This window comes from Homarus americanus, unplaced genomic scaffold (assembly GCF_018991925.1).
Source record: "Homarus americanus isolate GMGI-L3 unplaced genomic scaffold, GMGI_Hamer_2.0 scaffold25467, whole genome shotgun sequence".
NCBI lineage: Eukaryota > Metazoa > Arthropoda > Malacostraca > Decapoda > Nephropidae > Homarus > Homarus americanus.
The window spans coordinates 80,496-224,674 of record NW_024732867.1 but is presented as its reverse complement, the minus strand read 5'-3'; the positions used below and the strand labels follow the sequence as shown (position 1 = coordinate 224,674).

At 42.9% G+C, this 144,179-nt stretch overlaps 2 protein-coding genes across 2 annotated transcripts in view; both read left to right on the top strand.

Moving 5' to 3' along the window:
• The window catches only part of LOC121869134 (docking protein 2-like), a 109,653-nt gene extending 82,000 nt beyond the window's left edge, over positions 1 to 27,653 (top strand). Inside the window, exons 7-9 of the mRNA XM_042370321.1 lie at positions 4,972 to 5,187; positions 6,212 to 6,551; positions 27,574 to 27,653. Of these exons, the coding sequence (XP_042226255.1) occupies positions 4,972 to 5,187; positions 6,212 to 6,551; positions 27,574 to 27,653 (636 nt within the window). The remainder of the gene's footprint in view (positions 1 to 4,971; positions 5,188 to 6,211; positions 6,552 to 27,573) is intronic.
• Positions 27,654 to 78,552: 50,899 nt separating this feature from the next.
• LOC121869133 (vegetative cell wall protein gp1-like) lies at positions 78,553 to 139,602 on the top strand. The gene is made up of 6 exons (XM_042370320.1): positions 78,553 to 78,580; positions 78,678 to 78,878; positions 100,534 to 100,610; positions 137,182 to 137,670; positions 138,237 to 138,817; positions 139,017 to 139,602. The coding sequence occupies exons 1-6, from the start codon at positions 78,553 to 78,555 to the stop codon at positions 139,600 to 139,602; spliced, it is 1,962 nt and encodes a 653-aa protein (XP_042226254.1).
• The last annotated feature ends 4,577 nt before the right edge of the window (positions 139,603 to 144,179 follow it).

Here is a 144,179-nt window from a genome sequence, read left to right as displayed (position 1 = left end):
TGAGATGCGGTGTTTGTGACCTCCACACAAGAGTTACTCAGACATCTGATCCAGGAGCTGGATGGCAGAGACTCTTTCAAACAACAGATGGTCTGGTCCTCTTGGCAAGATGCTGGACTCTGCCACTGAGTTAGAAATAAATCCGAGCTTTGAAAAAATCACAGTTGGCCCTCCACTCGTTGAGCTTGCACATACTGTCACTGACGACCTGAGTACTGACCAGTCCTATGGTTACATGATTTGCAGTGCCATCAAAACTGGGGTCATGCCTGATAGACTTGCTTACCTGCAGATAGGTCCAGTCTCACATTCTAGGTGGCTCACAACGGCTCTCAGGTTCTGCAGAATTTGGGTCGCTCATCATAAACTGAAAGGAAACCAGCTTCACAACCTGAGACTTATTGTCCAATTCATCGTGAGTGTCTACTTGCCAAATTGGTTCAACACCAAGGTCAAGTTATCGTTCTCCGAAGGTCCAAGGCATGTTCTCTTCCAGCTTGAGCTCCTGAGGAGTCAGCCAAGGAAGGTTGTTCAGATTGTGGAGCAGACTGTGAGGAGATCTTCCTGGTATGCTCATCCCGAGGCAGTTCTGCAGACAATGCTCTGCAGTAAGGATGAGGAGGAGAGAAGAGTGGCAGTCAAAAAGATCTTGGATATGAGACTTGTGAGAGGATCTGGGCATGACGAATCAGTTGGTGACGATTCCTTCAGGGTCAGGAAGACTCCTGAGAAGTCAATCTAGGTACCAAGACCCTCACTGATCTCATAGATCTGGATAACATCCAGGCTGGCAGTGAGCCCCCTCTTACAGCCTCACCAATGTTCAAGTCAGAGCTTTCCTGGACAACCCCATGCATGTGTCCCTGCCTGGCCCTCGCACACCCAGGCGTTGTGTACAGCAAGTGAGCCGAGGCCAGCAGTCACGTGTACAGCCAGGAGAGGAGGGAAGGCTACATCCGAGCTCAGGTGGTCAGCAAGGAGTGATGAGTAGAAACAGAAGCAAGAAAGACATGTTCTCTATGGTGCAGCAACTTTACCGGGTCGTAGTAGTAAAACCGGTTTTTGTATTTGATGATTTTGTTTTCTAAAGGAATATTAAATTTAATAAATGTGTCAAGATCATTCGTTTCACTATTCTGGATCATTTCATCCTAATAAATTAACCTGATTTTACTTTAAATAAGCTATTTAGTGGTGTTGGTAAAAGGGTGGGAATACTGAATTTTCATAAGATTTCAAGTTAAAATTTACCTAGCAAAAAATGAAAACTTTTCAAATCTGAAGATATCACATGATTCTGCACATAGAACTACATCATTAATACCATGGGCCGATTTTTCAAACTAAAAACAAAAAAATTCGCCTCCTTATGACACACCCTACTGGGCAGTCCCATTTACACCCAACCCCAATTGCTCATATAACTACCCAACCTGTGTTTGAAGCTATCCAGCGTATTCGAGTTAATGATAATATTTGGTAACTTCTTCCACTCGTCCACTACTCTATTTCCAAACCAATGTTTACATATTTCGCGCCTAAACCTAAATTTGTCTAATTTAAAACCATTGTTACGAGTTCGCTCCTGGTTAAATAGTTTGAGTTCCTTTGTAATGCCCCCTTTGTTTAGCCCTGACATCCATTTATGCACCTCTATCATATTGCCCCTCACTCTTCGTCTCTCGAGGGAGTGCAAATTAAAATGCTTTAACCTGTCTTTGTACTCAAGGTTCCTAATGCCCGGGATTAGTCTTGTCATTCTCCTCTTAATTCTTTCCAAGGATTCTGTAATGCGGTGACCAGAATTGAACTGCGTAATCCAAGTGAGGTCTTACAAGCACAAGATATAGTTTTAGGATGACCTCGCTAATCTTGTAACTAACACTCATTTGTATCAACCCAAGTACTTTATAAGCCTTGTTTCCAGGAAATACACATTGCTTACTTGGCTTAAGATTCCTACTTATCATTACTCCTCAATCTTTCTCACATCCGGATTTCTCAATAACATCGTTGTTCATCTGGTATCTGGTTTCCCTGTTTACATCTCCTATGCTGAGTACTTTACATTTGTCCACATTGAATTTCATCTGCCATTTTTTAGACCATTCGAAAAATTTGTTTAGATCTTCCTGTAGGTTTGCTGAGTACTCGTCAGATTTAATTACACGCCCTATTTTAGTGTCACCAGCAAATTTACTTATGTTGATGTCGACGCCGATATCTATGTCATTTATGTATATAATAAGTAATAATGGTCCAAGTACTGAGCCTTGGGGAACTCCACTAGTGACGTTGCTCCAATCGGATTTAGTGCCGTTAATGCTCACTCTCTGTTTCCTGTCCTGTAACCACGCCCTAATCCATTTTAGAATATCTCCCTCAATGCCATGAGCCTCCACTTTTCTTATTAGTCTTTCGTGGGGGACTCTGTCGAAGGCTTTACTAAAGTCATAATTGTGCCCCTCGTCCACTGATTCGAAAAGAAATGAAAAGAATGTCAATAGATTAGTTAGACATGAACGCCCGCTTGTGAAGCCATGTTGGGAATCATTGAATTCAACTTGTGCTTCTCCAGGTGATTTCGGATAGTTTGAAATGACTGCTTCCAGTTATTTGCCTACAATTGATGTTAGACTGATTGGACGGTAGTTAGAGGATAGTGATCTATCTCCTTTCTTGAAAATCGGTATTACATTCGCTAACCTCCAGGATTATGGTACTACACCCGTTTTTAAGGACATGTTAAACAACTTTGCCAAGGGTATACTAAGCTCTTCCTTACATTCCTTTAATACTCTGGCAAATATCTCATCGGGACCTGGTGACTTATTAGGGTTTAGTTTGTATATTTGCTTACTAACATCGTTACTAGTCACTACTATCTAGCCTAATTTATTTCTTCACTATCTCAGTGTAGAGTCGGTGCCCCGGGTATCATATTTAAATTTTCGGTGGTGAAAACTGTTGAAAAATATTTATTCAGATTATTGCTCATTTCTCCGTCGTTATCAGTTAGCTTGCCGGTATCTGACTGTATTGGTCCAATCTGTTCTCGTGTTTTAGTTTGATACATTTGATAGAATCCCTTGGGGTTTGACTTCGCCTCCCTTGCTACCTTCAGATCATTATGTCTCTTTACTTTTCTTATCTCGGTCTTAACCCTGCCGGCCAATACCTTATAATAATCTTGTAGGTAAACTTCATCACGATTTATTCTCCTACCTATAGCCTTCCTTTGTCCAATAATATTCTTTAAATAATTATTTATCCATTTAGGGTCATTGTTGTTTGATCTGAGTTTTCTGTATGGTATGTTCTGCCTTTGTGCATTAAGTAACTCATTATTTAAATTGTTGTGGAACTCGTCAACCTCAGATCTCGTGATCAGGTCATCCTCAACCGTCAGGTCTCCAGGTAAGGTGAGGTCACCTTCTGTGGGTACATTGTGTGAGGTCATGTAATTCACCCCCAAGCGTGATACCCCTTCTCTCAGCTGCCTCTTCAAACTATCAAAGTTTGCCCTTCTGAAATCTGGGACTTTAGTGGAATTTTCCTTGTGGATGCCCTAAAATTCTAAATGGAATCTTATTTCTTTGTGATAGCATAGTGATGGTCGACCTGGTTCACCCGGATCTCTCCAGATAGACGCATACAACACCTAATCATCTAAGGAAAATTCATCAACGGGAACAATAGCCTACCTAGGCTCGATTGGCGGTAGCTGTTTGCCCTTCTGTAAAGAAGTGGGAGTAAGCCAGCTCTGGGTGGAGACTGAGTGAATGGAAGGTCACACTCTGGGACCCATAACTATCCATGGTGCTAGTAGTTATTAAGAACTTTCACCTCCCCAGCATTGGGTGTGGTTGGGGTGTTTAACCGAGTCCTGGTGTAAGGACCTTATGGTTGATCGCACACGCGGGATGTATGAGTTCCTCTTAAAAAATTGTTTGGGCTGTAGTGCTGGGAAGTACGGTGTATTCTGAACAAATGTTGAGAAGCATGTTGCGGGTGTTGGTGGAGAAATACACTCATGACTCATGAACCTAGAAGTAGAGCAAAAAAATCAGCGGAACGCCCGCCTGCCTCATGGGTCATGAGCGATTTTCTCGGTTAAAAAAGACACTGTTCGAGTTCTCCTGTGGGTGCCTGCCGCTGGGCAGATTGGTAGTTACAACCTTCGGGTTCTGTGCATTTAAGATAGTTAGAATTAATAGTATTTTGTGGGTCATTCCTGACAGGCTATGATTGATCCATGTTCTTGTGTAGTATGACTTAATCAGGATTTCTATTCCTAATGGATTACTATTAGTTTGTCTGACGTCCTAAATGTATTTCCTAGGGTGCCGTTAATATATTTTTATATTTTGTTGTACTATTTTTCACGGTGCCATTTATATCTCTTCTTTTTATTTAATTATTGTGCGATGTAAAACAAGCGGAGAAATTAATCTAGTGTCTGTTGTGCAATTAATATATTTTCTTAGTGTTGTACGGGGGTGCAATCTATCTAATACAAGTGTTATCATTTTTCAAGAGTGTCTCTTTATACTGAATCACGACTGACCAGTTCAATCTATGTAAGTAATTTAATATTAATTTTGTTTGCGCTGGTTCGGTATTCTGAGGGGCGCTTCTACTGCAATACCATCCACTTTAAATAAAATATAAATAGGAATATTCGGACCTTTTACACACACACACACACATATATATATATATATATATATATATATATATATATATATATATATATATATATATATATATATATATATATATATATATATATATATATATATATATATATATATTTATTTATTTATTTATTTATTTATTTATTTATTTATTTATTTATTTATTTATTTATTTATTTATTTATTTATTTATTTTTTTTTTTTTGCTTTTATTTTTTTAAACTTATTACTTTTAAAACCATATCTCTGGGTCTGTAATGTGACTGATTTCCAGGGAAAGAATATCTATTCGCTGATCATGAAGGAGAAGGAGGTGTGTCGTCATATTGCCAGTAAAAGTCAGGGGACAGCCCTCCCCCCAGGTCGGATAGCGGCGCCCTCCGAACCTGAGCCCGAGTCCCTCCTCTTCTCAGGACACATCTATGAGGCTGTGAATGACTTAATACCCCAGCCACCCAGCATAGGCAATGTCACACGACCTGGCTTTAAGGTATGAATTATTTTCTTATGTTAACGATAGTAAAACTGTAGGCCCTAGTATAGACGCCTGAATATCACGAGGAGACAAATAAAATCAAAAGGAAAAAAAAATGCATTTCTTTATGTATAGCAACGCCTAATTTATAATACTTTTTGTTTTAAGGAATCGCCTTCTAATACTTATAATTTGGATTTACAAAGAAATAAGATCTAATAATTGCTCGTGAGCTTCAAAAAATACTTAAGATAAAACGTAATTTTCGTAAATTAGATTTTTTTTTATCAAGCAACTTTATCAAAATCAATACGCTCTAAAAATTGTATATTTACAATTGAAAGTTATGTTTTTATTACTAATTCATCAGCCCCTAATACGTGGTTTTTACATCTATGAAATTTGAATGCAGTACGCAAAAATAAATTTATGGGTTTATTTTTCTCTTAAGTTAGAGACCCCATTTTTATACGTGTCTTTTTGACCAGATGATTTTAATATGACTTGCTGAGTATATATACTCACTTCTTATAGAGTCTATTGATGCATTGATGCATTACGGACAGACAAAAAGTGTTTAATTGTTTAATCAATTAAGGGTTGGCATCTACAGCCCTCTATTTCAAACGAACTCTACCGCTATCTTCCCATTCTCAAACATTCGGTCAAAGTACAACATTTTCTCCTTATAAACTTTGAGTATTCTTTCGCGTTGTGTAAGTTATGTAACGCTTCTCTCACTACAACTATTTTCATTGTACATAAATGCCCACTACCATTTCTTGAAAGATTTCATAACTGAAACACAGAGACTTTGTCCGAATTTGTAGTTTAGTCGGCTGTCACACTTCACAAGTAATTATCTAAAATTATAATGACGAAATATGCTTCAGTTACTTATAGTAAGTTGGTCGTTTTAGCAATAACACCATTGGGAATAGTTGCTCGAAGGTTAATAAGTAAATAACATCAGTGGGAGTAGTTGCTTGGATGATACAGAACAATGACACTGAGTAATCTAGATTGTCCTTTCATACAGGAGAATTCCTTGTCTGGAAACCCGGGTAAGCCCCCTCGAATCTCTACCACTAACAACTGTGACGCACATTCTCCAAAGCCACCATCCTTGTCAGTGGTGGGTCAGCCTACAACCTCGTCAGGCAAAAGTGGGGATGTGAAGTCACAATCATCTTCACATCTACCCACCATGTCTGCCACCAAGTCCTTGCCCACCAACCCTGCCTCCACCTTTCCCTCCACCGATATGCAATCACTTTCCAATTACCAGCAACACACTCATCCTGAGAGCAGTATTTATTCGGAGGCAATAATCCCTACAGAAGCTTGGAAGGGATGGGATGACGACGAAACCATGCCAGGTAAGTAACAGTTTGGAATATGCTTCATGTGCTTGTACCGCCTTCATCGTTTTATAACTTTTAAACCATAGCTGCTCATGAATGTACAGTTGCCTTCACATGAACATACTGTACAGTCTCGTTCAAGATTCTTCGAACACTGCTGGAGAATACCGGCAACTCAAGGCCGTTTGTTTACTATAGTACGTCGCAAAAATTATGAATAAATGTAAAAGTGATCGGTGATTGTTTACTTAGTTCCCCGTTGCTTAATTTACTGGTTGGGCTTTGTTGTTTCGAATTATATTATACAACGTACTATAGTAAAGAAACTGCCATGAGTTGCCAGCTTTCTCCAGCAGTGTTCGAATAATCTTTCAATTTCAATTTCAATTGTTTATTCCTTGATAGAGGAAGCGGGATCCTAGTGCTGTTACTAGGTACCCCTGTACAATGACACCAGAATCATCTGGCAAGTGTGAAAAGTATATACAGTATAAATATTATAAAGGGGCTTACTAAAGCCTAAGGAAGGAAGGATGTTCCTTTAACACATAATTAATATTATTTACAAAATATCTGGCCAGTATTGGGAGGATCATCGTGTCTCCGTCAGGGGGTCGTGGAGTGGTGGTCCAGCAGGCGTCACGGAAGCGTTGTGTGTGGGGACATCTTAGGAGGTAGTGAATAAGGGTGCGGCTGTCGGGTCTTCTGCATAACGCACAAGAGCGTTGCTCAGGGGATGTGGGGATACCAATCTCCCAAGCAAAGTCATACCCAATGATGATACGGGCAGCAATCACGTCCCCCTTCCGCGACCCTTTCCCGTAGACGTATGAGAAGTCAGGAAGTTTACGGAGGACATCGTACCATGTGGGCGGGGAGTCCAGGGGGATGGCTGCTTCCCGAGCTTCTCTCTGTTTGCGGCGGATTTGGGTCCTAATCTGTAAGAATGTTCGAGGAACAACGTAGTCAGGTGTGGCCTTGTTGCAGCCAGTCTTGGCAAGGTCATCTGCTGCCTCATTCCCCAAGATACCGACATGACTAGGTATCCATAGGAATGTCACAGGACGGCCTTCATCCTGAAGTGTGGATGTTAACCCTCGTATTCGGAGGATGAGGTCCTTATTTTCCCCAGATCCAAATGCGATCCCGTCGAGAGCAGACCTGGAATCGCAGCAGACAAGCAAGGGGCAGAAACCATCTGCTTCTTCCTCAGCGAGAAGGGCAGCAAGGAGGGCTATTAGTTCAGCCTGAGTGGAGGATGCCCCGTCAGAAACTCTGAGAGACAGTTTGATAGGCTCAGGGGCATGAGGACGGGAGATGTAGACACCAGCCCCGGCCCTACCTGTAGCGGGGTCAACAGAACCATCAGTGTAGAGGACGACCCTACCTGGGGACCAGTGAGCGATCCTGGAGAGGTGGTATTTGCAGAGAATAACAGGGTTCACCTGGGATTTCGGGAGCGGTCCACCGAGGGCAATCACTTCAGGTTGAAAATCCAGCCAGGGAGAAGGAGACGAACCAACAGCAGGGGTGACAACAATATCAGGCAGGAGGTCATGTTCCTGAAGGGCTCGGATGAGTGACCCTCGCCACTGTCTTCTAGATGGAGGTCGGTCTCGAACAGCAGTAGTCAAGTTGGTTTGGACATAGTTGCCCCTAGGATCCCGTAGAATGGAGACGGCAGTTTTTAGGTAAAACTCCTGGACACGATCCTGTAAGGGGGAAAGACCAAGTTCGTTATATAGAGAAGTAGAGCGTGTCCACTGAGGAGCCCCAAGGATGATACGAGCAGCTTTCCTCTGGATAACTTCGAGACGGTTGACAGCAGTCCGACTAATGTTGACGAGGGCAGGGGCGGCGTAGTCGACACAGGAACGGACAAAAGACTTGTACATGGTGAGAAGTACAGGGATGCTGGCACCAAGGGAACCCCTGCACATGGTAGAGAGGGGAGCGAGACGCCGAAAACATATGTCTCGAAGATAGCGGACTTCAGGGATCTGACAACGTGTGCGAGTTACATACACACCCAGGTATTTTGTCTCATTAACCCAGTCCAAGGGCGTTCCTGATAAGAAAAGGGGTGGAGGTACAACACGACCGTGCCACATGGCTTTTGTTTTCGCAGTTGAAAGAAGGAAACCAAGTGAATCACACTCTCTGGAGACCAGATCAAGGGCTTCCTGCATGCTGAGGTAGTCAGGGGCTTGGAGGAGGACATCGTCGGCATATCCTGAGTGGACAACTTCTGTCGGCCACGGGAGTGATGCAATGGAGTGCATGAGAGTGTTAAACAAGGTGGGACTCAGGACTCCACCTTGAGGGGTGCCGAGGTTCATTTCTTGAACAGGAGACATAGAGCCTTCAACGCGAACCCGGGCCTGACGTCCAGTGAGGTAAGAGGCGATCCATTGTAGAAGTCTCCCTTTAACCCCTAACCGTGCAAGTTCAGCTAAAATGAGGGCAGGCTGAGCCGTATCAAAGGCTCCCTTGATATCAAGGAAGACGGAGACGCGGGCAGTCTGATTGCAATAAAAGGAAGCAATGGAGTGTGCTGTGCTGCGATGTTGAATGAAACCATTGAGGGAGTTGTGGAAGCCGCCTATGGTGTGAAGAAGGCGACGATGGAGTACCCTCTCCATCATCTTGCAAACACAGGAGGTAAGACTAATGGGTCGATATTTCCCAGGATCTCCCGGCTTAGGGATGGGGATAATAGTGGCATTTTTCCAGTTGGACGGGAGAACCCCATGTTCATAAGACATATTGTAGAGAGCAAGCAAGGGGCCGTTAGGAATATTAGTACAGGCGTTGAGGACGGAGTAGGTTATCTGATCATCCCCAGGAGAGGTGTCTTTTCTAGAGCGACGAGCACTGTCAAGCTCGAACTGTGTGATGGGATGATCAGTGGGGGCAGGGGAGGTAAGAGCAGCACGAACAACAGGCTCAGACGCATCGATGCGGGCCTGCACTGCCTCCTGCATTGGATCTGGAAGTGCCTCAGGGGAGGAAGCTTGTGCCCAGTCCTCCATTAAAGAGCAGGCAAGGGAGGCGGGTCAGGGTGGGGAGGAGGCCTCCGTCGAGTACCCCGTATAGCATTAATCCGATTCCATACATAAGAGGGTGACGACTGGAACGATAGAGATCCCGTGAAGGATAGCCAGTCCGCCTCACGTATCCGACGGCGCTCCTGAGTTGCAAAGGAGCACCAATTTTTGAAGTCTTCCCAGTCCTCTGGAGACCGAGACCTCCGTATGGCAGAGTGGAGATCACGGGTTACCTGCCGGAGATGTCTCATGGCAGGGATACGATACCAGTAGTTGGTGGCACTTCTGGGGTGACGGGGAGGGCGTGGAGGGGTAGCGCGATTGACAGAGTCATACACGGCATCAACAAAATCAGCGCTGTAAGAGTCAAGGGACTGAGGGACAACATAGGAATCCGCCCAGGTAGAAAGGTATTGGGTAAAGGAAGGAACAGCATCTTGTGTGAGACGAAGGCGAGGGGATCGATAAGGAGTTGATGTCGGGGCAGAGAAGGAGAGCCTGAGATGGGTAGTAACGGCAAGATGGTCACTATACAGAGCAGGCTCGGTGCAGACGGTAGGATGAAAGGAAGTATGACCGTTCAATAGTAAGCCAACATCAAGGAAACTATGGGGGAGGCGAGTAGGATCGTCAGGACAAAGAAAGCGAACATCATCATCCCCATTAAGAAACTGTGAGAGATGTGATCCATTAAGGGTACATGGAGTGGGATGATCCGGAGTAAGAGTGGGATGGCGGGCATTAAAGTCGCCAAGAACAATAGTGGGAACCCCATCATGGAGGTCGTGAAGAACCTGGGGGTCCAGAGAATCACTCTTGAAATGAACATTGACTACACGAAGGGTCCGGTCACCAAGAGTAAGGGAGACAGAAAGTAATTCAGACGGGGGTCCATGTGAGTCAGGTGAAGGGAGACGAACAGATGGAATGGTGTTACGCACAAGGGTGAGGAGGCCACGAGCCTGCCCACGGTACCGAGGCAGGGTGTAAACAGAATAGCCAGAGAGGCGGAGTGGAGTAACATCGTCTGTGATGGTTTCCTGAAGTAGAGCAACATCTACTTGATGGGAGAGCACAAACTGGGCGAGGTCTGTCCGGCGAGGTCTAAGTCCCTGGATGTTCCATTGTAAGAAGAGGAGGGAACGGCCTCCGGTGTGAGATGAGTCGGAGGGGCTAGATAGGGCTCCAGAGGAGGTACCAAATTCTGTTGAGAGAAATGGAGAGGGAGGAGTGGGAGAGCGAGGGATGGATCCTCCATCTCGGGAGATGGAAGGAGGCGGGTTATCAGGGCTTGCAAAGTGCGCCCCTGTTGGGTCAGGGTGTCCAGAATGAGTTGTTGTTGCTTCTGCAATGTCGCAATTGTTTTCACAAACAAGTCGAGTTGGGCTGAGAGAAGGTTGATTTGCTTGGAGTGGCGATCCAGACGGAGAGTGATTGTTTCCATAGAACCAACTTGGTGTACCTGTGCATGAGCTGGAGGTGGCGGCGAGGATTGCCGAGGGCCCGACTGGGCATGTGGCGGTGGTAGCGACGGAGAGGGACGGTGAGGGTTCAGTTGAGTAAGAGGTGGTGGTGCTGGTGAGAGACAGCGGGGGTCCGGGTGGGCAGGAGATGGTGGTGACTGTGTGGCAGGGCCGGCAACGACCTTGTTCCAAGAACGGTAGGGAGAGGGAGGGAGGGGAGAAAGGATGGGTGGTAGGGGTGATGGAGGGGGTGGTAGAGGAGAGGAGATCAATGGGAAATCCTTGGTGGATGGAAGAGGCGGTGGTGGATAGGATTGAGGTTTGGTTGACAGGGGCTTCGTCAGAGACGAGGGCGGTGGTACAAGGTAAGTTTTCCCCGGGCGAGTGCCAGGACGCTGTGGGCAATTGGCATTCCAGGCGTGGTGACTGCCATGGCAATTGACGCACCGTGGAATAACTGGGATTTTGTTCTGAATTTTCGATTTGCATTCCACTGTGTCGTGAGGACCTGCACAGAAACCGCAGGCGACCATCCTCGTGCACTCCCAGGTGCGGTGTTTCCACGATTGGCAACGACCACAGATTTTCGGGGTTCCGATAAATCGGTCGAGAGGACAGTTGTGAATTGGTCCTACATTCACCTTCGGGGGGAGGGGGCCCACCCACCAGCCGATGAGTTCGTTGGATGGACGTTTGGAGACCGGGTTGATGCGGCGTTCCATGTCCAGTAGTTGTGGGAGAAGAGGGCGAAGATCGTCGATAGGGATCTCCCAGGGTACGTGGCGAACCATTACCTTGGTACGACGAGTTTCTGGGGTGATGATGGTGAACTTCAGCATCACCTCCCCCTGGGGAGCAGGAAAGCCCACCTGAGTGAGCAGGCGTACCGTCTCGTCCATTTGTGTGGTGACTATCACGGCTGTGGGACCTCGGCGGAGGCGAAGTGTTGAGTCCTGAAGTGGAGAGCAGTGACGGAAGAACCAGATCGTCCGTGTGCTCAGAGGCAAGTCCCGAGGGAAGGCGAGACGACGAAGGCGCGACGGGGCAGGGAGACAAAGGGAATCCCCTATGTCCATCGTCGGCGGAGGGTCGGTCATTGAGCCACATGTAGGCTCACTTGGGGACCCTGATGACAGGAGTCCACCCTCTACAGCCCCAGAAGGGGTGCAAGGGGGAGCCGTGGCCCCTGCTGGAGACCCTGACTTCTGAGGTTTCTGCTTCTTCTTTGACGTGTCTTCAAGAAGAAAGTCGTCAGCATCACTGTCACCCACCGCCGCCGTTTCCAACGAACGGGAGCGTTTAACGGCGGGCATAGGGCACGTTGGCAATACTGCAGTCAGGTGGAGTGGTAATGACGTCACACTATCACATTGCGCATGCGCAAACTTGAAAAACTTTGCTCAGAGGGATCGGGTGGTAGGACCAGATGTTTTATCCCCAAAAAATGACAAAGTCCAAAAGTAACAAAAAAATATATGCCACTGTGCTGATATCTGGGTCTTACTATAGTTGTCTGCACAGGCTGGGATTGGTAGACGCGCTAAATTCGTCAGAAATACGAATTTTAAGGAGCAGTCTCTTACAGCCTTTGTTGACACTACGCACGCATGCGCGTTCGATCGAATAATCTTTAACGAGACTGTATCTACAGCCTGGGAGTGTGTGTGTAAGATATGTGGCATGCAGCGCCGTTTTCAGGGAGTGAAACGGTGAAAATACTCCGTTTGCATTGCCACACATCAATGCTGAGGAACACATATCACATGGATACTTTATTTGTTTATGTTATGTAGCATCGTGGTGTAATCACGACTGAGCGACTTGGACAAAACTACGGGGAACCCCCAAACGGAGCAATACACAGTTCACACCCATGACTACAGCGCTGCGTGCCACATCTCGTACCTGTGCCCTCACACCTTCCCAGGTCGTGGTACAGTACCATCATGTGGAGGCAAATGTACACTCTCCCAAAACAGTACCGGCCTCCCTGGGCCTGAAGTATTTGGAAATGAACACAATAACACGTGCGCAGCAGTCTCGGTTTGGTTGGTATTTCTGATTGTGAGTTGTAGTTTTAGATCTTTCTTCTTGCACCTAATAATCGTCATGAGATATGCAGTATACCACCTAACCTAACGTAACCTAACCTAACTAAAAAAAATGATTTGCCTCAAAGATAAATGTCAGAATCAACTAAAACAGCAAGAAAACTAGCAAACAATTTTTTTCGTTTGAAAAAACGTGATGGGTGGGAAAAATGACCATAGAAATAATACAAGAGGTCTGTTAAATTAAGTTCAGAAAAATGTACCGGTTGAATTTTATTTAATTTTTTTTTTTTTTTTACGGGGATTAGCCCACCCGGGCACAGGTCACTGACCCATATCAGGGCCTGGAAAATAATAATGATAATAATAAGTAATAACAATTAATAATTAATAAAAATAAATAAAAAATAATAAAAAATTTAATAATAATAATAATAATAATAATAATAATAATAATAATAATAATAATAATAATAACAATTAATAATTAATAAAAATAAATAAAAAATAATAAAAATTTTAATAATAATAATAATAATAATAATAATAATAATAATAATAATAATAATAATAATAATAATAATAATAATAATAATAATAATAATAATAATAATAATAATAATAATAATAATAATAATAAAAATAATAATAATAATACAGTAATACAGAATTACAAAATGATCTAGTGTGAGAAATATTCATTATGTATGTTGTGTTGTCAACAGTAAAAGAAACAATTGAGGACCCTACAATTGTGTGTAAATGAGGCAGAAGGTCAGATAAGCAACCTGGGACTTGGTCACAATTTTTGTGGGGCCATATGGCCGCAGGGTCTACCAGGAGGTAGACTTAGCCACACTCTTTTTAACATATTAATGCACATTATGACTCGCTATGAATTTCCTGGAGACACAGGTTGTAATATATGCTGATGATATACTGTCAAGCAGAATGGGTTAAAAGTTTGTATGCTAAAATCTAGGTTCAAGGGCGGTCTATGAGTATTGTTAACATCTATGTTCAGTACATCCTCAAAGTCTGGATATTGATGACATGCCTGGGTGCCTATTTAATTATGCTAGTGTTTTTGGTTGGTGATATTAATGATAGACACGAAGTCCTGGGTACTATGGGACCGAGCAACATTAATGGAAGGAGATGGTTACACTTCTTGGAGGAGTTTGGTAATATTGAAATACTGGGAAATCCTAAGCCTACCCACATACATGGAGGAAGGTTATATTATGCAGTACGTTTTAATACAAGTGGATTAAGAGCGATTGCTGTCATAGTTAGGGAATTGCATTACGAATTACTATACATGTTTACAAAATACAGAAGTTAATTAAGCGGAAAAAGATATTGGTTGCCGGAAGACAAAAGGATGAGCTGATTACTACTCTACAGGATTGGTATATAGATTATTAACCAAAGGATGTTGATAACTTTTATGATGATTTATTACATATTATTGATTCTGTTTTGACGACAAGTAAGTGTAATTATAAAAGAGAAATAAATAATGGGAACGTAACATGTATGTTAAAGACAAATTGGTTCAGGGCTGGAGTAAACTCCTTAGAAAGGTGCAAAGAGAATGAAGTGCAAATCCAAGTGATAATGAAATCAAGGAAGTACTGAAAAAAACTGCAAAAATGTGTAGTTAAATCAAGCAAGAGGCGCGGAATAAATACTGGACAGACTTTTTAAGGAGAATCGCTAAAGGCAAAAACTTGGGTGAGATATGGAAGGAAGTGAATAGAGTGCGAGGTGTTCGAAGCAAGGGCAACAGCTACGCTGACCCATAGGGCAGGGCCAGTCATCTTAATAGGACATGGGCTGGAACTGCTAGTTTTGCCGAATTACCCCCGAGTGTGCAGGCATCATTACAAAGTACAGTAAGAGTAGACTTAGGCGTGAGTAAGTACAAAGTCAGTGTACACTGGAGGATAATATATGCGTTCCTATAACGAGAGGCGAATTATTATATGCGAATAAAATAGGAAAGTCTACGGCAGGCGGTGATGATGGACTAACATATGATATTTTTAACTGTCTGGCTGGTATTAGAGAAGAGCCCCTGTTAGACTTGTTTAATATGTCTTATAATGGAGGTTGTATTCCTCTTAAGTGGAAGAAAGCAGTAATTGTACCAATACCAAAGAACAATGGCGATCTTCGTCCCATATCTTTGACCTCTTGTTTTAGTAAAATGAAGGAAAGAATAGTATTAAACAGGTTGTTGTATAAAGTGGAAAATCTCTTGACGCCCAATTTACTTGGATTTATGAAAGGTAGAAGTACTGCAGACTGTGTTGTAAAGTGTTTGAATAACTCCAAGGCTATATGCAGGACTTTTGTAGACTTAAAAGGGGCCTTTGATAGGGCAAATAAAGAAGTCATACTTGAGGAAATTAATTACTTTAGAGGTTTCCGGGAGGTTGTTGAAATGTATTGTGGATTACTTAAGTAACAGAATGGCTAGAGTATGATTTCAGGGTTGGTACTCAGAAGAGAGATGGAGTTGGGGACTCCACAGGGAGGTGTACTTAGCCCCAATCTTTTTAACATATTGATGAACATAATGGATCGCTACGAATATCCTGGAGACTCACAGGTTGTAATATATGCTGATGATTAGGCTTAGGATAATTATGCATATGCAAATGCATATTTAAGCCATTTTTTAGCTAAAGTGCATATTCATATTTTTTGTTTTATAAGGCATATATTTGGAACATTCCAAAATATTATAAAACATTCTTCAACCTCAAGGGTCAAAAAATTCACGAGCATAACAGCAACGCTGGGGCAGAAATTACTGATATTTGAAATATAAAAGTCCATTTTATTGCACTAATACAAAATCGAAAATACGCGATTTTGTTTTAGAGTCATAATATCCACAAGGAACATACTTAAGTGACGTTTATATAGCTCAACATTAGGCTGTGGTTAGCTAGGCCGTGATTGGCTGGTCAGTGGACATGAACTTTACGTGATGGGTTCGTGTTCAGCCAGGCAGGGTATAGATGCACGGGATCCATTAGTTCCCTCCTGAAACTCTTTTGTTCTTCTATTTTCTTAAAAGGAAAATACTTTTTTCAGTATTGTTTAATAAATTACTTTATGTCAGTATATTGGTTTTTTTTTGTATTTAATCCTTCTTTGAAAAATCCTAATTCGGCGACATCCTGTCTGGGAAAATAAATCTACTGAGAAAATGTATAGAAAAGGAGTTATTAACTTAGTAGTTATTATTTATTAACATATTTTAAAGTGCATATTTGCATGCATATTTAGCCATTTTTAAATGCATAATTATCCTAAGCCTACTGATGATACACTTTTACAGTGTAAAGGTATGAGAAACCTGCAAGAAGCTTTAGATGCATTGAGTACACTTTGTTGTAGAATGGGCCTTGTAATTAACAATGAAATACGAAATATCAAGTCAGAAATTATGAACAAGGGATTTATTTTGAATGGACTAAGGCTAGAAAAAGTTGATGTTTACCAATACCTTGGGATGTACATTGCGTACAAGTCCAACAGTAAAGTACGTGAGATGCAATACCTGGAGAATGCATGCAAAGGAAGTTTTAGAAGGCATTTAAGAGCTTTGGCATGGAAGGGAAATGGTGCAGGTATTCCTATTTTAAGGATGGTTTATATCAGTATTAAACGTTCAGTTATTGACTATGCATCTCCCATCCTTATTATGTACAGTAAGTGAGACATTCAAAAGCTTGAAATGATACAAAACGAGCCCTTAAGAGTCGTTTTAGGTTCTCAACGGAACACTTGAATTGAAATAATGAGAATGGAGTTAGATTTACCAAGTATAGAACATAGAGTAAAGGAACTTGGTGTAGCTGCAATTCTTAGGACCATTAGGAGAGGATAAGATAATAGGTTGTCCCGTACAATAATGTGCTTGAATGAAAGAACAGATCTTGCCAATGTGTCCAAGAATGCAAGGTTACTGTATAATAATATGATATGGAGTAAAGAAATATTGTATTTCATTACAAACTTATTTAAGGTTTAGACCATGGCAGGAAGGATGCATTGCAGAAGATATTTTACAGCTTGAGGTGCAAAAATAAGATTGACATCCCAGCTACTTACGAAATGTCCTTTTAGAGAAAATAAATAGTTTTCCCAGGCGAAACACTGTACATATAGATTGTGATGGATCAGTATTAAGTAACGGTCAAGCGGGATGTGGTGTTTTTATAAGGTAATATCTTATCAGTGAGTGTTATGCAGATGAAACAGTTTGTAAAAGAATTAGTAACAACACCTCATCCACGCTGGGTGAACTATACAGAATTTGTGAAGGACTCCAGGTAAAGGAAAATGTATTTTTGTTGATAGTAAAAGTCCATTGGAAGCCTTGCAGAGTTAATATCCATGTAACTTTCATATTGTTAATACCTGTAAACGACTGGTCATAGTAATACAAGAAATGGAATGAACTGTGAAGTTTGTATGGATTCCGTCACATGTGGGGGGGTTCATTTAAATGAAATGGCTGACAAATTGGCCCAAAACGCTGCAGAACAGATGTATATATTGTTAACAATGTAAGTATTAGAACGATAAAGAGAGGAATGGAAAAAGGCAAGAAGAGAAGTGATTACCTTATATATGTAGCGAGAGTTTTCAGCATTATTTGTATGTTTTACAAAACACTAACTAACCAACTGTTGATACTGTTATAATGAGACTAAGATTGGGATACAAATATTACTGGCAGATAAGTGGAGGGGCGGGTCAACTGTGTCATCTTAGGATGCACATACACTACAACATTATGTATTACGATGTGAAAAAATATCCAACCATACAGGAACAGTGAGATCACTACTCGAAAGAAACAAGTTTGTTGGATGATTAATAATAGAAAGATTAAAATAATTCTTGTAATGTATAAACATTTTGCTCCAAGGATATAACATTTAACTTTGTGTAAGATTGCATTATCTGTTCTTTTAATTTAGTACAGTGTTCATGTAAAAATGAACTATTTCATTTCTGTAAAAATAATTATTGTATTTTTGTAACATTTATAACTTTTTTGTAAGCCCCAGAAGGGTTAGGGTGGGAGTAGTAATCTACCCTATCCTTTTGATGTAATATTTTTATCTATATATATAAAACAAAGTAGTATGTGTGTTTGTGTATCTGCACGAGAATCTCGGAACCTACTTTACCTATCTGTAGTGATGATGGATGGTGTTATATGTAGTGATGATGGATGGTGTTACATGTAGTGATGATGGATGTTGTTATATGTAGTGATGATGGGTGGTGTTATATGTAGTGATGATGGATGGTGTTATATGTAGTGATGATGGATGGTGTTACATGTAGTGATGATGGATGTTGTTATATGTAGTGATAATGGGTGGTGTTATATGTAGTGATGATGGATGTTGTTATATGTAGTGATGATGGGTGGTGTTATATGTAGTGATGATGGATGATGTTATATGTAGTGATGATGGGTGGTGTTATATGTAGTGATGATGATGGATGGTGTTATATGTAGTGATGATGATGGATGGTGTTATATGTAGTGATGATGGATGGTGTTATATGTAGTGATGATGATGGATATGTAGTGATGATGGATGGTGTTATATGTAGTGATGATGGATGGTGTTATATGTAGTGATGATGGATGGTGTTACATGTAGTGATGATGGATGTTGTTATATGTAGTGATAATGGGTGGTGTTATATGTAGTGATGATGGATGATGTTATATGTAGTGATGATGGGTGGTGTTATATGTAGTGATGATGATGGATGGTGTTATATGTAGTGATGATGATGGATGGTGTTATATGTAGTGATGATGGATGGTGTTATATGTAGTAATGATGATGGATGGTGTTATATGTAGTGATGATGGATGGTGTTATATGTAGTGATGATGGATGATGTTATATGTAATGATGATGGGTGGTATTAAATGTAGTGATGATGGATGGTGTTATATGTAGTGATGATAGATGATGTTATATGTAGTGATGATGGGTGGTATTATATGTAGTGATGATAGATGATGTTATATGTAGTGATGATGGATGATGTTATATGTAATGATGATGGGTGGTATTAAATGTAGTGATGATGGATGGTGTTATATGTAGTGATGATGGATGATGTTATATGTAATGATGATGGGTGGTATTAATTGTAGTGATGATGGATGGTGTTATATGTAGTGATGATAGATGATGTTATATGTAGTGATAATGGGTGGTATTATATGTAGTGATGATGGGTGGTATTATATGTAGTGATGATAGATGATGTTATATGTAGTGATGATGGATGATGTTATATGTAATGATGATGGGTGGTATTAAATGTAGTGATGATGGATGGTGTTATATGTAGTGATGATGGATGATGTTATATGTAATGATGATGGGTGGTATTAAATGTAGTGATGATGGATGGTGTTATATGTAGTGATGATAGATGATGTTATATGTAGTGATAATGGGTGGTATTATATGTAGTGATGATGGATGGTGTTATATGTAGTGATGATAGATGATGTTATATGTAGTGATAATGGGTGGTATTATATGTAGTGATGATCTATATCTATATAAAACAAAGAAGTACGTCTGTTTGTTTGTGTGTGTGTGTGTGTCCGCACGGGAATCTCGGAAACTACTTTACCGATCTGTAGTGATTATGGATGGTGTTATATGTAGTGATGATGGATGATGTTTTATATATAGAATATGAAAAGTATCCCTCTGTTGTCATTGGCAACATGGATAAGAAATGTGAATACTGCAGTGCAAAGAAGTACAAAGGAGAATCTGCTGGACTGTGCTGCTCTCATGGGAAAGTACAACTGCCAAATTTTGAAAAACCATCACAACCATTGACGACTCTCATGCTGGGAACAACACCAGAGTCAAAACACAGTTTGGAAAATATACAGAAGTACAATTCATGCTTCCAGATGACATAATTTGGAGCTACCAGAGTAGTTCGTGAGCACGGATACATTCCCGCATTCAAAGTCCAGGGTCAAGTCTATCACAAAGCAGGATCCCTCTTACCACAGGAAGATGAGCAGGCAAAGTTCCTCCAATTCTACTTCATGGGAGATCATGAAAAGCAGACTACTATCAGGTGTGGCAACATTCAATGTGTCAGACATGACATTGTTCTATCTTTCCAAAAAATGCTGCATGAGCGCAACACGTATGTATAGTCATTTAAACATGCCCTGGAAAACATGCCTTCTAACCAGTACAAAGTCAGGATCAAAGCAGACACCTTAATGCACTACAGTGAGACAATGTGGAGCCTCCCGGAGGGTGGCGTCCTACCGTGGCCTAGGGCGGCGATTCCGCTAGTTGTGAATAAAGTATTTCTATTCCAATTTCAATGATTTGTGCTTTCAACTGAACATTATCTGATACACACTACGAGACGATGTCGTCAAGTCCTCCCATGCGATTGACAGTCACTATGGTGACATCACAGGCAACAGGAGGCAGTATCATCGCTACTTTATTATTTAATTAATCTATTACGCCCCAGGGAGCGACAAGCCAAGTTACAAGACCACGTGGTCAGACACTAATACAGTGGTACTCGTGTCTTGCAAGACACGCTATGACTTGTGATATGGAGACATTGATGTGAGTTGAGGACAATGGGATTTAGCACCCACCAAAGTGTGGGTAGCGTGCAAGAATTATATCTAAATTTATTATGTATAAATAGGTGGTGACATATACTGTAGTGGTTAGTGACTCTTCCTATGGTAGGAGGTCCCTGACAGTGGGACAGTCAAGGCAATAGTGTTGAAGGGTGTTAGCGTTGGGAGAGTTACAGAGTTTACAAGAAGAAAAGTGCGGGACATCCCCCGCCTCAGAAACTTGCCAGATATGTCTGTATCCTAACCTAATACGAGCCGAGACAACATTATGTCTTCGGACCATAAGTCCACGTCGACGATACTTGTGTGGATACGGAAGAAAGTGATCATAATGTTGGATGGATATACTCTCAGCCCGTTCACTATCCCTGCGATGGATTGTAGGGGGAATAGCGGCTGAACGTATTCTCTTTCGGTAGCAGAGGAGGGAGGGTGTAGCCCCAGCACCAGGGAGAGCCAGTCCACAGGCATTCTTGCAAGACGGTCAACAGTGTCATTGTGTGTTATTCCAACATGAGATGTGTGGTGGGATGAAATCCTAGACAAGGTTCTTCAAACTCCAGGGCACGAGCAGTAGATATATTCAATAAGTAGTACAAGACTTGGCAGGATAACCAACCGGTACAGAAACAGGAGCCAGCACAAGGAACTCCTCGTCGTAAGCAGGCCGAAGCCGATCTGAGGGAAGTTAGCTCACTAGGCAAGGAGAGTTGCTAGACATTACTAGGACAATAAATGAGGTCTTCTAGTTACTCGACTAGCGCGGTACAGACATAGTACATCGGGACATAGTAAGTGAACATAGGCATTAGACATAAGCATAGATATCAGACATGCTATAATAATATGTAGTAATACAGACATGTGAATAAATGGTACAATGAATGGTAACAGAGTCTTGGCGTCAGGGGTGTTCACATATCTTGGTATTTACATATCTACACACCTCCCTCCCCCTTTACGCTCGTAGTGCAATCTCGAGCGGCTACGGACTCTTTTTCCATGAGTCGGGGGGAGCGGCGAGGGACAATGGGAGGATCAACTGACGACCTTCGTTCCTGGTCTGGGCAAGGGGACACAGGGGACGGGGAGGAAGGTTCGTCACTAGAGGATGGCACTGGGCGGAGATGGCGTCTGTTTCGCCACCACACACGACCACTGGGGAGGCGGACTTGGTACGAACGAGACTCGCCACGGCCCATGACGACCCCGACCTTGTCCCAGCGGTGTGACGTCGGGTCCTGGATTCGTACTTGCTGGCCGACGGTCAACCTGGGAAGGGGGCGGGCGTGGGCGTCATAGTGGCTTGTCACTTGGGCCATCCGGGCAGCCTCACGGCGGTCACACTCGTCCGCCTTGATCTGCCATTCATCTAAGAAGGACTGGGGGTGGGCAGGCACACAAGTACGAAGGGGGCGGCCATACAACACCTGGGCAGGAGAGCGTCCGGCAGGGGTAGGGGTGTTACGGAGTTCTAGTAGGCCCCTGTCGAACTCCTCGCAGTCCAGGTTCCCCGTCGGTGCTGTCTTGAGGATGAGGTATTTTACGGACTTTACCGCTGCCTCGGCGTGGCCATTCGCCTGCGGGTAATGAGGGGAGGTGACGATGTGGTGGACGCCCCAGCGTTCGGCGAAGCTCTTGAACTCGTGGCTATTGAACGGGGGCCCACCGTCGGTTCGGAGGCGGAGAGGCACTCCGACTTCCCGGAAGAAGCAACAAAACATCCGGATGACCCTGGAAGAGGTGGTGTCCCGACCACAGGGAACTACCACGGGCCATCCAGAGAGCCTGTCGGCGACCACCAGGAAAGACTTTCCGGCCACATTAAAGAAGTCGGCGGACACGGACTCAAAGGGCCGCTTCGGGAGGTCATTGCACAGGTACGGCTCTTGTTGCTGGCTGGGCTGGAGTTGCTGGCAAGGCTCACAGGCCTCCACCATGCTCTTAATATCGGCGTCAATACCAGGCCAGAAGACGGTCTGACGGGCTCTGCGCCTGGTGGCTTCAACGCCGCGGTGGCTGTCATGGAGGCGGGATAAGGTGCGCCGGCGGAGGGCAGCGGGAACGACGATCCTGGGGCCGCACAACACCAGCTCTCCTTCCGCATAGAGGCTATCCCTTAGCTTCCAGAAGGGGAGGGCGGAGGCGTGAATGTCGTAGCGGTTGGTGGGGAATCCAGCGGAGATGTAGTCGAGGAGTTGGACGTATGCCGGGTCTTGAGCGGCGGCGATGCGAAGCTCCTGGAGAGTCCTATCGTCTTCGATGGAGGGCGTCGTCGTCGTCTTATCAGCAAGAGAAGTGGCTGTGTGTGTCACTAAAGACCGAACGTGAGCCGCGGCCGTGGTACAGTCGACTTCATCTTCAGGTGTGGGGCGACTAACAGGAGCTCGGGAGAGGGCGTCTGGTATGCACAGAAGCTTCCCGGCGCGCCACACAGCTGTAAAGACGTAGGGGGCGGTCTTCTCTTTGAGACGTTGGAGGCGAGGATTTTCGATGGCGTCCAACGTGTAGTGATTGAGGATGGGTATGAGCGGGCGATGGTCCGTCATGAGGGTGAAATGCCCAAAGCCGAACAGGTAAAGGCGGCACTTGGCCATAGCCCAGGCGACTGCCAGCATCTCTAGTTCGATGGTGGCGTATCTGGTCTCCGTGTCGGTCAAAAACCTGGAGCCACACTGAACTAAGCGCAGTCTACCCTGGCCGTGATCTTGAAGGAGGGCATATCCGAAGCCGTATAGACGGGCGGCGTCGGTCTGGAGGACCACTGGTAAGGACGGGTCGAAGGGTGCCAAGACTGGTGGTGACAGCAACGCCTTCTTAACATTCCTGAACGCTAGGTCGTGGTCAGGAGTCCAGAGGAAAGAGCGCTTGGGCTCATGAGGGGGCGTAGAGGTTGGGCTGATGTGGCGATTTTAGGGGAGAAGTCGGCCAGCTGATTTACCAGGCCCATAAACGAGCGAAGGTCGGTCAGGTTCGCTGGAGTAGGGAAGTCCCTGATGGCCTTGACCTTCTCCTCATCAGCTGAGATCCCCTCTGGCGAGATGTTGTAGCAGCAGTAATTAACTTGGGAGGCGGCGACCACAAATTTATCTTTGTTCAGGGTGATACCATGGGCACGACATCTTGTGAGCATCAGATGAACTCGGTTCAAGTGGGCCGGGAGATCATCGTCGAAGAGCAGGATGTCATCTACGACCTTCACGCAGTTGGTGACACCCTGCAGAGCCATATCCCCACGGAGGCAGTACGCATCCCCCGTTGCTGCGAAGCCCATGGGTCCGCGGCAGTGTTGGAAGCGGCCGTGGGGCGTGATGAATGTAGTGAGGTGGCGATCTTCTTCCGCCAGGTCGACTTGCCAGTACCCATGTAGTGCATCCGCCGTGGTAAAGAACTTTGCAGACGGGGTGACGCTGCGGACTGCTTGGATGGGCGTAGGCGATGGATGGGCGGGACGGGAGACCTGCGAGTTGAGATGGGTGAGGTCCACTGTGATGCGAACACCTACAGGCTTGGGTGCCAAGACCATAGGGTGGCACCACTCGGAGGGCTCCTCACCGGCGTGTCTGATGATCCCCTGCTGCACCAGAGAATCGAGCTCCGCCTTCACCTTGTCCCGTAGGGCAAAGGGGATAGGCCTGGGTGTGTGGATGGCGAAAGGCGTCGCGCCAGGCTTGAGGTGGATTCTCATCGGGGGGCCTGTCATCTTCTTGAGCGGCGTCTTCTGGAGGTCGGACTTGGAGACAAGGACGTCGCTGAACTGACGAAGAAAAACTCCCGGGCGGCAGCAGGTGTGGTCATGGCTGAAACAGGTATCTCTGCACACCTGTTGAGGTGTGTCACGGCGAGGATGGGCTTTGGGAACTCGGATGAGACGATGGCCAAGTCCTGACAATGGCCACATGACAGGAGAGGGGTTTGGATGCCCTCATGGACGTGGACTGTGGCAAGGCAAGACTTGGGACCGAGCTCTAGTGTTGCCTTGAAGCAACCCAAAGGTGGAGACATCGGGGACCCGTCCGCTGTGAGCACGTCGTTCATGGCTGTGGGTGACAGGCTACTCCTGGGAATGTTGAGGGCGTCCAGGTGTGTTGGTCCAATCACCGTGATGTCCGCGCCCGTGTCAGGTATCATCAGGAGGTTGGAAGAGTTGGTACCGTAGGACAGACGAACATTGACGGGCTTGGGGAACCTGTCACTCGAGGCATCATCCACGCGTCGGCATCCTTTGTTGTTCTTGGGAGACGGTGGTGTGGACGTTCTGTCGGGCTGTGAAGAGACGTTTTGACCTGGAGATGGAGGCTTCTTGGTGGACCTGCAACACTTGGCGAAGTGTCCTTGCTTGTTGCAAGCGTTGCATGAGACCTTGTTGGCAGGACATCGAGTTGTGCGGGGCCAATGGCCTTGAAACCCGCAGTTTCGACATTTACTATCAGCCGCAGGGCACTTTCCTGGACCGTGCTGGCGCTGACAGTTTCTGCAGGATTCGGGAGAAGAAACTGGTGACTGTGACGGGGGCTGTGGAGAGGACGCCGTCTGCATCTGGCGTTGATTCCTCTTGTAGGTGGAGACGGCATGAACTTGAGACGGCGATGAGTGTATAGCTGAGGCAGCCTCTCTTGTGGCCTCATACGACCTGCAACAGGTGACGAAGTCGGTGAGGGAAGAGGCGGCGTCGAGGGTGAGGAGTTTCTGAAGCAGGTCCTCGTCACGTACACCCATCAGCAAGATCATCTTGAGCTGGATCTCAGCACAGGTTACAGGATCGCCTGTACATAGGTCCACCTCGGCTGCTAGGTCCTTAAGTCGTGCGTAGAAGTCTGAGAATGATTCCCCAGAAGCTTGTTTGCAGGATAGCAGTTCCCTACGACGCAAAGCTTCATTGCGGAGGCCTCGGAAATGACTCTGCAAGGCGTTTAAAACCTCTGTCACTGACATGGGGGAGTCAGGGGAATGGCTAGCGTGTGCTCTAGGAGGCGTTGAACATCGAGGGAAATGCACGATCTTAATTGGATGAGTTGTTTATGAGGGGGCATTCGGTTGAGGTCAGACATAACAGCAAAGTCTTCGAAACGACGTCGCCATTGACGGTATACTTGATATGTTGCATCAGATTGAAGAGGTGGGGGGCTGGGAACTGAAGACTTGCTGTGCAGGGGTGTACTCGAGACGGCAGGTAATGGAGGAGGTACGGAGAGGTCGACGAGAGTTGAGACTGGAGCAGGTGGTTGAGAAGGCACTGAGGTATACCCAAGGGGGATAGGTGACGTGTGAGGAGGCGTTGTCTGAAGGATAGATGAAGAGGCTGAAGCTGGCGAATTGGTTGTGGCAGCTGGTGAAGTCGTCCTCGTTGCCAGCAATTCCAATAGTTCCAGGAATTTGCGGTTATCAGCTTGGTGTTGTTGTTGAAGTTGAAGACGGTAAGCTGATTCCTCTGACTGTCTTGACAATTCCTCTTGATGTCGTTTTTCCTCCTCTAATTGACGTCTTTGGGCTTCCTTCTCTTGGGAAACTTGTAGGAAGTGAATTAACTGACGTATATCCTGGCTCCCATCCTTTGAATTTGGCGCGCCCGGCGTGTGAGGCGTGAGGGGGGGTGGGAGGGTCTGTGAGGCGTCGTCTTCCTCATAATCCTCATATAAATTTCCCAGCAAATCGTCGTGATCAGACATCTCGTGTTTGGTATGGTTGCGATGGGAAAGACAAGGAGAATAAGGTGAAGTGCTATGTTTTCGTCAATGTACTTGCCTAAGTGCAGGAACTGGCGGGCAAGTAAAAGAGTATTGACTGTAATATTTGTGAAGTGAGAGGAGGCGGCTGGCGGCGGTGTATTCCTCCGCGCGCCCGGGCGAGATGGCGGTGCTGACTCAGTCGAAGGGGGGGGCGCAGGCAGTGACCTGCGGGCCGGCGCAGACGGAGGATGTATGCCGGAAGTGCTGTCTTGGAAACTGGGCTGAAGGCGTTTCTGCTACCTGTAGGGCCCCAGAAACATAGCAAAACAGGCATGAAAGGCACTGCACTTCACTTATGGCACTTCACAAGGTCACAAAGCACTTTAAATCCAGGGGCACTGTGGAGTATATCTTTTGGGCGGGAAACAGAGGAAGAGCGGGAAACAGACGAGGCCGGCTCTTGAGACTTGTCAACTGTCGTGTTGGAGCTACTCAACTGCGCCATGTGGTGGGATGAAATCCTAGACAAGGTTCTTCAAACTCCAGGGCACAAGCAGTAGATATATTCAATAAGTAGTACAAGACTTGGCAGGATAACCAACCGGTACAGAAACAGGAGCCAGCACAAGGAACTCCTCGTCGTAAGCAGGCCGAAGCCGATCTGAGGGAAGTTAGCTCGCTAGGCAAGGAGAGTTGCTAGACATTACTAGGACAATAAATGAGGTCTTCTAGTTACTCGACTAGCGCGGTACAGACATAGTACATCGGGACATAGTAAGTGAACATAGGCATTAGACATAAAGGTTGCAAAATATTGAAACTGAAATTATTTTCTGTTTATATACACTAAAATCTACAAAAAAAGTGATGGGCCATTAGTTTTAGCTGATCTTCCCTCCTATGACACACCCTACTACGGCAGTCATGGGGAAGAGGCGAGTATAGAGTTCCAGGAGACAGTGATGCGTACTCCGTTGTGGTAGGAAACCATACACGCTGGATGAGAGTTTGTCCTGCAGCCAAAACATGAGACGAGTAAGGAGAATGCGTTCCATCGCCTTGCTGAAGCAAGATGTACAGGAAATGGGTCTGAATTTCACAGTGCCGCATATTGGAATGGATACTATTGTGCTGGAGGTCCAAGAATTGGGCGCATACCCCGTGCGAAAACAGGGATTGTAAAGCAGGAGGAGGGGGTTGCTGGGGACTTTCAGGACAAACAGAGAACTGAGTAGGTGACACCTTCATCACCCGGGGCAGTTGCCTTACCCCGAATGAGGGCACGTCGCAGTTCCTTTTTGGTTATCTCCAGCGTATCCTCTTCATCGACCTTCAGCAACGCTCCCATGAGACGGAGGGCACAGAGATGTTTTATTGGGAGGAGAGGGCCTCTTGAATGTGCTCCGAAAGATTACGGGCTTGGGATTGTTCTGACCATGTTTCGACAAGATCTTGTGTGTACTCTGCTGGGCTGTGGTGAAGGGCACTAGAGGACTTTTTCTTGACCACCTTGTTGATGAGGTGGCACATGGCTCCCACGGTAGTCTGATGGCTAATGGTTAACTCTGCCTGTGAGATTACGCCAGGATTCAGTCCGAACACATTGTTGGAGGGCAATTAGATCATCTCTGGATGACTGGTACTGGTGGAGACTGTCAAGGGTCGGTCGCCTTGGAATGAGACACCATCCTCCACCATTTTCTTTTCCGCCTGGAGGATACGTTCATCAAGGGTCCAGGCGTGGTATTCAAAGCGACGTTTGATGTGTGGCCGAGAGACGTAGTAACTGTGGAAGTTATGTGTGAAGTTCACGAGGGAGGAGTATAACTTCTCTGGCGACTTTAATTCGAATGTAGTGAGAAGGTTAGACATGTACGAGATGTAGGTAGGACAGTACTTCGGAGGGATGGTAATATGGTAACGAGTCTGGATAGGGGGGAGGTCCAGATGGGAGTGAGTAATGGAGGCTGAGGGCGACGTGGTCGGAGAAGAGGGTAGGGATGGATGAGGACCTTACATGGGATGCCACTAGTCCAGAAGTAATGATGTGATCAAGGGTACCTCCACGAGAGTGGCACCACCAGTATCCCAGCGAGATCGCTGGTGACGACGGATGTACTCAAAAAGACGAATCCCATTTTGGTTGGGATTAGGAGAGAGGTCCCCAAGCTCAGGGTGTCTAGCGCTGATATCTCCCTTGTAGATCATGACAGAGATTGTAGGACTAGGGAAGACAGAGAGATTAATCGTGACAGGGGCAGAGTAGACGTTTCATAGACGGATCTTGCCGTCACCCACTGCTATCTCAAGAAGCTGGAAGGTCATCTTGTCGTCCTCAGAGCAGCAAACAAGTCGATTTGGCATGGAGGAGGGGATGAAGCTGGAAGCTAATGAGACCCTTCCTGACAAGATGAACATAGGGAATGTAGCCAGTAAGTGGAGGAGCCTTCCCTCGAAATAGAGATTGGGCAGCAACAGCTTCCTGGGTGAAACAAAACATCTGGATGATGGTGATAAACATAATTTTCAAGGGAATTTCATGAGATAATGTTAAGCGGTATCCGGTTTTCGAACCTGACGTTTACCCTTATGAGAGCCAGGTGTGGAAGAGGAGGTGGCACGGGCGTCGCTTTGTGTTGTGCCACGTGAGGGGGCAGGAGACCAATGGTCCCCTCAAGGCGAGAGATGAAAGCATCTAGCTTCTCAGTAAGGGTGGTGACAGACGTGATGACGGTCTGTTGAGTTTCTACAAGAGAGGAGAGAGTGTTGTCAGTAGTGGTGTGCTGCAAGTGAGGTATACCGAGACATCAGAAAATTGACAACATTCCGGAGTCCAAGAGACAGGAGGCTGCCACAGAGAGACAGAAGAGGAGAAGAGTTGCCGAGGAAAAGAGACTTGAGAAGGCCCAGGGTGAGGTAAAAAAGGCCGATGATTGGAGTCAAGCTGATTCAGAGTTTAATGACTTCCCCATGGCTGATCCGAGTGCTGACCAGGAGAATGGTGACTTTGTCCCTAACCCAGAAAATAATGATCCCAAACCTTCCAGGCATAAGATTCGAAATAGGAAAGATATCCCGAGCATAGCTCTGGCCAGCATGCGACACCACACTGGTCTCAGAGAAACTGCAGAGATAGCAACAGCTGCCTGGATTGACGGTGGTTTGATAACACCTGATGATGTTCACCTGGTGATAGATCATAACAAAGTAAGGAGAGCTCAGGAGAAACTTGTCAGTAACCTAGAAGAGGAGTTTGATAAGGGAATAAGAGAAAATGGAATCAATTGTTTGTTCTTTGATGGGAGAAGGGATGACACTAAAGTGTTCATGAAAGTTGGAGATTCTGACAAGTTGTTCCCTGCCATGGTGAAGGAGGAACACTACTCCTGCTGCAGTGAACCAGGAGGGAAATATTTGTGGCATTTCACTCCAGAGAAAGATGACATCAGGAAACCAGCTGAGATAGTGGCAGATAACATTGTGAACTGGCTCAGAGAGCGGAACGTAGACCAGACCCTGCAGGCCATTGGAGGGGACAGCACCAACACGAACACAGGGTGGCAAGGGGGGGTCATACAGTGGATAGAGCGGAAGATTGGGAGGAAGCTGGTCTGGATTGTTTGTGACCTCCACACCAACGAGTTGCCACTCAGACATCTGATCCAGGAGCTGGATGGCAAGACTCTTTCAAACAACAGGTGGTCTGGTCCTCTTGGCAAGATGCTGGACTCTGCCACTGAGTTAAAAATAAATCCGAGCTTTGAAAAAATCACAGTTGGCCCTCCACTCGTTGAGCTTGCACATACTGTCATTGACGACCTGAGTACTGACCAGTACTATGGTTACATGATTTGCAGTGCCATCAAAACTGGGGTCATGCCTGATAGACTTGCTTACCTGCAGATAGGTCCAGTCTCACATTCTAGGTGGCTCACAACAGCTCTCAGGTTCTGCAGAATTTGGGTCGCTCATCATAAACTGAAAGGGAACCAGCTTCACAACCTGAGACTTATTGTCCAATTCATCGTGAGTGTCTACTTGCCAAATTGGTTCAACACCAAGGTCAAGTCATCGTTCTCCGAAGGTCCGAGGCATGTTCTCTTCCAGTTTGAGCTCCTGAGGAGTCAGCCAAGGAAGGTTGTTCAGATTGTGGAGCAGACTGTGAGGAGATCTTCCTGGTATGCTCATCCCGAGGCAGTTCTGCAGACAATGCTCTGCAGTAAGGATGAGGAGGAGAGAAGAGTGGCAGTCAAAAAGATCTTGGATATGAGACTTATGAGAGGATCTGGGCATGACGAATCAGTTGGTGACGATTCCTTCAGGGTCAGGAAGACTCCTGAAGTCAATCTAGGTGCCAAGACCCTCACTGATCTCATAGATCTGGATAACATCCAGGGTGGCAGTGAGCCCCCTCTTACCTGCAGCCTCACCAATGTTCAAGTCAGAGCTTTCCTGGACAACCCCATGCATGTCCCTGCCTGGCCCTCGCACACCCAGAGTATAGAGCGTTGTGTACAGCAAGTGAGCGAGGCCAGCAGTCACGTGTACAGCCAGGAGAGGAGGGAAAGCTACATCCGAGCTCAGGTGGTCAGCAGGGAGGTGATGAGTAAGAAACAGAAGCAAGAAAGACATGTTCTCTATGGTGTGCAGCAACACCGGGTCGTAGTAGTAAAACCGGTGTTTGTATTTGATGATTTTGTTTTCTAAAGGAATATTAAATTTAATAAATGTGTCAAGATCATTCGTTTCACTATTCTGGATCATTTTCATCCTAATAAATTAACCTGATACATTTACTTTACTTTAAATAAGCTATTTAGTGGTGTTGGTAAAAGGGTGGGAATACTGAATTTTCATAAGATTTCAAGTTAAAATTTACCTAGCAAAAAATGAAAACTTTTCAAATCTGAAGATATCACATGAGTCTGCACATAGAACTACATCATTAATACCATGAGCCGATTTTTCAAACTCAAAAAAAAAAAATTCGCCTCGGTATGACACACCCTACTGCCGTAGCCTTCATCGATCGTAAAAGCGCCTTTGATGTTGCAAATAGAGATATTATCCTTGATCAGCTAGTAGACTTCGGCGTTAAAGGTAATTTCTTAGATGGATTCGTGGATACCTCCGGAACAGAACCTCCCGTGTCTTCTTTATGGGGGCATGTAGCTCCACCAAGGACTTCAATCTTGGTACTCCATAGGGTGGTGTTCTTAGCCCCTTTCTTTTTAATATCCTTATGCATCGCCTACTTTCTCATCTTCCTGGTATTCCCGGTACCACAGTTACCTGTCACGTAGATGATATCTGGATTCACTCTGAGTCGCCGGATGATCTTCACCACCTCCTCAACTCATTCTCAGCGTCTTCTTCTGCTTGTGGTCCCATCCTACCCCCCCAGACAAAAGTAGGATCTTCTCTCCTCGTAACCCGGGGACACTCCGAGAATTCACTGTGGGAGATAGTATTATCCTTCCGTGCACCTGTACTGATTACTCCAGCTACACCTGTACGAGTACATGTCCATCCCATCGTCCGGGATCTCATAAATCGACTGCAACAGCGTCTAACCCCTCTCTTGTGGCTCACCAACAATGCTGCCGGGATTTATATCCCTGTAGCCAGAACTGTTTACGTCATGTTTATCCGATCTGCTTTCGACTACCTTTCTTCTGCCCGATGTCAACTTTTCCCAAAATCCCTAGATCCCCTTGAAAAGTTTCAGAACAAAGTCATGAGATTTATCCTGGGTTGTCCCACCTCCATCAGGATAGTTAACATGCAAACTGAACTCAATCTTCCTTCCCTTGTTGAGAGAATATACGCTAATGTCTCCTGCTTCAGTGTCAAATGTCTTCACTCTCCCCACCTTGACCCAAATTCACCTCAGCCTCTACTGCGGCCGGGTGGTCTCACCCTCATTAAAATAATTTGTTCTATGCTTCAGAACCTCGATATTGATGTACCGCAACAGAGGTTGATCATGGTCCTCCAACCTGGTGGATTCCCTGTCCAGCAGTCACCTTTACTCACAACACAAATGCGGACCCTCCTCTACTTCAGAAACAATTAGCTATGGAGACTATACACAGAGTCGCTACATCATCTATACACCGATGGTTCCCTACAGGGAGACGGAAGTGCGGGGTGCACTCTTTTCTCACTGGATGTGGACCCACTGGCGGGAGGTTGGGTCGGCCGTAGACTTCCGAACTGGTCGAGTTCAACCTACAGTGAATTACTTGGACTCTTGGATGCAGTTGAACTCCTTCAGAGGAGATTGAACGGTATAATCATATGCGATTCTCAATCTGCCCTCTAGGCCCTTTCCTCCTCTAAGCTTTTATGCCTCCATTTAATTCAACAGTTGTTACATCTATTAGCTTCAGTCCAGGAAAATTCTCTTATCATACATTTTTTGTGGGTTCCATCTTATGTTGGAATACCAAACAATGACACTGTTGACCGTCTCGCGATGAATGCCTGTGGACTGGCCCTCCCTGGTGCTGGGGATACACCCTCCCTCCTCTGCTACCGAAAGAGAATACATTTAGCCGTTCTTCTCCCTACAATCCACCCAACATTATGATCACTTACTTCCGTATCCACACAAGTATCGTCGACATGGATTTATGGTACACAGACATAATGTTGTCTCTGCTCGTATTAGGTTAAGAAACAGACGATCTGGCAAGTATCTGAGGCGATGGAGGTCCCGCACTTCTCCTCTTGTAAACTCTGTAACTGTCCCAACACTAACGCCATTCAACAATATTGCTTTGACTGTCCCACTGTCAGGGACCTCCTACCACAGGAAGAGTCACTAACCACTTTTCACTGTCTACTTACACATAATAAATTAGATATAATTCTTGTAAGTTACCCAAACTTTGATGGGTGCTAAATCCCAATGTCCTCAACTCGCATCAATGTCTCCATGTCACAAGTCAACTTCTGACCTCACTAGAGGATAGGTCACAGCGGCTTAGCTCCCGGGGTTAATTGTCAGTAATGGCTAGTGCTACTTATGAACAGGGCTGTGCCCTTGTGTGGGCCGAATTAGAGAGGGCCAAGGAAGGAATCTTGTTTAATGTTGTAACAAATAATCAAAGATATATTTTGTTACTTGTAAAGTAAGACCTAGTGCTCCATTCTTGTCTGAGTGTGTTTAAATTGTCATCTTATTAACTTTCGATTTTAATAAATATTGAATTAGTAAATTGTGGGTATCACCGCTCTTCCCTTCTAACAATTGCTTCTCAGAAAATAAACACTGTAACCCATGTGTCCAAGCGCGTGTCCACCACGCTACCTAACACCTTATGATAGCAGTTATATTCTAATAAAAGCCTGGGTGGTGGCAGTCTACCTTTTAGTATAATAATTATACTCATAGGTGTTGTTAAAGAATGATATACTTTTCCCAGGTTAATCTATTGAATAGAATATAACTAAGTACTGATAAATACTGAAAGAATTATGATGAAAATATAAGAACAAATAAAACACTGAAAGAAATAAACAATAAATAAGAAAAGTAAAACATTGAAGATAATGTCATAAGCATACTGAAATAAAGACTTAGAAAAATATTAAATACTATAATATAATAACAGAAAAGACAATAGAAACAATAAAATTATATATATATATAAATGAAAAAATATCTCCCCTTACATATATTTATTAATCAGTTAAAGAAATAAAGATAAATAAAAAAACCTTTCCCCCCTTACAATCTATACTATAAAGTATGTTCCTTTCACGGATATCACACATCAACCATGCTTATTCAGTTTGCACACTGGCGGTGTCAGTTATATGAGTATGTTAAAAAGGATGAACTCTTCTACACCGTCGACGTGAACTTGATTAAATGTTTGCTGTCAGTTTTCTGATAGCCCTTTCATAAACAAACAAAATGGTCAAAAGTAATGGATCTACAAGATATTTTGTGTGGAATATGCAAGGTATTGCTTCAAAGCAATAGCAGTTCGAATCAGTATTTGACCCTTCCATTATGATTTGAGGCCAATGAGCCACAACTTGTCATACACCAACCAATATGTGAGGTGAGGAAATACACTATTATGATGACGAATACATAATTTAGGCAATATATTGATTTAAATGTATACAGATCGACAGATTTATAAATAAATAGAATCAGATAAAGGAAGTTAAGTCATGAGAAACTTAAGTCAAAGGGCGAGAGTGAGATAGTAAACTATATGACCGGATACACCCTACAGTGTATCCCTGTTATTTTATACAACTCTACAGAAGATACAGAAATGAAACCCGTTATAGCTAATAACTCCATTCCTTAACAAATAAGTCACGTAGATATGGTAGAGTATATGGAGTAAAATGACAGTAATATTTACATAATCAGTTGATTAAAAACACCCCTGAGAAATTGTGAATAAATTTAAAAATAATTAAGACTACAATTTATATCACATAACACTACTTTATACATAAGTATAATGTAAGTTGGGAACAATTCCGCGTATTACACTCAATGTTGCCAATCCATCCTCCGTAAGGTGTGTACCCCGAGTCCATCTCGGCAATCCTAACCATTCATGAGTGAAAGGAGGAAGGAGGCCGGGTGAAGGTGGGGGCCGGTGTGGCAGTGGGTAATGGGGTAGGGCTCATGAAGGTATGGGTGTTGTGTGGCTAGAAGCATGGTGGAGGGTGAAGGAGCGACCTGTGTTGGTATAGAATGTAGTATTTATTAAGCAAGGATATAAATACATAGGATAAACACAAAATGCTCATAGCATGTCACCTCATGAGATGCGCTATTGTCTTAAAATAGGGTGTTATTATTTTCACGGGGTGTCCTTCATGACCTAATAAGTAATGGATCTATTTTATTTTATTAACAGAATCATCAAAATATTATTATTATAAAATCTGCAATAGCAACATATTACCCAGGAAGTTGGAATACATATTTATTATAAATAACAATGTGTGAATGACAATGATAAGGCACTTCCACCTTCAGCATGCAAGTCGTGTTTTGTTGCATTTATCACAAAGATTACCAAATAGAGCGTCCATGACACCTATCTGGTGTCTGGTGGACATTGGCGTTAAGGCGTCGTGATGTGACGAGACAGAGGCCACAGGATAGGAGAGAGTTGAACGTAAAGAACATGGCAGTAGAGCTGTTAGGACAATGGTAATTAGATCTTTTCTCTTGTCTGCCGTCAACTGAAAGCAGCTTGATATCATTTTACTAATTACATGTCCGCCAACGCCTGATGTTTTATGTGGTTTGTAGTTTGCATATCCTCCTCTTATAGACCAATTGGTATAGTATGGGCACGTGTCAAGTCATACACCTCAGCAACATGTGGACCTAGCCTGGCCCAGGGACAGTCATGGAAAGATTGTATTAGTGTTCATTTATGATTTGAGTGATTAATAGTGACCTGAAATGTCGGACTACGAAGTAAATTGATAGAATATTTTAATCACCACTAATATTAAGCTGATGTCAATGTAGAGGTAGCAATATAGAGGGTGTTGAGGTGGTCTACCCTCCCCGTCTCCCCCCTCCACTCAAAACACACACACACACACACACACACACACACGCCTAGAACCCTAGAAAATACCTCCCGTACTCACTATTAACGCCACACACACCATGATAGTGGATAAAGTTCTCTTGTATTACAGTGCAAAGGGAAACTTGTGACATATGATTAACTGGATATTGTTTCCATTACATTATATATCATTAATGATGATTTGAACATTGATAATCCCAGGCAGTCAGGTACCAGGGTTCTGTCTCCACATTCCAACACCTCACCTGCGGTGTTTCCCAGGGGACCAAGATGAGACCACTGTGCTTCCAGATCCTGATCAACGACGCTCTATCGGACACTCCTCAAAGGTGGAAGTACGTGGATGACTGCACTGTCGGGGTTACAGTGGACAACACCTCACCGGACTACTCTTCGCTACAAGGCACCCTGGACAGGCTACAGGCATAGACTATGGAGCAGCTCCAGCAGTCACAGTGGGTGCCCATCCTCTCTAGTTAATGCAGTCTGCCAAACTCCTGGGTGTTACAATATCCACAAACTGGACTGGAAGGCTCATGTAAACAACACAATCAAGGCAGCCTCGTACTGACTCTACATGCTACGACGACTTAGGTCACTTGGGGCACCCACACCAGAGCTGAGGACTATCTACAACGGCTTTATTCTCCCCAAACTAACATATGCGTCACCAGCCTGGTCGTCTTCTCTCAACTCTACCCAACAACGTCGGCTAGAGAAGGTACAGAAAGGGGCCTGCAGAATCATGCTCGGTGCAGACTACTCCGGCTACATCAACGCTCTTTCCACCCTGGAAATGCCATCCCTCAGGGACCTCCACCACCAAGCACTAGCAAGGTTTGGCAGTGGACTACTGCACCATCCTCGTCATCGCCACCTCCTGCCACCGGCAGTCCCCTGCCCACCTCGAGCAGTACGCCACTACAACAAAATTCAGCCCATAAGAGCCAGCACTGATAGATATAAGAATAGCACCATCCCATCTATTGCTAAAATAATAAAAAACTCCTGACTTATGTACTGTACAGCCCTGTAAATGTATTCAACGCATATCAATATGTCTAAATCAAATGCAAGTTTGTATATTTTCAGCCACAGGCTGCAACTCTATTAATAAACCGTTTATTATTATTATTATTATTATTATTATTATTATTATTATTATTATTATTATTATTATTATTATTATTATTATTATTATTATTATTATTATTATTATTATTATTATTATTATTATTATTATTAAACCGTTTAGTAATTAGTCAGTATATAATAATAAGCTATCAAACAATAGAGATTGTGTGGCTCATAATCGTCCACTATATAATGATTAGAGATTTGTTTGATGAAAGATATTATCAGACTTGCTTTTTCCACTTATATGTTCAAACTGCTGAACTACAACAACTTTCCTCTTAGCAGCTGACTCACTGTTACTGTATTACTTAAAAAATTTATTACACCCCAGAGGCGACAAGCCTTGTCACACGACGATGGGATCAGACACTAATACAGTGTGTCGTGTCTCACAGGACATAAGGACATACAAAACATAAGAATGGACGAAACTGCAGCGGGCCTATTGGCCCATACTGGGCAGTCCCATTTTCACCCAACCCCTATTGCTCATATAAGCATCCAACCTATGTTTGAAGCTATCCAGCATATTCGAGTTAATGATGATATTTGTTAACTTGTTCCACTCATCCACCACTCTATTTCCAAACCAATGTTTACCTATTTCGCTCTTAAACCTAAATTTGTCTAATTTGAAACCATTGTTACGAGTTCGCTCCTGGTTGGATAGTTTGAGTACCTGTGTAATGTCCCCTTTGTTTAGCCCTGATTTCCATTTATACATCTCTATCATGTCGCCCCTCGCTCTGCGTCTCTCGAGGGAGTGCAAATTAAGATGCTTCAACCTGTCTCTGTACTCAAGGTTCCTAATACCCGGGATTAGTCTTGTCATTCTCCTCTGAATTCTTTCCAAGGATTCTATATCCATTCTGTAATATTGTCACCAGAATTGAACTGCATAATCCAAGTGAGGTCTCACAAGCCAAGATATAGTCTTAAGGTGACCTCGCTAGTCTTGTAACTAACACTCCTTTATATGAATCCAAGTACTTTATTAGCCTTGTTTCGAGCAAAAACACATTGTTTACTTGGCTTAAGATTCCTACTTATCATTACTCCTAAATCTCTCTCGCAGTCGGATTTCTCAATAACATCGTTGTTCATCTAGTATCTGGTTTCCCTGTTTACATCTCCTATACTGAGTACTTTACATTTGTCCACATTGAATTTCATCTGCCAATTTTCAGACCATTCGAAAAATTTTTTTAGATCTTCCTGTAGTTTTGCGGAGTCCTTGTCAGATTTAATTACACGCTCTATTTTAGTGTCATCAGCAAATTTACTTATGTTGCTGTCTATGCCGATATCTATGTCGTTTATGTATATAATAAATAATAATGGTCCAAGTATTGAGCCTTGGGGAACTCCACTAGTGACGTTGCTCCAATGGGATTTAGTGCCGTTAATGCTCACTCGCTGTTTCCTTTTCTGTAACCACGCCCTAATCCATTTTAGAATATCACCTTTAATGCCATGAGCCTCTACTTTTCTTATTAGTCTTTCGTGAGGGGACTCTGTCGAAGGATTTGCTGAAGTCGCGATATACCACATCATAATTGTACCCCTCGTCCACTGATTCGAAAACTGATGAAAAGAACGTTAACAAATTGGTTTGACTGATTGGACGGTAGTTAGAGGATAGTGATCTATCTCCCTTCTTGAAAATCGGTATTACATTCGCTATCCTCCAGTGTCATGGGTTGTCTTGGGCCTCCTGCACAACCCATCCCAAATGTTTGTTTAGGTGGAGATTAGGTACCCGGCCAGCCGATAAGGGAAGGCCAGTGAGACAGTGTTGTACTGATCATCATTTCACGCCTCAAAAACCACATTTTAGTCAGTGGGCTTTAGACCTTGGGAGAGAGTAGACCTCCTGCTCTGAGGACTTAGAACAGGGGCCATACAGTCCTACCAATGCCACGAGTCTGTGTGTGCATATCCCCGAGATTGTTGTTAAGTCCAGCGAAAAGTTAACGCATCCTGTAAAGGAAGTGATCACTGGTGAGGGCCTGTTTGCTACAAGAGCACTCCAGGCCTGCCTACTAGATCTAAACGATTAATTCCCCAGGTTAACAAACTCACCCTTATAACTTACGGTACTGTGGCGAGAATGTGAGTGACTGACCTATCCATGCAAATTATAAGTCCAGTGAACGGAATTGTGCCAAATAAGCGTAAGTGCAATTATCTGCCCGTATCTGTGACCCCTCTATTATTATTATTTCCAAAGGTAATGACTAATTGGTTATGACAAAGTATAATCAATAACTTACATGGATGTGGGAAATTAATGGAATTCATTAAATCATCATTTATCAAGTAAACAACGCATTGAATGCCGGAAGCAGAGTGAAATTCTACGTAGTGATACACCATAACCTCCTGGGTGAGTAATCACTGTGAAGGTATCTGAGTTCTACGGTAAGAAAACCGCTTTCTTGCATTTAAAACGTAACATCCAGGATTCTGGTACTACACCTGTTTTTAAGGACATGTTAAACAACTTTGGTAAGGGCATACTAAGCTCTTCCTTACATTCCTTTAATACTCTGGCAAATATCTCATCGGGACCAGGTGACTTATTAGGCTTTAGTTTGCCTATTTGTTTATTAACATCGTTACTAGTCACTACTTTCTCGCTTAATTTGCTTTCTTCACTATCTCTGTATACGGTGCCTCGGGTATCATGTTTAAATTTTCGATGGTGAAAACTGTTGAAAAATATTTATTTAGATTATTGCTCATTTCTCCGTCGTTATCAGTTAGCTCGCCAGTATCTGACTGTATTGGTTCAATCTTTTCTCGTGTTTTAGTTTGATACATTTGATAGAATCCCTTGGGGTTTGACTTCGCCTCCCTTGCTATCTTCAGCTCATTATTCCTCTTTGCTTTTCTTATCTCGGTCTTAACCCTACCGGCCAATACCTTATAATAACCTTGGAGGTAAACTTCACCACGATTTATCCTCCTACCTATAGCCTTCCTTTGACCAATAATGTTCCTTTAAATAATTATTTATCCATTTAGGGTCATTGTTTTTTGATCTGAGTTTTTTGTATGGTGTGTTCTGCCTTTGTGCATTAAGAAACTCATTATTTAAATTGTCGCGGAACTCTGCAACCTGAGATCTCGTTATTAGGTCAGTCTCAACCGTCAGGTCTCCGGGTAGGGTGAGGTCGCCTGCTGTGGGTACATTGTAGGTTACATCATGTGAGGTCATGTAGTTCACCCCTAAGCGTGATACCCCTTCTCTCAACTGCCTCTTTACACTATCAAAGTTTGCCCTTCTGAAATGTGGGACATTCGTGGAATTTTCCTTATGGCTGCCCTGAAAATCTAGCTGGAATCTAATTTCTTTGTGATCACTGTTTGCAAGTTCGTTCCCTACCTCGACATTACTAATGAGGTTTTCTCTATTCGACAGAACTAAATCGAGTATATTATTACCCGGGGTGGGTTCGGTTATATGTTGACTTAGGAAACAGTCCTGGATCGTTTCAAGTAAATCCTCTGATTCTGAGTTACCCGTAAGGTCAATCCAATCTATTTGGCTAAAGTTAAAGTCACCTACTGAACAGACTTTGCTATGTATGGAAGCCCTGCACATTTCATCCCAAATAAGTCGCTCATTAATTTTTCCTTACCGTCGATTAATTCTATCCAAATTGTTTCTGTATTCCGCTGAGTTTTTATTTCCTTATTTATTTCACACTTCAGATTATCCGTCACATAGATTGCTACTCTGCCTACTTTCCTAATCTGCCTATCGGTATGGAATAATCTGTAACCTGCACTTTGGTATTCAACAGGTAACTCACGTTAGTCTAGGTTTATCCATGTTTCATTGAATGCTATTATATCGATTTTTTCGGTACATACCAAGGCCCTGATGTCATCCATTTTGTTTCTCATACTTCTACTGTTTGCGTAGTAGACATTTAAGCTAGTCGTGTTCTGAGTCCTCTCTTTGTCACATTTAGGTTTTAACTCCCTGTCTAATTTAGTTTTGTCATCATTCCTAACACTATTTCTCTGTAACCTTTCACTTTGTTTACCCGCTCCCACTGCAGTGTCCTCCACCCCCGTGCTCATATGTTCCCCTAGCAGTTTAAAGACTTCTACTCTTTTGAACTGCCCTCTCGAGAGACCTAGCCAGGGTTGCCACCCCATCCCTAGACAGGTGCACCCCATCCCTAGCATTAATGTCCCTTCTGCCGTAGAAGTTGTCCCAGTTGTCCATGAATGGGACTGATATTGACTTGCAATATCTGTCAAGATGGCCATTGACACAAACTGTCCTTGACAAACATTCATTGCCAACTCTCCTTCTGGGCAGGATACCACATATGATAGGGATCCCTCCCTTAGTCCTAATACGTTCTATAGCTGCCTTGAACTTATCAAGAAACTCCTCACGCCTACATCGACCAATATTATTGCCTCCTGCACTGAGGCAGATAATGGGTTTGTTCCCATTACCAGATAAGTTATTGTCCATCCTGTCAACTATATCCTCCACCCCAGCTCCTGGGAAACACACCCTCATCCTATTTCAATTTTTTCCACAAAAGGCTCTGTCCAATTACCGTTGTAGTCGCCAACAATTAATGTTTTCTTACCTTCCTTGTCAGCCCTGTCTCTGACTATACTAAAGTCCAATTCATCTATCAAAGGACTGAAAGAGTTGGTACACTTAGATGTTGTTGTCGTATCCTTGGTGGATTTTTTCACCACCTGGGTGCGTTTTTTCACCACCAGTTTGGTCGTCCCTCTCCTCACAACCTTCCATTCTCCTGAGTTTTCGTCAGACACCGGCTTTCCTTGTCGCGTTTCTTCCTTCATCCTCGCCATGTCTTCCTTTATTTTCAAGATTTCTTCCTTGGCCCTCTCTAATTCGACCCACACAAGGGCACAGCCCTGTTCACAAGTAGCACTAGCCATTACTGACAATTAACCCCGGGAGCTAAGCCGCTGTGACCTATCCTCTAGTGAGGTCAGAAGTTGACTTGTGACATGGAGACATTGATGCGAGTTGAGGACATTAGGATTTAGCACCCATCAAAGTTTGGGTAACTTACATGAATTATATCTAATTTATTATGTGTAAGTAGACAGTGAAAAGTGGTTAGTGACTCTTCCTGTGGTAGGAGGTCCCTGACAGTGGGACAGTCAAAGCAATATTGTTGAATGGCGTTAGTGTTGGGACAGTTACACAGTTTACAAGAGGAGAAGTGCGGGACCTCCATCGCCTCAGATACTTGCCAGATCGTCTGTTTCTTAACCTAATACGAGCAGAGACAACATTATGTCTGTGTACCATAAATCCATGTCGACGATACTTGTGTGGATACGGAAGTAAGTGATCATAATGTTGGGTGGATTGTAGGGAGAAGAACGGCTAAATGTATTCTCTTTCGGTAGCAGAGGAGGGAGGGTGTATCCCCAGCACCAGGGAGGGCCAGTCCACAGGCATTCATCGCGAGACGGTCAACAGTGTCATTGTTTGGTATTCCAACATAAGATGGAACCCACAAAAAATGTATGATAAGAGAATTTTCCTGGGCTGAAGCTAATAGATGTAACAACTGTTGAATTAAATGGAGGCATAAAAGCTTAGAGGAGGAAAGGGCCTAGAGGGCAGATTGAGAATCGCATATGATTATACCGTTCAATCTCCTCTGAAGGAGTTCAACTGCATCCAAGACTCCATGTAATTCACTGTAGGTTGAACTCGACCAGTTCGGAAGTCTACGGCCGACCCAACCTCCCGCCAGTGGGTCCATATCCAGTGAGAAAAGAGTGCACCCCGCACTTCCGTCTCCCTGTAGGGAACCATCGGTGTATAGATGATGTAGCGACTCTGTGTATGGTCTCCATAGCTAATTGTTTCTGAAGTAGAGGAGGGTCTGCATTTGTGGTGTGAGTAAAGGTGACTGCTGGACAGGGAATCCTCCAGGGTGGAGGACCATGATCAACCTCTGTTGCGGTACATCAATATCGAGGTTCTGAAGCATAGAACAAATTATTTTAATGAGGGTGAGACCACCCGGCCGCAGTAGAGGCTGAGGTGAATTTGGGTCAAGGTGGGGAGAGTGAAGACATTTGACACTTAAGCAGGAGACATTAGCGTATATTCTCTCAATTAGGGAAGGAAGATTGAGTTCAGTTTGCATGTTTACTATCCTGATGGAGGTGGGACAACCCAGGATAAATCTCATGACTTTGTTCTGAAACTTTTCAAGGGGATCTAGGGATTTTGGGAGAAGTTGACATCGGGCAGAAGAAAGGTAGTCGAAAGCAGATCGGATAAACATGACGTAAACAGTTCTGGCTACAGGGACATAAATCCCGGCAGCATTGTTGGTGAGCCACAAGAGAGGGGTTAGACGCTGTTGCAGTCGATTTATGAGATCCCGGACGATGGGATGGACATGTACTCGTACAGGTGTAGCTGGAGTAATCAGTACAGGTGCACGGAAGGATAATACTATCTCCCACAGTGAATTCTCGGAGTGTCCCCGGGTTACGAGGAGAGAAGATCCTACTTTTGTCTGGGGGGGGTAGGATGGGACCACAAGCAGAAGAAGACGCTGAGAATGAGTTGAGGAGGTGGTGAAGATCATCCGGCGACTCAGAGTGAATGCAGATATCATCTGCGTGACAGGTAACTGTGGTACCGGGAATACCAGGAAGATGAGAAAGTAGGCGATGCATAAGGATATTAATCAAGAAAGGGGCTAAGAACACCACTCTATGGAGTACCAAGATTGAAGTCCTTGGTGGAGCTACATGCCCCCATAAAGAAGGCACGGGAGGTTCTGTTCCGGAGGTATCCACGAATCCATCTAAGAAATTACCTTTAACGCCGAAGTCTACTAGCTGATCAAGGATAATATCTCTATTTGCAACATCAAAGGCGCCTTTAAGATCGATGAAGGCTACGGCAGTCATGGGGAAGAGGCGAGTATAGAGTTCCAGGAGACAGTGATGCGTACTCCGTTGTGGTAGTAAACCATACACGCTGGATGAGAGTTTGTCCTGCAGCCAAAACATGAGACGGGTAAGGAGAATGCGTTCCATCGCCTTGCTGAAGCAAGATGTACAGGAAATGGGTCTGAATTTCACAGTGCCGCATATTGGAATGGATACTATTGTGCTGGAGGTCCAAGAATTGGGCGCATACCCCGTGCGAAGACAGGGATTGTAAAGCAGGAGGAGGGGGTTGCTGGGGACTTTCAGGACAAACAGAGAACTGAGTAGGTGACACCTTCATCACCCGGGGCAGTTGCCTTACCCCGAATGAGGGAACGTCGCAGTTCCTTTTTGGTTATCTCCAGCGTATCCTCTTCATCGACCTTCAGCAACGCTCCCATGAGACGGAGGGCACAGAGATGTTTTATTGGGAGGAGAGGGCCTCTTGAATGTGCTCCGAAAGATTACGGGCTTGGGATTGTTCTGACCATGTTTCGACAAGATCTTGTGTGTACTCTGCTGGGCTGTGGTGAAGGGCACTAGAGGACTTTTTCTTGACCACCTTGTTGATGAGGTGGCACATGGCTCCCACGGTAGTCTGATGGCTAATGGTTAACACTTCCTGTGAGATTACGCCAGGATTCAGTCCGAACACATTGTTGGAGGGCAATTAGATCATCTCTGGATGACTGGTACTGGTGGAGACTGTCAAGGGTCGGTCGCCTTGGAATGAGACACCATCCTCCACCATTTTCTTTTCCGCCTGGAGGATACGTTCATCAAGGGTCCAGGCGTAGTATTCGAAGCGACGTTTGATGTGTGGCCGAGAGACGTAGTAACTGTGGAAGTTATGTGTGAAGTTCACCAGGGAGAAGGTTAGACATGTACGAGATGTAGGTAGGACAGTACTTCGGAGGGATGGTAATATGGTAACGAGTCTGGATAGGGGGGAGGTCCAGATGGGAGTGAGTAATGGAGGCTGAGGGCGACGTGGTCGGAGAAGAGGGTAGGGATGGATGAGGACCTTACATGGGATGCCACTAGTCCAGAAGTAATGATATGATCAAGGGTACCTCCACGAGAGTGGCACCATCAGTATCCCAGCGAGATCGCTGGTGACGACGGATGTACTCAAGAAGACGAATCCCATTTTGGTTGGGATTAGGAGAGAGGTCCCCAAGCTCAGGGTGTCTAGCGCTGAAATCTCCCTTGTAGATCATGCCAGAGATTGTAGGACTAGGGAAGACAGAGAGATTAATCGTGACAGGGGCAGAGTAGACGTTTCATAGACGGATCTTGCCGTCACCCACTGCTATCTCAAGAAGCTGGAAGGTCATCTTGTCGTCCTCAGAGCAGCAAACAAGTCGATTTGGAGGAGGGGATGAAGCTGGAAGCTAATGAGACCATTCCTGACAAGATGAACATAGGGAATGTAGCCAGTAAGTGGAGGAGCCTTCCCTCGAAATAGAGATTGGGCAGCAACAGCTTCCTGGGTGAAACAAAACATCTGGATGTTGGTGATAAACATAATTTTTAAGGGAATTTCATGAGATAATGTAAAGCGGTATCCGGTTTTCGAACCTGACGTTTACCCTTACGAGAGCCAGGTGTGGAAGAGGAGGTGGCACGGGCGTCGCTTTGTGTTGTGCCACGTGAGGGGGCAGGAGACCAATGGTCCCCTCAAGGCGAGAGATGAAAGCATCTAGCTTCTCAGTAAGGGTGGTGACAGACGTGATGACGGTCTGTTGAGTTTCTACAAGAGAGGAGAGAGTGTTGTCAGTAGTGGTGTGCTGCAAGTGAGGTATACCGAGACATCAGAAAATTGACAACATCGCGGAGGGTAAGAAATACGACAGAATCAGGACTAGTGTAGGTAACAGGTGGTGTGGCGTCCTGCGGCAAAGATGCGGGTGCACTAGGACTCACCAATGACACATAAGGTGACGGTGGTGGCGAGGCTGGCGTGGCGGTCAGGCGTCTGGTGCAACCGTGCCAGACATTGACTCCGGGTTCATGACATTTCCAGTGAGAGGTGTCTGATGCAGTTGGAGGAGGTAGCCTCGAGTTAGAGGCATCGGAGGCAATACGTGATGAAAGGGTCCAGTGAGGGCATGAATGAGAGTCATGGGCCTCAGCACGCCAGGTACATTTCTCTGGAGCAGAGTAGTAGCGGGATATATGACCGATTATTATTATTACATTTTCGCCCCCCAGGCCCCAATATGGGTCAGTGACCTGTGTCCGGATGGGCTAATTCCCGTAAAAAAAATGAATGAATTTTTTTTTTTGCAGTACCAAGGTTGTTCAGTCTTCATTTTGCATAGTTCACAAGATGGGAGACAGGGGAAGAAGCTGAAGGCGATAGCTGGTGGGGGAGGGTCTGGGAGACTCCAGACGACAACAACCATTGATGGGTTTTCGATTCCGATGGAAACGATGAGCAGAGTGGATACCAAAAATTTCTTTGACGAGGGAAGGATCAATGCATATAGGGTAGCAATTGAGGAGGTAGCTAAGGAATTTGCAGGGCCTGTTGGATGAATCCTGAACGTCGAGGAGCAGGGAGAGGAACTCACCAGTCTTAACCCTATCTATGATATCCTTGCATCGTCTGGAGATGTAGACGAAGCGAGAGGTAACAGCTTGACCTCAGCAAGGTCCCGGTCGAGGTGAAAGGTCCTGGTGACCTCGGCTAGCCAGCGTATTTTTATGTCAACTGAGGGGTTTCCTTTGAAGAGGAGTTTTATGTAGTCAGCTCAGGGGGGGGGGGGCAAAAGCTGGAGGTATAGGAGCAGGCTGGGAAGCAGCCAGAGACGAAGTTGCCCTAGAGATGGGCTGCTCGTGGGCTGGAAGCTGTACATGGTTGGGTGAGTTGCGTGTTCCCAGTTCAGAGGCTTCCCGCACTGTAGAGCACGAGGGACCCATGTGCTGAGAAGCAGAAGCCTCTGTATTCTTGGGAGTTTGGGTTGCAGGAGACAGGGATTCTCTGCCACTGTCTGAAGTGGATTCCAAGGGGCGGTTGGTTGCAGTTGAGGCCTGGTGGGTAAACAAGGTCGGAGGAGGCTATAGGGTTTCGTGATATTATGTTGTCTAGCACTCAGGATGGATGGAAACTCTAAGGTGGTGGTTTTCTTATATAATATAAGTTATATGGTAGACAGTCTGGTGCTGGAGATGCCGTGTGGTGAGGAGCTACTCAGTAGACACGTTCAGTGAGTAGCGTGTTGAAGGAGGTAGATGTGCAGGAGCTTCGTTGGAGAAGATGTTGCCTGTTGCTGGCCTCGTGGTTGAATGAAAGCTGGACAGCGAGGAGCTTGCTTGGAGGAGGTGTTGCGTGTTTAGGAACGTAGAGTAGAATAAGAGAGCTGGTTGGTGAGGACGCTCAGAGAAGGACAGCTGGTGGGTCGCCATGCTCGCCGGCGGGAGCGAGGACCGCCAGGCAGCGGAGGAGGAGGAGGTGTTGCGTGTTCAGGAACCGAGGCCAGAATGAGTCTCAATGGAGGGACAGAGCTTATATACACAGCCGCCGGAAGTAAACCCGCCGGTTTCTCGACTCCGTTGCTAGGGAAGACGTGGCTGGTTGCTAGGATACTGTGGCAACTGGTGACGCCCCCCCTGGGCAGCTCGTTTGGTTGCTAGGATACTGTCGCATTGGAATGCGGCTACGCAGTTGTAGGGGAGACGTCCACTACAAGGCCAAACTTCCCAGGGTGGCATATCCTCATTGCTTAGCGCAAGGTCGACAAGGGTGGCGGGTCCGGAATACTCCATAACGCCCCTGGACACCACGATGAGCAGCGCACACAGCGGTGGCGGCAATGTCACCACAGTGTCGCTGCCCCGTCACACAGAGTGGTGGAGCAGGGTAGAGATGGGGGTGGCTGTGCAGTTAGTGAATACGTCACACTCTTCGCGCTGCGCATGCGCAGACGCGAAAATAACCGACCAGAGGGTCCAAGTAGGAAGTCCAGATATTTTATCAAAAGTTCTAAGTTCCAGCAACTTGAAATTTCACAAGTGACACTGTGCTGATAACTGGGTCTTCCTGTAGTTCTCTGCATAGACTGGAGGTAGTCAACTCACTAGATTCGTCAGTATTAGGAATTGTAGGGAGCGCTCAATCACAGCCTTTGCTGACGTTGCACGGTGCACATGTCGTAAATGTCAGTGGGTAGTATTGTGATATGATTTATTTTACCATGTGAGCTACGACTCCTCAGACATAAATTTATAATTATGAGAGCATACGCAACATAATAATATATATCAAATCAATTATGATGACTCCGACCAACAACCACTACGTACTAAGAAGGAATACAAGCTCTGATAATTGGGAGAAAGTAGTTGAAGAGGAAATACTATGACTTCAAACACAGAGATTATCAGCTCATGAGATACAAACTACAGAGAAATAAATTTTTTATCTTATATTTAGAATAGTACAATTTACATGGTATAAAAATGGATATCCTGGTTTTAATAAAAGCTATAGTCTCCTCAACATTATAATTTTCCTTCCTACTTAACAACATACAGTAAATATAAACTGACATAAGCATGATCATTGTATTCTTATCCTTATTAGTACTACAGTTAATATTAAACATTCAAAAAATGCAAAAATAACAAATCATTGACATTACAGACTGTATTCAGGAAATTTTTAAGCCATTTAATTATCTCTTTGTTTTGGAAACAGAAGTAAAATATATGTAATGGATATTCTACCTCACCACATCTTACACAACTATAATCTTGTTTTATGTTTAACATTTTAGTCTCTGATTTGTTTGTAGAGTTTCATGAAAATACCTATATATGAAGCCTCTCTGGTGAGGATCCAAATAAAATACCATTTAAACAGCGGATACTTTTCATCAACAGCTGGTTTAGTCCATGTCATTAATATATTGTATACATCTTTATTCCTGACATTGGGAAAGTTATCATGCCTTGTTATCTTACTTAGGGTATTGATTGCATTACTATAATAAAATGGAGACAAGTAGGAAATATTATCTGAAGGTTTCATATCTAGTAGATAACTGGTCCTTATACTTGTATAATATGGAGTTAAAGATTTCCCCTTTTCATACTCTGAAGCAACTTTTATGAAAGTTATACATAATATAGCACCTGCTTTACAAAACGCATAAACTACTCCAATACCTCCTTGTTTGACAGGTAAATACAGAGTTTGTCTTTTAATTGGCTGGTACATACCACTCCATATGTATTTAAAAATACATGATTCAATTTTCTGTGAGTACATTTTATTTAATGGAAATGTATGGGATAGGTGCCATACCTTGGACAAAACTTTTGAGTTAACAATAATTGCTTTTTTGTACAAAGATAATTTTCTGTTTGATAAACAATTCACAATAATGGTGATATTTTCCAAGATTTTGTTCCAATTCATCTTAACTGTGTGTTCATAACTGTCATAGTATACTGTAGAATACCTAAAACTTTGGAATATTCTGCTGATCTCATCCATATGATAAGCCATGAATCACTTTTCTTCCATTCACCCAAGCTCATAATACTTGTTTTATCTTTGTTTAATTTAGCACCTGTTGCTTCCTCAAACCTTTCTATTTTTCTGCTAACCTCTATTATGGACTGGTGTGTGGCAACAAAAACTGTAGAATCATCAGCATATCCCTGTTTAGGAAATTTTGAGTTGTTTGGTAACTGTGGGGGAATTATTCTGGCATTGCTGTTTACTGTGTTACGAGTTGGGGATTTATAATATAGTTAAACGTCTACCCAGATCCCAACAGGTAACAAAAAAACAAAACAAAGACAATCGGACTATAAAAGGGTAGACAAAGGATGCGAGTTTTTGTTGTGTATAATAAAGTACCATAAATTCCTTAACAAAATATTCAGCTTCCTATAAATTACCCTTAACCATACTTGACCTAAACATTAACAGTATATACATATTAATACAACATAAAACAGTCGTGAAGCAAGGTGGAGGTGGGAGAGGCAATACAAGATTACAAATACTTAAGTGAGGAGCTGAGATGGCTGACGAGTAAAGCTGAGTATTGAAGACGGTGGTAGGTAGTCACTGTGCCGTAGGTTTAGAGGATAGGTGATCCTGTGGTCACTTCCCAGAGTGTAGTGCTCTCTCCTCGAATTGGAGCTCACAAAGAAGACTTGGAGGAAGTGACGCAACAACCAGTATATGGAGAAGGGAAACCCCGGAGTGGTAACGAAGACGGGTCATACTCGTGTCTCGTCCCTAGATGGCGTTGCTCGTGGTGCTGGGTAGGTAGATCAGGACAATAGATGGCGTGGTTCGTAGTGCTGGGTAGGTAGATCATGACAATTGGTGGAGGGGTTCGTAACACACCCCCCCTCCAAAGACCTCCATAGCGCGGGCGCGAAGGAGGTGATCACCAGGTGCGTCTGGAGAGTAGCTGCTGCATTTCCACTGGATCTCGGGATAAGGAGTCTGCAATCAGGTTGGATGAACGTGACTGGGTTATGGTCGGTGAAGACTAGGGTTGTTTGTGGGCAAGACTGGAGGTAACATTCAAACTTCTTTATTGCCAACACCAGAGCCAGGGCCTCCTTCTCTATGGTCGAGTAGTTGGTCTGATGTTTTTTCAACTTGGCGGAGTAGTATGCCACAGGGTGAAGGACATCAGTGGTTGGGTCGGGTTGTAGGAACACAGCCCCAACTCCGACACCACTAGCGTCGATTTGCAGATGGAAGGGCAAGGTGTAGTCAGGGGGGTGGACTACAGGCTTGGAGGCAAGGAAGGCTTTGAGGCGGGGGAAAGACTGGTCGCACCTCTGGTTCCAGATGTAAGGGACCGCAGAACTGGTAAGGTCTGTGAGGGGTCCGGCCACGCTGGAGAAGTTACTGCAGAACCGACGGTTGTAGCCGCACATCCCCAGGAAGCGCACGAGTTCCTTCCTCGTCCTTGGCGTGGGGAAGGATAAGATGGCCTTAACGTTTGCGTCCTTGGGTCTCACCATACCATGCCCAACGATATGTCCCAGGTAAGTCACCGAGGCCCGGCCAAAAGCAGATTTAGCCAGGTTTATGGTGAATCCAGTCTCTTGCACTCGTGCGAACACTATCTCCAAACGCACCAGATGTTCGTCCCAGCTGTCCGACACCACCACCAGGTCATCCAGGTAGGCGAACGTCCCACCTAGGTCCTGAATTAGGAAGATTTTGGCCCTCTGGAATGTGGCCGGAGCATTAGAAAAGCCAAACGCCATATCCAAATATTGAAAAAGACCAAATGGAGTTATAAATGCCGAGATTATTTTTGCCCTATCCGTGAGTACCACTTGATAATATCCTTTCAACAGGCCCACGGTACTGATAAATTTTGTACAGCCTATGCTGTCTATTATTTCTTCAGTCAAAGGTAAAGGGTAGGAGTCTGAGACAGTGACCTGGTTCACTTTACGATAATCGGTACAGAAACGAAAAGAGCCATCGGGTTTTGGAATGAGAAGGCAAGGTGAAGCCCAGGGGGAGGTACTAGGCTCAGCTAAGTTATGTTTTAACAAAAAGTCTACCTCCTTTTTCATAATCTCTCTTTTTTGTGGATTTAGTCGATAGGCTGATTGCCTAATGGGTTGTACATCATCTGAGATTAGCTTAATATCATGTTTAAGTATATTGCAAAACCCTGGGAGGTCTGACGTGACTTTAGGAAATGTTGATAATAACTTAGTGAGATCTTTTGCTTGAGATGGATTCAGAACAGAAAAATACTCATCCAAGTTGTTGAGTATGTGACTGTTAGCAGGGTTTTCTTTAGGTAGAGGGAAGTCTAAATTCTCCAATAGGTCCATGTCATCTGTCTCCGGCTCCGGCCCTGACAAAACCGTATGCAATACAGGTAGGCTTATAGCCTCTGGGATGTCTTCCTCTGACTGCCTGGAATGGTAAAGTTTCATGAGATTAATGTGAACAAGTTGTGAATCTTTTCTGCGATCAGGAGTATGGACTATATTGTTGAGGGGAGATAGTTTATTAGCATTGATTTGAAAGTTTTGATGGAACCGTTCCAAGCAACCTTGGGACGGTGGGTGGTAAGCCGAAGATGTACAATGGTCCACACTGAGGTCTTTCATCACCTGTTTGAACAAAGATGGATCAGTTTGTTCGGCTTTAATGAGCTCATCCTTACTAATGGTCTTATTGTACAGATCTTCTGTGGGTAGGAAGATATTGGAGGTGGTTTTAGATGAAGAGGGCCCATTTCGCACACTCTGTGACCGGGTGACAGCACAAGATGGGAAAAGAGGAGGAATAGTTTCTTTAAGGTCAGTGGTGGAGTTGACAGGTAAGGGAGAGTCGACTGTCTTTATGTTAGGAACCACTAGATCTCCTACCAAGTCATTACACAATAATAAATGAATGCCGCACACAGGCATTGGGTCTTTCCTTATGGCTATTTGCACTTCCCGATAAATCAAGGGACATTGGAGGTGCACTTTAGCTAAAGGATAGGAAGAATGGGATGAGAGATCTGAAATTAGAACACTCATTAGTAAATGCGGTAGATATATCAGGAATGACGTTAAACAGGAGGATAGATTGTGCTGCGCCCGTATCACGTAGTATACGAATAGGGAAAGAACGAGACCCCTCTATGATTGAAATTTTTCCCTCATAGGTGAATGAAGATAAGAGATCCTGATGGGGCTTTTCCACATTGGTGGTTGCTATTGGTTTGGATTTGGGATCCAGGGAACTACTTTTAGCAATTCGACACTTTGGGTGTTTACAAGTTTGGATCGTATGGCCTGGGTTTTTACAGTAAGAACAATAAAACTTGGTTGCATCAGGGGGGGTAGGTGTGGGACCTTTCGACCTACCACTCATGTCTCCAAGGTTATCATCAGAGAAGGACCTAACATGTCGGAAAGTACCACGTTCCCTACGGCACAGTGACTCCACCAGCAAGGCGTACTCATCAGCCAGCTCAGCTGCACGCCCTAAATTAACCTCTCCACGCTCCTCCACATGCTTCAAGATGTGATATGGTATCTTGCTCTTCCACTCCTCCAGGACTACCAAGTTTAACAAATCCTGAGGTGGCCATTAAGAAAACCTAGATAAATTAATTAATGGTCAAAAGATAAGATAAGTGGATTACCCTAGAAAATATCACGGCAGTGGATAACCAGAAAGTCCCGGAAACTACCCAAGTTATACCTAGGGAAATTACACTTATGAATATTGTTCTTCTGAGAATATCCTTAGATAAGGATAAGAGACTTGAAACGGGAAGAGCGTATTACGGCATTAATATAAAGATCCGGATTAACAACCCTTGAGTAAACAGGAAGGGTGTATTACGGCATTAATATAAAGATCCGGATTAACAACCCTGAGATACTTGAAAGAGGAAGGGCGTATTACGGCATTTTTATAAAGATCCGGATTAACTACCCTGAGATACTTGAAAGAGGAAGGGCGTATTACGGCATTAATATAAAGATCCGGATTAACAACCCTGAGATACTTGAAAGAGGAAGGGCGTATTACGGCATTAATATAAAGATCCGGATTAACAACCCTGAGATAATTGAAAGAGGAAGGGCGTATTACGGCATTTATATAAAGATCCGGATTAACAACCCTGAGATACTTGAAAGAGGAAGGGCGTATTACGGCATTTATATAAAGATCCGGATTAACAACCCTGATATACTTGAAAGAGGAAGGGCGTATTACGGCATTAATATAAAGATCCGGATTAACAACCCTTGAGTAACTTGATTGACCCCAAATGAGAAGAACAATAATGGAGGCTTTATAATTATGGGGTCCTGGTAGAGCGGGGCGTCCCAAGATATCACTTCACCCTAAACTAGTGACTATGGAACAGCCTACTCTGGAGTGAGGGTACGGCATTAAATAGATCCGGATTCTTCCCTACACTCGATAAGACTTACTACACGACTGCCACGTGTAATAACAGGTAAGCCTTATGACACTTGGAACCTAATATCCTACGGCTGTCACTCTTACTGTACGATAATACCAATATATGCACACACATATGAAGGAAACTTTAAACCACCGTATAGCAATTGTGAACAGAAGTGACTGGGAGGAATAATTAACAATGAGTAACAAGGGGGGAAGGAATATGGTACTTAAGGTCGAGTCCTGTCACGGTCGCCATTTGTTACGAGTTGGGGATTTATAATATAGTTAAACGTCTACCCAGATCCCAACAGGTAACAAAAAAAAAAAACAAAGACAATCGGACTATAAAAGGGTAGACAAAGGATGCGAGTTTTTGTTGTGTATAATAAAGTACCATAAATTCCTTAACAAAATATTCAGCTTCCTATAAATTACCCTTAACCATACTTAACCTAAACATTAACAGTATATACATATTAATACAACATAAAACAGTCGTGAAGCAAGGTGGAGGTGGGAGAGGCAATACAAGATTACAAATACTTAAGTGAGGAGCTGAGATGGCTGACGAGTAAAGCTGAGTATTGAAGACGGTGGTAGGTAGTCACTGTGCCGTAGGTTTAGAGGATAGGTGATCCTGTGGTCACTTCCCAGAGTGTAGTGCTCTCTCCTGGAATTGGAGCTCACAAAGAAGACTTGGAGGAAGTGACGCAACAACCAGGATATGGAGAAGGGAAACCCCGGAGTGGTAACTAAGACGAGTCATACTCGTGTCTCGTCCCTAGATGGCGTTGCTCGTGGTGCTGGGTAGGTAGATCAGGACAATAGATGGCGTGGTTCGTAGTGCTGGGTAGGTAGATCATGACAATTGGTGGAGGGGTTCGTAACAACTGATAAATAAAAAGGTTCTTGGAAAAATAAATAGAGAATCATAGAAAAAGGACATCCTTGTCTTACTGATCTTTTAATCCTGATTGACTTACTTTGAATACCATTAACCAAAACCTTACTCTCACAATTTCCATACAACATTTTAATCCAGTCTACATAAACATTGTTAATGCCTAATTTAATATTACAAATTTAATATTAACTCTGTCAAATGCTTTTGACCAATCTAAGTTATCATGGAATATTTTTGGTTCTCATTACTGACAAATTGCACTACATTCCTAATCATGATATTCCAACCTATTATTGACCTTCCTTGTCAATATTTTGTCAATTATTTTATAATCTACATTTAGGTGGGTTATTGGTCTCCAGTTTTCAATTAAATTAGGATTCCCCCTTTTTAAGCACGAGCCTTATTATTCCTGTATTTTGTGACACACTTAATACTTTATTGTTAAAGATAAACTGAATAAACTCAATGATCTCTACCCTGATAAATATTCACATATGTAAATAAAACTCTGCAAGTAGACCATCACTACCTGGGGATCTACCAAGGTTGAGATTATTAATTGCTTCCCATATTTCCTTCTCGTTTACTGGCTTTATTAAAGATTAATTTCTGATTCCTTTTGTCTTTGTTTGTATTTCCCTATAAAATTTCCTTAGTATTTATCATTAGTTTGAACTCTTTTATATGGATTCCCCCAAATTCATTAGTTACATAGATTATTCCTTCTATATTCTCTATTTCTTCACCATTTTCTCTCTTAACCCTAGTAATTAATTCCGTGTTTCCTTTAATTTTTTCTTTACAGATCAAATGGCGAGAAAGTTTTTCTCCTTCAATCCTGTCCTTTATTCTGGATCTTATTTTAACACTTTCACAAATTTTGTTCCTTAATTCATTTATTCTGGTTTTCAGTGTCTTATTTCTTTATTACTGGCTTCAAGGTATTTATTTTCTTCATAAAGTTCTCTTAACCTACTTTGAAATAAATTAATTAGCCCATTTTTTTTATGACAGTCTTTTACATATTTTTATAAAAAAGTTCTTGCTTTCTAGTTTAGCACATTGTTCCCACGACTCTAAAATATTCTGGTATGTGTTTATTTTCTCCTTAACATTTATCCAAAACACTCCAAAGTTTTCCTGTACCTCACCAGAGCTTAAAATATTACAATTCAGTTTCCAGAAACCTCCACCTACTTTTACATTTTTTTTAATGTTTACTTTTTGACAGAACCATTGAATGGTCAGAGAAACTGATTGGAACAGTATCACACTTTATTATTTTGTTCTCAAGCCCCTTAACATAAAGCCTATCAATTCTTGACCCATATTTATCCCTAACTCAGGCTGAGAATTATGTATCATGGCAACATCCTTAAGTTTTAAATCCTATGTAAGAGTTGTTAAGGCATTGTACACCAAACCTTTGTTGTCATGATTGCTACAATATACTGCCAGATTCTGGGGTCACTAAGCCTAAGGGGATAACTTAACTATAATAATTTTAAAGGTTGCTGCCACCAGACCCCCTCTAGACAGTATATAGCTCGTTAGGTAGCTTGTAGAGTGGACTAGGCATTGGGTTAGGTTTTTCATTGACCAGATCGATAAGGGGAAAGAAGGGTGAAACCATAACATGTCTTAACTAATTTATTCCTTATAAAACATACTGTAAAAAAAAATACAAGTGAGTTGGCCTTCCTCAGAAGAACAATGATGATTTTGGTTACCCTTCTTGCAATATCACTCAACGCGTCAGATTGCACCTATATTACAGTGATACATTTCATTACCTATATGATAACATACACGAAAATACTGCTACCAGCAAATTACAACATGGGCTCACTACCCAATATGGGATAATCATTTCCAAACACATACAACAACACTGCGGACATATAACTCCCAGGCATGTCCCAGGGTATCACACTGGCGCCTGTAACACTGACGTTCGCTGTGGGGATAGGTTAAAGCCAGACACATGGCGAGTCTGGGGTCTAGCTCCACGAGGTAGAGTGGAGCCGATTAGTCATGCCGAATCGGCGCCATCGCTCATATATTGGTCACTGCTGAAGATCCACCGGCTCCGAGCGACCGGTGGGGTTTCAATGAAGCCCTCACTGTACCTGGGAACAAACGGGAGAGGACGTCATGGGACGTTTTGATGAAGCACGATGACACACAAACAAATCTTCCGTCTCGCAACGTCAGACGCTTGCTTTATATTACTTCTTACACTGGATGAATGTCAATTCCACTGTTAAAGCATGAGCACTGATGAACACTGATATTCACTACAATTGAGTGAATCAAACTGAATGACTATGAAATACTGCTACATACCTGGGAACAAATGGGAGAGGACGTCATGGGACGCTCTTTCCCCCTTATCCGTGTTATATATACCCCTGAGTTGCCAGCGATCGCTACTCACGCAATGATGGAAATTACAAACAACCCAACTGTTACTCATTCAAGGATGACCCTCAGTTGACAAAGGTCTGGCGAATTACTAAAGTTGATTTACACAGACTAATTCAGATTGAGTTTGCCAATAGAGAGTGGAATAGACGTATTGACAACTGTGTTCGAAGGCGGGACTCACTGGGAGGGATCCTGAGTGTAAAACGAATGGGAAAAACACGTCTCTCCTTAATGCTATGAATACATACAATTAATATTATATAACCATACCTGGGTACAATACAACACCTTATTCCGTAAAATTGAGTAGGTGAGTTAGTCTGTATCAATGACTCCCGTTCTCTGAGATCCTACAAGCGCGGTGGATTTGAATGTTATGTAGCGTAATATGAATTAAAGGGGGTGTTTAGGAATGACAATGAGGTGCGCAGTACATAGCATTCACCTCCCAAAGATTCATATTATGCGCAATAACATGCAAAAGAACTGACGCGGTAGTGTACATACATTTGACACATCTTAACAGTCCGTGATTACAGTACCTTAATACATAAAACAAAATATGAGGAGACTTAAACCTTTCATACTGGGGTCTCCGTTACCATATACATCGGACAACAGTTTACAATCCTGCTACTTCGGTACACAATATATCATTACAAAGAAAATTATAAGGAGACTTAAACTTTTCATACTCGGGTCTCCGTTACCTATACATGCAACAACTTATCAATTCCGTTATTTCAGTACAATATAGTATAGGGAACATGTCCCTCACAGTTCGTCAGAGTGTTACATCAACATATTTTTGGCACCAACACATAAACAGTGACTCTTTGACATAACATATACAATAAAAGTTCTCTGCATGAAATAACATATCCTAAGGAATTTAAATTCTTGTCTATGAATGGGGAATTAGTTATATCAGACACTTCCTTAGATTACTACCTCGTTTCAATAATAATTCACCTTTCCCACACAAAACCGTGGTTCTATAAGTACACAATGGGGCTCATAACACAAAACCTGGATTTTCTATCTCACAGTTCAGAACAACCGGCATTTCAAGGTCGGGGCGATTCCCTCACCCGGAGTGACTCAACAACCCCCCCCCCAAAAAAACTTCCGACTCTCACATAAAACTGAGATTTCTCCTTTCGACAACATAGGCAGCAACTGGATTTCCGGACATCAGTTCGTAAGAACTGGGATTTAAACTGTCGGGGTGACTGCATTACCCGGAATGAGTCAACAACCCAAAAGTTCGGACAATGCGCATAAACTGAGATTTGTTCCTTCGACAATATAGGCAGCAACTGGATTTCCGGACTTCAGTTTGTAAGAAATGGGATTTAAAATGTTGGGGTGACTTCAGTACGACTGACGAAGTCAACAACCCAAACAAAAAAAAACATTTTCAGACAATATAGATACCACTACAAACGGCTCATCTTCAAAAAGCATCCCGACAAACCTTCTGAGCAACTGTCTCCCCCCCCCCCCAAAGATGACAATTAAACAAATCAGCTTAAAAAAAACAAAACATAGACATTTCCATTACTGAGATTCACGCTCACGAAAAAAAAAATTATTGGTAATACGGTAATACTTTACGAGACTGTCCCCTCGGTACTCAACAACTATTCACTGTCTTTTCAATTGCCATGATTTTAACACTGTTATCACTTCATAATGTACTCTGTTGTACTCACAAATGGGGGTCCTCACATGTATTTTCTACAATAAATTTTCAAAGATTGCGTTCTTTCATAGATGTCCATATCACCACAGAGTCCTCAAACCCCTCAAAGCAATTGCTGAAATTATACATGTATTAGATCTCAAATAAACATAAAACACACTTACTGACCATGCCTGTCAGTCTACACTGTTAGAACTAATGCCCTTGGCATTAAAATCATACTCTAAAAGAATTAACACAAAAACACAATATACTCGGAAATATAACACAACTCGTTGTACAAATAAATTCACTTGTCAAAACTGACATCAACTGAGAACTAAAACACTTCCAATTAAAATCAAAACAAATACATCCAAAATATGTCACAATTTCAAATAACACTCTGTTACATAACCTTAGTACAATTATGGCCTTCCGGTGACTCAGAAACAACCACTGTCCACCACACTCTTAACACGGCATATGTTCACTGCTCGCTCATTGTCTGTAAATATCAAATTATTAACTCAAGTGATCACACAATTGCTATGTTACCAGTGTAAAAGGCACCCAAAAAAATACTACCTTGGTGAAGGTTCCAAGTGTTCCCTGAAGAATGCAGTGATGGGTAGGGAAACACCGGGGAACACTGAAGTCCATTTATTCGGATAGGAGAAATACAAGTGGTGACTAGCATGTGCCATGCACGGCCCACGAAGTCAGACTGAGACTGCCTTGCCATATGGCAGCCTCGGGGCAATGTTGCCACATAACACGTGCAGTGTTGCCACGTAATTATATACATAGGTGCTACTCGGCACAGAAGCTTATATACAAGGTTGCTTCTCGGCACAGTAGCTTAGATACATAACCTACATCTCCCTCCTCCCCCTCACGCTCATAGTCTTTGTCTTGAGCGGACTTCTTAGTCCTGAGTCGCTCCGAGCGTCGAGGCGCACTGTGGGGCGGATCCTCGTTAGGTGTAGGAGACTCGTCCTCGGTCAGGGGACCAGCAGCAAGGGGTGGAACTGGCCGGAGGAAGCGGCGGTTCCTCCACCAGACACGGCCGCTCGGCATCCTGACCTTGTAGTCCCAGACCGGCCGACGCCCATCACTATGCCCACATTGTCCCAACGTGTCGTCGTCGGGTCCTGGACGCGGACAAGGGCACCAATCTCCAGTGGCTGAAGAGGGCGGGCACGGTCGTCATACCGAGCCTTGGCGTCCTGGGCACGTGAAGCAGCGCGGCGGTTGCAGCTCTCGGCTCTGGTCTGCCAGTCCTTCGCAAAGGCCTTGGCGTGTGCAGGAACGCAAGAGCAGAGAGGGTGACCATACAGGATCTGGGCAGGGGAGCATCGTGTGTGGGTAGGAGTGGACGTGGGTTCTGGGCAGCTTTGTGCGGCAGTGCCAGGCGCGTCGCTCGTTGACTCACGCACCCTGCTGGCGGTGTACCGAGCGGCTGGGATCTGCTCGGGAAAGTTTCTGGGCACCACGCCTAACTCCTTGCAGTGCTCCCACGACAACAAGGGTGTAGCAAGAGTAGGCTGCACGTCCATCCATCCGTGACACGACATCTCGCCGTAGGTGATCTCCGCTTGAAAGGAGCCCACAGCGTCCGGCATCTGGGAACAGTCCGCATTGTAGTACTGCAGCTGCGGCGGTGGTCCCAGGTCGCGTTTGGTGAGGCCCAGTTTCTGGAGGTGCTTCAACCCAATCACAGTAGTATCAGCGCCGGTGTCCGGTATCACCTCGATGTGACCCGACACATCAACGTGTGTAACGGCGACGCGGATGGTAGGGGAAGGGGTAGCCCTGGGGCGTGTGGTCGATTCCTCCCTTCTGATGTGACTCAGCTGCTGCTTGGGGCTGCGTGGGCCATCTGAAGGGGGCTGCGTGCGAACCACCCCGAAGGAAGTGCGCTGCTTTCCTCCTCGTCTCGGGCTTTTGGGCTTGGGTTGGCGGCAGCATTTGTCGTAGTGTCCATAACGACCGCAGGCCTGACACTTGCGGCCTCGTGCAGGGCACCTGTCTGTGTTAGACCAGTGGCCCTTACGGGCACATCCACGACACAGTGCGTCGGCGGCCGGGCATGTCTTGGGGCCATGCTGCTTTCCACAGCTGCCACAGGCAGCACTAGGCGGAGGCGTGGAAGAACGTGCGGCAGCCTTCACGTTGTTGGCCGCCTTCTTACCCTTCTTGTACTGAGAGATTGCTCTCACAGCAGGTGGGGACTTGGTGGCCTCGTATGACCGACATTCAGTCACTACCACCTGGAGTGTGGAGTAAGTGTCCAGGGGGATGAGTCGCTGCACCAACTCTTCTTGCCTGACACCTGTCAAGATCCCGTGCTTGATCCAGGCTTCCTCACATTCCCGGCTGTGTGCCTTGCAGACGTCGATCTCCTCTGACAAACGCTTCAAACGTACAAAAAAGTCGTCAAAGGATTCATTCTCCGCCTGCTTGCAGCTGGTGAAGGCGCGGCGACGCAAAGCCTCGTTATTCCGACCTTTAACATGCTCCTGTAAAAGGTCGAGCACATCCGTCACTGAAGATGTAGAATCGGGAGGCACTTGCAATGTGTGCTCCAAAACTCTCTGGGTCTCCAGCGACAAACACATCCGCAGTTGGATGAGCTGTTTGTTGGGAGGCATGCTGTCAAGGTCCACCATTGTGGAGTAATCTGTCCAACGCCGCCTCCACTCACGAAAAAGCTGAAACGTGACGTCTGGTGAGAGGGCGGGTGGGGGTTGAACAGATGCATTGGGAGCTGTTGGAGTAGCAAGAGTGCCTGGAGGACGCTGGTGTGGTGGAGGAGGGAGGATATTTGCGCCTTGGTGCGCGAAACCTGCGGATGAGGGAGGGTTGGTTAGCGCCAGGGTCGCCAATAGAGCATCAAAACACGACTTTTCCTCCTCTCTTCGTATCTCCTCCCTCTGAAGTTCCATCTCTCGCCGTCGCTCGTCTCTGTGATCCATCCACCTCAGAATTGTTGCAATGTCCGTCGCTGTAGGTGAAGGATGAGGAGCGGTGGACGCAGAAGCTCCATCTGTGCCCGGTAGAGAAGAAGATGGTGGGGAGTCGTGTCTCCCATCTTGACGTTGTCCCTTCTTACCGCCCATCTTAGTATACGTGGACTGCGCTGTTTAGTATATAAAGTGGCGCCTCATCAGCTCGAACCACATATATATGACATAAACAGCGCAGAAATAACACATAGAGTCCACTGTTCTGTCCGTGAGTGGGTGGGTGCGTGCGTGCGTGCGTGTGTGTGTGTGTGTGTCTCAGACAGCAGAGCGTGGTGGCTCACGGAGGCAAGACGGTCAGTGTCTCCCCGGATGTCACACGAGAAGGGTGTACGCCTGCGTGCTCCGTGGGTACCACAAAAATGAGGCCAATGCTCAACTCTCAGCTCTAGACACACTGATACACTGACACTAACACTGCCACCGTCACTAGAACGCACTGTGACGGCGCAACACTGCACGTTGAGGCGAAACACAACGCAACACAACACGACACACTATGGGTCGACGCGCACATCGCCAACAGTCGCACATCGACGGCTAACTGTCCATTGTTCATACACTTGTAAGTCCACAGATCCTACTCACTGCGCCATTTAGGTTCCAAGTGTTCCCTGAAGAATGCAGTGATGGGTAGGGAAACACCGGGTAACACTGAAGTCCATTTATGTGGATAGGAGAAATACAAGTGGTGACTAGCGTGTGCCATGCACGGCCCACCAAGTGAGACTGAGACTGCCTTGCCATATGGCAGCCTCGGGGCAATGTTGCCACATAACACGTGCAGTGTTGCCACGTAATTATATACATAGGTGCTACTCGGCACAGTAGCTTATATACAAGGTTGCTACTCGGCACAGTAGATTAGATACATAACCTACACTTGGCATACAACAACACTTCTCTGAGATTCACAAAAGAATGCAGAAAAAAAAAATAGTTAGGTAGCTAACCTCTGATTCTCAGACACTTTTCAATACTCGGAACATTTCAGGTTTCCACACTTCACTGTACATTTTACTTCAAAACAGATTTGTAATTTTCTGGAGGCAATTGTTCTAACCTATCTTCAAGTAAAGTATTTGCCGTGAACTGTTTTCAATTTCTCCGTAAAACCACCGAAATTTTTTTTTGGCACAGAATTACATACTCTACTGTACACTGGAAAAATTACGGAACAAAATGATTAGCAGTCTGATATATTCATTAGTTACAGTGAAATGATTAGGTACCTGTACAGAGAAATGGTTACTACAAATCACACTTAAAAAGAAAAATACCCACAGTATCACATTTATTCCTCCTGAGCTGATACCATGTAAATTACATCACCCCCGTGCCACGAAAGGGGGCGGGTTTTTTCCAACACCTACACCACCCTTATCTTACACTTCTATTATTGTTCTTTTCCGCAACTTAAATCACAGCTTCAATTCCCTCGGATTTGATCAATGATTAAAACAATCCCACCGCTATAGCCACCAATTTATACTGCCAGATTCTGGGGTCACTAAGCCTAAGGGGATAACTTAACTATAATCTTAATTTTAATGGTTGCTGCCACCAGACCCCCTCTGGATAGTATGTAGCTAGTTAGGTAGCGTGCAGAGTGGACTAGGCATTGGGTTAGGTTTTTCATTGACCAGATCGATAAGGGGAAAGAAGGGTGAAACCATAGCATGTCTTAACTAATTTATTCCTTATAAAACATACTGTAAAAAAAATACAAGTGTGTTGGCCTTCCTCAGAAGAACAATGATGATTTTGTTTACCCTTCTTACAATATCACTGAACACGTCAGATTGCACCTGTATTACGGTGATACATTTCATTACCTATATGACAACATACACGATAGTACTGCTACCAGCAAATTACAACATGGGTTCACTACCCAACATGGGATAATTATTTCCAAACACATACAACAACACTGTGGACATATAACTCCCAGGCATGTCCCAGGGTATCACACTGGCGCCTGTAACACTGACGTTCGCAGTGGGGATTGGTTAAAGCCAGACACATGGCGAGTCTGGGGTCTAGCTCCACGAGGTAGAGTGGAGCCGATTAATCATGCCGAATCGACACCATCGCTCATATATTGGTCACTGCTCAATATCCACAGGCTCCGAGCAACCGGTGGGGTTTCAATTAAGCCCTCACTGTACCTGGGAACAAACTGGAGAGGACGTCATGGGTCGTTTTGGGGAAGCATGATGACACACAAACAAATCTTCCATCTCGCAACGTCAGATGCTTACTTTATATTACTTCTTACACTGGGTGAATGACAATTCCACTGTTAAATCATGAACACTGATGAACACTGATATTAACTACAATTGACTGAATCAAACTGCATGGCTATAAATACTGCTACATACCTGGGAACAAACGGGAGAGGATGTCATGGGACGCTTTCTCCCCCTTACCCTGGGTATATATATATACCGTTAAGTTGCCAGCGATCGCTACTCACCCAATGACGGATATTACAAACAACCCAACTGTTACTCATTCAAGGATGACCCTCTGTTGACAAAGGTCTGGCGAATTACTGAGGTTGATTTACACAGACTAATTCAGATTGAGTTTGCCAGGAGAAAGTGGAATAGAAGTATTGACAACTGTGTTCGATGGCGGGACTCACTGGGAGGGATCCTGAGTGTAAAACGAATGGGAAAAACACGTCTCTCCTTAATGCTATGAATACATACAATTAATATTATATAACCATACCTGGGTACAATACAACACATGATTCCGTAAAATTGAGTAGGTGAGTTAGTCTGTGTGAATCACTCCCGTTCTCTGAGATCCTACAAGCGCGGTGGATTTGAATGTTATGTAGCGTAATATGAATTAAAGGGGGTATTTAGGAATGACAATGAGGTGCGCAGGACAACAATCTCTCATACTTTTACTTTTATCCTCTTCACCACTGATCGGCTTCGTAGCCGCTTGGGCGATCTGTCACGTCTCTGTTACGCACTGTTGGCAAGTACTGGGCATGCAACGGCTCCTGAATGTACTTGAACTCGCTCCAGTGTTGGTCAAGTCTTGTCTTGATAGAGCTCACACTCGGCGCCGTCGCAACATTTTCTGGTAGACTGTTCCAAGAGTTTACAACCCTCACTCCGAAAACGTTTGCCCTCACAGTCTTAGGTGACACAGCTAAAATCTTCCCCAATCATTATATTTTCAATATTATTTCTGATATATTAAAATAAATCATCAGAAAGCAATTCTTCTCTCTCTCTTTTCCTTGTAGTCCCCGATGGGGCATAAATATTAATAACGGGAATTATATGGTCTAGCACGGAAACTCTGACACATAAAATTCTCATCCATCTCATAGGTTAGTATTTTGAAAGTGGAATTTTTCCTTACTAATAGTGCAGTTCCTCCTTTTAACAAATGTTTACTGTTTATAATAATTTCGAAGTAATCATTTAGGTAATATAATTTCCCTGGATCCTTAACATTATGTTCCTGTATCATAAGGATGTCAATATTATAATACTTAACAACAGATAATAGTTGTATTTGTTTACCAAAACTATTTAGACCATTCACATTTAATGTAACAAACATTATATACATATTAGTTATTGTTATAATAAAGAATGTAAAAAAATATAATTTATTTACTTATTTCCTCTTGACGTCGCTTTTTCCTTCTTCATCTGTACTATTATCCCCTTTTTTCACCTCTTTTTTGGCCATTTCTTTTCCATCCCTCTTACTCAGCATCACCTTACTACCACTAACTGATCGTACGCTCCAGCTCTGTACAGGTTCAACCTTTTCCCACCATGAATCATCTTTTCCAATTGGATTAATGTTCTTCCCATCATATTTTTTCCTTTCCCAATTTGATATTCATTTTCTATCTGGGTATTCACTTGACCACTCAGATCATTTTTTTTGTTTGCCTCGTACGATCCTTTTTTCCAGAAATTTTTGAAATATCACCATCAGTTCCTCCATCTGTTTTCACTTTTACCTGATTTTCATCATCACTGTGGTTAATTTCTGATTCATTTTTCCCCGGTTTGTTCTGATCTGTCTTGTTTGTATCATTCTTGTTTCTGCTTGGTGACTTAATTCAGGTAACCTCTACAATTTCCTCAATTCTATTCATGTTTTCACCTCTTGCCACTTCACACTCTGTCCCGGTCATATTTATTGGTACCATGTCATCTACTGCTTTATCATATTCCATTTTTCCATAAGATATTTTACCTTTAGTTTGATCCGCATTATTCCTCTCTGTATGTATATCGGCCTTACATGTAGTGGAAGTTTCCTGTATTGCATTTTCTGAACCATTTGGGTGTGTGGCATGATCTGGATCTACAGCATCCTGGGGTGTAGTCTGAGCAGGCACTTCTTCCCTCTCTATCCCATACCGGGTTGTTGCTGGAACATGACTTACTGCGACACTTTCTTCTCCTTCCTTACCATCAGCCCTTGAACTTTGGATCACACCAGAAAGTTGTATTAAAAATATTCACCTTATCTATTTTCTCTGTGTGACAAATACCTGTATTTGCCAAATGACCTCCATGTCCGCATTTATAACAAGTTATTGGTAAAATTGCACATTCGGCCAATATGCCCTAGTAGTTTTGAAATTAGTTTATCCTGTGTATTTTGGTGTGATTTAATCGAATTTGACCTTTATTTTCGGTGGAAGGTACCCGTTTTAGAGTTACCCCCCACAATAAGGAAAAACTTTAAAATTCATTTCTGTCGTTATTATTTTTTGTCCCCTGGTTGAAATGGGGTTAGAAATACTGCAAATAAGGAGATATAGAGGTAACGAAACCTAACCTAACTTAATTTAAATTAACCAAACCAAACCAAACCAAATCAAATCAAATCAAATGAAACCTAACCTAACCTAACCCCCAAATCGGTACAATACCTTAATTTGAAATCGAGGGGCTAGGGGGTAAAATTGCAGTTTCGGCCAATATGTTCAAGTAGTTTAGAAATTAGTAACGCCCGCCCATGGACTGTTGTAAAAGTAGGGAAAAACTATAAATTCATTTCTGAAGTTATTATTCTTTGCTCCCTGGTTTAAACTGGGTTAGAAAGACTCCAAATAAGGAGGTCTTAAGGTTGGGGAGGTTAAAACAGTCAGCCGTGTATTGGCGGAAATTGCAATAACACCAAGTTTTCCTCTGTGCAGCAAAAAGGAAAGTTAAACTATGGCTGCCTACTGTTACTAACGATGGAATATTGTTCTTTAAAATTACCTTGAAGGTTTTTGTTCCATTCAACAGTCCGGCCGCTGGTCCTTTTGTGTACTTGTTCGGCCTCATTCCTTCCACTTTACCATAGTTACTTATGATGTTCATTATAATTTAATTTCCCAATTCAAAGGGAGCATCTTTAACTGATACATACGTTAAAGTTTTACTAAAAATTCATCACTTTAACAGTCTCATCACTTTAAGGAATTCTTATAGTTTTGCCTTCATATTCCTCACAAAATTTTTCAAAAACAGTGTTTCCCCAAATTTTACCACCACCTTATAGTTTATTAATAGTTGAAAGCCAACAATTTGTTCTCGTTATATTTTCAGTAGGTCAAATATTACCTTACATACATTTCCATATTCAGGCTTACCTGACAACAACGGTTCGATAGTCTTTTCTTCTTAAAGGGGGTGTGTACGTCCCCATTTCAGCTGTTATATTACGTAACCTTCATATGGTGTTCTCGGCTGTATATGTGAGGAGGCAGGGAAGTGATTTGTGACACACTAGACCATTGGTCTAATAGCATGTCAGCATATTCTGCAGAGCTGTGATGAAATTGGACTGGGGTGGGTGACTTGGTAATGGCTCTAATTTTGTTCCACACTTTTGCTAGAGTGGTTGTTCTATTAATCCCCTGTAAGAATTGTTCCTAATAAGAGTTTCTCACCTGACCTTTGAGTTCACGAATTTCTCTGTTAGCCTTGAGGAATGCTAAGAGGTTATCACTACTTTTATTTTGCTAATACAGTAAGTGTTGGCAAATTGTTCTACTTTCTCTCCTTCTTTGGTGAGGATGGGGTCATGTGTCCACTGAGGTGGTTTAATGCTGCCCCTAATCTGTATGGGCTCATGCCCGGGTATAGCACACAGACATGCTTTGTAGAATATCTTGTTCACTCAAAAGTTAAGACACAAACAGACTTCATAGACCTTAAATCAGCCTTTGATGTAGCTAATAGAGACATTATACTTGAGCAAATAGCAAATTTTGGCATCCAAGGTAACCTCCTGACATGAATAAAGGGTTATCTGTCCAACAGGTATGCCAGTGTTCTGTTTACGGCAGTCAAAAGTGCCAGAATGAGATCATTTGAGCTTGGAACGCCTCAAGGAGGAGTGTTAAGTCCTATAGTCTTTAATATACTGATGCACAAGCTTATTCCTGACATTCCAGTTCAGCCAAACAAGGCTGTTATATGCTATGCTGATGATATCTGCATTATGACACAGACCAATATCAGGCTCCAAGCCTTGCTAGATGTATTTGCTCGGAGGACTGTGGAATATGGTCTCCTGATATCTGTTGACAAGACGAGGGTCCACAATCCTCGTCCTGCTCACCCTCTGCCTCTTGACTTCAACATTAACAGCATGCCCTTGGAACTATGTAGCTCCTATAAATATCTTGGAATTTGTGTGACTGATGCAAACTTTGTCGGCAACCATCGTGCCAAACTAATGCAGTGCACTAAACCCCTCAAAACCCTTGTTGACAAGGGCTATGGAATTAACATCACCTATGCTCGTACTTTCTATCTTCACTTCATTCGTTCTGTAGTTGACTATCATGCTTTCCGTCTTGTGACTGTTCTGCCTTAACAACTCCAAAGCCTTGAGGTAGTTCAAAATGAAGCCACGCGCATCATTCTAGGATGCCCAAAATCAACCAGAATTGTAAACATGAGGAAAGAGCTCGGACTGCCCTCCGTATCTGAGAGGATAGCTCTACTTAATACCATGTTTTGTGTCAAAGTTTTGAAGAACAATGGTCCCCAAACTACAGCTCAAACTGAGTTGATGTTCTACCTAAGTAATCCCGACTATCTCGTCAACATAAGAACATAAGAACATAAGAACATAAGAATGGAAGAAACTGCAGCTAGCCTATTGGCCCATACTGGGCAGTCCCGTTTACACCCAACCCCTATTGCTCATATAAGCATCCAACCTATGTTTGAAGCTATTCAGCATATTCAAGTTAATGATGATATTTGGAAACTTGTTCCATTCATCCAATACTTTGTTTCCAAACCAGTGTTTACCTATTTCACGCCTAAATCTAAATTTGTCTAATTTAAATCCATTGTTACGAGTTCCCTCCTGGTTGGATAGTTTGAGTACCTTTGTAATGTCCCCTTTGTTTAGCCCTGACTTCCACTTATACATCTCTATCAGGTCGCCCCTCGCTCTACGTCTCTCGAGGGAGTGCAAATTAAGATGCTTTAACCTGTCTCTATACTCGAGGTTCCTAATGCCCGGGATTAGTCTTGTCATTCTCCTCTGAATTCTTTCCAATGATTCTATATCCATCCTGTAACACGGTGACCAGAACTGAACTGCGTAATCCAGGTGTGGTCTCACAAGCGCAAGATACAGTTTTAGGATGACCTCGCTAGTCTTGTAACTAACACTCCTTTGTATGAACCCAAGTACTTTATTGGCCTTGTTACGAACAAAAACACATTGTTTACTTTTGGCTTAAGGTTCCTACTTAACATTACTCCTAAATCTCTCTCGCAGTCGGATTTCTCTATGGCATCGTTGTTCATCTGGTATCTGGTTTCCCTGTTTACATCTCCTATACTGAGTACTTTACATTTGTCCACCTTGAATTTCATCTGCCATTTTTCAGACCATTCGAAAAATTTGTTTAGATCTTCCTGTAGTTTTGCGGAGTCCTCGTCAGATTTAATAACACGTCCTATTTTAGTGTCATCAGCAAATTTACTTATGTTGCTGTCTATGCCGCTATCTATGTCGTTTATGTATAACCTTCCACAAAAAAATTTCTTTGGGGCGTGGCTTCATAAAAGTGTTGCAGATCTCTTGAAACTGAATGTCCCAATCACCCCAGACGAACCCATTAAGGCCATTCCTCCTTGGCTGGATATACCAGTTCATATTAATTACACTCCTGTTGGTAGTAAGCAAATGTTAAACACCAATGTGATGAGATGTGTCACACTAGAAACTATTAACAGACACATAGAGAGTATAAAATCAAGTGAATGTTATGCTTTTATTGATGGTTCTGTGCAGACAAACACAGGTAGAACAGGCTGTGCAATTGTAATATATACAGAAAAAGAGATGATAGTGTCAAACAAACAAAGGCTGAACAACTGGGCCACACAACACAAACTGAACTAACTGGGATATACTTAGACACAAACTAGCTTAAAGAAAATGGAGGTGGGGTGATATTCTGTGACTCTCAAAGTGCTTTGAAATCAATGAACAGCCCGTCAGATTCTATGTCTAAAGTTGTATATGATATTAAAAGAAATGTGATAATTGCCAATGAGAATAACTGTCGGATCGAATTTGTGTGGATTCCGTCCCATGTTGGAATTAGGTATCATGACCGTGCTAATAGACTGGCCATTGAAAGCATGTACGAAGGAAAATGTTGACCGTGACTTTGGCCTGTCCAATGCTGTACTTAAAAACATTCAAGTCAGAATCATGAACTCTGATCTAGAAGAACTGAGAAATGCAGAGAGACCTGGCAGTTGTAGCATTAGTAAATATGAAAAAAAATTGTGACGAGAGGTACTGGTATGGCCAGCATAAGGACAGATGGCGCCGTGAACCTCATTGGCACGGGCAGTTCCCAATGAGGTTCACGGCGCCATCAGCTCGATGAACAGGCTTTATGTGAAATATAACAGAGTCTAGGACTGCTTTTAGTGTCCTTGTGGGTTAGTCGGTAGCGTTCCCTAGTCCCACCCTGTAGGTCGAGGGTTCGAATCCTGGCTGGTGAGGTCGTTGATTATATGTTCAAAGTCCGCGTGTTATATGGACTAAAAATGAAGTATATATATGTACCTCGTGTTTTATACCAGCTGGATTCGGTAAAATGCTGCTGACACTACATACGAGGCACGGGCAGTTCCCAATGAGGTTCATGGCGCCATCAGCTCGATGAACAGGCTTTGTGTGAAATATAACAGAGTCTAGGACTGCTTTTAGTGTCCTTGTGGGTTAGTCGGTAACATTCCCTAGTCCCACCCAGTAGGTCGAGGGTTCGAATCCTGGCTGGTGAGGTCGTTGATTATATATACATATATATATATATATATATATATATATATATATATATATATATATATATATATATATATATATATATATATATATATATATATATATATATATATATATGTATATATATATATATATATGTAACCGGTCGGAATTTACTGGACTTTAATTTCTCACTTGACTTGTGGTTTATTAAAATTTAATAGATGGTAATGGCAGTGGAAGCGCCCCTTTGAGAAAAATCCCGAACCAGCACAAGAACACTAAAATCTACTAAACAAAATGAATTGTCCGTGACCCGTGGATGGATAGCGTCTGTGACTGGGATGAATGAGACACTCTGTAAAATTTAGACACTTATATTCCCTCCAACACTACAAACACAATCAAATAATGGTACACCAATATGCGCACCTCTTAACTTAAACTTAAAACACTACTCTGGGGAATAAAAGTTATACATGATATAGAAATTATTAGAAACACAGGCAACAATAAATTTGAAGCATTAAGAAATGTTGCTTGCACACATGAAACAGGCCTTAAGGGCTTTCACAAAATAATATCAGTCACTTAGGAAATGGTATTAAAAAATAAGAAATTAAATACTCTACAATGAATAGGCCTTAAGGGCACTCAACAAAATTATAGCACCCCAACAGATGCACACTTCCTAACCTAACTTAACCACTACTCTGGGGAAGAAGGTTATACCTGAGATCAGAATTATGAAGAACAATTAGATGCATTAAAAGAATGAAATCACAGTATCACTCTGGCTCCACTTAATGACACAAACATTCAAAAAACACTACTATCAAAATTATTTAAGAAATATTAAACTACACACGTCAAGATAATATCAGTAACTGAGAAATGGTATTAACTACACCCGTAATAAGGAAGATAAAATGTTCCTCTAGGTATCTCCTAGAGTCCTAGACTCACGGTCTCAGTGTGTGACCATTAATATACTCAGATAGTCTCAGTGTACTCCCAATGCGTCCATGGGCAGGAAGAGAGAACGCCAGCAGGTGTCTATGGCCAGTAGGTAACACTTCTAGCTGACCGAGGACACGTGGTGTTGTGCACCCGAGTGGTAAGAGCTGATCACCCACTGCTGATGCTGGTCCCGTCGTTTTAGTTGTCGGGAGCACTCGTTCACTTAAGAGATCCTTTGCTACCCCGCTAAACAGTGACAGGCCTACACTGATCGGTCCAATGGCGACAATCGCCACCCTCAATCATCAACGGCAGTCTCAAACGGCAGTCAATCTCTCGCAGTCAACTCCGGTCAACACCGGTCAACTCCAGTCATGTGGGTTCTGACGGAAACCCTGAAATGAACTCACTGTTAGCTCTAGTTAACTTTACCACTGCCCTATCTAACCCTGTCTGAGATTGAATGAGACTTACTTGTTATACTGCAATAGCGCAGCACAGGTGACTAGGCCACGTGACTATTTCTGCGACGGACGCGCAGGGACGTCTTGTTTTGTATGAATCCTCCCCGCGACTGAGGGAGAGCCCGCCTCGTGTCCTCTCAAGGCGTTAGGTTGGGCCTACGTGACATATTTTCCGCCTAACTAATAACTCCTTGGGACACCCGTAACATTATTCAGACTGATAAACGATCTATAATAATTTCAAATTCAATAATAGTCCCTTACTTCATGAATCGCATCATTATTAATTCGGTAAATTACATTTAATATCATATAGGCCTAGTTCCGCAATCTCTCGCTATGAGCAGGCAGCGCTCTTTTCCCTCCCGCGACCTTGAACGCTCAGTGTTGCCAATGGCAGGGCATTCGAATTTACTCTGAAATTTCTGAGTATTACATATATATATATATCTATATCTATATCTATATCTATATCTATATATATATACAGGTGTATATATATATATATATATATATATATATATATATATATATATATATATATATATATATATATATATATATATATATATATATATATATATATATATATATATATATATATATATATATATATGTAAACGAGTTAGTTAAGGACGTTCAGGTTACGGGTAAGTCGAAGGGAATGATTGAAACCCGTCTTTCGACGCATTCAATATTTATTGGTGTGGTCAAAACCTGCAGAGGCGAAGGCGTTCATAATATTACAAAGTGATCCATCTGATACATAATTAGTTAGTCTCACACAATTTTATCTTAATTACAATTTATTAAACATACTGACATAACACAAACTTCATAACTCTATTAATCTTAGCTTCGCTTCACTCTGCATTGTCTTATTATTCCAGGTTAGGCAGAAACGAGTAGGCGTAATTATTCAACATTATTTCAGTACCGAGGGGTATGTCATCACTTAGGCTGTACTTACAAGTGTGGGTCAATGCAGATCAGTATGGTGTTCCAAGAGAAAACAGTATTGCGTAAATCGTCCCAGCACAAATTCTCGGACAGAAGGCTGGTCTTCACAGCATCACTAGAGAGGGCGATCTGTCTCATGGAGGGGCGGGCAGCCACCGCCACCGGTCTAAGACAGTCCACTCAGCAGAACCAGGACTTATCTCTAAACACTTTTACATCTGGCGAGGTCACAGGTCGAAAGATTTAATGGCATCACACGCCAGCACTGTAGCTGAAGCCAGCGGCGATAACACTCCCGGCGCTGGGCAATCGCCCAAGATGTACGGTGTGGCGTGTTCAATAAGGTATACACGGGTCACTGGCCTTCGCACAAGCACCTGGCGCACTAGACCATTGGCTCCCGGGACTGGTGTCGTGACCCTGCCCAATGGCCGTTTGTTGCGAGGAAGATCTTCTTCGGTGACGAAGACAAGGTCGCCTGTCTGGAGATTACAGGTTGGTTCTATGTACCTCTGTCTTTTGCGGAGTAGTGGAAGGTACTTCCTCACCCAGCGTTTCCAGAAGCGGTCTACTAGGAACTGCACGTGCCGCCACCGTCGTTGATTTAAGTCTTTCAGAAGACATCCTCCCAATAGCAGATCAGCATGTGGGCCACCGTGGAGAATGTGAGCTGGTGTAAACGCTTCAAGGTCTCTCATGTCGCTCGACGCAGGTGTGATGGTTCGACTATTTATTATTGTTTCCACTTCACAAATAGCATCAGCAGTCGGTATTCATCCAGGACTTCTGTCCCCAGAATCGTTCTAAGAACCTTTAGATGTTCGAATTTGCCATTCCCAAATTCCAAACGTCGTGCTGCTTCCCTTTCTTCCCCCTTTGTGAAATACGCCTCCAGCATTTCAGTCACGATGTGCTTAAAGTAATTAACAAACTGAAGCCTCATAAATCGCCTGGTCCAGACGAGGTATATGCTAGAGTATTAAAAGAATGTAGAGATGAGTTGAGTAATCCATTTGCAGTTTTATTTAATAAGTCATTAGAATCGGGCCTAGTGCCAGAAGCTTGGAAACTTGCAAATGTAGTTCCGATTTTCAAAAAGGGTGATAAATCAATTGCATCAAATTACCGTCCCATTAGTCTCACGTCAATCATAGGCAAGTTGCTAGAGTCAATTATTGCTAAAAAATCAGAAGCCACCTTGAAACATTCAACTTAATTCATTCTTCTCAGCACGGGTTCACCCAGGGACGTTCTTGTCTCACAAATTTGCTTAGCTTTTTCTCAGAAGTATATGAAGCGGTAGATAATGATAAGTCATATGATATAATTTATTTAGATTTCAGTAAAGCATTCGATAGAGTCCCCCATGAGAGATTGATAAGGAAGGTAGAAGCACATGGAATAGGTGGATCATTATTAAAATGGATTAGGTCATGGTTAACTGGTAGGAAACAAAGAGTCAACATAAATGGATTAAAGTCAGACTGGGGTGCGGTCAAAAGCGGAGTTCCCCAGGGATCTGTATTAGGCCCTCTGCTGTTTGTTATATTCATTAATGATCTTGATTTAGGCATAACTAGTAGGATTAGTAAATTTGCAGATGATACCAAGATGGGGAGAGTGATAAATTCAGACAGTGACTTTGAACACCTTCAAAGAGATCTAGATACCTTACATGAGTGGTCAGTAGACTGGCAAATGAATTTTAATACTGATAAATGCAAGGTACTACAGATAGGGAAGACGAATACAAACGTTAAGTATAAACAGGTAACACGGAAATAGAAAACTCAGTTTGTGAAAAAGATCTAGGTGTATTTGTTAGCAACGACTTGAGACCTAGAAAACAATGTATTAGCGTTCGCAACAAGGCAAACAGGATTCTTGGGTTCATATCTAGGTCTATGAGTAACAGAACTGCTGACGTTATCTTGAAACTTTACCTAGCATTAGTGAGGCCACACATGGATTATGCGGTTCAGTTCTGGTGTCCTTATTATAGAATGGACATAGATTCTTTGGAGATACAAAGAAGAATGACAAAAATGGTCCTAATATTAGAAACCTTCCATATGAAGAAGAAGACTGAAAAGCTTGAAGCTTACATTCATTAGAGAGGCGTAGGTTAGGGGAGATATGATGAGGGTGTACAAGTGGGTAAGTGGGATTAACAAGGGTAAAATGGAAGATGTTCTGAGCTCAGTAATAACGAAATAACTAGAACAAATGGCTTTAAATTAGATAAAATTCGATTCAGAAAGGATATAAAGCAAGCACTGGTTTGGTAATAGAGTTGTGGATATGTGGAATAGGCTACCGAGTGCTATAGTAGGATCGGGGACGCTAGGGAGCTTCAAGACGAAGTTGGATAGGCACATGGAAGTGCTGGGATGGGTGTGAAAGGGATCTGCCCTGTATGGGCCAGTCGGCCTCCTGCAGTATCCCACTTTCTTATGTTCTTATGTTCTTATGTTGAACCCGGGATTCTGGTCAGGTGCTGAGCATTCAGGCTCAGGCAGAGGGTGGCCCCCTTCAGCTTCTGTTGCCGTAAAGTCGCGGTTGTTCAGCTCTGGAGGGACAACTTCTACCTCTGGGTCTCGGTTACCTTTGTCATTGTTCACCATTCCCCTTCGTTGCTCTGGATCCATTTCCACAACCTCTTGTTCTTTTATTGATATTCATTTGCAGCTCCGGTTAGGTCTCAAAGTTTGTTCGGTGAACCACTGCTCACCGCCTGTATTTGGTGGTGCAGCTCGTTGCTTATATTTATGTTTGATGATAGCAGGTCACTGTTGGTTGCTCGTGGTGGTACAAGTGGCACTTCACTGCTGGCTGCTTATGGTGTTACAAGTGGCAGGTCACTGCCGGTTGCTTACGGTGTTACAAGTAGCATTTCACTGCCGGTTGTTTATGGTGTTAAAAGTAAATTTAATCACGCTTACTGTGTATTTCGTCGAGTTGGTTATTTGTTACCTTAAAACCGGTGGTAATGAATCAATTTTCCTTTCCTTCGTATTCTCAGTAGCGGGCGGCAGCTCTGCCTGTACGAAAAGGAACACTCGCAACCTGTGGTCCACACTCATATGACAGTGTCCCGACCAGTGCTGCTGTAATGTATGTTTCCAATTTAAGGGTACAAGTATGCAATACCAAAGGAGGACAAGAAATTCAGATATCATTCGACGATTTCCTTATTTTACGTAAGGTTAGTAACATATTAATTCGTTGCTGATACAGTAGAAAAAGCGATGAGGTTGACAGGTCAACGGATATGGTCATTCTGGTACCATCGTATAGTGAAAGCAGAAGGATTGTACACTGATTAGTACTTCTAAGGTTTTCGTCTGGCAACCACTATGTAAGGCTCCTTCTATCATCGGCGAATATCGTCTCACATTTGGTCTAATTGTATTTGTTATGATAAATTAGTTTATTTACTTCCTTTGGATAAGTGTCCCATGCACCAGATTCGTGCCGTTTTATGCAGAAAACGGAAACTGGTATCGTTCAAGAAAATCTACTAAATATTTCCTAATACACACCTGTATTTACGAACTTGGATCACGGTTATGTCAAACTGTAACAAATGAACTCCTACTAAATTGTCTGTGTATTGAATCTCATAGTACAAGCTTCTTTTAGGATTATTGTTCACTAACATCTTTGGTGTTGCTTGTGAATTAAGAGGCTCTGATTCATGTAGTCATCTGTCTGTCTTGGTAATTGGTGTATTTATTGTAGTTATTACACACTCAATGAACATAACTAATATCTTTTATGTGGATTACATGTATGTGCACATAAACTGATGTTCAACTAGAGGTTCTCTGCAATACCGCTATATTTGGTGAAATTCTATGCATACCACATGGGTGCACGGAGATTATTTAATGCTTGTGAGAGTCAACGTCTAACATATTCTCAACAACTGACATCTCCAGGTTAAGCCTCCTCGTCCTCATTTCCAAGACGAATGGCTAGCGAAGGACGTTTTGCTGTTGATTAGCTTGAGTACCAGGAACTCCGACCAAGGCATATCGTCAGGTTTGCCATAAATACTTAAGTGCCGAGACATCAGCGTTGAAACGCCACCGCACCTCAAGACAGCATACGGGTAAGGAAGAACTCCTCAAAGCTAGCACCTCTGCTTCGGGTAGCACGTTTGCTCATTGTGGCCAGCCTGGAGGCGGTGCCTTTGATCAACCTGACACGTCTTCACCCTGCCGGGGCCATACTGAGCGCCGCGGCGAAGGCAACTGCCCTATTCGCAGCGTTTTGGCAGAACATGATGCCATTCAGGTGACTTGGTGTTTGTTTCCTCTTGTGTTGTAGCCCAAAATGTAATGGCACTGCTCAATAAATGGTCATTATTAATGTGTCGCAAGTAAGGGTGGCAGAAACCTTAATCATTTAGCAGCATGTGATCTCACAATCTTCAATTGCAAGTATAGCCAAATAAATTTAATATTTCTTTTAGCTTATGTGACCACCTTGACGACCTCAATAAGCGAATGTTCCCGATTCCAAGACAGCCGCTCAAACGGCAACGAAACGGACCAGATGCAAGGTCGTCGTGCAAGCTTTAGGGGAATGTGCAACTCAAAACTTGGTTAGGAAACTACAAATAAATTTAGTGTAATTATTGACGAAAGTACCGACTGCTCAGTAAGTAAATCACGTGCAATGATAGTGAAGTATTTTGATCTGGAGAGATAATGACAAAATCGCGATGCTGGATTTTATTGGAGTATTTGAAGGTAATCAGGGTTCGACTGGTGAAAATATATAACATGCTGTTTCAGTGCCTCCCTACACATGATATACCATTGAACAACTTCATTGGGTCTGCTGCAGATGGGGCATTAAATATTAAGGGCGAATATAACTGTGTAATTAGCAGAATGAAAGTTCAAATGCTTGGCATTACCATATTTAAACGTGTTGCACAAAGCATGCATCTCTGTGCCATCGAAGCAGCAAAGTCCTGGCCACGTACTCGTGAAGATGTGATGAGAAATGTGTACATTTACCTTTCCCATAGTGCCAAAGGGAAATGTGAGTTTTGGAATTCCAGGGTTTTGTCAACTCAAACCACAAATATTTTATGCCTATGCCACGAGGTGATTGTCACTCCATGAAGCTGTTGCAAGAATACTCCAACAGTGGCATCCCCCTCAAACTGTATTTCCACATAAGGGTAATTGAGGAGAGACTTGTGTTATGCTACTTGAACTTTGAATTACATATTGCCGTAACTCAACACAATAAACTTGATTTTTTAGAATAAAGCCCCAACTTTGCATTTAATCCGTAAAGCATATGTCAACTGCATCCTTTTGCCATTTACATAGTGTGTCAAACTCCAAATGTATGGTATTGATCCAACCGATGATTCCCTATATGTACCAGTCAATCAGATATATTCAGGATCGCAATTACATGCCACCTTCCAAAGGCTAGAGCATTATAAGATAAGCATGAACACTGACGAAGATGTGGTTCAGAGACTTCTAGTAGTAGTAGTGTGTAGGGAAATAAAGAAAAGATTCGAACTAAACAGTAAGTTGTGGAGACTGGCGGTATATTTACACCCCAAAAGAGTCTGCAATTTTATAAACCTGTTATTAGCGTTTTAAATGAAGAGGGAAATGCAAAAAAAATTGTTTTGGACATTAGCAATGGAAGTGTTGTCACTTCTGACATCCACTGTTGATGCAACGTGTCCTTTTCTAAGGTGAATTTAATTAAGGAAACAGAGAAATAGTCTTCGTTTACAAACTGTAAATCCTCAATAACCTTTGAGCGAATGTTGTAATTTAATATTATTGTGGATATAGCGTATTGTTACCACGTGTTCATTGTAATCGGCTGTGGTGTTTCCATTATGTGATGGTGCTATAGTTGTTACCAGTCCCTTTCTTCTAATAAGCTTGAAGTTTTATGTTAAACGGTGATATTTTGTTTTCTAAGAGTTGTTGTTAGGTAGTAGGTAGTAGGCAGCTATACTCTGGAGCGGGGTGGTAATCTCGACAATATGTACCTAGATTTTGCCAAAGCTTTCGACAGTGTACCCCACGAAAGGCTAAAATTCAAATTGGAAGGGTACGGAATTCGGGAAATGTCCTAGCGTGGATAGAAGACTTTCTACAAGACAGCAAGCAGTGTGTGGTGATTAATGGCACGAAATCATCGTCCGTACCTGTCACAAGCGGGGTACAACAGGGCAGTGTATTGGGCCCGCTGTTGTTTGTTTGTTTCATAAATGACATGCCTGACCTTGTACACTCCTCCATACAAATGTTTGCCGATGACGCCAAGTTATTTCGGGAAATCAAGAAACCAAGCGGACTGTGGAGAGCTGCAGAAGGATCTCTGTGAGCTCCAGGAATAGTCGAAGAAATGGCTACTGAGTTTCAATGTCACGAAGTGTAAGAGGATGCACCTGGGGCGTACCAACGGTGAGGAGGCGTATCATGTGTCCCCACGGGATGAAGAATCTGCACTATTTAAAACAATGTGAGAAGGATCTACAGTAGGTGTGTATGTTGACAATGAGCTGAATTTCTCGGGCCATTGCGAAACGAAGGTAAATCAGGCAAAAAATTATTAGGTCTTATAAGAAGGTCGTTACGATCGTTACGCCAGCACTTACGCCAGTAGCGATGACACGTCCGGTGGTAAAGAGGTGGCCACGCCGCCGTAATCACCGCTCACCCCCTAATCTTTGTTCGGGTAAGGCAGCAAAAATGTCAGCACTGACACTAGTGCTGACGCCAGCGGTGAAAACACTCCCGGCGGTAAATGTTCCCCCAGTCGCTACATCTGGTGTGGTAACAGGCCGCGTGTGGGGTGGGGGAGGCACATGGTTGTTAACACCAACGATAAAGCCAGCGGCGATAACATTCTTCTGGCTAAATAAACTACCAATATCAATATTAATGTCAATAAGAATTCTACCAATTCTCGGAGAGCCGAATTTCAATATAAGTAAATATTTTAGTATAGTTTTTTTGGATGTTTATATGGCTTGACAACATCTTTTTATAGAGAGTACATATTCTACTTGATATTTTATATTCTATGTAGGTGTTCTGCATGATTCATCAGTGTAACCAAGTAGGCCATTGGGCCTAGGGCCCATCGGTATCTGGGGGCCCACTGAAACTAATTTGTCGCGCAGCGTGCCAGCGTATAACCTTGTTTCAAGTGTACACCGAGTATTTCATTACATAATATATTCACAACCATAGGGGCCCCTGTACAATAAGTATGCAAACATTTCTATAAATTTGGGGGCCCACTGATGAGTTTGGCCTGGGGCCCACAAGTAGGTAAATCCGGCCCTGATAACCACGGTAAGTCACTGGTGTAGGCGGATCAGCTGTTCTTTATGATCACTGGTGTGTACATACACACACACACACACACGTATAATCATTGGGAGGGTGGGCTTGCCTGTCCGGAATGAACAATAACAGCCCTTCCACTCGGACCGAAACCTTACGACACTGTCCGAGTGTAATGAATATTCATTCACTGAGTGCGCGGGCTTGCTCGTCGCAAACAAACACTCACAACCCTGTACGCTTGAACCGAAACTTTATGACAACTCCTCAGATATTTGAACACTTCACTCAAACACGCGACACTCTACGTCACTGTCTCTTGTGCTGACGTTATGACGATCTACGCTGTCCCACGCTGAAACTCCCGGCGTTGGTGGTTCCTTTGTTCCTCATGGTAGTTCAGAATTTCCTTCGACGCCCCCCCGCCCCCGTACTTGTTTTGACTTTAAACGCCTTAATTAAGGACGTTCAGGTTACGGGCAAGTCGAAGGGAATGATTAAAACCCGTCTTTTGACGCATTCAATATTTATTGATGTGGTCAAAACCTGCAGAGGAGAAGGCGTTCATAATATTACAAAGTGATCCATCTGATACATAATTAGTTAGTCTCACACAATTTTATCTTAATTACAATTTATTAAACATACTGACATAACACAAAGTTCAAAACTCTATTAATCTTAACTTCGCTTCATTCTGCATTGTCTTATTACTCCAGGTTAGGCAGAAACGAGTAGGCGTAATTAGTCAACAATATTTCAGTACCGAGGGGTATGTCATCACTTAGGCTGTACTTACAAGTGCGGGTCAATGCAGATCAGTATGGTGTTCCAAGAGAAAACAGTATTGCGTAAATCGTCCCAGCACAAATTCTCGGACAGGAGAAAGCTGGTCTTCACAGCATCACTAGAGAGGGCGATCTGTCTCATGGAGGGGCGGGCAGCCACCGCCACCAGTCTAAGACAGTCCAATCAGCAGAACCAGGACTTGTCTGTAAACACTTCTACATCTGGCGAGGTCACAGGTCGAAAGATTTAATGCCATCACACGCCAGCACTGTAGCTGAAGCCAGCGGCGATAACACTCCCGGCAGGAGAAGGCTGGTCAGATTTACAGATTGCCCTGGAGGGGCCTAGTTTATTGGGCACCCCCTTACATCCTGTGCAAGGTGAAGCGCAGAAGCGTTTACAGTGCCCAACTGGGAAGCATGCGGAGTTCATGCTTGCTTTTATGAGTCATGCATTAAGGGCGTAAAAGGCCTGAAGGGTCATGGGTTCTGTCAGCAAGTTACATAAAGTGACAATGATGAGTGTGTGGGGGGAAAATTCCCGGTACAATTTATCTGTTTATGGCAAAGTGTGGCAGGTCCCTAATAATGTCAAGTGCCAGGCCTGTCACTAGGAGGAGGGATATCTGGTCAGGGAGGGAAGAGGTGCCACCCCTGTAGGGGGATGTCATAGGGCAAATGAGGATGCGGTGAAAGAGGGTGTGAGAGTCTGTTGACCACAAAGCTTACAAACAGTGCGGCCAGGCTCAGGGTTGCCAATGTACTAGGCGTGGCGAAGTATAGTGGGGGTGGAGGTGATATGGTGTGGTGGGACAGGTACAGTAGAGGTGGAGGGAGGCAAATAGGCATTGACAACATTGAGGGACACACCTTTTAGTGTTATTGTGATGGTGTGTTCGTCGACATGTCGGTGGGGTACAGGTAGCCGGGGGTGGTGTCCTCAGGTCCAGGTAGCCCTGGTGGAGACAGCTCAGACACGGGAGCGGGCGAGGCTTGTGGTGGGTGGTGGACAGGTTGAGGCACCAAGTGTTGTGAGGATGAGGCAGGACTTCGCTCGGGGGCAGCAGGACACACCAGGGCAGGCTCGGTAGGCGCTACACTAGTAGTGAAGGCCGCCGGCGGTGGAGTAGGCCGTGAGCAGGGGGAGTTCACAGGGGGACCAACAGCTTGTGTCAAACCAGCAGAGAGGAGTGACTGGGTGGCAACAGAGGGCAGGAGTAGGTGGGAGATGGTGGTACAGAGTGTAGCGAAGAGTTGTTCAATAAGGTTGGTAAATTCTTGGAAGAGGGCTATGATCTGTGTCATGTCACTGGCGGGGGGTTGTGGGGGGTCACTGGTGGGAGCACAAGGCCTGACAGCCTCAGAGTAGAGACGGGGAGGAGGCCCAGTAGTAATTGAGTTAGGAGACGGCCGGGACTGCTGTGTTGTAGCCAGATGAGGCCAGGCAGAGGCAGGTGTTGTTGAAGAAGGCGTTGCTGGAGACACAGGGTACACAGGGGGGTGTGGCCCGGAAGACTGAGGGGGGCGTTGTGGTAGACTTGGCCTTCGGGGAGGCTTTTCCCCTGGGACAGACGGGCGATTGGGGCAGCCGTGAGTCAGCATTGTGCCGGCCGCCACAGATACAACATCTGGGATTAATTACATAGCCCACCCCACCACTATTAAGGTGGTCTTTGATTTTCTGGGCACAGGCGGGGGAGTTGTGGTTACGTGAACAGAAGCGACATCTCGGCCGATCACGACGACAGCAGGCAGTGAAGTTGTGACCCCAATGAGAACAGACAACACAAAATGCAGGCTCAGGATGATAGACTTCTGCATACAGTGGGGGTAAGAGTGGGTGGGCATTCACAGTGGTTGGGCACTCCCTTCCCTTCCACTTGACAATGACAGCGGGTTGTGGAACTCTCCCCCGGTAATGGCGACGTATACTCGGTATACTAGAGGTAAAGTCACGTGCATCTTCGATGTCAGCATATAAGGGGAAACGTTTCACTAGGATGTGGCAACATTCATCCCCGTCTACAGGGGGGGGGGGAGGAGGACGACCCCGTCAAAGCCAACAGTACTAAGCGTTTCATAGACCTCAAGAGTCTGACACTTGATAAAGTTCCGGTTCTTACCTTGTCGGAATTCAATGCTGAAACCATGCTGTCTGCAGTACTTCATCATCCAATTAAACCGTTCCTCTACAGTTTTCAGAGAGTCCTTGGGGAAGTGGAGATTCACCTTACTTGTTTGTTTGGCAGAGGGCAGGGTGATAGGGTCCATGGCATTGGTGTTTCCACTGTGGCTAGCGTTTCCCATAAAAACATAACCGTCACTATCATAATCACTGGGGTCTGACTCTTGAAGGGTGTTGGATTCAGTATGACCAGGCGAGTTGGTAATGGCATCAGTATCAGAGATGTCTGCATCTGCGTCTATGAGAGAGCCTCTTCTGGGACGTTTATGTCGACCCCCCATGCTGGCAAAACGGGCCAGCTGAGGGGGACCTTGGTGGGACGATCGGGAAGACGAGAGCACCTATGGGTACGTGTGTCCCCTTGGGTGGTCACGCCACGACTGAGAAGGCTGGTCTTCACAGCATCACTAGAGAGGGCGATCTCTCTCATGGAGGGGCGGGCAGCCACCACCACCAGTCTAAGACAGTCCACTCAGCAGAACCAGGACTTGTCTGTAAACACTTCTACATCTCGCGAGGTCACAGGTCGAAAGATTTAATGGCATCACACGACAGCATTGTAGCTGATATATATATATATATATATATATATATATATATATATAACCGGTCGGAATTACTGGACTTTAATTTCTCACTAGACTTGGGGTTTATTAAAGAATATTTGATGGTAATTGCAGTGGAAGCGCCCCTTTGAGAGAAATCCCGAACCAGCACAAGAACACTTAAATTTACTAAACAAAATTAATTGTCCGTGACCCGTGGAAGGATAGCGTCTGTGACTGGGATGAATGAGACACTCTGTAAAATTTAGACACTTATATTCCCTCCAACACTACAGACACAATCAAATAATGGTACACCAATATGTGCACCTCTTAACCTGAACTTAAAACACTGCTCTGGGGAATAAAGGTTATACATGATATTGAAAATACTAGAAATTCAGACAATACCTCATTAGACAACAATAAATTTAAAGTATTAAGAAATGTTGCTTGCACACATGAAACAGGCCTTAAGGGCTTTCAACAAAATGACATCCAGCACTGAGAAAATGGTATAAAAAATAGAACTTATTAACTCCACCCTGAGTAGGCCTTCAGGGCACTCAGCACAATTATATTACCCCAACAGATACACACCTCCTAACCTAACTTAAACACTACTCTGGGGAACAAGGGTTATACCTGAGATTGAAATTATAAGGAAACATTAAATGCACACAGCATACATTAGTAACTGAAAAAATAGACTTAAGTACACACAAAAATATTATCACTATTATTAAGAAGTTATTGAGTCCACCAATACCCGTGAGCCATGCTTCCTAACCTAACACATAGATTCCACCTGCACTCCGTAGTTTTTTAAGGCACAACCAACAGGCACCCGTAGTTTAAGGCCCAAACCAGCCTTTCTCAACCTTGGAAATGTACCTCTAAGTTCCACTGGACTCTTGGTCCCAGTGTGTGACCCTGTATCACTCAGCTGGCTTCACTTTACCCCCAATACATCCATGAAACGGAAGGGAGTGAGCCACTCAGACCTTGTACAGTTGAGAGAAACTTTAGCTTCCCATTAGTAAAAGGTTTTAACTAAGCTGCTTGAAGATATGTGGTATTGTGAGGCGAGGTAGAGGAGAGTTGATGACCCCAAACGATCGTCACGTCGTTAGTTGGGCACCTAGACAGCTGGGTTCACTCCAACTCTCACCATATTCAACAGGTGGCTCAAACTCAGGTCAGTGGACGTTCAGACAGCTCGCTTCACCATTCGTGTCTCATACCGCCAGTGGATGTTATCATACTGCGTGGGGTCTACAGAACCCTGAAAAATCCGGGCTGTTAGCTATTGTCTCATATCACCGTTTGTTCCTACCGTCCTATCAAGCTTTGTCTGAGATTGAATAAAACTTACTTGTTAATACTGATGTTAAATAAACGAAGGAACCAGGTCACGCGATCCGTCTCTCCTGGGTACAGCACAGAGGTGGTCCTTGACCTCTCTCACAGCTCCCCAGCCACGCTTGCTCACTGGTTCATGCTTTCCAGGAGTGACTTATTTACCAGACGATTAACAGCTTAATTAGGTCGTATGCAACATTTTCAGACTGGGAAACAATCTATAATTATTTTCAATTTAATAACTGTTCCGTTCATGGCGAAGGCTGGCTGGCGAATGATGAATGAATAGTGATTGATGAGCTCCGTGGTTTTTTTTTGTCAGTTCAAGTTTAGAAGCTCCAAGAACTTTCCCTGTATATGAATTCGCAACCTTTCGATTTACAACAGGTACCTACTTTACTGCTAGGTGAACAGGGACCAAGGGGGCTAGGAAGAGTGTCCAAACAACTTCCGCTTGCCCGGGAATCGAACCCGTGACATCTTGCTTGCGAGGCAAGAGCGGTACCGCTTCTACCACAAGCGCCCCTTCTCCATGGCCAGCCTAGCCCATATTTATACGATTCTGCAGGATGAGGAATCGAGGCGAGCATAGCGCAGGAGCCAATCACGGGGGAGAACGCGAAAGGTGTGAAGCTCCCTGATCCTGGCAGGTTGTGGAAGCTATGACCTCTGCCGGAGTTGGTACCCGTCCGTCCGCATCTGAGAGTAGGTCGGTGGACATCACTGGCTGTACGCAGGAGTGAGACTCTCTAACCGTTTCTCACCATGAACGGTTACGAGTTTGATAACGTGGCGCAGATACGTCCGGATACGCCGACCTGCCCCAAGAAATTAAACCTCCTAGTTCTCAAGAAGTTCTTTGAAACTAATGAGATCAAGGTGGAACGACTGAAGCTCCATGGTGACATCAAGATCACCTTCGCCGAGTAGGGTATGCCCGTACAGCTCGCGGAGATCCCAGACATCAACGGCATTCCATTTAAAATGATTGCCTACAAGTGGGACAACCTGAAACTGGGAGTAATCTCCCACGCCGAAATTGCCCACGTGGACCAAGCAGAGCTGAGTGAGCTCCTCAAGGGGCAACTCCAAGTTGTGAAGAAGCTGTCCGACACCATTGCCCTCATCGGACACCATACAACCTTACCCAAGGAGGCTCAACTGGCGTGGGTAACTGTGCCAGTCAAGCCCTACTGCAGACCGAAACGCTGTTACAAATGCCAGCACTACGGACACACTGTCAACAAGTGTGAGGAGCAGGAGGACACCTGCTCCCTGTGCGGCAGCCCCGGACACCACTACACGGTCTGCCCGAACACAGTAAAAAAATGCACTGCCTGTAGCGGCCCACATTCCTCCGCCGATCGGACCTGCCCCAAATGGAAGAAGGAATGCAGGATAGCCAAGGCTCGACTCGACAAGAAACTGAGCTACAAAGAGGCCCTCCTTGCTGTATGCTCCCAAGACAAGAAGAAACAGTAGAAAAGAAAAACCAAGAAAAGAAAACTCAAGAAAAGACACCCGCCACACAAAATCAAGAACACCACGAGGCCCGTGGAGTTGAAGCCCACGTGGTCAACCTCACCGTCTCTGACTTCTTCCACGCCTATGAGGACATAAGACACGAGGAAGACGAACAACAAGACCCAAACACGAATGAATGGACACTTCAAGAGAGCAAGAAGAGAAGGAGAGTTAGAAGAAAATCAACTTCAAGCTAAGAAGAATACCAAGACAGAAGTCCAAGACATTTCCTCCAAACAAGAAAACAACACACACAATCAAGCCGACCAAGCACTGAGAAACCATGGCCCATCCCAACACGCACCTGACGCTTGACCTGACGCTAACCTGACTTTGTCCTGCCGCCTCCTAGCCGCGTCCAGGTGAGTTGCTGCTGCCTCCAACTTAAACTCCCTCACGCAAGCGGTGTTTAGCCACTGCACCTATTCTCTCCTCCTAAAATTCACTTCAATCCTCCCTTTATCCTTCCCCTGAACCTCCTTCCCCCCTGTACGCAGTACACTCTCTAACCCTCTCTCACCATGAACGGTTGAGAGTTTGACAAGGTGGCGCGGATACATCTGGATAAGCCGACCTGCCCCAAGAAATTAAACCTCCTAGTTCTCAAGAAGTTCTTTGAAATTAATGGGATCGTGGGGGTTACCAAGGTGGCACGACTGAAGCTCCATGGTGACATAAAGATCACCTTCGCCGAGAAGGGTATGCCCGTACAGCTCGCGGAGATCCCCGACATCAACGGCATCCCAATAAAAATGATTGCCTACAAATGGGACAACATGAAGCTGGGAGTAATCTCCCACGCCGACATTGCCCACGTGGACCAAGCAGAGCTGAGCGAACTCCTCAAGGGACAACTCCAAGTTGTCAAGAAGCTGTCTGACACCACTGCCCTCGTCGGACACCATGCAACCCTACCGAAGGAGGCTCAACTGGCGTGGGTAACTGTGCCAGTCAAGCCCTGCTGCAGACCGGAACGCTACTACAAATGCCAGCACTACGGTCACACTGTCAACAAGTGTGAGGCGCAGGAGGACACCTGCTCCCTGTGCGGTATTCCCGGACACTGCTACACCGTCTGCGGTAATAAGAATGAGCCAAGTTGGATGACTAGAAAACTTAAACATGACAGGAATAAAGAAAGGAATAGATAAGAAATTAAAGGGAGGGGAGGAGCAGCTCAGAAATAGGTATAATGAACTATCTAGGAATGTTAAGAAAAATGTAAGGAAAGCAAAGAGAGACTATGAAATCAAAATAGCAAGAGAATCCAAGGCGAATCCCAAGGGATTTTTCCAGGTATATAGGACAAAAGTCAAGGACAAAGTTGGGCCTTTAAAGTCAGGGAGGGGAGAAGTGATAAATGGCAGTGAAGAAATAAGCAAGGCATTGAACAGCTACTTCTTATCAGTTTTCACAGAAGAAATTTGCAATGAAATTCCAGAGGTGTAACTGATATTTAAGGGAAAGGAAGAAGAGAAATTAAAGAATATCACTATCAGAAAAGAGGATGTTCTTAAGAAGATAAATAAACTAAAGAAAACAAAATTCCCAGGCCCTCGTAAACTTATTTACAAAATCATTAGACACCGGAGTTGTGCCAGACTTGTGGAAACAGGCAAATGTAGTACCCATATTCAAAAAGGGAGACAGAGCATCAGCGTCAAATTACCGGCCGATCAGTTTGACGTCAGTGCTGGGGAAATTTCTTGAATCAATTATAGCAGATAGCATCCGATCGCATCTAGAGAAAAGCAAATTAATCTACGACTCTCAACATGGGTTTACAAAGGGAAAATCTTGTCTAACAAATCTGCTGACGTTTTTTAGGAAAGTCTTCGAGGTAGTAGATAATGTCGAAAATGACGATGTTATTTACTTAGACTTTAGCAAAGCATTTGACAGAGTATGGCATCAGAGGCTTCTGAGAAAAATTAAGACTCATGGTATCGAGGGGAAAGTTTTAAATTGGATAAAATCATGGTTCACCGATAGAACGCAGAGGGTCAGCGTAGATGGCGCTAAATCTGAGTGGGGCCGTGTAACCAGTGGGGTTCCCCAGGGGTCAGTACTAGGCCCACTCTTGTTCATAATCTACATAAACGATCTAGATACTGGGATCAGCAGTGACATAAGCAAGTTTGCGAATGACACCAAAATAGGGCGGCAGATTAATTCAGGGAAGGATGCAAATGCATTACAGGAGGATCTAAATAAACTGCAGGGGTGGTCTGAAAAATGGCAAATGAAATTCAACACCAGCAAGTGCATGAAGTCATAGTGCAAGGTAAAGGAAATTTCTGGTGGTGGTGGTGGACTTTGCCAGGTTTTGTCGGAAAACTTGTGGCATTGGCCGTCCGCCTCACCAGGCCGAGAACACCTTTTTAGTTTAACAAATTTATTGACAAAGCTTGGAGTACAGTTTGCCCATTCTGAGAAATTCAGTCAGGTCTCGACACTGAGGGTGGTATCACTTCTCAATGTCACGCAGGACAGAGGTTCAAACACAAAGAAATACATCTTATTCATTACACCGGTCAACACAATTTTTCTGGCACAAGGTTTTTAAACGGATTTTAAGTAAATTTGGGGTGCAGAATCCAAATATGACTTTGGTTTTTGTCTATCACATCAGGTTTTTGAGATATACCATATTGCACTTTTGCTGGGAAACTTAAACTTTTGGATCAAAATTGACGGTTTAAACATGTATACATAAATTTTTTTCAGCATTATAATTTGTATTTTTCTATAACCAAAAATTGTTAATATCAAATTGGAAAGTTAATGCACATATAATATTTAAATGTAACATTGAAGGGTGAAAAAAAACAATTAATGTACGGTAGAAATAGTGCAAGTATTAAGATCAAGTTACAGTTACATAAACTTCCTCTTTTTGGCCGATCTCTTATGTACAGCTTCTGGAATGTCTCTCATCAAACTCCAGCAGTAGTCCGCCATCATGTTCGAGTTCCTTCGACCTTGGTAACGTTCTTCCATTACTTTAATGTCTTGATGAAAGCGCTCCCCTTGCTCCTCGCTCACTTCTCCCAGATTTTCTGGAAACTCGTCCAAGTGACTGTGTAAGTAGTGAACCTTGATACTCATTCTGCATCCAAGTGCTGGTAAACTCAAGAGCAGCTCTTCCACAATTTCTTGATAGTTGTCCGCTTTCTTGTTCCCTAAGAAGTTCCGCACCACATTAGAGAAAGCATTCCAAGTTCTTGCCTGTGCCTCAGTCATTGTTGCAAGGAAGTGTGGATCTCTGAGTAGTGTTCTTATTTGAGGTCCATCAAAAATCCCTGCCTTTTTCTTCTCGTCGCTAAGACTTGGAAAGGTTGAGCATATATATCTGAAACACTCTCCACTATGATCAAGAGCCTTGACGAATTGCTTCATGATACCAAGTTTTATGTGCAGAGGAGGAAGGACAATGTTTTTCCTGTCAACCAGAGGATCGTTAATGATATTCTTGTCACCAGGCGTCAAACTATGTCTTGGTGGCCAATTCTTTTTCACCCAATGGTCTGCTGTAGCCCTGCTGTCCCAGTAGCACAGAAAACAGGGGTATTTTGTGTACCCTCCTTGCTGGCCCAATAGAAAGTTTACCATTTTCAAGTCCACACAAATTAACCATTCATGAGCATGGTATTGCAACCTCTCTAGAACAGTCTTAATGTTTTCATACTCTTCTTTAATTTGTACAGAATGTCCGATTGGAATTGAACCATACTTGTTTCCGTTATGAAGAAGAACACATTTCAAGCTCCTTTTAGAACTGTCAATGAAAAATCTCCAATCCTTACTATCATATGCTGGTAGTCCCATGGAGAGAAGAAGTCCTTCTACATCATTACAAAAAACAAGCTGGTCATATGAATGAAAGTACTTCCGCAGTTGCTCTTCTCTGTTGCGATAAAAGGAGACACTCGTGCCAGGTTTTAAGAGTCGTTTCTCTTGAAGCAGACTGTTTTGGCAAATTTAGATCTCTGACCAGATCATTCAATTCTGACTGAGTAAACAACGTTGGCTTTTCACAATCTTCACCAGATGGCTTGAAAAGATCAGTCTCTTCATCTTCATCAGTAGAAACAGGTGAATTCCGGTCTATATCCTCAATCTCTGGTAGCTCAGTAAATTCTGGCACGTTACGTGATGGAGCAAATCTGAGATCAGATTTGGATTCAGCACCTTAAAGTTAGTAAAAAACAGTTAAAAGGTTTCATGCCAGAAAAAAAAAATATTTTTTTGTAGACCAGTGTTATCAGTATATATATATATATATATATATATATATATATATATATATATATATATATATATATATATATATATATATATATATATATATATATATATATATATATATATATATATATATATATATATATATATATATATATATATATATATAATATATATATATATATATATATAATATAATAATAATAATAATAATTAATGGTTTATTGAAAAATTCTGCACTGAAGGCTGAAAATATACATTGGACATAAATGACTTATTACATACATTGGTGGTTTAACAAAAGCCTTCATTAGAGAAAGGTAAAGGAACATACAGTGAACATACAGATTAATGTATATATATATATATATATATATATATATATATATATATATATATATATATATATATATATATATATATATATATATATATGTATGTTAGCGGGAGAGAGAAGGGGAGAAGAGAAGACGGGGTTGCTGCGTTTAGCACGTCAAAGGGGTGAGATGCAGTTTCTTAGAAAAAATTTTTAGGGGGTCGTATGCATGTTTTTCTCAGCACATGAGGACAGTGCTGTCTTTTTTTAGGGGGGTCGATTGTAATATTCAGAAATTTCAGTGCAGTACAACAGTAAATACAACTGAAGCTTTCAATATCATTTATGAGGGATCTTGAATGTTTCATCTGTAATCAGACATATCTAATTTACTGTACGACATTGGTATTCTCTTTCAATTTTAAATCTCACAACATGACATGAGATACTAAGGAATACTGGAGTCTCGGCACTACTCAAGAGGAAAACGGAGTACTCAGGCGAAGTGAAGCGGTGAGAAAACGAATGTCTCAACTGGGGAACTCAATAAAGAAGTTATAGCTACATGTGTTATGGGCTATTGAGCGTAATATGAATCGTCTGATTTTACGTTAACTAACACGTACGGCCGTGGTCAGTGAAAGATAACTCATCTTTTACACAGTTATTATTTATACTGACATTCTCTATTAGAATACTATACTGCCAGACTGGGGTCACTAATTCTAAGGGGAAATACTTAACTCTAATCTTAATTTCTAAGGGTCGCTGCCACCTGACCCCCTCTGGACAGTATGTAGCTCGTTAGGTAGCGTGCAGAGTGGACTAGGCTTTAGGTCAGAATTTTCATTGACCAGTTCGATAAGGGGAAAGAAGGGTGTAACCACAACATGTCTTAGTTCTTTCAATTGTTCTTTCTACTTAGTTCAGTTCTTTTTGGTAGCATGTCGATGGTCTAGGCACATGGGTAGTGTAATTCTGATATCAGGGTCACTTGGACGGAAATAAAGGTAACTAATGTGGGAGAAATGAATACTCCTAAAATACTCAAAGAACAAGTTTATTAATATAAAATCAAAGGGGAAAAGAGATATTATTAACATATAAGAACATAAGAACATAAGAATGGAGGGAACTGCAGCGGGCCTATTGGCCCATACTGGGCAGTCCCGTTTACACCCAACCCCTATTGCTCATATGAGCATCCAACCTATGTTTGAAGCAATTCAGCGTATTCGAGTTAATGATGATATTTGGTAACTTGTTCCATTCATCCACTACTCTGTTTCCAAACCAGTGTTTACCTATTTCACGGCTAAATCTAAATTTGTCTAATTTAAAACCATTGTTACGAGTTCGCTCCTGGTTGGATAATTTGAGTACCTTTGTAATGTCCCCTTTGTTTAGCCCTGCCTTCCACTTATACACCTCTATCAGGTCGCCCCTCGCTCTACGTCTCTCAAGGGAGTGCAAATTAAGATGCTTTAACCTGTCTCTATACTCAAGGTTCCTAATGCCCGGGATTAGTCTTGTCATTCTCCTCTGAATTCTATCCAAGGATTCTATATCCATTCTGTAATACGGTGACCAGAACTGAACTGCGTAATCCAGGTGTGGTCTCACAAGAGCAAGATACAGCTTTAGGATGACCTCGCTAGTCTTGTAACTAACACTCCTTTGTATGAACCCAAGTACTTTATTAGCCTTGTTACGAGCAAAAACACATTGTTTACTTGGCTTAAGGCTCCTACTTATCATTACTCCTAAATCTCTCTCGCAGTCGGATTTCTCTATGGCATCGTTGTTCATCTGGTATCTGGTTTCCCTGATTACATCTCCTATACTGAGTACTTTACATTTGTCGACGTTGAATTTCATCTGCCATTTTTCAGACCATTCGAAAAATTTGTTTAGGTCTTCCTGTAGTTTTGCCGAGTCCTCGTCAGATTTGATAACACGTCCTATTTTAGTGTCATCAGCAAATTTACTTATGTTGCTGTCTATGCTGATATCTATGTCGTTTATGTATATAATAAACAATAATGGTCCAAGTACTGAGCCTTGGGGAACTCCACTTATGACGTTACTCCAGTGGGACTTAGTGCCGTTAATGCTCACTCGCTGTTTCCTGTCCTGTAACCACGCCCTAATCCATTTAAGGATGTCACCTTTGATGCCATGAGCTTCTACCTTTCTAATTAGTCTTTCGTGGGGACTCTGTCGAAGGCTTTGCTAAAATCGAGATATACCACATCATAATTGTGCCCCTCGTCCACCGATTCGAAAACTGATGAAAAGAATGTTAATAGATTAGTTAGACATGAACGCCGCTTGTGAAGCCATGCTGGGAATCATTGATCAATCTGTGCTTCTCCAGGTGATTTCGAATAGAGTTTGAAATGATTGCTTCCAGTAATTTGCCTACTATTGATGTTAGACTGATTGGGCGGTAGTTAGAGGATAGTGATCTATCCCCCTTCTTGAAAATCGGTATTACATTCGCTATCCTCCAGGATTCTGGTACTACACCTGTTTTTAAGGACATGTTAAACAACTTTGCTAAGGGCATACTAAGCTCTTCCTTACATTCCTTTAATACTCTGGCAAATATCTCATCGGGACCAGGTGACTTATTAGGCGTTAATTTGTCTATTTGCTTACTAACATCGCTACTAGTCACTACTATCTCACTTAATTTGTTTTCTTCACTATCTCTGAATAGAGTCGGTGCCTCGGGTATCATGTTTAAATTTTCGGTGGTGAAAACTGTTGAAAATATTTATTCAAATTATTGCTCATTCGTCAGTTATCAGTGAGCTCGGCTTGAGCTCGACCGTGAGATTGGTCCAATTCCTTTCTCGTGGTTTTAGTTTGATATATTTGGTAGAATCCTTTGGGGTTTGGTTCGCCTCCTCGCTATCCTTACCTCATTATTCCTCTTTGCTTTCCTTATCTTGGTTTTAACCCTACTCGCCAATACCCTATAATAGTCCCGGAGGTGAATTTCGCCACGATTTATCCTTCTACCTATAGCCTTCCTTTGGCCAATGATGTTCTTTAAATAATTATTTATCCATTTAGGTCATTGTTGTCTGATCTGAGTTTTTGGTATGGTATGTTCTGCCTTTGTGCATTAAGTAACTCACTATTTAAATTGTCGTGGAACTCGGCAATCTCAGATCTCGTTATCAGGTCGGTGTCGTCTGTCAGGTTCACGGTCAAGCGCGACACCCCCTCTCTCAGCTGCCTCTTTAAACTGTCAAAGTTTGCCCTTCTGAAATCTGGTACTTTAGTGGAATTTTCCTTACGTCTGCCCTGAAAATCTAACTGAAATCGAATTTCTTTGTGGTCGCTGTTTGCAAGTTCGTTCCCTACCTCGACATTGCTAATGAGGTTTTCTCTGTTCGTCAGAACTAAATCCAGTATATTATTACCCCGTGTGGGTTCGGTTATATGTTGACTTAGGAAACAGTCCTGGATCGTCTCGAGAAAATCCTCTGAGTCTGAGTTACCCGTAAGGACAGTCCAATCTATTTGGCTAAGGTTAAAGTCGCCTACTATACAGACTTTGTTGTGTATGGAAGCCCTGCGCATTTCATCCCAGATAAGTCGCTCATTGACGCTATCAAGATTGGGGGGTCTATATATTACCCCTGTGATTAATTTTTCCCGACCGTCGCTTAATTCTATCCAAATTGTTTCTGTATTCCTCTCAGTTTTTATTTCCTTATTTATTTCACACTTCAGATTATCCCTAACATAGATTGCTACTCCGCCTCCTTTCCTGGTCTGCCTATCGGTATGGAACAGTTTGTAACCCGCAATTTGGTATTCGACTGGTAATTCACTTGTGTCTAGGTTGATCCATGTTTCAGTGAATGCCAATTATATCGATTTCTTCGGTACATACCGAGGCCCTAATATCATCCATTTGTTTCTCATGTATTTACGTGAGTAATATACATTTAAGTTAAGTAGTGTTCTGAGTTCTCCCCTTACAGCGTTTAGTTTTACGGTACCATACAGGTAGTTTGTCATCATTCCTAGCACTCCTTCCCTGTAATCTTTCCTTGCTTGTTTACCCGGCTCCTTAGCAGTTTAAAGACTTCGATATCTTTTGAACTGCCCCCTCTAGAGCCCCAGCCAGGGTTGCTACTCCATCCCTAGACAGGTGCACCTCATCCCTAGCATAAAGGTCCCTTCTGCCATAGAAGTTGTCCCAGTTGTCAATGAATGGGACTGATATTGACTTGCAATATCTGTCAAGACGGTCGTTGACACCAACTGCCCTTGACAACCATTCACTGCCAACTCTCCTTCTAGGCAGGACACCGCATATGATAGGGATCCCTCCCTTAGCCCTAATACGATCTATGGCTGCCTTGAACTTATCAAGAAGTTCCTCGCTCCTACACCGGCTAATATCATTGCCTCCTGCACTGAGGCAGATAATGGGTTTGTTCCCATTACCAGACAAGATATTGTCCATCCTGTCAACTATATCCCCCACCCCAGCTCCTGGCAAGCACACCCTCATCCAATTTTTGTTTTTACCACAAAAGGCCCTGTCCATGTACCTTACCTGTGAGTCACCAACAATTAAAGTTTTTATACCTTCCTTGTCATCCCTGTTCCTGACTCTACTAACGTCCAATTCGTCTATCAAGGGACTGAACGGGTTGGTACACTTAGTTGTTGTAGTCGTTGTTGTCGTATCCTTCGTGTGCTTCTTCACCACCAGCTTTGTCTTCCCACTAGTCACAATTTTCCACTCGCTTGATTTTTCGTCAGACACTGGCTTTACTCGTCCAGCCTCTCCTTTTAACTACCAGGCTCAACTCCTGGGCTTATTGCAGACTCCGTATTTCTTATTTACTTATTTTTCTTATTTACTCAACAACAAGTACTCAGATATTACACTCTTACCGTGCACAATCTTACTGGTGTCACATTACATTACATAGCAAGACCAGTTCCTTGTCCCTACTCACAAAACACAGTTATATGACAACTCCTTGCAGATTACTTTACTTCTCCCACATTACTAGGTATTTCTCATTACATCCAGTTATAAGACCAACTGGCATATGATACTGTAGTGGATTCCTCCCCTACAAGCACCAAACCTTCTCGAATTCCCCAGCCTACGCCTCCAGCGCCGCCCACGGAGCGGGGGTCAACTATCTACCCACGCCTACCCCCGCCTTATAAGGCCTGACACCGCTGTGACCACCCTCGTTTCTACCCAGTGCCACCAGCAAGCAACACCTCCTCCTCCGCGCCAGCCATGCGGCTGCCGCTCCCGCCAGCGACCTTGGCGTCCTTCAAGCCGCGTGCCCTCACTCTGGGCACCCTCACCACCTAGCTCTCTCTACTCAACGCTTATTACCATGCTACCTACCCAGCAACAAGTTGCATTGTACATCCAATACAATATGCATACAGTGAGCACATTGTGAGTTTCCTTTCTCCATCCCATCCTGAGTGCGAACCAATATCGCATAACCCTACAAATGGTGACCCCCCCCGGAGATTCGCACTCACACAGGATGGAGGAGAAACTGATCACTCTCCCAGTCTTCAAGCAACATGGAAGACTGGCTTACCCACGCAGAGGCAGCTCTCATCGGCTCTACAGCTACTGTCTCTACACCGCAGGTTAGACACCCTAGAGCAGCTCTGCTACTCTAAGCAGACAGCCGCTCCTCTTCCTGCCCCAAGCACCACGTCCTACCGACCCCTAAACACCCGTCCTGCCTCAGACGCCGCCCCCGGCCCAGCAGTACCCCCTGCCGCTCCTCCTGATGCAGCCCCTGCTCCCGACGCGGCCCATGCGCCTGAGTGCGGACCCACACACCCCTCTTTTCTCCCCCAGGTACCCCCTGCTACTGTCCTGCACCCTGCTGCTGTCGTGAGCCCTGCTGCTGTCAAGCACCCTGCTGCTGTCATGGACACTCTTCCTAACGCAGCCCCTGCTCCTGACCCAGGCCCACACACCCCAGCAGGCGCATCTGAGGACTCTGTACCTGTCGCGAGGGAAGCACAACATTCATCGCCTCCACAACCCTCCTTCTCCCTCTTTTCTCCCACAGATCTCGTGTATCTAGACAGAGCTGTCCCCCCTAGCGGCCGACTCATCTACGCCCTCGTCGTTATGTCCCACATGTGGCATGCACCGCCGTTCTGCCTCACATGTGGCATGCAACTCTGCCAACCTCCAGCCTCCCACCGCGCCCGGAGGGGAAGGGGTGTATTGTAGTAGATTCCTCCTCTACAAGCACCGAACCTTCTCGAATTCCCCAGCCTACGCCTCCAGCGCCGCCCACGGAGCGGGAGTCAACTATCTACCCACACCTACCCCCGCCTTATAAGGCCTGACACCGCTGTGACCACCCTCTTTTCTACCCAGTGCCACCAGCAAGCAACACTCTTCCTCCGCGCCAGCCATGCGGCTGCCGCTCCCGCCAGCGACCTTGGCGTCCCTCAAGCCACGTGCCCTCACTCTGGGCACCCTCACCACCTAGCTCTCTCTACTCAACGCTTATTACCATGCTACCTACCCAGCAACAAGCTGTATTGTACATCCAATACAATATGTATACAGTGAGCACATTGTGAGTTTCCTTTCTCCATCCCATCCTGAGTGCGAACCAATATAGCATAACCCTACAATACTTCACAGACTGTTGGTAGTGCATAGGAGATGCACTCACAACAACACGCTAATACTGATACAAACACCTACATGGGTCCACCACCCAACATAGGGTAATTATTAACAAACACATACAACCACACTGTGGACCATAACTCCAAGGCATGTCCCAGGGTATAGCACTGGCGCCTCTAACAACTGATGACTGCTGTTGTGGTCTGTTACACTCCGACACGAGGAGGGTCTGGGGCCCTCGGCCCACGAGGTGGACCTGCCGTCTCGATCATGTTGAATCAACGACATCGTCGATATTTGACTCCCTGCTGGGAATCTACTGGCTCCGGGCTATCGTGGGGTGATCAGAGAACCACAAATTGGATCTGGAGGCAAACGGTGAGATCAGGCGTCAGGGGGGACAAGCATGAACAACACAATCACAACAAATCTCTCGCCTGGAAACGACAGCGATTTACTTTATATTACTTCTTACACTGGGTGAATGACAATTCAACTGTTGAAGCATGAACACTGATGAACACTGATATTCACTATAATTGACTGAATCAAACTGAATAGCTAGGGAACACATAAACATACCTGGAGGCAAACGGTGAGATCAGGCGTCAGGGGGTGCGCTCAGTCTCCCTTACTCATGGTATATATATATATATATATATATATATATATATATATATATATATATATATATATATATATATATATATATATATATATATATAGACCCCAAAGTTGCCAGCGATCGCTATTCACGCAATGACAGGGATTATAAACAACTCAACTGTTACTCATTCAAGGATGACCCTCAGTTGACAAAGGTCTGGCGAATTACTAAAGTTGATTTACATAACTAATTCACGATTGAGTTTGCTAGGAGGAAGTAGAATAAACGCATATTGACAACTGTTTTCGAAGGCGGGACTTACTGGGAGGGATCCTGAGTGTAACGAATGGGAAAAACACGTCTCTCCTTAATGCTACGAATACATACAATTAATATTATATAACCCGTAGCTGGGTACAATTCATCAAATAAACCCGTAACATGCATTCTGTGAGTTGTCTTTATCAATGACTCCCGTTCACTGAGATTCTACAAGCGCGGTGGATTTGAATGCTATGTAGCCGAATATGAATTAAAGGGGGTTTTTAGGAATGATAATGATGTGCGCAGTACAATACAAATTTATACTTATTTTTTACAGTCATTTGTATGTTCAAAGACCTAATTATAACGAATGCTAACCTATATAACCTGTAGCAAACTATACACCAATCACGTCTGTCGTTACAGTACCAATAGCCATTCATTCATAAATAGTGATACTACTAGTGCGACGGTCCCATTTGGTGACAGGGGTTACCACAGGGGAGGGGGGGGATAGGAACACATTTCCGTAGCTGTACCAACACTTGATTGGGTCTGCTTCTAATACTATCCTCTTTGATGACTGTGAGTCTTGTCCCTATATTATATATTAGTGGAGAGGCTGGTACATTACTGCGACTTCGCCATCTTCCTGTACCCTGCCAATAAACAATACTTCGATATAACCAAAAAAATGCTGAATTCCATTAATATTTGTAATCATATTGCAGGATTAAACTGAAAATTTTCCTGAACTCTTAATAACTTATAAAACTACCGCATCTAACGTCTGAACTTGAGGAGTCCAAGATAATGATTTATATCTGGGAATTCATAAGTGTTATCATGTAATTTCAGTGGCCGTGATCGCATGTGGCCGCAATAACCAAGTTCGAATCCTGGTCACGGCAGATGATGTGTTTTCCGCCCGATTGGCATGTATAAGATGATAACTGGGGAAGAGGATACAGTGAAGATCATCCCATAGAGTCATAAACTAATGTTTTTATTACATGCGAGGTTTATCCTGTCGGAGCTTATACCGTTTTCTATATAGTACAGAGAATGTCAGTTGTAGCTAGAACTAATTAAACACATACAATAACCCGATATGTTAGTTACTTCTCTCACTGGCCACCACAGTGATTTACTTGCATATATATATATATATATATATATATATATATATATATATATATATATATATATATATATATATATATATATATATATATATATATATATATATATATATATATATGTATATATATATATATATATATATATATATATATATATATATATATATATATATATATATATATATATATATATATGTAATATTCAGAAATTTCAGAGTAATTTCAAATGCCCCGCCATTGGCGATACTGAGCGTTCAAGGTCGTCGGAGGGAAGAGAGCGCTCCCTGCACATAGCGAGAGGTTGTGGAACTAGGCCTAAGTGATATTAAATGTAATTTGCCGAATTAATAATGATGCGATTCATGAAGTTAAGGGACTATTATTGAATTTGAAATTATTATAGATCGTTTATCAGTCTGAATAATGTTACGGGTGTCCCAAGGAGTTATTAGTTAGGCGGAAAATATGTCACGTAGGCCTAAGCTAGCGCCTTGGAGAGACGCGACGCTGGCTGGTCCTCAGTCACGTGAAAGCGATTGGACCTACAGGACATCCCTGCGCGTCCGTCCACAGAAATAGTCACGTGGCCTAGTCACCTGTGTTGCACTATTGCAGTATAACAAGTAAGTCTCATTCGATCTCAGACAGGGTTAGATAGGGCAGTGGTAAAGTTAACAAGAGCTAACAGTGAGTTCATTTCAGGGTTTCCGTCAGAACCCACTTGACCGAAGTTTGACTGCGAGAGTGATGACCGCGAGAGATTGACTGCCGTTTGAGACTGCCGTTGATGATTGAGGGTGGCGATTGTCGCCATTGGACCGATCAGTGTAGGCCTGTCACTGTTTAGCGGGGTATCAAAGGATCTCTTGAGGGAATCTAGCCGTCTGGGTGCCCAGCTGACGACGGGACGATCATTGGGGTCATCGGCTCTCCTCTACCTCGGCTCACAACACCACATGTCTCGAGCAGCTCAGTGAAACCCTCTTGCTAACGGGAAGCTAAAGCTTCTCTCAACTGTAAAAGGTCTGATTGTCTCACTCCCTTCCGTTTCATGGATGTACTGGGGGTAAAGTGAGGCCAGCTGAGTGATACAGGGTCGCACACTGAGACCATGAGTCTAGGGGATACCTAGAGGAACATTTTACCTCCCTTATTACGGGTGTATGTTGAGTTGGGTGGAGCATGGCTCACGAGTATTGGTGGACCCAGTAACATATCAATAATAGTGACTATATTTGGGTGTAGTTAATACCACTTCTCAGTTACTGATATTATCTTAACGTGTGTAGCTTAATATTTCTTAAATAATTTTGATAGTATTGTTTTTTGAATGTTTGTGTCGCTAAGTGGAACCAGAGTGATACTGTGATTTGATTCTTTTAATGCATCTAATTTTTCTTCATAATTCCGATCTCAGGTATAACCTTTGTTCCCCAGAGTAGTGTTTAAGTTAGGTTAGGAATTGTGCATCTGTTGGTGCAACATAATTATATTGAGTGCCCTTTAGGCCTATTCATGGTGGAATTAATAATTTCTTATTTTTATACCAATTCCGCAGTGGTGGATATTATTCTGTGAAAGCCCTTAAGGCCTGTTTCATGTGTGCAAGCAACATTTCTTAATACTTCAAATTTATTGTTGCCTGAGTTTCTAATAATTTCTATATCATGTATAACTTTTATTCCCCAGAGTAGTGTTTTAAGTTCAAGTTAAGAGTTGGGCATATTGGTGTACCATTATTTGATTGTGTTTGTAGTGTTGGAGGGAATATAAGTGTCTAAATTTTACAGTGTCTCATTCATCCCACTCACAGACGCTATCCTTCCACGGGTCACGGACAATTCATTTTGTTTAGTAGATTTAAGTGTTCTTGTGCTGGTTCGGGATTTTTCTCAAAGGGGCGCTTCCACTGCCATTACCATCTATTAATCTTTAATAAACCCCAAGTCAAGTGAGAAAATAAAGTCCAGTAAATTCCGACCGGTTACATATATATATATATATATATATATATATATATATATATATATATATATATATATATATATATATATATATATATATATATATATATATATAAAACAAAGAAGTATGTGTGTTTGTGTGTCCTCACAAGAATCTTGGAACCTACTTTACCGATCTGTAGTGATGATGGGTGGTGTTATTGTGAGGGTGCGGGTTCCCTCTCTGTGTCTACACCACCCTCATCTTACTTACTTCTCTTAGTCTTACTCTTACTCAGTTCCGTCACCTATTCTATTGGTAGCATGGACATTCTTTTGGTAGCATGGTCGAGGGTCTAGGCACATGGGTATGGTAATTCTGGTATCAAGTCACTTGGATGGAAATAAAGGTAAAATACTGTGGGAGAAAGGAATACACCTAAAGTACTCTAAAAACAAGTTTATTAATATGCAATCATTGGGGAAAGACATTGTATTAATAATATAACTACCAGGCTCAACTCCTGGGCTTAGTGCAAACTCAGTTCCTTCTTCTTTACTCTTACTCACAACATTACTAGTGTTACATTACATGGCACTCATTGTAGATTACAGTATTTTACTCAACATATCCGTTAATACTGACACTAGCATATACAGAGGTCCACTACCCAACATGGGATAATTACTTCCATCTAATTATCCCTAACATACATGTCACAACCCTCTCTGTGGACATACATTTCCAAGGAGTAACCCAGGGTAGAGCACTGGGGCTCACGACTGTTGTTATTGTGGGGTAGCCAGACACATGGCGGGTCTGGGGTCTGGCCCAACGAAGCCGTGGGGCACATTAATCAGGCCGCATCGGTGCCATCGTTTCGTATATGATCCCTGTTGGTGATCTACTACATCCGAGGCCGTTGTTGAATGGTAGAGCGATTCAAGAATCACAATGGGATCTGGAGAAACATGGAAGCAGCGTCAAGGAACATGACAACACAAACAAACTCTCTTGTCTAGACGACAGACGTATTTACGTTATATTACTTCTACACTGGGTGAATGACAATTCAACTGTTAAATCATGAACACTGGTGAACACTGATATTCACTACAATAGACTGAATTAACTGAATGGCTACACAAAACATACCTGGAGAAACATGGAAGCAGCGTCAAGGAGCGTTCTCCCTGGCTGGTCTTGAGTATATATACCCCTGAGTTGCCAGTGATCGCTACTCACGCAATGACAATAATTACAAACAAACTAACTGTTACTCATTCAAAGATGACCCTCAGTGGACAAAGGTCTGGCGAATTACTTGAGTTGATTTACACAGACTAATTCAAGATTGAGCTTCCCAGGAGAAAGTGGAATAACAACTCATTGACAACTGTCTTCACAAAGGCCGGACTCTGGGAGGGAACACAAGTGTAGCCTCTATGGGGAAAAAACACGTCTTCTCAGGGGTCGCTAACTCACTCATGTTTTGCCGGCGTGGAGTTTAATAAGAATCATTAGTTAACTAGATCAGCAGTCAACGTGACCATGACATTATATGTAGTGATGATGATGGATGGTGTTATATGTAGTGATGATGGATGTTGTTATATAGTGATGATGGGTGGTGTTATGTGTAGTGATGATGGTTGGCGTTATATGTAGTGATGATGGATGTTGTTATACATAGTGATGATGGGTGGTCTTATATGTAGTGATGATGGATGGTGTTATATGTAGCGATGATGGATGGTGTTATATGTAGTGATGATGGATGATGTTATATGTAGTGATGATGGATGTTATTGTATGTAGTGATGATGGATGGCGTTATATGTAGTGATGATGGATGATGTTATATGTAGTGATGGTGGGTGGTGTTATATGTAGTGATGATTAGACAATAAAATAATAACAGTTTAATGCTAAAAAAATATACTTTGCTGTACCGTTGTAGTGGAATTTACATACACCGTTAAAGAACTATTGATGGAAGAAGTTTTGGGGACTGAACAGTGAGACAATGTGGAGCTTCCCAGAGGGTGGCGTCCTACCGTGGCCTAGCGAATGAGCCGCCCGGACCAAACTTGGCATGGATAGCAAGTGTCATGTGGGGATCTAAAAAAAATACCCAACCAACCCGATCCGACACACACGACCCGACCCGACCCGTTAAACCGCACAGAGGTTGAATAGGATGTGGAAATGTTGTAAAGTCCTCAACTGAGCTCACTAACATGGTCTACCCAAACATTATCCACCAATACAAGGATCACAAGTGGCTGCGTGAACGCGCAATTCTGGCACCAAGGAATGAAACAGTGGCTGAAATCAACATGACTCTACTCAGACAGCTTCCAGGCAGTGAGACCTCATTCAAATCTGTTGATACAGTAATCGACCAGTACCAAGCAGTCCAGTACCATGCAGAATTCCTTAATTCTTTGGAGCCCGCTGGAATGCCTTCTCATCACCTCACTCTCAAGATTGGAACTCCTATAATGCTCTCAAGAAATCTTGAACCTAGCGAAAGAGCCGCCCGGAGGGCGGCGATTGCGCTAGTTGTCATATAAATATTGTATACCTGCTGGAGGTAAACAAATTTTACATATATCTGTACAAGCATTGAACTTAGACATTGTAGTTATACAATGTATATAAACATGGATAGCTTGGACATACAAACACCGGTAAACAGTAAGTCGAATCATCCAAAGATAGCCAACAAAGCCATTATAAACCTATCATTCATAAGAGCATTGCTCGAAAATCCACCAGATTACAACACAACTCCAGCAGCAAAATGAAGAGAATCTTATTTACTTTGAATTTTATTTTTATCCTCTTCGCTACTATTCGACTCGTTAGCAGCTAAGGCAGTCGGTCACGTCACTGTTACGCACTGTTAGCAAGTACTGGGCATGTCCTGGCTACTGAATGTATGTGTTGGTCAAGTCTGGTCTTGAATGAGCTCACACTCGGTGCCGTCGCAACACTCTCTACTAGATTGTTCCAAGAGTTTACAATTCTCACTCCGAAAAAGTTTGCCTTCACAATTTTCCGAACTTAAAGCTTCTTTAACCCTGCCCTGGGACCCGTAGTGTAGTCCGCCTCTGAGATGTTTATAAACTTCAACTAAGGCACCCCTTGCCCGCCTATAGTATAAGCTAGGCAATTGCAGGCGTTCTAATCTCTGTGGGTAACTGAGGTGCTGTAGAGCAGGCACCAGTATGGTGGCCCTCCTTGGGACATTTTCAATTACCTGACAGTCCCTAGCATATTTCGGGGACCAGACGGGGTGACAGTACTCCAGGCGGAGAAGCACCTCACTTTTGATATACTGCCAGATTCTGGGGTCACTAATTCTAAGGGGAAAACTTAACTATAGTCTTAATTTTAAGGTTTGCTGCCACCAGACCCCCTCTGGGCATTATGTAACTCGTTGGGTAGTGGGCAGAGTGAACTAGGCATTGGGTTAGGTTTTTCATTGACCAGATCGATAAGGGGAAAGAAGGGTGAAACCATAAAATGTCTTAACTAATTTATTGCTTATAAAACATACTGCATTCCGGTAAAATACAAATGAGTTGGCCTTCTTCAGAAGAACAATGATGATTTTGGTTACCCTTCTTACAATATCACTCAACACGTCAGACGGCTCCACCTGTATGGAATAATGGAATATAGCACCTTAGGTCATCATACATAGTAACACCATCTCACCTCCCTGTAGCACCAGCTCACCACACCTGTTATACTCCACACCTGCAAGTATGGGATTCCTTGTAATTTCTAGGTACACATATCAGCAACCTCGTTCGCACACCGCCTTCGGTGGGTAGAGAAAAGGGTTTCACCAAGAGACATACCAGTGCTGTTTCTACGCCTGCTATTATTGGTCGCTCCAAGTGACGACCGCGGAGTTTCGCAAGCGTTTTCTTATTTATTCCTACTCATTTGGGGTGGTATGCTGGGAATCCACAGGTTCACAGTGGATTAGCCGAGCTGGGAGTAGTCGTCTCACATGGTGGGACGCTCACGGGGGTAATGGCCGCCGTGCTGGTGAGTCAGGGCGTGCAGAGGACCTGGGTTGACGAGAGAGGAGGCACGTCTGAAGAAATAATGCCTGATGGGCCTTTATCACACACCCTAACATTACTATTTCACTTTCTACATCAGGCAAAGGTTTAAGGAATTATAACTGCTATAAGTCTTGTTTTAGGGCTGAATACAATCCGATGAAGTTCACTGACCTGGGTTTGACGAGAGACGAGGCACGTCTGAAGGCCGATGCCCCCGCTCCTCTCACGGACGTAGGCCTACAGTTTCCAATCTTTAATTTCTACTTTTATTTATTACGGTTCTCACATGAACACTTTCCTGTATATTGTAACCTCATGTCTTATAAACACATAATTTAATCCTAAATTGCACACTAATGTAAGGTTCTGGTTTGCTAGTTCGTGGGTAAATTCATTGGGTTATAATATCAACGCGGCACACTCGAGGCGGGCACAAAGGACGCTACCTTGAAACAAAAGCCGAATGTTCATGGCGTGGGTATATCCACTTCACTTAAAACTGTAATTAGGGATCCTCCTCTCACACATTGCACTATTTGAACACAGACATAAGATTCTCTGATCACTGTACATGTCGTGGGTATACGTCACCCGAGGATACGAGGTATATTCAGTTCACACCGATGCATACAAGATATTTCCTTTCTAAGTATAGTTTCTGGGTCACCTCCAACATCTCACATAGTTCTGATACATTTATCCCTTTTCCAGATCATTGTTCTCATGTATTTTCATATGATATCTGCGGAAGTTATGTTCACTAAACATTCACAGACGTAAAAAGTATGACCTTCAAACTACGATCTACACTTAGCCTGGATAGTGTTCTAGCCCGGATCAATTGGACTCTCATAACCATCTTAAAGATACCTTGAGTTCTCCTTAATGTTATGAATACATACAATTAATATTATATAACCGTACCTGGGTACAATACAACACATGATTCAGTAACATTGAGTAGGTGAGTTATCATTTATCAAGGTTTCCCGTTCTCTGAGATTCTACAAGCGCGGCGGATTTCAATGTTATGTAGCGTAATATGAATTAAAGGGGGTTTTTAGGAATGACAATGATGTGCTCAGTACATTGAAGATCGTTATGAGGGACGGACTGTCCCTCATATCTGAACGACCTTCTTATAAGACCTGCTAGTTTTTTTTTTTTTTTTTGTATAAACGGGGATTAGCCCACCCGGGCACAGGTCACTGACCACCATCGAGGCCTGGGGGGTAATAATAATAATAATAATGATAATAATAAATAATAATAATAATAATAATAATAATAATAATAATAATAATAATAATAATAATAATAATAATAATAATAATAATAATAATAATAATAATAATAATAATAATAATTCATAGTAAATAAAAATTTTAATAAATTACAACTTCAAGACTCTTAGTGTTTCTCAAGTGGTGATGGGAATTTTTAACGTAAATGTCTGTTAAGTGTCACGACTGACAGTAACCGTGGCGTAAAACGGGATAGAATGAGTACATGAGTCGTTTACAAAATATCAGAGGCATAAAGGATATGAAGATACGGACCACACTGTTGCTTACTTAGTGTTCGTAATAAAGGATAAGACAATATTAGGGGAAAACATTAAGGGTCCAGCACGTGTAACACGTACAAGTTCCAGTGAGACAAGGGCTTGGCTTAGGATTGGTAAAATGGTCCAGGTGGTTGGCTTATTGTTGTGCTGAAGGAGACATGATAGAGTGTTGCTGAAGGAGCCTAGTGATGGAATATGCTCAGTAACTCAACAATCTATCTTAAGGTTACCTTTACACTAGCTCCCATACTGGCCATGTTGTACAAGACTGTTAAGAGTGAAATATCCATAACATCTGTTGAGATTTATCTTTAAAATCCTGACCATTCAGAGTCACTAACCTGGATATAAGGTGGAATGGATTCACAAATATTAAGGCACTTTTATAGAATATGTTTCATATCTGCAAAAGTTCAATGATGAAAAAACTTGTGAAGTTACTCTTACGTTTTCTGTAAAGAAATTGTGGTGCCAAACTCTCAGGACCACCAAATACCTTCAGAGGGTCCAATTACCTGTTGAAGTGCGCCAGGCAGCAATTCAGAGAGGAAACGCAGATTGCATACTTGAGTCACCTCCAGAGGCTGAGGAGGTTGAGGAGGTCTCTAACATGTAGTGTCTAGTGTTAGATTAGAAAAATAAAGCGAATGAAAAAAAATTGTGACGGTAAAAGGTTATGTCCAAGGTAGTCTAGCAAAGTTCAATATATATATATATATATATATATATATATATATATATATATATATATATATATATATATATATATATATATATATATATATATATATATATATATATATATATATATATATATATATATATATATATATATATATATATATATATTGGGAAAACTTTGCTAGACTACCTTGGACATAACCTTTTACCGTCACATTTTTTTTTCATTCGGTTTATTAAATGTTCCACACACCGTCGACTACAGTCACCATGGAAGTGGACGAGTTGTCATATAGGAATGCATTATATGTTTGGCAGAATTAATGGATATAGTAAAGGTATAAGATTATTTTCCAACCTAATTTCGAATCTGTATTTGTATTGCTACCTCACTTTGGGCTAATGCACATTATGTCATTCTTTGTTCGTATTGGAAAATTCACCATGCAGTCATGCTGCTCCGAAACATCTGGATAGCTCCATAGTTTCACATGCCGTCATAATGGAGCCCGGCCCAACGACGTTATACCATACGGTCGATAATTCCAGAAAGTCTAGTACTGGGTTTCGTTTCAGAGTGCCGATCACATTTTCGAGCACGTGTGGCCGAACCCATACACGCGCAGAGTTACCAATGCAAGGAATGCCCCAGGGGCCTTTTTGAAACACTTCGTTTGTAGCGTCAGTTTGTTTCATGCAGCAATTGTAAGGGTAGTTTTTTTTACCGAGTGTACACCTTAAGTTCTCTGAGTTTCTATTGTGTCAACCACTGCACGTATATACTGTATGTTTCTTATTTATTCTATATTTTACACACAATTTATTCTTACATTAATACCTTTCTAGATTTTAATCCAGTTTTTTCTCCTCGTATTCGTAATTGTATTCCGTAAATTCACCTAAATGGGCAGCTCTCTCACTTTGGTCCCCGGCAAATTGTTTCTTTCTGATTTAGCATTGAAAACACTCAGAGGGATTTTGAAATAACTTAGTTTTCTTTCATAGGAAAAAATATCTCACCTTAGGTGCCACAGAAACAGGTGCTGTCCACCATGCTTCTCTGATATTTTGTTTCCCGTGTTTTCGTCATTCAGCTTTAGGTAGTAGCAGGTATTATCTTATCCTTATTTGTTGAGTTTTGTTGTGGCAGTCTTGATCAGCTTACCTTGAGACCCAGTTCATTGATTAAAAGTTGCCGATACTGTTTACGGAGCCTGTGTATGTATGTAGACAGAGGCAAATGGCGTAAATAAACTTGCCTATAGTTTCACCCTGCTCAGGGATCGAATCCGGGTCCGCTCGCTTGTGAGGCGAGCATGTTGACCATTACACCGCAGGTGTCTCCCCAGTTGAAATTGGGGACCTGAATGTTAATCGATTTGCGGATCGTGTTCCCGGGTCATGGTTAGCCATTGCAGTTGGAGAGTTGTCCGGTCTTGTCGGACAATTCCTTGACACTGGCCCATGCAACTCGTTAACTTAGGGTGTGGTTGTTGTGTTGGTGACAGCTTCTACACCTTAAACAAATTCACGCCTAGGTGGCCGGCCATCCTCGTTACATGAGGGGCAATCATTATGTATGAATGTATGTATGTATGTATGTATGTATGTATGTATGTTTAAAGCAGAAATCATAGTATGTATATGATAAAAAAAAATCCGTGTCCTGGCAGATCCTAACCCTTGAACTAAACCTTAAAGAAGAACACTCGCCTCCCTCACCTGTCTTCCTTCTCTCCTCCTTAGTAGCCAAAGTAAAAAGTGACGTACATATAATTATTTTCCTCTGTGTTTTTATCGAACTAATCTGATAATGTGACTGAATACAAAAACTGGAATTAAAAAAATAAATAAATAAAATATGAAAGAGAATAAATAACTTAAAAGTTTCTAGTCATCCTGATGCTATAGTTAACGTGCTCGGGAAAATAAAGGTTTGAATATATGAAATGGTTAAAATCATCCACCTTAACTTATGGTGACAGTGAAGAGTGATGAAAGGTTGTTGTGGTGGTGGTGATGGTTGTTGTGGTTGTTGTGATGGTTGTTATGGTGGTGATGGTTGGTGTGGTTGTTGTAATAGTTCTTGTGATGGTTGGTGTTGTGATGGTTGGTGTTGTGATGGTTGTTGTTGTGATGGTTGTTGTTGTGATGGTTCTTGTTGTAATTGTAATCATTGTGATGGCTGTCATTGTGATAGTTGTTGTTGTAATAATTGTTGTGATGGTTGTTGTCGTAATACTTGTCATTGTGATGGCTGTTGTTGCGATAATTGTTGTTGTAATAGTTGTTGTGATGGTTGTTGTTGTCATACTTGTCATTGTGATGGCTGTCATTGTGATAGTTGTTGTTGTAATAGTTGTTGTGATGGTTGTTGTTGTAATACTTGTCATTGTGATGGCTGTTGTTGTGATAGTTGTTGTTGTAATAGTTGTTGTGATGGTTGGTGTTGTAATAGTTGTCATTGTGATGGCTGTTGTTGCGACAGATGTTGTGATAGCTGTTGTTGTGATGGCTGTTGTTGTGATGGCTGTTGCTGTGATTGTTGCTGTTGTAATAGTTGTCATTATGATGGTTGTTGTTGTAGTAGTTGTCATTGTGATGGTTGTTGTTGCGACGGATATAACATATAGGTGGTGTTTTACTTTAGTTACCTGTGTGCGATCACTGCAGTTTAATTAAATGTTGTTCACTTGTTTCTTTAATTACTTGTACTCATCCATCTGTTACTGGGGACCCATTATTGTTATTATATTAGTCAGGGGGGAATGGAAAGAGTTATCTGGTTAATTAAATTTATTCAACAAAGGTGTGATATGAAGTTATATGTGTTCGCCTTATTTCTAACTAGAGATACCGTGGAGGAGGGAATTCATTATAAACCCGTACGACTACAGAAAAAAAAAACATGGTCGCCAGCCCACGCAGATGCCGCCCACACTACACCACACCCAACGCTAAACTGACTGTACATCTAACATTACCTATCATCTATAGGGAGCAATGAGAGTCTGTATTTCAAAGATTCTTTAGGCACATTTCAACTGATTGACTAGTTCACAATGGGTGTAGTCACGTCAGTTCTATGGGTGGAGTTATCCTCATGGCTCTTGGTATAGGTAGGGATCTGGTTACCCTTAGGAAGATAACGAATGATGAAAAATTGGGGTAATTGTCGCTTGAACGGCTATAAACACACAGGACTCCACAGGTCAGTTTTCAAGTTCCTCTTGTAACGGTCCACTGGATGGCCCTCGTGGACTTAGGCGTGCGTGGGTGTCCCTTTCATTACATGGATGTTGTTGTGATGGTTGTTGATGTTGTAGTGGTTGTTGTTGTGATTGTTGTTGTTATGGCGGAAAATGCAAAATGGAGGTGGTAACTGATGATGTCATGGCAACTGCAGGGAACCTGCAAGTACTGTTTGTGCTGGCCACCAAGCCGGGGGTGAAGCTGCCATTCACGCCACGAGAAAGATATCTCAGCAGCGTGATTGTGAGGCAGTACTCCTGGTTGACGCTTCCAACGCATTCAATTTACTCAGCCGCAAAGCTCCGCAAAGCTACACTGCACGACATCAAGATCAAGTGTCAGAGCTTTGTAATGTGTGTTGAAAACACCTATAGGAACCCATCAGACCTCTACAGTATATAACAAGCTTCAAGGCCCTAAGAGGAGATACCGTCATACAGTCAACTGAGGGAACAACGCAGGGGACCCTGTTGCCATGGCAATATACGCACTAAGCCTATCCGTGCTCCAGCACACAATAAAATTTGAAACAACAACGATCAACCAAGTGGCATATGCTGACGACCTTACAGGAGCAGGAAAAGTGGAGGACATCAAAAAGTGGTGGGACCTGGTAACATCACGAGGTTCACAAATAGGGTACCACCCAAATGCCAGCAAGTCCTTCCTCATTGTGAAGCCAGAACACTATGAACGGGCAATGGAGGTGTTAGATGGAAGTGAGGTCAAAATAACAAAGGAGGGCCAAAGACACCTAGGTGCGGTAATTGGCACGACGGACTTCAAGACCGAGTACGTAACGGGAAAGGTAAATGGGTGGGTGAAGGAAATCCAAGCTCTGTCTGATATTGCTAAAACAGAGCCACATGCGGCTTTTGTGGCATTCAACCATGGAGTCAAGCATCGCTGGAATTACCTGATGCGCACTATCCCTGATATCGGACCCCTCCTCTACCCTCTGGAAGTAGCCATTAGCGTCCATTTTATTCCAAAATTAGTGAAACGCCGTCACTTAACCCCAGCAGAAAGGTCACGCCTTACACTACCACCGAGACTGGGAGAAATGGGATTGACCATTCCAGAGGAGCTTGTTGCCACTGAACATCAGAACTCAGTCAAGCTCACGGCAGCCCCCACTGAGCATATAATAGCTCAGAATGCAACAAGTAAGGTGGATACCAACGAATTAAACAAGATTCGACGGTCCATTACGACAGATCAACAGCACACCCAAAGTGATAAATTGCAGCAACTGATGCTGCAAAGTGCCAGAGAACTTGAAAAAAAAAATAGCTATAGCGCAGGAGGTGGGCGCCTCGAACTGGCTAACAACGTTACCGATAAGGGCAAAAGGTTTCAGCCTTAATAAACTAGAATTCACAGATACCATTGCTCTAAGGTACATAGGCCAGTAGAAGATTTGCCCTCCCAATGTGTGTGGCTCTTCCTATGACATCGACCACGCCATGGTGTGCAAGAAAGGGGGCTTCGTATGCACGAGGCATGACGAAGTAAGGGATCTCACAACAAATATGTTGAAGGAAATCTGTCATGATGTCAGGGTAGAACCGACCCTCCTTCCATTGGCCGGTGAGAATTCCCATCACAGGACTTCAAACACATCCAACGAAGCCCGTGTGGACGTCAGTGCTCGAGGATTCTGGACGCGGGGACAGCGAGCGTTCTTTGACATAAAGATTTTCAATCCCATGGCAGCATGTCACCGTAACATAGCTCTCGATGCTGCACACAGGAGGAACGAGAACGACATGATCAGGGCAAATGGGGAGAGCATTCTGAATGTTCATCAGGGCAGCTTCACTCCTCTGGTGTTCACAACCTCTAGTGGGATGGGACCAAGTGCAAGATGTTTCTATGCCAGACTCGCGGAGGTGCTGCCTGAACGGAAGCAGAAGCCCAGAAGCTACGTTACAGCCTGGTTGAGATGTCGACTGTCCTTTTCTCTCCTTAGGTCTGCATTGCTTTGCCTCAGGGGAACGAGATTTCGGCCCCAAAGTCGACAACAGCCGCAGACATTGACTATGAGGCAACAGTCACTGAATGCCGCATAGATCTGCAGCTCAACTAACTCAACACAGCTAGGGTAGCTACTTATGTATTAAGAAATTTAATTTTAAGGTAATAGAATGTCGGTGAAGGTGTAGATATTGGGGGAGGCTGGAGGCCACGTTAAAAAAAGTTGTGATGGTTGTTTTTATGATGGTTGTTGTTGTGATGGTTGTTGTTGTGATGGTTGTTGTTGTGATGGCTGTTGTTATAATGGTTATTGTTGTGATGGTTGATGTTGTGATGGCTATTGTTATAATGGTTGCTGTTGTGATGGTTGTTATTGTGAAGGTTGCTGTCGTGATGGTTGCTGTTGTGATGGTTGTTGTTGTGATGGTTGTTGTTGTGATGGTTGTTGCTGTGATGTTTGTTGTTGTGATGGTTGTTGCTGTGATGGCTGTTGTTGTAGTGGTTGTTGTTGTGATGGTTGTTGTTGTGATGGTTGTTGTTGTGATGGTTCTTGTTGTGATGGTTCTTGCTGTGATTGTTGTTGTTATAATGGTTGTTGTTGTGATGGTTGTTGTTTTGATGGTTGTTGTTGTGATGGTTGTTGCTGTGATACTTATTGTTGTGATGGTTGTTGTGATGACGGTTATTGTTGTAATGGTTGTTGTTGTGATGGTTGTAGTTTGACGGATGTTGTTGTGTTGCTTATTGTTGTGATGGTTGTTGTTGTGATGGAGTTTGTTGTGACTGTTGATGTTGTGTTGGTTGTTGTTGTGGTGGTGTTTGTTGTGATGGTGTTTGTTGTTGTAGTGGTTGTTATTGTGATGACAGTTGGCGGAGGGAGAAACACACACTGTAATCAAGTCGTGTACAGGAGACAGTTCGGATGATACAAGCGGACACAGTATATTTATTTCTAAGGAGACATGATGATGAAACGCAAGTAAAAGACTTTGTAAGAAGATCAAATAATGAAAAATAATAACACAGAAGGATCAAGAAAATGAGCGATTAATTGCGAGTAGGAATATGAATTAAATTTGAATTTTGCTACTTACAGCGGCTAGTTTATTGTGCACCCATACTCATCCTATGTGAGCGGTAACGCAAAAGGATTACAGAGTAGAGTTCACTAAGGATCTGTATAACTACTCCCCATGGTCAGGATATTATGGCATTCAATGATAGAGTATTTCAAATAATTTTTTTGTTTAGTTCTGTACAACGAAGGTAACTTATTCGCAACTGCGTAAGTACAGGAGTGTGAGGCAGTATGTCTGGCCACACTTTGTTATTCACATTTGACTGAGAAGTATGAAAGCACATTGTGAGTTTGGTTCTATACATGGGAAATGATATAGATAATGAATGCAAAAAAAAAATATACATCGGAATGTGTTATGCCATTTCACACACAGTGTGCTTGGACCTGTCCCTAAGAGGTTCTATCTTCACACAGTCAAGGACGTAGTGTTGGAGTGTGTGGCCATGTGTCTGGCCGCACACTTTACATTTAGTTTTGTTCAAATCTGCTTGAGGGATATACTACCAGAGGTACTTATATCCTAACCTTAGTTTAGCCGCTCTTGCGGATACATCTCATAATGGTAAACAATGGATTGACTAATTCCTGTATGCACTTGTCTGCTTGCGTTAAACTCATCAATGAGTTCTTTCCTGATTACAGTTTTAAGGGTTCTTTTTGACAGACATACTGTAGAATGTATTCAATGGTGTCTCTGTTAGGTGCAAGTTTGGCGAGGACAGAATGAAGGTGGGTATAGGCAAAGTCTAATTAAACCAAGTCAACCCACTTCGAGTCAAAAATTTTTCCTTCGCTGCGCATGACGTCATGCGGTCGGCGGTCCTGGGGGCTCAGTTAGCAGCCGGACGTCTGTGACAATCGGTCGTATTCAAGATCGTTTTACGTGGGCTCTCCTCATGAGGAATCCTCACGGTAAGGTTTGGCCAATCCATGGGCGTAGGTCACTTTCTAGAGCGTACAAATCATGGTGTTTCCGTGGGACTGGCTGTAGGTCTGCCAACATAGGAGAAAAGAGAATGTTGGTTTGCCATACGCGACCAGCTGATCACAACTACTGTTAGCTGTAGGCAATGAAAATCGAATAAAGATATACTGAAACAACAACATTATCAAATATACTGTATTGTACAATTTACAAATATTGTACAGTATACTGGTGATGAATGAATTCACATGTGAGTGTGAGGTAGGGTGAAGACTTCAGCATCAGTATTGACTCAACCCTGACCAAGGCTAATATGTTATAAGTAATGAAATATTTCATTAATTTCGGATGTACTATCTGATTACTATATCACCAGTTAAAGATATTGACAACTAAAGTGAAATCCTCCTGGAGTGTGTCAAACAACCCATACTGTGATGTTAGTTATGGGCAAAAAAATAAACTGAAGATGTACTAACTCAACACAATTATCAAATTTCTTCTGTATTAGCGGCAGATGGGTTTCAAATTTGGTCTGATTTTGGGTAAATAAACGTGAAGTATAAAAATTTTGGGGGGGTAGAGTATGAATCAGATTTCAGATTTGCCCCCGAGGGGGCTAGTTTATTGGGCACCCCCTTACATCCTGTGCAAGGTGAAGCACAGAAGCGTTTACAGCGCCCAACAGGGAAGTATGAAAAGTTCATACTTGCCTTTGTAGAGTATGAATGTCTAAACGCCATATTCGTCCTTGTCCAACAGCGAAATTCATCATACTCGTCTATGTATGATGATGATTTTTTTCGACAATACAAGAAGCATTGCAACATATTTGTAATTGCAATTATGTTAATAGCCCACCCCCTTCTCACGATAATTTCAGTAATATCCGTGAGCATTGCTCATGCCTTGAAGCTTCACTATGCTTCTTGAAAGGAAAACCTAGGCAATCCCCATAGGGAGATCTCAAGCTAAATGATCTTGCATACGGCCAAAGGCCTGATAAATGCTCTGTATCTGGAAGCATATCAAATTACAGACTACATGATAAAAGTTGATATTTCATCGATTTCCAAAGGAAGAAAAACAGAGAAAAAGTGGATTTTATTGTGTTTGCAGCAAATACATAAGGTGCAACAGGAGGAAGGGCAATACTTGAGAGTTGTTGGCAGCTAGGGAACCGGATGTGGAGAGACAAGTACCTATTCGTTGCTTGAAACTGTTGCATAGCTTTGTCATCTGTATGTATCTAGTGGCCGTATTGATAAATTGAAAACCTTTTCACATATATACTTGTATTCACTGATTTATTGTAATAGCTTGGGGAGAGAAAGAGAATGATATTTATAATCATTAAATTATTTGTTATTATTTTCTTTAACAAGTTTATTTAATTCTTGTATTCCTTCTGCCAACCCCCCCCCCCTAGTAAATAGCTAGCCCATATAGTTATGATTTCTTAACTGCTTTTACACTGATACTGGCAGCAAAATCATAAGAGCATCATAAATAATAATAAAGAGAGGAAGAAGAAGATTGTTAACAATAGTAATAATATTTTTTTAGTAATAAGAATAGGAACATCATAAAAATAATGATTACATAAAAAGATAGTGTGCTAGGAGATGAGAAAATCAGGAAATATGGCAAGAATATCTTCTACTGTACACAGTGGGGTGGTCTTACCCGTGACAATATACGAGTCCTCCCTTACTACCTCTTTCTTCGACTACGGATTATGATGTCATACAATTAGCTCCGCCTCCTATGCGTGGGTTGACTTGGTTTAATTTGAATTTTGGTATTGGTGGCAGTGATGACAAACAAAACAGGTGACATGAATATAGGTTGGTTGCTGTAGAAAGAAAGAAATCAAACCTAAAAATTCCATAATATTTTAAGATGAATAGCAGAAAGAAAAAGAGGACAGTGAAGAAAATAATAGGTGATCAAAGAATAAAGAGAGAGAGAGAGAGAGAGAGAGAGAGAGAGAGAGAGAGCGAGGTATACGTACTTGGTAACATCTGCTAGCAAGCAACTCTCCCTCACCACCACACCACACCCCCCGGAGGATTAATTCCCTTTATAATTTTGTTTTCATTTATTCTTTCTTTGAGTTAAGTTTCACTAGATCTCGTATAAAAACCCAATAGTATTTTTTTCAAGGTAGAAGGGTGTTTTTATGATGCTTCAATAACAGTTTCTATAACAGGAAAAATAGTACAATAAATGGTCTTTTATAGTAAATAGGATTGAATCACGCGTGATGCTCCTTCTTCGCTCATCGGCTTTTGTATAGAAGATCTAATCATTTTGAAATCTCACGAGTGGACACTTGCCTCGACCATCACCAATTCAGTGCAGGAGTGTCGCCTTTAGCGAGCGACTGCTGGGATTCAGTGAGGCAAAAGCTGCGTCATGGACACCACCAGATAGGGAGGGAGGGCGGGAAGCCTGGCTGGAGAAATAGTTTTTTTTGGGAAGGTGGAGGAAGCAGACTCCCTCTCTAACACAACACCAACCTTAATGTAACACATATATATATATATATATATATATATATATATATATATATATATATATATATATATATATATATATATATATACATAATTCTTTAATCTTCACTTGTTGTATAATAAAACAAATGAAGTACAAATTTTTTCACCTTCAACCACACACACACACACACACACACACTCACACACACCTACCTTCTATTACTACTGCATCTTTTTTTAAAGATCTTCCCGCTTTCCATTTCCTATAATAATGGTATAAGAGTTTTTGTTATGGCAGCAAGATACCTTTCCTTCCTCAAAGCTGAATGTAGGAACAATCAATCGCTAACCATACGGATAAATAAGAATTTTGGTAGAGTGAAGGAGTTGAACTTGTACGGCATGTGTGGTACAGCAGCAACAGGAGCGTGTATCACAAGAACAAGGTGCATGTTTATGTATGCACAAGCATATTGCATCTCTACACACATACATGAATATATCTGCAGAGAACGGCTTTCAGATCCTCGTTAAGGTGGGAAGCTGGGCGTCTTGTATCATAACTTCTCCCCTCCAGCACGTGGCCTCCATATACACGAAACCTTCCCATTTTAGAAAAAAGTCGGTACAGTACAGTACTAAAATTTCAAGTGACTTACCTAAAGTAATTGTGAATATCCTTATTTACAAAAAAAACCTGAACAAAGCATAGATGACCCTTGTGTCGTGTCACCTTCGGCGGCAAGATCACTGCAGAGCTAACATCTGTGAGTGCGGTCATGCTTCTCTCAGCTCTCAAGGAAACTCGATCTGCTTGACAACACGCATCACTGACAACCCTAATAATTTCCACACTTTGGTACACACATATTTGTTGTATTAGGTGTCATCTTACTGGAACAGATAGAAAAGCAAATCTAATTTATAATTAAGCGTCATAATGCAAGAAATGATACTGAGCATCACTCGTCTCCCACGTTGAGTTAGACTAGATATAATCAACGAGAAGCATGTTTATATTTACTTGCATAATTCATCTTCAGACGAACTTGTGACAACGTTAAAGAGACAGGTCTATTAGAAGACTCACAAGACCACTTTGGTGTGGTCGGTTTTATTGGAGTGTTCGATAAGTTTTCCAACAGCCTGACATCGTCATCATCTTCACCCGGACTATAACACTTTATATGAAGAATTTAGAATTAATCATATAATAATAATAATAATAATAATAATAATAATATTAATAATAATAATAATAATAATAATAATAATAATAATAATAATAATAATAATAATAATAGTAATAATAATAATAATAATAATAGTAATAATAATAATAATAATAGTAATAATAATAATAATAATAGTAATAATAATAATAATAATAATAATAATAATAATAATAATAATAATAATAATAATAATAATAAAATTAATGATGAGACATGAATAATAATAAGACATAGAAGGTAGTCCAAATGACGTCAGCCCGACGACCAAAATCACGATAATTTGCCCAGGACATTTCGTCTGAAGATTGAAATGTATTTAAAAAATTAAGCACGAACTTCAGATAAGGTTTGTACGTACATCTAATCACAAAGGCTTATATATCCCAGCCAAGTCAAAAAGTTGTTGAAGACACAGATGAACCAAAAGGTCAAACTGTACAGTAATGTGTATGTATGCATGTATGTATGCATGTGATAGCAATGTCTCAAACACGACAGCGAGACCCCTTAAATTTTAATCTTCCTCCGTAATATAATTTGACCAACCCACTAGAGGATGATGTTAAAATTTAAAATCAATGACTTGAAGCGTGTAGGGTAACTTCTTTGTCTTGTGCGACAATGTTGTGGTGGTTGAGGATCATCACGTCCTTTGACCCGTCAGGCTCTATGTCTAAAGTTGTATGTGATATTAAAATGAATGTGATAACTGCCAATGAGAACAACTTTCGTATCGAATTTGTGTGGATTCCATCCCATGTTGGAATCAGGTATCATGACCGTGCTGATAGACTGGCCAATGAGGCATGTAAGAAAGAAAATATTGACCGTGACCTTGGCCTGTCCAATGCTATACTTAAATCATTCAAGTAAGAATCATGAACTCTGATCTAGAAGAAGTGAGAAATGCAGAGAGACCTGGCAGTTGTAGCATTAGTAAATATGACAAATTTTGTGACAAGAGGTACCGGTATGGCCAGCATAAGGACAGAACCAGAGAATGTGATGTAGTCGTGGCCAGAATTAGGCTAGGATACAGACACATCTGGCAAGTTAGTAACGCTGTACCCATACCTGAACACTCAGCATGTAAACTTTGTGATAAACCTCTAAAGCATACACTTGAACACTATATTATTGAATGTGACACTGTCAAAGACTTCAGGCCACCTGACTTATTGTATCTAGAACTATATAATTACTACATTGAATCAGGGGTGCTTGAGGACATTCGTGCTGTTATCCAAAATTTGCCAGCCCACACTGATTAATCTTCAATTAGAATATGACTCCAATGTATGTGAACCACTGACCTATATATATACTGCTAATGAATATGATGTATTTCCTTCTTTGAGTACGAACCTCTGTCCTGCATGGCAGTGAACAGTGGCATTACCCACATGAATCTGACCTATAGATAGTGTCAATGAATATGGTGCATTCTTTGTGTACAAACCTCTGTCCGGCATGACAGTGAACAGTGATATTACCCACATGAATCTGACCTCCATATATATAGCTGTTAATGAATATGATGTATTTTCTTTGTGTATGAACCTCTGTCATGCGTGGCAGTGAGAAGTGATACCACCCTCAATGTCAAGACCTGACTGAATTACTCAGAATAGGCAAACTGTACTACAAGCTTTGCCAATAAATTTGTTAAACTAAACTAACTAAAGCTCTGATACTTTGAAGGTAATAAATTGAATAGTTTGGCTATCAGTTTGGTAACAAACATCTAAATTATTAAAAAAAAAGGCATCTGTTTAATGTTAAGTGCGCATATATATATATATATATATATATATATATATATATATATATATATATATATATATATATATATATATATATATATATATATATATATATATATATATATATATATATATATATATATATATATATATATATATATATATATATATATATATATATATATATATATATATATATATATATATATATATATTTTTTTTTTTTTTATAAAATCCACACGGGAAAATGGAAACAACGGAGTACCTTAGCTTTCGTCTTTATTCAAGACATCTTCAGAGGCAACTGGATTACATGGACAGAGAGAGGCTTAAATATACACGGTGACCTAAAAACATGAGGTCAGGTCATAATGATGACATCCACTAATCCCCACACCAACACAACCGTAGAGGAGCTTAAGAGAAGGGTGGTGACGTGACTAAACAGGTCAGGTCAAAAAAAAGGGACCCACAAAATAACTGTCATACATCAAGATCAAAGGTTTTCAAAACATTTTTAACCTTGGGCCACTGACAAATAAATTTATGTAACATATTATCAGTTTTGAACTGACCATCACTAAGGTTTATTGATTTTAATTCCTTAATCAAACTAGCTTCAACCAGAAGTCTTTCTGTGACACAAGATGATTTGAATACTTCTAAGCTTTTTTCCCAAGCAATGGGGTGATTATTATTCCTAACATGAACGAACAAGGCACTGCTTTCAGATGCAGTTCTGATATTATACTTATGTTGTTTGATTCTGAGCTGCAGTGTTTTTCCTGTCTGACCTACATAATTACAATTACATTTGCTACATGGAATACAATAAACACTTCCATTTACATTCAAACTTGGGCTATTCCTTATTAACATATTGGTAATGGTTGAGTCATACTTGAAAACAACATTAATATTTAGAAGCTTGAGGGACCGAACTAACGGGACAAATTCATCACGATAGGGCAGAGTCAAAATATTCTTAAGTGTAGGAACTTGTCTGGTTTGAGAGGAATGAAAGGATTTTTTAGCCCTTTTAAAGCAACGATCAACAAACACAGAAGGGTACCCAAGTTTCTGTGCAATAGAACGAATGTGTTTAAATTCATCGTCAATAAATTCAGAGTCACAAATACGCAGACATCTTAGGAACATAGCAGAAAAAACTGACATTTTGGTAGACTCAAGGTGATTGGATAAAAAGTGAATGAAACTGTCTACCTGTGTGGGCTTTCTATATACCTTAAATTTATAGTTTTGGCCATTTCTCATGATAAGCATATCAAGAAATGGAAGGGATTCACTTATTTCTCTTCCAATTTTGAATGTGATACTAGGGACAATATTATTAAGCTTGTCTAAAAATTTCAATGGGTCACTGTTTTTAGGCCAAAGACAAAGAACATCATCTACATATCTATACCATGGAGGAATAAAGTCCACTATATTGGGGACTGTATTCTCCCTTAGTCCTATAAGAGTCTAAAGCTTTTAAAAATGTTTGACTCAGAACAAAATTAAAGTCATTCAAAATTTTCATTGTTTTCTATCAGAATTATCTTATCCACTTTATTGATTTACATGAAAAAAATATATATATATATATATATATATATATATATATATATATATATATATATATATATATATATATATATATATATATATATATATATATATATATATATATATACAATATACATACATACATTATACTGTACATACAAAATATATACATATATGGACGAACACATACTCGTACATATATTACATACATGATATACATGCATGTGTGTGCGTATATCATTAATACACTCAACCATATTCAGAAACAAAAATGACTATAACTTGATTTTAAGCAAACGCATAATACGAACAAAGTTACAGGTAAGCGTGCTATACTTTTTTTTTTGTTCTACAGGAAATATACTTATAATACTATCATGGGCCAGTGTGTCTTTCTCTACAACAAGTGTTAAGTGATTTTATTTTGTTTAATATTTATAATTATGAAAATTATGATATCGAGCGTCTACGATTTTTCCCAAGTCACTCACAAAATATTTTTACGACACTCTGAGAGGGTTATTGAAAAGATGTTCGCCTGACACGGTGAAGAGCGTGTGGGGTAGTACCGGTCAACACCAGCTGTCAAACACTACAACACCAGCTGCCGTGTACCACAACACCAGCTGCCGTGTACCTCAACACTAGCTGCACTACACCACAACACCAGCTGCTGTACACCACAACACTAGCTGCAGTACACCACAACACTAGCTGCTGTACACCACAACACCAGCTGCTGTACACCACAACACTAGCTGCAGTACACCACAACACCAGCTGCTGTATACCACAACACTAGCTGCAGTACACAACAACACCAGCTGCTGTACACCACAACACCAGTTGCCGTACACCATAACACCAGCTACTGTACACCACAACACCAGCTGCCGTACACCAAAACACCAGCTGCCGTACACACCACAACACCAGCTGCCGTATACCACAACACCAGCTACTGTACACCACAACACCAGCTGCTGTACACCGCACACCAACTGCCGTACACCACAACACCAGCTACAGCACACCACAACACCAGCTGCTGTACACCACACACCAACTTCCGTACACACCAGCCGTACACCACAACACCAGCTACTGTACACCACAACACCAACTGCCGTACACCCAAACACCAGCCGTACACCACAACACCAGCTACTGTACACCACAACACCAGCTGCTGTGCACCACAACACCAGCTGCTGTACACCAAAACACCAGCCGTACACCACAACACCAGCTACTGTACACCACAACACCAACTGCCGTACACCAAAACACCAGCCGTACACCACAACACCGGCTACTGTACACCACAACACCAGCTGCTGTACACCACACACCAACTGCCGTACACCACAACACCAGCTACTGTACACCACAACACCAGCTGTCCTACACCACAACACCAACTGCCGTACACCACAACACCAGCTGCCATACACCACAACACCACCTACATGCAGGTATAGAAGATAAGATAAACCAGACAGGAAGTGAACATCCACAAGGGACTGTGAGGATGACCCCTGAAATTAGTTAACGAGGCGTAATGATACATGTATACTGTACTTTCTACATACTGTTGTGTAAGCGACCTTCACCTCCTCCTCCTCTTCCTCCTCCTCTCTACATAATGGAGTGTTAGTGACCTCCTCCTCCTCTCTACACAATGGATTGTATGTGACCTTCACTTCCTCCTACTCCTCCTCCTCCTATCTACATAATGGATTATTTCTTTTTATTAACAAATTTATTGACAAAGCTTGGAGTACAGTTTGCCTATTCTGAGTAATTCAGTCAAGTTTTGACACCGAGGGTGATATCACTTCACACTGCCACGCAGGACAGTGGTTCATATACATTAGAAGTCATATTTTAATTGAAGACTAATCAGTGTGGGCTAGCAAATTTTGGATAACAGCACGAATGTCCTCAAGCACCCCTCATTCAATGTAATAATTACAAAGTTCATGATACAATAAGTCAGGTGACCTGAAGTCTTTGGCAGTGTCGCATTCAATAATATAGCGTTCAAGTGTATGCTTTAAAGGTTTATCACAAACTTTACATATTGAGTGTTCTGCTATGGGTACAGCGGCATAAACTTGCCAGCTGAGTCTGTATCCTAGCCTAATTCTGGCCATGACTACATCACAGTGTCTAGTTCTGTCCTTATGCTAGCCATACCGGTAGCTCTTGTCACAAAATTTGTCATATTTACTAATGCTACAACTACAAAGTCTCTCTGCATTTCTCAGTTCTTCCAGATCAGAGTTCATGATTCTGACTAGAATGTTTTTAAGCACAGCATTGGACAGACCAAGGTCACGGTCAACATTTATTTTCTTACATTCCTCATTGGCCACTCTATCAGCACGGTCATGATACCTAATTGCAACATGGGACGGAATCCACACAAATTCAATACGAAAGTTGTTCTCATAAGCAATTATCACATTTATTTTAATATCACAGACAACTTTAGACATAGAACCTGACTGACTGTTCATTGATTTCAAAGCACTTTGAGATTTACAAAATATCACACCACCTCCATTTTCTTTAAGGCACTCTGTGGCTAAGTAGATCCTCATTAGTTCAGTTTGTGTTGTACTGGCCTAGTTGTTCAGCCTATGCATGTTTGACACTATCATCTTCTTTTCTTTATATATTACAAATGCACAGCCTGTTCTACCTGTGTTTGTCTGCACAGAACCATCAGTAAAAGCATAACATTCACTTGATTTAATACTCCATATGTGAATGTTAATAGTTTCTAGTGTAATACATCTCACCACATTGGTGTTTAACATTTGCTTACTACTAACAGGAGTATAATTAATAGGAACTGATATATCAAGCCAAGGAGGAATGGCATTAGCGGGTTCGTGGGGTGATTGGGACATTCAGTTTCAAGAGATCTGCAACACTTTTATGAAGCCACGCCCCAAAGAGAGTCATTTGTGGAAGGTTAGCGAGATAGTCGGGAATACTTAGATAGAACAACAACTTAATTTGAGCTGTAGTTTGGGAACCATTGTCCTTCAAATGTTTGACACAAAACATGGTATTAAGTAGAACTATCCTCTCCGATAGAGAGGGCAACCCGAGCTCTTTACTCATGTTTACAACTCTGATAGATTTGGGGCATCCTAGAATGATGTGCATGGCTTCATTTTGTACTACCTCAAGGCTGTTTAGTTGTTTAAGGGGAATAGTTACAAGATGGAGAGCATGATTGTCAACTACAGAATGAATGAAGTGAAGATAGAAAGTATGAGCAAAGGTGATGTTAATTCCATAGCCCAAGCCACAAGGGTTTTGAGAGGTTTAATGCGCTTCATTAGTTTGGCACGAAGGTTGCCGACGAAGTTTACATCAATTACATTAATTCCAAGATAATTATAAGAGTTAGATTGTTCCAAGGGCATGCTGGTAATGTTAAAGTCAAGAGGCAGAGGGTGAGCAGGACGAGGATTGAAGACACTTGTCTTGTCAACAGATATTATGAGACCACATTCAATAGTCCTCTGAGCAAATACATCAAGCAAGGCTTGGAGCCTGAGCTTAGTTTGTGTCATAATGCAGATATCATCAGTATAGCATATAACAGCCTCGTTCAGCTGAACTGGAATGTCAGCAATGAGCTTGTGCATCAGTATATTAAAGAGCATAGGACTTAACACTCCTCCCTGAGGCGTGCCAAGCTCAAAAGCTCTCATTCTGGAACTATTGACTCCCTTAAACAGAACACTGGCATACCTGTTGGACAGATAACCCTTTATCCATGTGAGGTTACCTTGGATGCCAAAATTAGTTAGTTGCTCAAGTATAATGTCTCTATTAGCTACATCAAAGGCTGATTTAAGGTCTATGAAGACTGTTTGTGTCTTATCTTTTGAGTGAACAAGATATTCTGCAAAGCATGTCTGTGTACTGCGCCCAGGCATGAACCCATACAGATTAGGGGTCAGTTTGTCTTTGACTTGGATGGTAAGCGACTTTCACCTCCTCCTCCTCCTCCTCCTCCTCCTCTCTACATAATGGAGTGTAAGCGACCTTTACCTCCTCTTCCCCCTCCTCTCCACATAATGGATGGTAAACGACCTTCACCTCCTCCTGCTCCTCCTCTTTACATAATGAAGTGTAAGCGACCTTCCCCTTCTCTTCCTCCTCCTCCTCCTTCTCTCCACCTAGTGGAGTGTAAGCGACCTTCATTACCTCCTCCCCCTGGCAGAGAAGTGTCAAGACCTCCTGACTGAATTACTCTGAATAGGCAAACTGTACTTCAGGATTTGTCAATAAATTTGATAAACTAAAAAAACTCCCCCTCCTTTTCCTCTCTACACATTGGCATGTAAGCGACCTTCACCTCCTCGCCTTCCTACTCCTTTCTACATAGTGGCGTATAAGAGACCTCCTCCTCCTCCTCCTCTCTACATGGTGGCGTGTAAGCGACCTTCACCTCCTCCTCCTCCTCCTCCTCTCTACATAGTGGTGTGTAAGCGACCTTCACCCCCTCCTCCTCCTCTTTACATAGTGGTGTGTAAGCGACCTTCACCCCCTCCTCCTCCTCTTTACATAGTGGCGTGTAAGCGACCTTCACCTCCTCCTCCTCCTCTCTACATAGTGGTATGTAAGCGACCTTCTCCCCCTCCTCCTCCTCTTTACATAGTGGCGTGTAAGCGACCTTCATTACCTTAGTCATTGATCTTCACACCTTCCCTCACACTATCCCGTGGAGGGTGTGTATGTGTGTGTGTGTGTAGGGGGGGAGGGAGGACATGTGTGGTTGGGAGCAGGGAGGGAGGACATGTGCTTGTGTTTGAGGGGGAAGGAGGGTGTTTGTGTTAGTGAGGCAGGGAGGATGTGTGTTTGAAGCAGAGTACGAGTCAGAATCAGAGGAGACAGAGGGAGTGTGGTAGGGATGAGTAGAAAAGTAGGAAGAGGAGCATGAATAACAGAGTACATCATTATAAGTATAACTAAATATACCACAAAACGGGTGAGGGTGAGTTTTTTTTAGTTTAGGAAATTTATTGGCAGAGCTTGTAGTACAGTTTGCCTATTCTGAATAATTCAGTCAGGTCTTGACACTGAGGGTGGTATCACTTCTCACTGCCACGCAGGACAGAGGTTCATACACAAAGAAATACATCATATTCATTAACAACAATAAATGTATAGAGGTCAGACTCATATGGGTAATGTCACTGTTCACTGCCATGCAGGACAGAGGTTTTTACACAAAGAGATGCATCATATTCATTGACAGTACATATACATATATGTAAACACACACACACACACACATATACATATATACATACACATATACATGTACATGTACATATACATACACACACGCACACATACATACATATACGTCGGTCAGATTCATGTGGATAATGTCACTTTTCACTGCCATACAGGACAGAGGTTCGTACACAAAGAATGCATCATATTCATTGACACTATATATAGGTCAGATTCATGTGGGTAATGCCACTGTTCACTGCCACGCAGGACAGAGGTTCGTACACAAAGAAGGAAATACATCACATTCACCAGCAGCATATATAGGTCAGTGGATCACATACATTGGAGTCATATTCTAATTGAAGACTAATCAGTGTGGGCTAGCAAATTTGGGATAAACAGCAAGAATGTCCTCAAGCACACCTGATTCACTGAAGTAATTACATAGTTCAAGATACAATAAGTCAAGTGGCCTGAAGTCTTTGACAGTGTCATATTCAATAATATAGTGTTCAAGTGTATGCTTTAAAGTTTTATCACAAAGTTTACATGCTGAGTGTTCCGGTATGGGTACAGCGTTACTAACTTGCCAGATGTGTCTGTATCCTAGCCTAATTCTGGCCACGACTACATCACATTGTCTGGCTCTGTCCTTATGCTGGCCATACCGGTACCTCTTGTTACAAAATTTGTCTTATTTACTAATGCTACAACTGTCAGGTCTCTCTGCATTTCTCATTTCTTCTAGATCAGAGTTCATGATTCTGACTTGAATGTTTTTAATTACAGCATTGGACAGACCAAGGTCACGGTCAACATTTTCCTTCTTACATGCCTCATTGGCCAGTCTATCAGCACGGTCATGATACCTGATTCCAACATGGGACGGAATCCACACAAATTCGATACGAAAGTTGTTCTCATTGGCAGTTATCACATTCCTTTTAATATCACATGCAACTTTAGACATAGAGCCTGACGGGCTGTTCATTGATTTCAAAGCACTTTGAGAGTCACAGAATATCACCCCACCTCCATTTTCTTTGAGGTAGTCTGTGGCTAAGTAGATTCCAGTTAGTTCAGTTTGTGTTGTGCTGGCCCAGTTGTTCAGCCTTTGCTTGTTTGACACTATCATCTCTTTTTCTTTATATAATACAATTGCACAGCCTGTTCTACCTGTGTTTGTCTGCACAGAACCATCAGTAAAAGCATAACATTCACTTGATTTAATACTCTCTATGTGTCTGTTAATAGTTTCTAGTGTGACACATCTCACCACATCGGTGTTTAACATTTGCTTACTACTAACAGGAGTATAATTAATAGGAACTGATATGTCCAGCCAAGGAGGAATGGCATTAATAGGTTCGTCTGGGGTGATTGGGACATTCAGTTTCAAGAGATCTGCAACACTTTTATGAAGCCACGCCCCAAAGAGAGTCTTTTGTGGAAGGTTGGCGAGATGGTTGGGTGAAGAGCAAAGCTGTGCCTGTCTGTCTGTCTGTCTCTCTGTTTTTCTTTCGCGCAAGAGGGATAACTGTTGAATAGAGATAATATCTATTTTCTTAATTCACTTTCTTCCTTAAATAAAGACAAAGATTTAGATGATCATATCACAAAATATAAATGAATCTCACTATTACTCACTTAAACTTAATATCCCTAATTTGCATAAACGTAAGTACCATTCAAAACTATATCAAGCGACTGTCCCCATATGGTTGTTTGTGTTCTGAGGATCCTCTGGCTGGCAATAATATATAAACTGAGATTCTATACTTTGCTGAATAATTACCTGTTAAGTTACTGGGATCAGGCAAAAATCACATGGGTTTATGGGAGGTGTGTTGAGTGATAGTGAGTGGCCTTCCCGACCCTGAGTTAGTGACCAATTAGTTCCCTCCTGCTGCTGTGTGGCTTCCTCTCACTATTCTCCCTCCCTCTCACTTCTTTCCCTCATTCTTATTACTCTCCTACCTTCTCACGTCTCTCCCTCCCTCTCACCCAGGTCGTCTCAAGTCGTGCAGGAAGAAACGAATGGATGAGAGAAAGTGAGGAAGATCAGGAGGATCGATAATTGAAAAGCTTTTAGTGAGAGGAGTGGGAGCAGTTAGGAGGCGTGGAGGAGGAGGAAGAGGAGGAGTAAGTTGTGGGGAGTAGAAGGGTGGGAGATGTTAGGAGGCGTGGAAGAGGAGGAGATGGAGGAAGAAGAGGAGGAGGAGGAGGGTGTGGGGGTAGAAGGGTGGGAGCTGTTAAGAGGCGTGGAGGAGGAAAAGAAGGAAGAAGAGGAGGAGGAGGAGGGTGTGGGGGTAGAAGGGTGGGAGCTGTTAAGAGGCGTGGAGGAGGAAAAGAAGGAAGAAGAGGAGGAGGAGGAGGGTGTGGGGGTAGAAGGGTGGGAGCTGTTAAGAGGCGTGGAGGAGGAGAAGAAGGAAGAAGAGGAGGAGGAGGAGGGTGTGCGGGTAGAAGGGTGGGAGCTGTTAAGAGGCGTGGAGGAGGGAGGAGGGTGTGGGGGTAGAAGGTGGGAGCTTTTAAGAGGCGTGGAGGGAGGGGGAGGGAGGAAGAAGAAGGAGGAGGCGTGGAAGCGATGTGAGGCCTGGGGAGGAAGAATGGCGTGGAGGAGAAAGAGGGAGTAAGGGGGGGGTAAAGTTGAAGAGGCACCACACTGTCCCTCTTCACTTCTTTCTTCCCACTCCTTCATGTCTTGGGTAATCAGTGCGAAAGGTTTACCTGTGTGTGTGTGTGTGTGTGTGTGTATAATAATAATAATAATAATAATTGTGTATGTGTAATAATAATAATAATAATAATAATAATAATAATAATAATAATAACTAACGGTTTATTGAAAGAGCATGGCAGCCGGAAGGCTGAAAATATACAGTTACATAATTGGGGAATGGGTCTCTTGATTTACAAATAATATACAAGTAACATAAGTGATAAAATATGATATATAATAACTAGGTGGGGAGAAGCTCAAACTACAGGGCATTACAACATAGTGACAGTGCAAAAAGTAAGATTGACTGGTAGTGAATACACTGGTTGATTACAAGTTATTGATTATTTTTACAATGGTTGGGACTGGGCTGCGTGCGTGTGTCTGTGTGTGTGTGTGTGGAATGTCAGGGCCCTTCTGGATACTGGCACAAGTGAGCGTCCTGAAAGAAGAACTGCCCTTGTGGCAAAAGAGCTGGCTAGGTATAACATCAACATAGCAGCCATAAGTGAGTCCCGACTCCCAGACGAGGGTCGACTCACAGAACAGGGGTCTGGCTATACCTTCTTCTGGAAGGGTAAGCCTGCTGAGGAGAGAAACTGCTTTTATGGAGTTGGCTTTGCCATCCGCCAACGCATCCTACACAGGCTAACTGGGATCAACGAGCGCCTCAAGACACTCCGAGTCCCACTGAATCACTCACGTCATGCCTTTTTGCATCAGTGCCCCTACACTGGATGCAGAGGATGACATCAAGGAGGTCTTTTATGCCGACCTCGACACAGCTCTAACCTCTATCCCCAGAGAAGATAAGGTTGTGCTCCTTGGTGACTTCAATGCCAGAGTTGGCAGAGATGCTGACATTTGGCAGGGAACCATAGGGAGAAATGGACTGGGCAAGTGTAATCCCAACGGCCTATTCCTCCTCAGCAAGTGTGCTGCACTCAACCTCACTATCACCAATACCTTGTTTAGGCTGGCCGACAAGTTCAAAGGTAAGTGGAAACACCCACGATCCAAACATTGACATTTCATTGACTACATCATTGACAGAGAAAGAGATCGCCGAGATGTCCTCATCAGCCGTGTCATGCGTGGCTCAGTCCACTGCAACACTGATCATCGGCTCGTCAGAGCCAAGCTCTCACTTCACGTCTCCCTCCCTAATTTAACCTAACCTAACCTTGTGTTGAGTGAGGGAGTAACGTCGCATGTGGTGAAAAAAAAACATTGTCCTTTATACCCATATGAGGATAATGAATGAATGAGTTTTCTGATGAATAAGGAACCCTCTCTCTCTCTCTCTCTCTCTCTCTTTCTCTCTCTCTCTCTCTGTCCACCTGCTGAGATTTATTTATTGTGATTTTTGTTTTCCTTGTTATATTAATGGCATCACCTGAAGATTAGATTCCTTATATTATCACCTTATGATTGTCGTATTTTCACTAGATCCAGATTTACTCCAAGACGTTATAAGGAACGATGTTAGTCGACTGCAGGTTGGTAAATTGTCACTTGAGTGTTGATGCTCCAGTAGTGTGAAGGGAGTCAGTTGTTGGTTTGTAACGCTTACTTGCGATAGGTTGTTGGGAGACTACTACAGGTCATGTCTGGTGGTGGTGGTGGTGGTGGCGGTCTCTTTTTTTCAATGTTGTTAATACATACTGTTGGTGTCGGACAGCCAAGATAAAAGGGGACAATATTTTCATGCTCTCTTTACACCTAAATCAAATAAGTTCAACAGTATTTTAACTTTCAGAAATTTGAACATTTATCATCTCCTGTTGCCTTAACTTTCTTGATTATGGAATGAAGGATTTACCCAATTTATTTTCACAAGAACCATATCCAAGCTACATTAACAAATATCTTTAATATTAATTTTCAAAAGATGTCATATATAAAATATTGGATTTTTTAGCTTGAATTTTTTTATAGAAAAGAGACATTAAACGTACTGATAATTGCCGTTTCTTCTGTTAGATATCATATCATCTGAAAGAATATAATTATATATGACAGATCACGTTTTAACGTGAGAAATATACAGTACACCGTGTGATCTGCGGTCTGATGTTATACAAGTTCTGGCGTTGGGGTAAGGCATGACAAACAGGGAGTCATCATCTGACGCTCCCCAACACCGGGGTCTGGAGCCATATGGTGACACCCTACAAGCTAAACGTTTTTCTACATCACACCACTGTACCTGACCCTTACTCGCTCACCTCCCCTCGACGCTGACATTTAACTAATATTTCAAACTTGGGTAAGTTATTCCTGCTATGAGTCCGAACACTACAGCCAAGTATTGCTGTTATCTTCCATCTATCCTTGTGTACTCAGTCACTCACACATAAATCGATTACAGTACTCTCACTACTCCTAAGGTGTAGTTAGTGAGTCCTTCAAGATGTGTTTATTCTCCTAGCTTCACAGTTTCTCTCCTGAGATTTCACTCAGAAGGGAAATATCAAATTCGGTTCCGAAATCGTTAATGCCGTCTCCCAATGACGTCAGTGCTTGTAAACAAACACTAGACGTGATGCATTGTGACAGCCGGGCCAGACCTCAGGGAGAACGGCGCCCTGGGACGAATTTGATATCGGTGTCCTCCCTCCTCCTCTTCCTCCATGTTTCATATGCGATTTTAATGAAAGTGTCAGGAATAAAGCAATAGGTCTTCAAACGTATCTGATATAAAAAATACACACCTTTATATCAGCTGTGAGCGATCCATGCTCGTTCTCCTATATTGACCTGACAGCAAGGCAGAGGAAATTTATATTCATGGATGGATCACACAAAGCCTTGCGTCCAGTAGGTAGCCGGAAAACAAAATAATAATACAAAGAGACGATCCAGCATGTTCTAGTATCACATGTGACAAGATTGTGTTGTGAGCCACAGCAGAAAGCCTGTCGTCTGTTGTTGTCTGTCGCAGGTGTGTCATCATAAGCTTTAACTTTACTTTGAGAGGCACGGATTACCGCTCATCACGGAGACAAGTATAATTAACTGTATCATAAATGGCATCCGCGTGTGTTGGAAACAGCAATGTAGGCCTCCAGCAAGTAGACTGAGGAGGTGTTAGTACAGGCCAGGCATGGGGCAATTAATTATCTTAGCTTAACTAGTTAACTTTTGAAATAACAGTTAAACTTATCTTAACTTAATCGAAATTGTGACAAATTAAATTATTAACTTCGATAATTATCAATTGGCTCCTTAGAAAAAAATAACAATTAATATATAACACACCAGACCTTGCGCCCAGTGTGTGTCCATACCGTTTGACTTTCCTGTCAGGTACACGAAACATTCGTAGCCAGACTGGAGAGGGTGAGGCCGCTCTGCCTGCTGCCTCTCAGTTACTCAGTTGTCGTTGCAGTGTCCATGTGATAAACACGCTCTAAGGTCGAGGTGTATATTATAATACTTTTTGCAAGTTGAAAAGGCTTGAAAGTTGAAATATGAGACGAACATTTTCGTATACACATTATGGAAATGAACATAATGAGGTTATCAGGGTGTTGTGGCAATGTGGTAAACCGTAATTTGAGTATCTGACTTGAACTTGGCAGTTAGCATTGAAAAGGTTTGAGTTTAAACTTTCAGTGATTATTATTTATTTGATATGCAGAATTCTAATCTTAACATGATATCATTTTTCAAGTAAGAAAGTCTAACTTGGTTTTGTATGCTGAAATATTAAAAGTATTTACATGTGAAAAACTGTTGAGTAAAAAATAAAAAAGTCAATAATTTATAATTATTTTATCTCAAGACTTATTCATACAAAGGAAGTAGTGTGCCAGACTGCCTCACTATTCAGGTATTCAAACTACAGTATTCATTGACTCTTCTGGAAAACATTTACAGGATATAAAGTTATTTAATTCACATGAAATTTCCTCTAAACACATTTGACACAGACTGGTTAACTTAACTTAATCGAAAAAATCTTAACTTAATTAGTTAAGGTTAAAAAAATCTGGTTAACTTAACTTAACCGGAAAAAAAATTAACTCAACTTAACTAGTTAAATTTGAAAATTAATCGCCCCATGCCTGGTACAGGCCGCCACCGTTGACGTCAGAACTTCCTCCGTCTACCAACACGCGAGGACGGTCCAAATAATCTACCTCCCACAGCTTGTTACAAACACAGAAGACCTTATCCGAGTACTTCGGAGAAAAAATCGAGTAGTATTACTTTCAGATTTCTCTGAATGTCAAGTTTACTGTTTCAGAACGATAGAGAAGTGGCGGTTCTGCTCACCCAACAATGTAATATTTTTAGCGAACTATTGAAATTGGCAGATTTTTTATCTAGGGGTGTCAGCTTTAGCCTTAAAACAGGGTCAGAACACGTTACGCTGACCCCTGAAGAGACAACCGCTCCAGAGGATCTAGATGCCAGCTCTGAGCTGATGTTAAACTGACGCTCTATATTCACAAACATTGATGAGCTATTGAGTGAAGGTTTCAAAGGCCCTTCTAACCCACAGCCTCAACACTGTACTGTCAACAGTCTGGTGGAGAGTAAACACACTAGTAGGAGACACCAGCAAGAGATACCAGCAGCAGACACTAGTAGGAGACACCAGCAGCAGACACTAGTAGGAGACACCAGCAGCAGACACTAGTAGGAGACAACCAGCAAGAGACACAAGCAGGAGACACCAGCAGGAGACACCATGACCTGTGACAATAACCTGTAATCTTGACCTTGGTGTTTAGCAATGACCTGTGATAGTGACGACTTTAACCCGTGAAAATTACTTGTAATGACCTGTGATCTTGATATTGATCTGTGACAATTACGAGAAATATTAACCTTGAAGTAACTTTATCCCTTAAATTCCCCAAAATTAACTCAAGTCATCTTCCAAACTTCACTTAAAACAAGTAATCAATTTTAAGGTATTTTTTCTTGGTATCTAGTAAAGAAAACAATAGCTACAGAATGTCAGACATAGACATAAATTTATACCAACCACTTCTTCGCATCGTAAGAGAGAGAGAGTAAAGAAATATTTATAACGAAACTATCATCTACTTTGTGGAATGTTAAGATGGTCATACACCTTGTCAGAGTATCACCTACACTGTATATTTATTATTATTTTATCATTAATGACGTATGGAATGATATGATATGAGTTACAAAATTGGGTATTCAACTATGCTATGTAAAGCTACTGTAGGTATCACGTACATTCATATCAAAGCTAATGATTCACGTAGTAAGCTAAATATTTCAAGGTCTTCATATCGCAATGCCGATCTTAGAAAAGGAGTATATTTTTTTTTATAGGTAAGCAAAAATCCCACTCAAGTATTTTATGTTTTCTTATACTAACGGAAGGGAATCGAACCCTAGTTGATCCGACAGTTGTGAATAACACTCCAGGCATCCCAAGTCCCAGATGTCTGTCTTGTTGTGTCGCTGTGATTGGCTGTTAATGTTTCTTGACTCTCAGATATAAAAGCTCTGATTGGATACTCGGGAGTAATCATGACCAACCAAATAGCAGCTTATACAAGTTCCTATCTGATGGAATGTTAAGATCGTGTTGAAGTTTATCACTGTTATATATAGTCACTGATGCTTTGGTTAGCTGAAATAAACTAATGACGGAGAGGAATATCCATAACTGATTCAAGGCGCCAGTTCCTTCGTGTACAGGTTCCTTCAGAGGACGCTACGGCAGCAGATCACAGAAGACGCTAGGGCAGCAGATCACAGAAGAGGACGCTAGGGCAGCAGATCACAGAAGAGGACATCACAGCAGCAGATCACAGAAGAGGACGCTACGGCAGCAGATCACAGACGAGGACGCTACAGCAGCAGATCACAGAAGAGGACGCTAGGGCAGCAGATCACAGAAGAGGACGCTACAGCAGCAGATCACAGAAGAGGACGCTACGGCAGCAGATCACACAAGAGGACGCTACAGCAGCAGATCACAGAAGAGGACACTAGGGCAGCAGATCACAGAAGAGGACATCACAAAGAGGACGCTACAGCAGAAGATCACACAAGAGGACGCTACGGCAGCAGATCACAGACGAGGACGCTAGGGCAGCAGATGACAGAAGAGGACTCTAAGGCAGCAGATCACAGAAGAGGACGCTACAGCAGCAGATCACAGACGAAGACGCTAGGGCAGCAGATCACAGATGAGGACGCTACGGCAGCAGATCACAGACGAGGACGCTACGGCAGCAGATCACAGAAGAGGACGCTACGGCAGCAGATCACAGAAGAGGACGCCACGGTTGGTCGCGTTGCTGAGAGCTGTGGTACTTGACACAGCTCGTCTTACTTAATCAATGGAAGGATGTGATTGGTGGAGGCCGTCGGCGTCGTAAGCCTTCGGGATCCAATGAGCTTAGCTGACGAAGCTCTTTTATTTTGAAGTGACGAATCTTTCTGTAGCTGACGATTCTCACTTTACCTTTATTCTATTTTAATTGACGAGCTTCGGATTAGCTTCATGTTTTACTTGAGGTGTGTCTACCTAACATTATTTCCTAGCTGGCGATTATGTTTTGGTATATATTTTTAACTGGCGAATGTCCCTATAGCTTTAATATCATCTTAGTTAACGAATCTGCTTTTAGCTTTCATTTTGGGGACTGACGAATCTCTTTAGCTTTGTTTTTAATTTAGCTAAAGTGTCAGCAAATCTGGACGCATAGTTTTGAATCTTATAAGACAAAAAGTATTGCATTACACAAAATAGCTGATAATTTAGCTTTACATCCGGAATTGTTGAATGTTATAACGTTACCATCAGAATAGTTGAATAGTTTAGCTTTTAACCCAGTAATTGGACTGAAGGGTTGTTTGTTGCTCATCCCGGCCACCCTGCAGCCCGGCCACCCTGCAGCCCGGCCACCCTGCAGCCCGGCCACCCTCCAGCCCGGCCACCCTGCAGCCCGGCCACCCTCCAGCCCGGCCACCCTGCAGCCCGGCCACCCTCCAGCCCGGCCACCCTCCAGCCTGGCCACCCTGCAGCCCGGCCACCCTGCAGCCTCGGCTACGGTAGCCTGGCCACTCCTGCAGCCCGGCTACCTTCCAGCTCTGGCCACCCTGTGCCTGGCTGAATTCTGCAGCCCGGGCTACACCCTGCAGCGCCCGGCTACCCTGTGGTGCCCGGCTACCCCAGCCCGGCCACCCTCCAGCCCGGCTGCCACCCTGCAGCCCGGCCACCCTCCAGCCCAGCCACCCTTCCAGCCCGGCCACCCTCCAGCCCGCCACCTGCAGCTCCGGCTACCCTGCAGCCCGGGCTGTTACCTCTGCAGCCTGGCCACCTCCAGCCCGGCCACTCCTTCCAGCCTCGGCCACCCTGCAGCCCGGCCACCCTGCAGCCCGGCCACCCTGCAGCCCGGCCACTTGCAGCCCGCCACCCTGCAGCCTGGGTTGCCACCCCTCCAGCCCGCCTGGCCACACCCTGCAGCCCGGCCACCCTTCCCCAGCCTGGCCACCCTCCAGCCCGGCCACACCTTCCAGACCGGCCACACAAGTCTCGGCCTTCTCCAACCCGACCACCCTTCAGCCTGGCAACCTTCAGCCTGATCCCTATGTAGACTGGCCACCCTCCAGACTGGCCCCCTGCAGACCGGCCACATTGCAGCCCGGCTACCTCCAACCTGACCTCAATTCTGAAGCCAGCTACCCTCCAGGGCCAGGCCACCCTCCAACCTGGACACTCCCAGTCCGGCCACCTTTCAGTCCGGCTACCTCAGTCCGGGCTACCCTGCAGCCCGCCACCCTGCAGCCTGGCTACCCTGCAGCCCGGCCACCCTGCAGCCTGGCCATCTCCAGCCCGGCTACCACCCTCCAGCGCCCGGCCACCCTGCAGCCCGCCACCCCTTCAGCTCCGGCCACCCTCCAGCCCGGCTACACCTTCCAGACCGGCCACATTGCAGCCCGGCCTTCCAACCCGGACTCACCCCTGCCAGCCCCTGGCAACCCTTCAGCCCGATCCCCATGCAGACCGGCCACCCTCCAGACCGGCCCCCCTGCAGACCGGCCACATTGCAGCCCGGCCACCCTCCAACCCGACCACCCTGAAGCCAGGCTACCCTCCAGTCAGGCCACCCTCCAACCCGGACACTCCCCAGTCCGGCCACCTTTCAGTCCGGCCACCCTTCAGTCCGACCACCCTTCAGTCCGGCCACCCTTCAGTCCGGTCACCCTCTAGCCGGGAAATACTTACAAGATTAAGAAGAAAAATATATCATGAATTCTCTTCTTGCTTTATACCATGACACACACACACACACACACACACACACACACACACACACTGCGAGAGCCATAATTTCATAAGAAACATACCAGGTGAGTGACCCCAAGGTGCATTGTCGTACACAGATGAAGTGTATTAGTCATGACAAGTGAGTGTGTGTAAGACTTGACCTCTGTGATATATGTTCATCAGGGACCTTCTCTGAATAACCAACATAAAGAAATAGTATGTGTGGTGTGGTGGATGTAATCCTAGACAAGGTTCTTGAAACTCCAGGGCACGAGCAGTAGATATATTCAACAAGTGGTACAAGGCTGGGCGTGATAGCCAACCGATACAGGAGCGGTTACTAGGGACCCCGGACCGTAGGTAGGCCGAGGCCGATCTGAGGGAAATTAGCTAGCCAGGCAAGGGGAGTTGCTAGACATTCCTAGGACAATAAATGAGGTCTTCTAATTACTCGACTAGCGCGGTACAGACATAGTACATCGGGACATAGTAAATGAACATAGGCATTAGACATAAGCATGGACATCAGACATGCTATAATAATATGTAGTAATACAGACATGTGAATAAATGGTACAATGAATGGTAACAAGAGTCCTGGTGTCAGGCGTGTTCACATATCTTGGTATGTACATATCTATACAGTATGTAAACACACCTTATGATGCCGGTGTTGTCCTTAGTCATTTATACTCCTTCTCACGACTTATCCTCCATAAGCGAGAGCTACCGGGTCACGCCACCTCTGGTGTAGGACAGTTGCTGCACGACGGTCCTCGGGCTCTTGGTTATCGCTGTGTAAAGCTGTAGTTTTGTTATCGTAAATCCACTGAAAGGCGGGTTATTTTGTTCAGTAAATGAAAGAAACGTTACAGTACATTTACAAACGTTATTATAACACCACAAAACTCATCATAGCTCCCAGTCTTTTTGTGAAGACCTACAAAAGTAAACGTGCAGATGAGCAACGTTAAAGGTACACACAAGAGACCACACAGTGCACAACACACTTAACACTATTTAAAACTTCAAGTTGCCAAGAAATTATCTCCCTCCTTTTGGTCATTACAGCTTCCAGTGAGAGTTGTAGTGGAGTGTCAGAACGAGCAGTGAGCACTCCTTAATGTCTTAGGATTCTACGTATTTCTTATTCATGCACATCACGTCTAACACTGTGGCGGAGTCACTATTATGTGTGTGTGTTTGTTTTTTCCAGCAGGATGACGCCATTGTTGTCCGCAGAGTTTAAGGCACTGGGCCAAGTCCCTTGTTCGTGAGGGTCATAAAGACACGACCAGCTATAAACTTCCCAGACTGCTTAATGGGGTCACTGATGCAAATGACATCCAGACAATGAAACCAGAAGACAAACGGATGACGCCAACAATATCGTGTCTGTACCGTATGTCATGGTTGGAATCCTTGACAAACAACAAAACAAAAATATTTATCATAATTCGATTCGAAATACTCGGTGTTAAGGAGACGTGATCAGTTGACAGTGTTCTCTATGAAGTACAAACCCTGGCGTGATGCATGACGTGAAATAGAGTAGTGGATGAGTGGAACAACTTACCAAACATCATTATTAACTCAAACACGCTGAACAGCTTCAAATATAGGTTGGACGGATATATAAGCGATAGGGGTTGGGTGTAAACGGGGCTGCCCAGTATGGGCCAAAAGGCCCGCTTTTAATTAGTTTAACACAAAGAAATACATCATATTCATTAACAGTATATATATATATATATATATATATATATATATATATATATATATATATATATATATATATATATATATATATATATATATATATATATATATATATATATATATATATAAAACAAAGAAGAATGTGTGTTTGTGTGTCTGCACGAGAATCTCGGAACCTACTTTACCGATCTGTAGTGATGATGGATGGTGTTATATGTAGTGATGATGGATGGTGTTATATGTAGTGATGATGGATGATGTTATATGTAGTGATGATGGATGATGTTATATGTAGTGATGATGGGTGGTGTTATATGTAGTGATGATGGACGATGTTATATGTAGTGATGATGGGTGGTGTTATATGTAGTGATGATCCCACAATAAAATAATAACAGTTTAACTCTAAAAAAATATACTTTGCAGTACCGTTGTAGTGGAACTTACATACACCGTTAATGAACTAATGATGGAAGAATTTTGGGGACTGAACAGTGAGACAATGTGGAGCCTCCCGGAGGGTGGCGTCCTACCGTGGCCTAGCGAATGAGCCGCCCGGACCAAACTTGGCATGGATAGCAAGTGTCATGTGGGGATCTAAAAAAAAAAAAAATGCAACCAACCCGATCCGAAACACCCAACCCGACCCGTTAAACGGCACACAGGTTGAAAAAGATGTGGAAATGTTGTAAGGTCTCCGCACGAGATTCTCGGAAACTACTTTACCGATCTTTAATAATGATAGATAGTGTTATATGTAGTGATGATGGATGGTGTTATATGTAGTGATGATGGATGATGTTATATGTAGTGATGATGGATGTTGTTATATGTAGTGATGATGGATGATGTTATATGTAGTGATGATGGATGTTGTTATATGTAGTGATGATGGGTGGTGTTATATATAGTGATGATGGATGGTGTTATATGTAGTAGGGTGTGTCATACGGAGGCGAATTTTTTTTTTTTGAGTTTGAAAAATCGGCCCATGGTATTAATGATGTAGTTCTATGTGCAGAATCATGTGATATCTTCAGATTTGAAAAGTTTTCATTTTTTGCTAGGTAAATTTTAACTTGAAATCTTATGAAAATTCAGTATTCCCACCCTTTTTATCAACACCACTAAATAGCTTATTTAAAGTAAAGTAAATGTATCAGGTTAATTTATTAGGATGAAAATGATCCAGAATAGTGAAACGAATGATCTTGATATTATTTATACTTAATATTCTTAGAAAATGGGAAATCATCAAATACAAAACCGGTTTTACTACTACGACCCGGTGTTGCTGCACACCATAGAGAACATGTCTTTCTTGCTTCTGTTTCTACTCATCACCTCCCTGGTCACATTGAGGCGAATTTTTTTTTTGAGTTTGAAAATCGAATCATGGTATTAATGATGTAGTTCTATGTGCAGAATCATGTGATATCTTCAGATTTGAAAAGTTTTCATTTTTGCTAGGTAAATTTTAACTTGAAATCTTATGAAAATTCAGTATTCCTGCACCCATTTTATCAACACCACTAAATAGCTTATTTAAAGTAAAGTAAATGTATCAGGTTAATTTATTAGGATGAAACATCCAGAATAGTGAAAACGAATGATCTTTGACACATTTATTAAATTTAATATTCCTTTTTAGAAACAAATCATCAAATACAAAACCGGTTTTACTACTAATACCCGGTGTTGCTGCACACCAGAGAACATGTCTTTTCTTGCTTCTGTTTCTATTCATCACCTCCCTGTTGACCACCTGGAGCTCGGATGTAGCCTTCCCTCCTCTCCTGGGACTCCCACATCGTGACTGCTGGCCTCACTTGCTGTACACAACGCCCATACTCTGGGTGTGCGAGGCCAGGCAGGGACATGCATGGGGTTGTCCAGAAAGCCTGACTTGAACATTGGTGAGGCTGCAGGTAAGAGGGGGCTCACTGGCCAGCCTGATGTTATCCAGATCTTATGAGATCAGTGGAGGGTCTTGGCACTCAGATTGGACTTCATAGGAGTCTTCCTGACCCTGAAGGAATCGGGCCACCAACTTGATCTGTCAGTGCCCAGATCCTCTTATAAGTCTCATATCCAAGATCTTTTGATTGCCCTTCTTCTTCCTCCTCATCCTTACTGCAGGAGCATTGTCTGCAGAACTGCCGGATAGCATACCAGGAAGATCTCTCACAGTCTGCTCCACAATCTGAACAACCTTCCTTGGCTGACTCTCAGAGCTGGTTAAAGCGAGAAGATGCCTCGGACCTTCGAAAACGATGACTGAACTTTAAAGGAAAAACCCAATGGCAAGCAGACACTCCACGATGAATTTAGGACATTGAAAGTCCCAGGAATATTCTTTCATTAAGGATAATCACCCAAAGAACCCGAGAGCCGCTAGAGTCAATTTGTGAGACTGGACCTATCTGCAGGTAAGCAAGTCTATCAGGCATTACCCCAGTTTTGATGGCACTGCAAATCATGTAACCATAGTACTGGTCAGTACTCAGGTCGTCAATGACAGTATGTGCAAGCTCAACGAGTGGAGGGCCAACTGTGATTTTTTCAAAGCTCGGATTTATTTCTAACTCAGTGGCAGAGTCCAGCATCTTGCCAAGAGGACCAGACCATCTGTTGTTTGAAAGAGTCTTGCCATCCAGCTCCTGGATTAGATGTCTGAGTGGCAACTCGTTGGTGTGGAGGTCACAAACAATCCAGACCAGCTTCCTCCCAATCTTCCGCTCTATCCACTGTATGACCCCCCTCACACCCTGTGTACGTGTTGGTGCTGTCCCCTCCAATGG

Coding starts and splice junctions, on each gene's coding strand:
- LOC121869133 (XM_042370320.1), top strand. CDS start 78,553: ATGCTGGATTTTATTGGAGTATTTGAAG. Junction 100,611..137,181: donor ATGTGTTTTCCGCCCGATTG/GCATGTATAAGA, acceptor AGGACATCACAG/CAGCAGATCACAGAAGAGGA. Junction 138,818..139,016: donor CCCGCCACCCTGCAGCCTGG/GTTGCCACCCCT, acceptor GGCCCCCTGCAG/ACCGGCCACATTGCAGCCCG.